The sequence below is a fragment of the Podarcis liolepis genome, assembly GCF_965112155.1.
Source record: "Podarcis liolepis genome assembly, chromosome: 16".
Taxonomy (NCBI): Eukaryota; Metazoa; Chordata; class Lepidosauria; order Squamata; family Lacertidae; genus Podarcis; species Podarcis liolepis.
The window spans coordinates 1,277,294-1,399,189 of NC_139567.1; the positions used below are offsets into that span (position 1 = coordinate 1,277,294).

Consider the following 121,896-nt stretch of genomic DNA (forward strand, 5'->3'; position numbering starts at 1 on the left):
TGGTTAAGATGATAAAACAAAAATCTATTCGTGTGCTACATAGTTTTAAATACTGTCAGCTTAGTCATTGTTTATTTACAAGCTGTAGTGCAAGAGGCAAAGAGGTAAAACTCACCTCTCCTGCAGGAGGCTTGACTGACACCTCAGGAACTGGTAATTTCTCTGTTGGTTGCAATATAAATTCTTCACTCTTCAAGAGGGAGAGAGAGAGAAATAAGGTCAGAGAACTGGTTTGTAGGCCAAGATTCAGAAGGAAAAAAATAGAACGATGAACCCAAGCAATTTTGTTGCGAGAGCCCTGGTGTTCTTCAAGAAAGAAATGCTACTACACCATGAGGGCAACTGGTGAACACCCTATTAGTTACTTATGAGCCTAATTATTGGAGAAGCTTTGAGAAAACACCCAAAGAGCACACACCATTTCTCACCTTTCTTTCCTGTACTTTGGGGGCAGAATCCAACAAGGTCTCATGATCCTCATCATCTGTGTCTGCATCACCCTCAGTCTTCAGAGGCTAAAGCAAGAACAGAAAGCTTGGTGTCATTATTTGCTTTCTAGATCTCAGTGAAGCAAGACTGCCTTCACCCTAATTATCTACAGAGGGAAAATGTTAAGGCTTTCCTGCAGTGCTAATTTGGGTTTACAGCACCCGTCTCTGAGACTTGGACCCACAAGAAACAAAGTGTGTCACTTGGGAATTGTGTGCAGATGCCATCGGGAAGGAAGAAGTCTGTGAAAGATTTTATGCATCCTGAGATCTGCATTCTTGGGACCAGCCTTGAAGGAAGCAGCAGTGCTGCAGGTGCCCATACGGAGGACATTTTTGATGTAGGACAAAACACGGGGTTTCCCAAACTGTCTAATTAACCTCACTCAGGAGGTGCCATTTCAGTTTTCAGGTGCAGGGGAGGGAGGAGAGAGATGAGAGTTCAAGAGCCGGCTTTCGAACTTCACAGACACGTTCAGGATTAAAGCTGCAATGCTATACACTCTTGGGAATAAATCTTACTTAGACTTAATGAGGTTATGGGCCAACAGGTACAGGATTCAGTTGCAAGTTAGCTGGACTTCGGTTCCAATGATATCAACAGGAACTAAAAAGTCATGACAAAACTGATTGGTTTCATCAGGACCCAAATTCAACTAACTTAGACTGGACCTAACAAAGTGTGTATTAAGTGCATTTGTTATATTTACTTCTTTATACCTTTTAGCCATAAGTGCTCCTGCAAAATAATCATGTGTAGTCTAAAACTGGGGAAGGAAGAGTTCCCCACACCTATTGGTGGGTCTGCCCCTCTTGTAAAAACTCTGCTGCAGCGGTTCTAGGTCATCCCTGTTAGCCTCACAAACCCACTCCTCCTCAGGAAGCCACCAGGTCCATTTCTTGAACACTGCTGCTGTCGATCCTGCTCACCTCAGCTGGATTCACAAGAGGCTTGGGCTTCACCTCTGTCAAATATAAGGCACGAGAAAGTAGCAGCAGAGAAGGAGGAACGTTTTCTCTAAGATGTAGATCTAGCCACTGTGTAGCAGAAAGAAACAAGAGAAAGACGGTGTCAGAGAATTTTGATTTAAACTGTGGTGGGGAATTGCATTTTAGTGAGCCTGAAAAACCCATGCGCAAGTGTTGGAGCATGGGTCACCTTCCCACATGGACAAGCAACCTCCCTTTAGTCTGGTGGAGTGTGGTGGAGTCTCCTTCTTTGGAGGTCTTTAAGCAGAGGCTTGACAACCATATGTCAGGAGTGCTCTGATGGTGTTTCATGCTTGGCAGGGGGTTGGACTCGATGGCCCTTGTGGTCTATTCCAACTCTATGATTCTATGATTTTTACACAGTTGTTCAGATAGAGGCTGGCATCTCAACTATCATTAGGCAGCCTGCCCATGCTTGCTTTATCTTCTGCCTGATCCATATCATTCTTAAGTTGTTTAAACTGAAAAGCAAATCCTGCAACATTCCTGTGTTCCTTTCCCACAATGCTTTAGAGTAAGAGTTCAAGGCAAAGCAGGCCTCTGCAGAGATGGGGCTGCTGGAGTTTGCCCCGGAATATCCTATGGACTCATGCTGGCCTGAGCTCAAATCCAATGGACAGCAGCTCACCCAGGGGAAGGGGAGACCTAAAGATGCCAGAGGTTCCTCAACGACATGAAAATATGGGGCTCCACCATTTCAGCATCCACCTGAGGCCCCACACTTTCCTGTAAGCTCCCAGCAGAAAAGACAGTGGGGACATGTGTAGGCCACCTAGGGATGCTGGAGTGCAAAATTACAAGGCAGCTTAAGCTAGCTTTCAGCTAAGTGGTGGAATTTGCTGATTAGCTGCACAGATGTTGAAGCCATATCTGTCTTGCTCAAGAGAACTCAGATCCTTCAGCACAGGATCTAATCCTGGTATGCTGAATCTCCTACCAATAACTGCTGACTCATGTGAGATGGTACCCAATTCAGCTCATTTGGGCTCTCACCTAATTTGGAACAGGATGTTTAAATATGTAAGACTAAATGGGGAATAGCACTGGGAAAACTAAGTTGATCCAATTGGGATTTAGCCATAAAAGCAGCACTACTTTCTGTTAGAGACCCTAAGGGTCCTGTTATATCAGATGATGTACTCTGTTATGACATAAGAACAGGCCATTGAACACAGCATCTTCTAACAGGGACCAACTAGATGCTATGGGAAGCCTGCAAGCAGCCTGCTCTCCCCACTCTCCATTCCCTGCCACCACCACCCCCCACTGCCCGCAGGGCCAGCTCCTCTCCTGATTCTGGATGCTGCAGATATCCATGAGTAGATCTCTCCTCCTCCATGAATCTATGGGCTAAACTTGAGCTTAAGCTTGTAGTATATTTTGTGCACATCTAGGAGATGCAGGGGGGAAATTATTCAGAATAATGAATGCGGTTCCTGGCAACCTTGAAATTATTAGTTGTGAGGGTTAGCTGACTGTTTTTAAATGTTTTTAGCTTTCTTAATGTTTTGCTTCATTTTAATTCTTTTGCTCCTTTGTTGCTTGCTGCCCTGGGCTCCTTTGGGAGGAAGAGTAATTCTCTTCTCTGAGCTGATTCCCCACCCTCCCTCCTCCCCAACCTGCCTGGTTGAGTTGCTCTTTCAGCTGCTCCTCCGTGAGGCCCAAGGACCTCATTCCTCTGGCTCTGCAGGCACTTTGCAGCTCAGAGACGCTCAAGCCATTGACACCTTCCTTGGCAATCATCTGCACATAGCAAAGAGAGATCAAATTAGCACCACCTTCTTCTTTTGGAAATCAGGCCAGCATCCCTTTCAGCAAGTGGTGAACTCAGAAGGTAACACTCTCTCACTGACACAGACTATAGAAACAAATTGAAGTACTAAGAGTAAAACAAAGAGCCTTTTCCTGGCAATGCAGAGGGTTAAACTATTTTTGAAAAGAAAAAATATATTACACCATTCCATTCATATGCCATAGAATGGAATGGCACACAAAAGATGAACAGGTCAAATACACTGGGCGGAAGACTTGGGACATAATATACAAATGATACACCGGGAGAGGCTATAGAAAACAGATCTGAAATTTATGGCATGTTCTTCACTGAAAGAAAACTATATTAAAATGATGTACTGGTGTTATTTGATCCCAAAAAATTAGCAAAAATGTATAGAACAAGTACAAAAGGTACCTTTTATCATATGTGGTGGACTTGTAGTTAAAAATTTCTAGGAAATTATATATAATGAAATGAAAAAAAAGTTTAAAATAACTTTTGTTAAAAAACCAGAAGCCTTTTTATTAGGAATTATAGGTACCGAGATTCCAAAGGACCAGAAAAAACTGTTCATGTACGTGACAATAGCTGCACAGACATTACTAGCCCAGAGATAGAAGGAAGAGACAACCCTAACCAGAGAAGAATGGCAAACCAAGTAGATGGACTATTTATAATGTATATACAAGATTACTGTAAGAAGGTTAAAACATTAGCAGGTTTTAAACACACTTGTAATGTAACAGAATGTATGGATAACTTCCCAGGGACTGCTGCCGTGGCTTCTTCTCGTGGGGAGGCAGGGTGAGTTTGTCCGCTCCGCTCTCTGGCCCACAGGAGCACCAGGGCGGCAATGGCGGAGGGAAGACGAGTGGTGCAAAGGGCTGGCTCTGGAGAGGGGGCTGCTTAAAATGGCGCTCAGCCAGCTCAGCCCAGACCCCTTCCTCCTCTAGCCAGGAGGAGGGACCACCATCACGGTGGGGGGGGGGGATGGAATGGCGCAGGAATAAAAGTGGCGCAGCCCGAATGAACAGAATCCCCACGCCCATCCACAGACAGTCCGTGGGCCGGATCCTGAAGGCATTTGGGCCTGATCTGGCCTGTGGACCTTATTTTGCCGACCCCTGGGCTGGAGTATGCACCAAGAAGGAAGCAGGAGACCTGAAGAAACCTTGATGGATTGGGAATAAGCTTTTACCATGTTGGGTTAAAAGTGTAATTGTGTTATGATGATGTTGGTAATGCGTGTTCCAATGCCTTTATTAACCATTCTGTTGTTTTTCTAAACAGGAGCTCCATTTGGTTTATCATACATGTGATGTCAGGTGTGATTCTCTTAGAGTGGGGGGTAGTGCTATGGGTTTGCAACTATTTGACTTTAGAAGACCTCTGAAGGCAGCCCTGTTTATGGAAGTTTTTAATGTCTGATGTTTTATCATATCATCATCATCATCATCATTAATTCTGTTGGGAGCAGCCCAGAGTGGCTGGGGAAACCCAGTCAGATAGGTGGGGTATAAATAAATTATTTTTTATATTATTGTTGTTGTTGTTATTATTAAACGGCCTGTCTTTTTAATTCTCCTGTAAAAACCTTCCTCGCCATCTAACTTATTCACACCAGCAATATCTGCCTACATCTTGAATCTCTGTGCCTGCCTTGCCTCTTCCTGCCATTGGCTGAGCTGCTCTGACCTCACATTAAGACTGCATATGGGTGGGAATGAGGTGGCTTCAAGTCTCCTGTCACTGTCATTGGTTGAACTGTTTCAGTATCAGCGGGGCAGCAAACTGCTTAAATGTACCTTGGTGGCAGAGATGATAGAATCACAGAATGGTAGAGTTGGAAGGGACCCCGAGGGTAATCTAGTCCAACCCCTTTCAGTGCAGGAATCTGATGTTATGGCACAGAACCACATTGCCATATCCATTAGAGGGTGACCTTGCAGACATCTGTATTAAATTCCAGCATCCATGGGCAACTTGTACAAAGCTTAACTTTTTCAACTTTCTCTGAACACTATAGGTTTTTAAATGAAAGTTTGTTATGTAGACCAACTGAAATATTCTGGAGTCTTAGGATGGCGAGAAAGAAAACAGGCAGCACTTGCTGCTTCCGCTACATGAAAGCAATTGGGAGTTCACACACAGCACTTTGTGTTTACCTTCACAGATTGTGGAAAACATAATCTGTCAGCCCAAAGCACTGAGACTTGGGCATGATTGCACCTTTTAGACTCAGGTATCAGAAGAGAGAAATGACTGGCAGAGAGCTGTTAACATTTTCTTTTTTTTTTTCTTTTTTGGTCTCTTACTTCATCATCTGTTTTGATAGACCTGAGCTTCATCAAAAGCTGGAAGCGGAGGAGGTTATTAGTGCCAATGGGCTGCAGTTCAAGCAATCTGCAGAGGACCACCAGCTGTGGCCGCTCCAAGTGTTCCAGGGTCAGCTCATCCTCAAATAGCTTTGAAAACCGCACAATCTCCTGGGTGCTGGGCTGCTGGCCACTATGCCGAACCTGTACAAAGCAATGAATAAGATTCCAGCAAGAATGTGTCCTCCTCCTTCTCCTCCCATACATGCTCCACAAACAAGTGGAAGTTCTTTACTTAGTGCACATATAATGTTCAGGACATGGAGAATCTCTTCTCAAAAGGTCCTGAAATTTGGCAAGACCAACAGATACGTTCTATGTAGGCCATGGGATTACTCAATCTTGAAACATTGTTGGAAGTATAAGCTGAGGAATGTGCTGCTACAGACAGACGCTCAATGTGGAATCTATGTATAGTACTGACTTTGAGTGCAACTGATATATTGCACTAAACCCTCAAGTAATGGGTAAAAACAAAAAGAAGAAAACAATGTTGGGCAGAGTTTCCTATGCCTAAATAGGAAGACATAGCTTCTATGTGGTCTCCAAAACCTAACTACATTATTGTGGCAAGGGGATTCAAATACTTTCCGCTAGAACAAGGCTGAGGAATCTCCAGCCTGCAGGCCAAATTTGGCCCACAAGACCAATTTTGAGAAGCCATGCCCAGTCACCCTCAGCAGATTTCACCCGTGATGTCAGGTGGGGGTGTAAGCGCGGGGCGTCTGATGGTTCCTTCCTTTGCTGGAGCAAGGCATGCTGCCAGCCAGCCATCAGCTGATGGGCAGTAGAAGTCTGTACCTGCTGAACGTAAGAAGAGAATTGCTTCGTGGCTTCTCCAGTACTGGCTTTGTTTCTTCTGGCCAGCTCTGCGATGGTCTCCTGCAGGAATTTGGCTAGTTCCAACTTTGCACTCAGTTTCTTTCTCTGCTTTTCTTCCTTAATACAAATAATAATAAACATTTGCATTTCAAATATTCAAAAGCTTTTTCAGTACTTCTTAAAAAGGTAAAGGTAAAGGGACCCCTGACCATTAGGTCCAGTCGTGGCTGAGAACCCTATAAGGCAGGGTCATGGGACAAGAAATAACCTGGGGCCCTAAAGTTGCTGTTTAGTTCCCATCAGCCTCAGCCAGCATGGCCAATGGTCAGGGACGATGGGATTTATAGTGTAGTAACATCTGCAAGGCCACAGGTGAGCCTTCTGTGCTGTAAGATATGCCAATATTATCCTTTTGCTCACAGCTAGTCAGTTTCTGTTCCACTGTTATTTCTCATGGCTTAAATTTATAGGAGATAACAAGAGATCAAAGACTTGCTAGAGGTACTACTGTAGGTTCTTAATGAGAATGAATGCTAAAATTGCCTGTGAGATACAGAAGTACAGTTTTCCTGACTGCTGCTTTAACTGCATCAAGGTGCCTGTTCCTCTCTATAGGTGGCAACCATTTTGTGCGCAGGTTCTGTTCCTGGCCCCCACGCGCATTGGTGGAGCACGCATAAACACACCTCATCCCATTCCACCCTCTTCTGTGTCCAAAGGGAGCTGTGCATTGGTGAGTGTGCATCAACTGAACGTACGCAAAATGGTTGCTGCCTATATTTTATTCTATTATTTCATTCCCAAATCCACTGTTGGGCAATACTTTTGTTAGGAGTGAACAAGCTTTTGCATTTTCCCGAACTCTTCATCAGCAAGATGCTACAAAAGGAGGCAGGGGGCTGGATCTTGACGCCATGAAGACTCAGTTCCATTCGAGACTCTATTCTGAGATGTAGACTGCACACCTAGATTGCTAGGTGTTGCAGGTATCAAGTTATGCCTAGGATTCTCATCCCCACTTGTGAAAGCATTATGCCTGGCACTTATCCATATTTGACTTATTATCCTTTTATTCTATCCTTCTTTCAAGAAGCTCAGTGTATAGGATCTCCCACTTGTCCATTTTATCCTAAGAATAACCTTGTGGGTTAAGAGAGTGTACATGCAAGTGTGTTCAGCCCAAGGCCGAGAGGATTTGAACTCGGGCCTCTCTATCCCCCTTCATACAGCTTATGGAGACATTGATTCCCATACAGCAAACAGATGCAGCAGAGTTGGAGGCAGAGAATTCCTGATGCAGTGGTGCCACATCATGCTGTGATACACTGTGGTTGAGGCGAAGGCTGAGCTGCTTTTCACACTGACCTTTTTAGATTCAGTTTCAAAGGTTGAAGGCAGCATCTCAGGAAACAGTTTCAGAAATACAGGTAAGAGGAATTCCATGAAGGGCACAATGATGAACACCAAAAAGGGAACCAGCCGGAAAAGATCAGCAGATGTTCTCATCAGCTGCAGAGGTTAAGACACAAAGCAGAACAACAGAGTCTCTTCCTATGCATTCAACTTGTCAGCAGAGGCCCTGCTCAAAAGAACCAGGAAGGTGACATCAGCAAGGCTAAGTGCCTTTTTGGTGCTCTGGAATTTCAGAGAAGCTTTGCAATGCACTTCCCTACTTGTTTTTAAGATGTCATTCAAATAATTTTGTTGAGGCAGGATTTTACTCTCCTATATGGCTGGAGAAATGTTAAGCTAGCTCCCATTTTCTTGTTTATGACACTATCTTTCATTTTGCTAAAGCTACGCTGATATCATTTTAAAGTTATAAGCTACACTTCTTTCAGATTTATTTCTTTAAGGCATAGCTAAGCAATCTGAGAAGAAAATGGTGCCTCAAACAGCATCTTCATATAAATATAAGATTGCACAAAATCTTGAAAGCATGAAATGGAAAAAGGAGAGTCTCTCTTTTGCAGGACTTAATGTACAAAAGCAGTTAAACTGAGTTATCTAGAGGAGAGGACCCTGTGGCTCTCCAAAGGCTGAAGAACTAGAACTCTCATCATGTCTGATGCTTGTTGATATTAATGCAACATAGTAATTCACTTTTGTTGAAAGAAATGTAGCTGCACATTTCTAAATTGAGGTAAATCCACTATTGTTTTTCAATAAAAACTGAAATTTATCTTGTATAACTAAGTTTTCCTTCTTCGTACAAATCAATATACTAAACTGACATATAGCAGCTTTAAAATGCTTTTTATTTCAGTATTGCATGCTTGTCAAACAATGTTTGATTTGCTTAAATACTATGCTTCAAAACCAGTACTAAACTGTTGAGATTTGACTTCTGTGAAAAGGTTCCTTCAAGAATTATAGAACTGGGCTTCAAAGAATAAGCCATCAAAGGTAGGTACATCATTGCAATTCCTAAGCAAGATACACTTTTAGGAGCTGAATAAATAATGAAAGTTCTGCCAATTAAAAATAAGACAATAACATGTATTTAGCCCTGAAGAAGGGGGTTCACCTTTTATTCACTTTAAATTAGCAACCTTAAGAGCCACATTGAAACAGAATTTCCCCTTCTACATCTTAAAATATATTTTAAAAAGCAAGCTCAGTTGCTTAGAGCTTGGTGCTGATAAGGCCAAGGTTGCAGGTTCGATCCCCACCTGGGACAGCTGCCTATCCCTGCATTGCAGGGGGCTGGACTAGGGGGCCCTCAGGGTCTCTTCCAACTCTAAGATTTTTTGTCTATGTCTATCCTTGATCGCTGGCCGTGGTCGCTGGGGCTGGTGGGAGGGGGTGCCCAACAACATCCAGAGGGCCAAAGGTTCTTTACTCTGTCCTGCAGGGATAAACTGTGATAGTACACAATATTTTTAAAAAATATTTTTTGAAACTAGTATTTTGTCGCAGCAAGCCAAATGCGCAATTTTATGCATGACAAGAAATCACAAATTGAACTGTGCTATAAATTAGCATAATGATTTCAATATGTGCTTTTTTCCTGCACAAGTTAAAAACTCTCAGGCCTGAAAAGCACCACCTCAATGGGCTTATTTCGTTGTGTGGGGAGAGATAACAACATTAACTTAGGATTGTTTACGTAATTGTGCCTTTCCCTGCTCCCCCAGAAAAAGTAACATCAACCTTTCAGCTGAGTGTTTGAGAAAGCAGCTGATCAGAGACCACTCATCTCTCCTAGGCCATGCTGTGTCAGACGGTTTGCTCAGAGGGGCGTGGGAGGGAAGGATGATATTCTCCCCTCTTGCAGCAGCAATCCTGAGTTTCCCCCAAGGAGAAAGGTGATGCCTATGACCTGGCCTCAAATACCGGAAACAAGACAGGGAGAGAAGTCATCATCACATCCTGCACGTGAACTCAGAGAGGCATCTGTGTGTGTGTGCATGTGTGTGTGTGTGTGATCCATATTATGTGATTTCCACAATCAGGACATAGCTGACATCCTATGGTACACATAAGGTTGCCAGGAATGACTGCCTCTCTAATTTCTGTGTTATGCCATACTCCCCCCCCACATGGCAGCCACTTTGTGAGTGGCACCCCCCAAATCTGAAATGTGCCCACTGAGCCAAAAAGTTTGGCAACCTTATCAGACTAGTGAACAAAAGTTTGGAACCAGCCCAAAAATCAGATGGTAGGGGCCAGTCAGCTCCAAATATTCATTTGATTGCTTGGTCCAGTGGACGGGACTCCACTGCATTCCATTCAATGCTCACCCTTCGCCTTTCCCTCCGAGTGAGAACTTGCCCGTGTAACAGCCTCCACACCATCCTAGCAGCAACTTTTGTGTCAATCCAAAGCAGATGGAAACCATTGTAATAATGTTTTAGTTCATCTATAATCCTCTGGCGTAACGGTATCTTGGCAGTCTCTGTCGCTTGGTCCACTGGAACTTTGGCCAGCTCAGTGTCCTTTGTTACAGTACTTTGGCTAGGCTGAGTTTTGTCCTGAAGCTCTTGGTGCCAGGAAGCTGACGTGTGAAGCATTCGCATGGGCTTAGTTAGCAACTGAGGTAACCTGATGCCCTGCTGTGCACTGAGGAGCAACTGCTGGCTCTCAGAGTCCTTCAGGTATGTTCGGTTAAGGTGGGAATCCAACAGCTGGGCAAATACAACCGATGGGGAGAACGGGGAGCAGATGGAGTGTACAAGAAGATGAGGTCCCCTGTGAGGGGTAAGAGACAAAACAATAATTGCTGTAACAAAATACCAAAAATACTGGTACTGCCCAAATTTTTGCAGGCCTTTGGCATCAACTAAAGATGCACTAGTTTGTCCATGCCTGTAGAGAAGGGTGACTGGAATCTGATGGAGCAGTATTCCTCACCTGCTGTACTGTGCAATTTTGTGTGTAGGGGTGTGAGAGAGAGAGTTTATTCTGTACAGCTGTTTTTAAATGTTTTAATTGTTTTGTAATTGTAGTTTTGTCTGCATTGTACCTCTATGGGAGAAAGGGCATAGGAGAAATACAAGAGCACATCTCTAAAATGTTGTGATCAGTACTCACCCCTCTCCTCAGCTTAAGAAGGAAATTGGGTCTTGCCCATGCTGGGTTTCCGAGGTACTTGAAAGCAGAGTAGTCTTTGCTACTTCTGTGCATCTCTGAAGTCCAGTGCAACAGCATAGACAAGATCCTGCCCTTATCTGGAATCCTCTATTGAGACTCCTTACTGCATCTACAAACCCTTGAAGCTCAGCACAAGATCAGGTATAAGCAGTATTGGTGACCGGGCAAATACCTTCATTGGCCCCTGAGTATTCCATTAATCATTCCTGCAACCCAATGTGTTTAATGAGTGGTGCTGTTTCTCAGTACAATGATGACGCACTTCTTCCAAGCTTTAGGCAACTGAAACAGTGATGTATTATAGTCCACAAAATAATGTCAATAATTAATTTCTTACCTGGACCTAGCTACTGCAAGGAATATGTTACAGCTGTAGAAGGCCATGTTCACCTGGAGTCAGTCTGTTTGGTCTATGGCCTGGCAGAATGAAAAACAACATTTTAAGCTAACATCTGCCTCTTCAAAAGGGAATTCACTCAACTAATGTAGCAGTAAACAACTTAAAATGGAAGTTCATTAAACAAACTATTCCTTTACATAGTCTTCAACAGAAAATACTACAACAGGTTAGTAAGCATTCTGCTTGTCACAGACACAGCTTCCATCTGAAATGGTATTTTCAGCCAATATATAGGATCAGAGCTGTTTCGCTCATTGCACATCAAGAAATGTGTTTTCCATGACTTGGTCATAAGGTGGGAAGCCATTACTAACCCATGTTCTTTGATTCTCCCAGCATGAAAAGCGCTCTAGCTCTTTTCCCTAGCCTTGCTTGCTAGGGATGCTCACATAAGATTTTGTTGGAACTCAAAAAACCCTGCGAGATCTTGCAAGAGCATCCCAAAACTGGTGCGCGGAGAGGACCTTGCCCCTTAGCGAAGCAGAGAGCTTAAAAGCTCTTTTTGCACCGGGTTTCACTGGCACACAAAAAAAGCTTTTAAGCTGTTTGCCTTGCTTTCATTTAACATGTTGAATTTCAACCAGCCGGCCTTCAACTATGTATGGTTGAAATCACACGAGTTAATGCACATAACATGTGATCATACTGTAATATAGGAGAGAGGCAGAAACTCTTTGGCTCTTCAAATATTTTGGTCTCAAACTCTGATCAGCCCAATCCCAGCAGGGTCAGCACTGATGGGAGCTGTAGCCCAACTATCTGGAGAGCACCGTGTTGGCTGCCCCTGATCTGTATTGGCATGATGCACAGTGGTCAAAAACAAAAATGTGATGATTCAAAAATGAATCGGCCTTCATTGGTGTTTCATTCCAGCAGTTTGTTATGCTTTAACTCAGCGTTCAAAATCTGCCAGGCACATTTTGCACCTGGCTATCAGCCACTTGCGACCAAGTGAAGCTGCCTGAGCACCAGGATGGCACCTGACATCTCCACCCTCTGTAGGTCCATGCCTGGATCTGGAGTGCTTTCACACACTAGCAACACACCCTGTAGAATTCTATCTGTTATATTTTATCTGCACAACAAGAATGAATTTCAGGAATCAAAAAATCTTATTGAAAAATATGACTTTGGAGCCTTCTGGCTGAAAAATGGTAACTAGGCATTCCATTTTGGCGACTGAAACCCTGGCTTAAGGAGCCATTTGGCAGTTAGCTCGTATATCTGAGTTTCTAACACTGCTTTAATTTTGCCCTGGGTTATGAGCTGCATTCTCCTTTTTATCTGTATTGATTTTTTTTTAAATATAATATTTATTAAAAGTTTTAAACACTATAACACCATACACATACACAACCCAAAAACAATAAGGAAACACCATCACCAAAATGAAAAAGACATACAAAAAGGAAAGACAACAGACAAAAAATCATATAAAAAACATAAAAGATGGTTCAATTTCATAAACCAAATTTCCATAACCCTCTTTTTCGACTCCCTCACATCTCCCTTTTCTGTGTTCCCGATTATAAAGTCATGTTCAGCAATACATCACCTTCTCTCCAAACTTGTTTTAGATTGTACGTTTCAACTATTATGTCTCCAATTTTACCTTATGTTGCAAATATTTTGGTATTAAGCTTGACATAACATTATTGTTATTCAAATTTCACCTTTGTTCTTATAAATCAATTATTTTCATGCTCCTTTCAACTACGTCACTAATGCCATATTGTCTATATGTCCTGCATCATTCTAACATTCATACAATTTACAATACTTTTGCAAATAGTCTTTAAATTTCTTCCAGTCCTCTTCCACTGTCTCTTCTCCCTGGTCTCGAATTCTGCCAGTCATTTCTGCCAATTCCATGTAGTCTATCAGTTGTGTCTGCCATTCTTCCAGAGTGGGCAAATCTTGTGTCTTCCAATGTTTAGCGATGAGTATTCCTGCTGCTGTTGTGGCGTACATGAAAAAAGTCCTGTCCTTCTTTAACACCATTTGGCCAACAATGCCCAAAAGAAAGGCCTCTGGTTTCTTAGGGAAGATATATTTAAATACCTTTTTCAGTTCATTATAGATCATTTCCCAGAAAGCCTTAATCTTGGGGCACGTCCACCAAAGATGAAAGAACGTTCCCTCAGTTTCTTTACATTTCCAACACTTATTGTCTGGCGAATGGTATATTTTTGCAAGCTTGACTGGGGTCATGTACCACCTGTATATCATTTTAATAATATTTTCTTTCAGGGCATTACATGCCGTAAATTTCACACCAGTGGTCCATAACCTTTCCCAGTCAGCACCCATAATATTATGACCAATGTCTTGTGCCCATTTTATCATTGCTGATTTAACTGTTTCATCCTGAGTGTTCCATTTCAACAGCAAGTTATACATTCTAGAAAGTACCTTGGTTTTTGGTTCTAATAGTTCTGTTTCTAGTTTCGATTTTTCCACCTGGAAGCCTATTTTTTTGTCTGTATTGATTTTAAAGTGGCTGCTACATTTTTATGTTGTGAACTGCTCTGAGATGTATGGATGGAGGGTCGTCTGCAAATTTAATAAATAATGTTGTTGTATGCTGCCTTGAGACTGAGAAAGAAGTCTTTTAATTACTAATAAAATTATTTTAAAAGCCACCCCAAAAGATGGAACACACCAGAGACAGGAACAGGACTGAGCTTTAAGGTCAACTTCAAAATCAAAACTTTTTAACACTGTGCCCAGGATGCTGACGGGATCTGCCCGAGACCCGCTGCCCCGCCCGGTCCCCCCCCGGGCCTGCCTCTCGCCTCCCGCCAGGACCCCGGGGCCCGGAGGGAAGCAGGGCCGGCCGGGCTGGCGCGCGGAGAAGCCTCCGGCCCCTCTCTCCCCCGCCCGTACACGTGACGCGCATCCCCACGTACCCTCCTTCTCCCGGGAGCGCCCCGCCGCGGCTCCCCTCCCGCGCTCTGCCGCCGGCCGCTTTCGGCCCCAGCGGCCCCCGCGCGCGCGCCCCGGATCCTCTTTTTCTCTCGCGAGCGGATGCCCGCCCCTAGGGATGCAGGGCCAGGGGCGGGGCCAGGGAGCCCACTTCCGGGTCCTTCGCCCGGCATTTCGGAGGAGGAGCTTGCCTGCTGCCCCCTGGCGGCGAGCCCGGCTTCCCGCGGGGCGGGCAAGGGGGCGGCGGCCGGGCGGCGAGAGAGCCGCTTGCCGCAGCCCTGCCTGCGTGCAGCCCGTGGCTGAGAGGGCGGCCGGGCATTGCAGGAAAAGAGATTTCTGACTTCCAGCGCGGAAGCGGAACTTTTCCTATCACTTTGCGCTGCTGCAATTGTGTTGTCGCCATTTGCTTCGTTCTGGGGCTTTTAAATCATCGAGATTTTTAAATTTTGCAGCTTTAACATGCATGTCTTAAGTTTTGTAGAATTTCATTGTTGTAAGCTGCTTTGAGACGGAAAAAGGTGAAGAGCGAGATATAATTTATTTAAATAAACAATACACTGTAAATCAGTTACTGCTGCAAATGGTTACTTAATTCGATGGTTGCAGATTGTGCTTTGTGCATTTAATCTCCATTTAATCCCACTGTTTACGGTTTCCCCTCTTTTCTGTTACATCCTTTTGTGGGAGATGCACCTGCCAACTTTTGAGGGCCAAGCTAGATGTGCCTTTAACGTCTCTTTGCAGTTTGCATGCAAGGGCATCCACTGTGGAAGGGGCTGAGAACTCGCAGGATGGCGGTGGTCAGGGATGGGAAGCTTTAGGTCTTTCCTTGCTGTGATGCTGACAGTGATGGCTTCCCACAAGTTGCTATTCTTGGCACAAATACACATTTAAGGTCACATGCAAGTTGGCATTTGAGGGAAAAGATTTTCGTCTGGGAAAGCATATGCTATAATAAATGTGTTACTTTTGATACCATGTAAAATATACTCAGAGTCGCAAAGTGATTTCATGCTCTTTATTCAGCTCATAGTGGTGAGGAGGAATGAATGGAAGTCCCCTCACAGTATCTGCTTTATATACATTATTTACACAATGGGCTGCACATGATTGGCTAATTCCAGAATTCTACTGTAAGCCAATCAGGTTGTGGATTCACTTCTATCTGGAGCATGATTGGGTGGTTCCTGCCAACCAATCATAGTGCTGCATTGTTCTAGGACCAATCAGACTGCTGCCTTTTGGATCCTATTGTTCTAGGACCAATCAGACTGCTGCCTTTTGGATCCTATTGTTCTAGGACCAATCAGACTGCTGCAGTTTGGATCCTATTCAACTCAGTACATAACACCCCTCCCCTCTAAGTTCCAGTCCTGCCCGGGAGGTCGCATTCATAGTCCTCAAGGTATGCCGGTGGCCTACGTGTGCGTTGCGGCCTGGGGTGTTCCCTGGTCCGGGGTTCAGGTTCTGGCTCGTGTTCCAAGGATGCTGGCTGTGATGGGGCTGTTTGGACTGGCGCAACCAGCTCGCTCAGTCGTGGTTCTGGTTCCGGTGTCCTTTCGGCCTCACGGGTCCTCTCTGTATTTACTTATTCCGCCTCTCCTGCTGGCCCCTGCTGCTCTATGGGCCTCACTGCCCCACTGTTCCCTTGGGACTCCTCTGACCTGTCCTCCTCCTCCTGGTTTTTTCCCGGGAATCGTCGCCGTATCTGGTCGCAGTGGCGGTGCCAGCATTGCCCCCCATCTGTTAGCACCTCGTACGACACGGGGCCAGTGACCCTGGTGACTGTGGCGGGTACCCATGCAGGGCCTGCCCCAAAATTCTTTGCGTACACTGGGTCCTGGGCCTCGAAGGTCCGGGGGTTCCTGCCTTCCCCCACCACTACCTCATCCTGAGCTCTATCGGGGTGAAGGCGGTCCAATCTGATTGCAAGGCGCCGACCCATTAGTAGTTCAGCGGTGCTCCGGCCAGTCGTTGAGATGGGGGTGCTGTGCTGTGCTAGAAGGAATGTGGCACGGCGGTACTCCCAGTCCCCTTGCGTCATGCGGCGAAGGGTGTCCTTGGTGGTCCGCACCATGTGTTCTGCTTGGCCATTGGTGGCAGGATGGAACGGCGCCGAACGGATGTGGCAGATGGCGTTCTGCACTGTGAAGGTTTGGAATTCTCCTGACGTAAATGCAGTCCCGTTGTCTGAGACGAGAGTGTCAGGGAGCCCGTGGGTTGCAAACAGCCTGCGTACTACCCAGATGGCTGCGGACGTAGAAGTGGACGGTACCAGTGCGACTTCCAGCCATTTGGTGTAGGAGTCCACCACTATGAAGAATGTTTTCCCCTGAAAGGGGCCAGCGAAGTCCACATGTAGGCGTGACCATGGTGATCGGGCGGACTCCCAGGACTGGACTGGGGCCCTTGGGGGATCTGGGCGGGATTCTTGGCAGGCCTGGCAGTGTTTGACCCAGGCCTCTATCTCTCCGTCGATCCCCGGCCACCACACCACACTTGTAAGCTAGTGTGGTTCACCCCGGTGACGGCTAGCCCCAGTGGTCCAAACCATGCCAATCCCAGTAAGCTAATGTAGGGGCCCTTGACCACGAGCAAATCCAGTTGCCGCGTCCGCCCTTGGTATTGCACCCTGAAGGTCCCCACCCCCATTGTGGGGACCTTACGTTTCTGGAAGTCCCGGAGGGTGAATGGGGCCGGCCTGAGTTTGGGACCCCCAGTAGGACACAGTTTTCTTAAGGTCCTTGCCGAGATTATGGATAGGGTTGAACCCATGCCAAGCTCCAAGCTCCAAGCTCTATCTGTACCTGTATATAAATTTTCTCTACGTTAGGGTGGGGCAATTGGTATACCTGGAAGTCAGTGAGCTCCGTCGAGTTGCCTTGGTGTGTTGGGCTCCGGGACCTGGGGCTCTTGGATTGGTCATCTGATGCCTGGCGTCGGGTGGGCCGAGCCCGACACACCCGGGCAATGTGTCCTGATTTTTTGCACTGCCTGCACTCTGCGTTGCGGAAATGGCAGGTCCTCCTCTCGTGACTTTCCCCACAGCTTGCGCAGTTCCCTCCTTCTCGTCGAGGCAGGTGTGGTATGTGGGCTGCTTGAGTGCGCTGCTGTACTCGGTGCACCTCCTCCCTGTCGGATCCTGAGTCATCGGTGAGGTCTTCGTGGTGGACCCTCAGTTGGGACGGCAGGCTCGGCCGTCTTGTGGCAGGTCTTGCACCGACCTCTCGGCAGCTTCCGTTGCCAGGGCCTCCTCCAGAGCTACCTGGAACGTTAGGTCCTTCTTAGCGTAGAGGCGTCGTTGCAGCTTCTCATCCTTCAGGCCACCGACGAGGCGGTCACGAAGCATGTTCTCCAGCTCTGAGAAGTTGCAGAACCGGGTGGCTTGGCGGAGAGGTCACAAACCCAGTTATGGTTTCCCCAGGGGCTTGCCGCTTTGCGTAGAAGGCATTTCGACGAGCCACCACTGAGAGCTGCGGCGAAAAGTGCCCCTTCAGCTGTTCCATTATTGTTTTGTATGGAACAGTAGCGACGTCTTCAGGCGCAAGGAGAGCCCGGGCGATTTCAAACGTCTCCTCTCCGCAGACGCTGAAGAATATCGCCCTCTTCTTGGCGTCTTCTTCGTCGGTGACCCCTTTGGCTTCTAGGAGGAAGGTGAAACGGGAGGCATACGCTTCCCAGTCTCCGGATCCTGGGTTGAACGGCGAGAAGCTGCTGTCAGTTGCCATTCTGAGTTCCTTGTGTCCCGGAGCTGAAGCCTGGATACACGGTGCGAGGCAGCGGTGCGGCAGGTGGTGGTGCTGCGGTGCTGTGTGTGGCAGTCAGCTCAGCAGTATCCCACCTTCGTCGCCAGTGAAACATACTCAGAGTCGCAAAGTGATTTCATGCTCTTTATTCAGCTCATAGTGGTGAGGAGGAATGAATGAATGTCCCCTCAAAGTATCTGCTTTATATACATTATTTACACAATGGGCTGCACATGATTGGCTAATTCCAGAATTCTACTGTAAGCCAATCAGGTTGTGGATTCACTTCTATCTGGAGCATGATTGGGTGGTTCCTGCCAACCAATCATAGTGCTGCATTGTTCTAGGACCAATCAGACTACTGCATTCTGAATCCTATTGTTCTAGGACCAATCAGACTGCTGCAGTTTGGATCCTATTCAACTCAGTACATAACACCATGTGTCTCTCTGTTGTTTTTTCTGCAACTGACTTAACACAGCTACCCCTCAATTGTACGAACCAGGTTATGTGGCCATTTTAATGCCTGTGTGTGACGGATGGTGACATTTTCCTCTAACAAGGGAATGTGTGATGTCATTTCACTTTACTACACTCCCATTCACCTCCTTGCTTTGCATGACATGTTGTAAATTGTCATGGAGACTAGCGGGAGGGTGAACAAGTCAGCCAAGGAGGGAGCTCTAGCCAGGCCAGTAAGAGGCTTGCTGCTTGCCAACCCTCAATCCAAGCCAGCTGTAGACATATTTTAGAAACAACTGAGGGTGATCCCATGTTTCGTAGTTGCCCCACCCGTTCAGGTGTTCATGTCTGCACAGAGGTGGCTTCTGACATGTACACGGGAAATTTGTGATGCGTGAAGCAGCCATTAGATAGCCAGTTGGAAGGCATGACTGACGGGGTGACTCCAGCAAGCGGCAAAGTGGTGGTGTGATGTTTTCACCCCGGCTGAATGTGTTTCAGGATGTTCAGCAGACTTTCACATAATTTTGGGTTGAATTGTGAGCCAGACACACAGTGAAGCAACTGCAGAGCTTGTTTCACAACATGGCTACTTGGCTTACTAATCCAAACCAGGGTTGGGAATTCTTTTTGCATCCCAAGAGCCACATTTCTTTCTGGGCAACCTGCTGGTGGGTGGAGACAGATGCGAAAGCGGGCAGAGCATTGAATATACATTTTACCTCTGTACGGTTTCCACATGCACTTAGACATCCTCTTTAAATTCCAGTGAGGGAAGCCAGAGATATTGTAAGAGTTCAAGGATGCATCCCAGCCAGGCGAAAACACTCCAGGAAGGCCTGCAGCAAGGCTGGTGAGCGGCCTGGCCAAGAGAGTGTCCCTGGGGCCGGATACAAAGACCTGAAGGGCTGCACACAGCCCTCATGCTTGAGATTGACCACCCCTGACCTAACCCAAATAAATGCATGTGTGAAAGCTGAAGTCCATGTTCCACTGCCCCTACAACTTCCTGAATTTCAGGGTTTCCCCAACATGAGGAAGACTGGTCTGAAAGGCCAAGGGAAGGCTATGTTGAGTATAATACTTACTTGGTCAGTTTATAGACTGCTTCTAATGTATAAAATATCTCAAAGTACTTTCCATAAGCAGTTTAAGACTCCAAAGCATCCAAGAAATTCAGTCCTGGACTCATATACCGATTATATGAATAGAATCAGATCCTATCTGGGCATCTGATGACTTGAATGAGTCCACATGCTTCCAATAGATTCTGCTTGTCCACTCGTAAATAAACCGTAGCTTTCAAGGACTCCCTTGTGACAAAGCCATGCCCACAACTGCCTTGTGAGGTGGGCCAGTTGTATGTATAACTTAGATTTTTAGTATGTTTTGGCCACCTCCTTTTCCTCTTAATTCTAACCATGAAAGAATGCCAGTGTCATGAGCCAGGTGCTTGCCTGGGCAAGACAGCAACCAGCTGCATCCTTCATATCTCCACAGGATTGGGCAGCTTGTTTTCCTTGCATTTAGCCCTAGGTGCAATTATGTCGTGTAACTCAAAACTGTTTAGAGCCTTAGATCGTGTGGGAAACAATCCCTCGAGCTTGGGCTCACTCCAAAGCCCAATGCCAAGTTAAAGGAATTAGATAATTCAGACTAGGATCTAAAAGGGAAAGGAGAACAACACTTTAAGGAAAATTAGGAACTGTTGAAGCCATTAGATATCCTACACAAGGAGAGATAGTATTCCTGGATGGTCAAAGGTGGTGGCAAAATGATACAATGACCATAAGTACTGTATGGTTCTTAAGCCTGGGTGGCCTTGACAACCCACACACTCCTTCCTTCCTTCCTTCCTTCCTTCCTTCCTTCCTTCCTTCCTTCCTTTATTGCTATCAAGGGATTGAAACATGAAGGCATTGAAAACTATTAGTATGTTAATTTTGGACATTGCTAAAGAGCTATGCATTTTTATCTATTATTTATCCATGCACACTTTCTAGGGATACTTTCCTGAAAAAATAATGAAAGCTTTGAAACTGCCCAGTTTGACTGGTACGTGACAATTTTTTTAAAAGAGTGCATTTTTGTAAATGAAAAGCTTTTCATGCAAAAATACAGCAGTAGAAAAACATCCCATTATGTTGCATGTAGCTGAAGCAGATGCATGTTTGCTGAAAACAATCCCACTGAATTCTATGGATTTCACACCTAAGAAAGTGTGCAAAAAGAGATAAATGAGAGTGGGGAAATGCTAAGCAATCGTGTATCTTCTTCCTCAGTATCCTATGTCAACCTAGCTCTGCAAGGAGACCCTTCCAGAGGGGGAACAATCCTCTATTTGAAGGGCTATCGGCTTCAATTCTGGTTCAAAGATTAAAAAGCCACCTGGCTGGAGCGTGTCCCTTAACTCTTGCTTGGATGGAGAGGGGTGTGGGTAGAAGCCTCTAACTTGTGGGGTTGGTTTAAAGGTAAGAGTCACATCCATGGCCCTACTCAACCTGAAGTGAATGTGGGCTGAAAAAGGTTCCCCACACCCATGCAGCCTATGCAGTTAATGTCCTCCATGGTCCCATTTTGGGGTAAAAATTGTATATTTAAGAACAGCAGGATGATGAAGGGAAGTCATTCCTAAGACACCCCAACCTACGATTTTAAAATAGAATATTTGCTTTAAAATGCATATTCATACTTCTGGAGGCGGCGCGAAACAGCAATGGCGGTCCTCTTCGGTCTCTGAAGAGGGGCTCCGCAGGAAAGGGTCGTCTGCTGCGGCACAGCGACGACCCACTAAGAAAAACCACGGGCAGAGTGAGCCCGTGGCCGTGGGACTCGGCGGGCACCTGGAGCGACCCCCAAAACGAAGAAGGGACCCCGTAAGGGGCTCCGGAAGCGTGGAGGGGAAGCGGTGCTGTGAGTTCATCGCTCTTTCTGCGGGAGTGAAGCCACGCGGCTGCTGCTGATGAGCGCTGACCTTTCTTCCTGAAACATCAGGCTCCAAATTACTTACTCGTGAGTAAGGACTATTCTTTTTGGGATTATAAATTTTAAATTCGGCTGAAAGCGGGGGACGAAAAACAGGAAGTCCGTCTCCCTGCAGTGCTTAAAGATCAAAGGCAAATAAACTGACAAGCGGGAAGCAATTTAAAAGGATTATAAATTTGGAACCATCGTGCGTTAGTGGAACTGGCAGACAAAAGGCGAAAGGCAAGTTTCTTTTTCTTATTGTATTGGATTTTAATTGGGACTCTCCTCCCCTCTATGGATTTTACAAATTTAAGACACCAAACATCGGACTGACAGGGTAAAAGAGAACTGTCATTGCGGAAACTGTATCTAAAATAGAAACTGCTACAGTTGAGTGTTACTGGAAGATACAATTAAGTAACAGTAACTAGCATCTTTTAGATGAGACTTTGTGGCAACTTGGGAAGTGCTCTGTAAATTAAAAAAGTTTGAAGGACTATTGTTAAACTGTTTGGGACTGCAGGGACTTTAATGGTGGACAAACTTCTTTCTTTCTTTTTTGAACTGTAACAATACTCCCCCTAGTGGATCTTTGGATTTACAAGTGCCTGGGAACAAACTTTATTTTGACTATCTGCTGTTCTGTTATTTACAATTGGGAACTGTCTTTCCCATGGGATATATACAATTTGACCTTGACTCATAGACAGGTGTGGAATGAGTGGCCCACCGAAAACAAGATCTGCAAAAACGAAAGCAAGGCAAACTCAACTTGTGCAAACAACTTTGACTGCTCAGTCACGCAGATCATCTGTCCCAGCTGTATTGGGAATACAAGAAAAGGAAGTTGAACAGCCAGCAACAGAGGATATGGCTGCAGGAGGATCTGATACATTATTAAAAGAAATGCTGGAACAATTTGCAATCTTAAACAAGAAGGTGGACGATCAAACGGCAAAAATTGACTTAGCCACATCCTCTATTACAAAACTGACCGAACAAGTTGCACAACATACACAAGCAATTGGGAATCTTAAAGAAGCAACGGCTGAGAATCGGAAATTGGCTGAGGCAGCCAATTTAAAGGCAGATCAAGCAAATCAGAAAGTTGAGGCCATAAAAGGGGAGGTAAGGCCACTTCACAAGCACATCAGTGACCAACAGGCCTACCTGTCTATGGTGGAATTGAGAAATCGGGAAAATAATTTGAGACTAAGATCTATCCCTGAGCTCAAGAAAGAAGATTTGATTGGTTATCTGACAGCAGAATTTTCTAAGTTCTGGGGTATAGAAGCAGACAAAGATTTTAAAATAACAACTGCGTTTAGACTGGGAAGAGCTGCAAGGAGGGACAGGCCCAGAGACTGTTTGATCATTCTGAGATCTAAACAGGAGAGAGACAAAATATTAGACCTCCATTTCAAGAAATCATTGGATATCCAAGATAAAAGGGCGGAAATTTACAAAGATATACCAAAACAACTTTTGGACCTTAGAACCGAATATACTGATCTAGCAAGACTACTGAGAGGCAACGGGATCCCTTACAGGTGGGAGTTTCCCCAAGGTTATCCTTTAACTACAAAGGAAAGAAAGTTAAAATTAAAACAACAGAAGACAACCAGAAGTTCCTGCACGACCACAGAGAGGACTTGCAGAAGGGAATAGCAGGTCCTTGGCCACCGCCACAATCCGGAATAGTACCAATTCCTACACCTCCGGGTCCGGACGAAAAGAAGGACACCCCATAAAGAGGAACACCAGATTGATTCAGGATGTCTCTGCAGCTGTACAGTTGGAATATTCATGGAGCAAACTCCCCGGAAAAAAGAAGAAGGATTTTCCATATTTTGAAAAAAGAACAATTGGACATTATTTGCTTGCAGGAAACACATGTGACTAGACTCCACAGGAAAGTTTTAATTAATAAAAGACTAGGCCAAGAATTTATTTCTTCAGACAGAGTTAAAAAGAGAGGCGTGGTGATCTATGCAAAGGAGAACCTGTCACCGAAATTTTTGTTTAAAGATGAGCAAGGAAGAATCTTGGCAATTGAAATACAAACTCAAGGAGAAAAATTTTTGATATTAGGAATTTATGCACCAAATGAGGGGAAATCGGAATTTTATAAGAAGCTACATGAGACATTGCTGGACTATCTGGATTATTCCAACATCATTATGATGGGCGATATGAACGGGGTGGTCTCTACTCACATGGATAAGTCACAGAATCAAAATCTAACCAAAGATGGCAGACTACCAAAAACTTTTTTTGAATTAACTGACAATATGGATCTGATTGATATTTGGAGGACAAGGAACCCCTTAGGTAAAGAAGGAACATTCTTTTCTGAGGCCCACCTGTCATGGACGAGAATCGACCAAATTTGGACAACTAGAGGGCTGGCACCTAAGACTAGAAGAGTGGAAATCTGCCCAAAGACTTGCTCCGACCATAATGCTTTGAAAATGGAATTGAGACTTACTCCGGTCGGCTCCTTCAGATGGAAAATGAATGACAGCCTACTAAGAGATCAAGAGATTGTAAAGAAGGCCCAAAAAACCTTAAAGGACTATTTTGAAATCAACTTGAACACCTCGGTGGAAAAGAGAAGAATCTGGGACGCAAGTAAAGCTGTAATGAGAGGGTTTCTGATACAACAGAATACGATCAAGAAAAAACTTTGGAATGGAAAAAAAGATAAGATATTAGAGAAGATAAGAGATGGAGAGAAAAAATTGAGACTAAAACCCAAATCAAAAGAGATTTTAAGAGAAATCAAATTCCATCAAGCACAATATGCGAAATTGATAAATCAAGAAGTGGAATGGAAAATTAAACAAATGAAACAAAGATCATTTGAATCGGCAAACAAATGTGGAAAACTGCTAGCATGGCAGTTGAAAAAGAGACAAAAATTGAACTTTGTTACTAACTTAGAAGTTGAAGGGAGAAACATTCAGAAACCAGATGAAATTAGAAAGTGTTTCCAGAAATATTTCAAAAAACTATATACGCAAGGGCCTGAGGAAGTGTCTGAGACAGATCAATTTTTAAAAGGTAATGGCTTACCAAAACTATCTCAGGAGAAGAGATCAATATTGAACTATAAAATAACACAACAGGAAATCGAGGCAGCCATTCAGAACATGCAATTAGGCAAATCTCCAGGCCCAGATGGACTTACCTCCAAGTATTATAAGATATTAAAAGACTATTTGACACAACCATTACTGGAGGTTTGTAACCAGATTATGGAGGGAGGGAGGGCACCGGAAACGTGGAAAGAAGCTTTCATCACATTGATACCTAAATCGGAAACTGAGAAGACCCAGCTTAAGAACTACCGTCCCATCTCACTCCTAAATGTGGATTATAAAATCTTCGCGGACATTTTAGCAAGTAGACTTAAAAAGGTATTAAATGAAGTAATCCATAAGGACCAGGCAGGCTTTCTCCCAGGCAGACACTTGTTCGATAATACTAGGAACATTATTGATATTCTGGAACTTTTGCAAACCAACATTAACACTAAAGCAGTGTTAATTTTCATTGATGCGGAGAAGGCCTTTGACAACATTTCTTGGAAGTTTATGAAGAAAAATTTGGAAGGGATGGGAGTGGGACGGGGGTTTGAAAATGGTATAGAAGCAATTTACTCAGAACAAAAAGCTAAGTTGATAGTGAACAATGTGGTGACAGAAGAGTTCAAAATTGAAAAAGGGACACGACAGGGGTGCCCCCTATCTCCCCTATTATTTATCTCAGTCCTGGAGGTGCTTTTGAATATGATTAGGGAGGACCGGCTGGTGCAAGGAGTACAGGTCGGAGTGAAACAATACAAACTGAAAGCTTTTGCAGATGACCTGGTTTTAACACTACAGGAGCCAGAACCCAGTACAAAAAGAGTTTTAGAACTGATTCATGAGTTTGGTCGGGTGGCGGGATTTAAGTTGAACAAACAAAAAACTAAAGTTTTGGGGAAAAACTTGACACCTTTAGAAACAGATGGGTTTCAGAAGGAAACAGAGTTAAATGTGGTCAAAAAAGTGAAATACCTGGGGGTTAACTTGTCTTCCAAAAATTTGAATTTATTTAAAGATAACTATGAAAAATGCTGGTCAGAAGTTAAAAAGGATTTGGAATCATGGTCAAGACTGAAACTTTCCTTGTTGGGTCGAATAGCAGCTATAAAAATGAATGTGTTGCCAAAGATGTTGTTTTTGTTTCAAACACTACAGATCGTGGACAGAGTGGAATGTTTTGGAAAGTGGCAGAGGGATATATCAAAGTTTGTCTGGCAGGGCAAAAAGCCCCGAATAAAGTTTAAAATACTAACAGATGCAAAGGAAAGAGGGGGGTTTGCCCTGCCAGACTTAAGGTTATATTACGAAGCTGCAGCCTTCTGCTGGATGAAAGATTGGATGCACTTAGAGAACACGGATGTCCTAGATCTGGAAGGGTTTAATAACTCGTTAGGATGGCATGCATATTTGTGGTACGACAAGGTAAAGACTCACAAAATGTTCAAAAACCATATTGTTAGAAAAGCAATATTTATGGTCTGGACAAAATATAAAGACTTACTAGAGAGTAAGACCCCGAGGTGGATATCACCAGTGGAGGCTAAGGCCTGGAAAAAACCCAATATGGAGGCCGGCTGGCCGAAATATGGGGAAATAGTAGAAAAAATTGGAGATAATTGGAGGTTACAGAACTATGAAAAATTAAAGAATAAGATGCAGGATTGGTTTCATTATGCTCAAATTCAAGGGGTTTTTAAGTTGGACAAAAAAATAGGATTCCAGGTGGAAAAATCGAAACTAGAGACAGAACTGTTAGAACCAAAGACTAAGGTACTTTCGAGAATGTATAACTTGCTGCTTAAATGGAACACTCAAGATGAGACAGTTAAATCAGCCATGATAAAATGGGCACAAGACATTGGGTACAACATCATGTTTGAAGACTGGGAAAGGTTATGGTCCACCGGTATGAAATTTACGGCATGTAATGCCCTGAAAGAAAACATTATGAAAATGATATACAGGTGGTACATGACCCCAGTCAAGCTTGCTAAGATATACCATTTGTCTGATAATAAATGCTGGAAATGTAAGGAGGCTGAAGGGACATTCTTTCACCTGTGGTGGACCTGTCCAAAAGTGAAGGTCTTCTGGGAAATGATCTACAACGAGTTAAAAAAGGTGTTTAAGTACACCTTCCCTAAGAAACCAGAGGCCTTTCTCTTGGGCATTGTCGGCCCAAAGGTGTTAAAGAAGGATAGAACGTTTTTTATGTATGCAACTACAGCAGCAAGAATACTTATCGCAAAACATTGGAAGACTCAAGATTTACCCACACTGGAAGAGTGGCAGACGCAATTGATGGACTACATGGAATTGGCCGAGATGACTGCCAGGATCCGAGATTTGGGAGAAGAAGCAACGGAGGAGGATTGGAAGAAATTTAAGGACTATTTGCAAAAACTTTATAAGTTATATGAACTATAAGAATCCGCATGATTTGGAAAGGTTAGCTCCAGCAAAGAGAGTGGATGATATATGAAACTAAGTTATATTAATGAAAGGATTAATGTTTAAATGTTTAAAATAACATCATATTTGTTTTCAGAGTAAATTAGTATTAAGTAATTTAAACTTAAAATGCAATAATTGGAAAGTACAAAAGAAGCGCATGAAACAAGGTTATAATTTGCTGATATTTTTATTGCTAAGAATGCACGGTGAGGGAGATGTGGGGAAGTCTGGTAGAAGACTGAAAAAAGCTTTGAAATGATATATTCTTTTTTCTTTTCTTTTCTTGTTGTTCTTGTTTCTTTGTATATCTGACTGTGTATCTTTATCTGGAAAAAATGCAATAAAAAATATTATAAAAAAATAAAAAAAATAAAATGCATATTCATATAATCTGGATTACCCAAGAACACATACAAGGCAAATATATTGTTTATTTGCTTGTGGTTGTGAGAAATAAGGGAAATGTGGAGATCCACATCCAGCCTCTGTTAAGAAAGTGATAAAAACTTTCATCTCTCTCTTTTTTTTAAAGTAAATTTTTATTGTTTTCCTTACATATTCTTTTCCAACCAATTATAATAACACCATGCATTCCCTTTGACTCTGCCGAGTTGCGACTCCCCTCCCTCCCCACAATTGGTATATTTAACCCCTTTCTATCGCACACATCATTCTCTTAATAGTACTATTATACATTGGAGGTATTATGTCAGTCCTGCTAGTGTCTTAACCTCTTTACAATTCTTCTTTAAATATTCAATAAATTTACTCCAATTATTTTGGTATCTTTGATCTTCCTGGTCCCGGATCCTCCCAGACAGTTTGGCGAGTTCTGCATATTCTGTCAACTTCACCTGCCACTCCTGGATAGTTGGTAAGTCTTGTACTTTCCATCTTTGGGCCAGAAGGGTTCTCGCGGCAGCTGTAGCATACATGAACAGATTTTGGTCTCCCATTTTAATTTCTGTTCCTATTAAGCCTAATAGACACGCTTCCGGTCTTTTGGGGAAAGTATACCTAAATATTTTTTGAGTTCATTATAAATTAATTCCCAATTATTTTTTTTACCTTATCGCAGGTCCACCACATATGGAAATAGTCCCCATCTGCCTTTTTGCATTTCCAACATTTTCTTTCTTTTTTTCTGTACATTTTAGCTAATTTTACTGGTGTCAAATGCCATCTATACATCATTTTTAGTAAGTTTTCCTTTAAAGCCATGCATCCTGTAAATCTCAAACCCTCCTTCCATAGTCCTTTCCATGCATCCAATTCAATGTTATGCCCAATATCGATCGCCCATTTTATCATTGATTCCTTTACTTCTTCGTCTTTTGTATACCATTCTAGCAGTAAACTATACATTCTTGATAAAATTTTATCTTTACTGTCTATTAACTCAATTTGGAATTTCGATTTTTTATCTTCGAACCCATTTCTCTTTTTATCTTCCTTTAATAAGTCACTAATCTGGTGGTATTGCAGCCACCCTGTTAACATCTTTTCAATTTGGTCATATGGTTTGAGCTTTATCCCTTGGTCTGTTTTCCTAATAATAAACTCATATGTTACTCTTTCCCCTTCCATGCTTACTTTTTTTGTTGTCAGCACCTCAATTGGTGATATCCACCACGGTGTCTTTTTTCCAGGAGGTTTTTATTCCGATCCCATACTTCATATAAGGATTTCCTAACCACATGGTTCAGGAAACCTTTATGTACCTTTACTTTGTTATAACCATAGGTACGAATGCCAACCGTATCTATTGTCGTGGCCCTCTAAATCTAATAGGTCAGTGTTTTCTAAAGTCAGCCAATCTTTTAACCATACCAAGCAAGAAGCTTCATAGTATAAAGTCAAATCTGGTAAATCAAAACCTCCTCTCTCTTTCTTATCTACTAGCATCTTCATTTTTATCCTTGGCTTTTTCCCTTGCCAGACAAATTTCGCTAAATTTTTTTGCCAGTCCTTAAATTGTCTTGTCCCTTTTACCACTGGTATTGCTTGAAATAGAAATAGCAATCTAGGTAGTATATTCATTTTTATCACAGAGATTCTGCCTAATAGTGACAATTTTAGTCTGCTTCATATATCCATCTTTCTTAATTTCTTTCCATACAGCCTCATAGTTGTCCTTGTACAGGTTTATATTTTTTGTTGTCATCCAAATTCCTAAATATTTTATTTTTTTAACTATCGCAATCCCTGAGTCTACTTGTAATTCTTCCATCTCTTCTTTCTTCAATTTTTTTGCTAGCATTTTCGTCTTGTTTTTGTTAAGTTTAAATCCTGATACCTTCCCAAACTCTGCCATTCTTTTTATTGCCTCTTTTACACTTTGTCTTGGTTCTTCCAGCATTTAGACTAAATCATCTGCGAAAGCTCTTAATTTAAATTCTTTTCGTCCCACCTTAATGCCTCTGACTTCTGATGATTCTCTTAGCTTCTTATTCAAGACCTCTAGGACTGTAATAAATAACAAGGGAGACAAAGGACATCCCTGTCTAGTACCTTTGGTTATCTCGAAGTTATCTGATATATTGTTATTAATTATTAACTTTGCTTTTTGGTCCGAGTAGATCGTGTCAATACCTCTCAAAAAAAATTCTCCAATTCCTAATACTAAGTTTTCTTTCATAAAATGCCAAGATACATTATCAAACGCTTTTTCCGCGTCTATAAACATTAGTACTGCCTGTTTCTCATTTCTGACTTCAAGATATTCAATTATATTTATCAGATTTCTTACATTGTCCCTTAGTTGCCTCCCCGGCAGAAAGCCTGTTTGGTCTTTATGTATAACCTTGTTTAACACCATTTTTAGTCTATTCGCTAGTATATCCGCAAATAGTTTATAGTCGTTATTCAATAATGAAATTGGTCTGAAATTTTTTACATCTAATATATCCACTTCTTTCTTCGGGATCAGTGTAATATAGGCTTCTTTCCAGGTGTTTGGCATCCTTCCTTCTCTTAAGACTTTATTCATTACTTCACTTAAAACAGGTGTCAGATATTGTGATAAGTGAAAAACCTTTCATCTCTCATAAGAACATGTATCTCGTTTTACCTGGTACTTTAGTTTTTTTTCTGATTACGGTATTCTGGAAACAGGCATCACTCTTTTCATGTCTCCCCTCAAAAGCAACATTGCTTCCCCCCCTTCTTTCCTTTTTACTGTTGCTGGATGTAAGGTTTCTTCCCCCTCCACACATGCCTCTTCTGCTTTCCTTTTGGCTTAGTAACAGTAGATTTCATTCCCAATGTATTTACTTTGGATGTTTCAGATTTGGGCAAGAGTGGAATGAATTGCAAATGATTTCCTCTGCATCTTGCATTCATGACTACAACAGAAAATGATGGTATTTATTCCCAGTCTCTTGCCCAGATGTCAAACCCCAGCAGCTAAAAGCAGAACCTGAGACAGATGCTATATTGATCCTCCAGAATCTTGCATGCTCCCTGTCTTTATGCAATGCATTAGTAATTAAATGCAATCTATTAGTAATTAACAGCACCCTCCATCTCTCAGTGTGGTGTGTGCACGCATGTATTTTCATTTAAAGAGGATGTAAATGGCTGTGCCACTGATTAGCCATTCTATATCCTGACTTGCTGTCTTTTCTATATCCAATGACAGGTGTGCATTCATTAATTCAGTTATATCTTAATTTCTGTTTCCATATGGTAAGGGTTTGACATTACCAGTGACTACTTTGCTCAGCCTACGCAAACATTTAAGATTTTAGCCCTTTTCACACCTGAGCAACTTATACCATTTTAACCTTGACTCACCAGAAATCAGCTTCAAAAATTTTAAAAAAGGAAAACACTGAAAAGCCTTCATCTTATCTTCTTTTCCAGGCTTGTGTGGAAGATCTCTCCTTGCTCTAAACCCAGGACAAAATAGCACATCAGTCCCCCTATTGCTGTCATTCCCAGTAATGAAGAACCCCCCTTCTCATGCTATGCTCGGGGACATGTTAACCACAGCAACACAGTTCTTTCCTGATTATTGCAACCCCTTACATAAGTCTCCACTGCGGGGAGAGCATGATATGCAAACTTTCGGCGTGATGTGCTAGTTGTCTACATGCAGGGATCTGTGTACACGTCTGTGAGCATTCAGAATGACACCCCACCTACAGTTTCAGTCTCCTGCCCAGATGGCAACCATCCAACAGGTAGAGCTAGGAACTCAACAAGATGCTGTAATGCAAATTGATTCACCGGAATCTGGAACTGCCTTCTGTATATTACAAAATGAGTCTGTGGAATTTCTTGGCTACATCACTCCTACCCAGGCTGTGACCACTTCATCTTGTAATGAGTAAGGACATGCTAACACACTGAAGCAATTTAAAGCCCCCTGCCCTGCCCTGCCCTTGGTGCTTCTGTCTACCTGCACCTTCCTCCAAATCAAGAAGCATCAGATGTAGCCAAAGCCTCCAAAACAAAAAACACAACCTGTTCCCTAGCTTTGTTTATCGAAAGCATTTTATAATCTGCCTTACAAAGCAGTGTATAACTGGGGGAAATCCATCTGAGCGAGATGTGTGTACAGTTGAAAACTGAAGACTCCAGAATAGTAAGGAAGCATCAAGTCTCAGGAATCTTTGACAGAAATAACATCGTTTAAGAAAGGCAAATTAGAATATATGAAGGGACTTTCCAGGTTCTGTATGAAAGGGAATTCCATAACCATGGAGCCACCACTGAGAAGGCCCTATCACTTGTGGTTTCCAACCCAAGTATCCATTCTTGTGGGTACAGGAGGAGGGCCTCTGTAAGCTGATTTGAACAAACAGCCAGGTTTTTCTTCTTCATGGCTTCCATCTCCCTTTATAGGTTGTGGCAGCCTAGCAGTCCACCAGTCACTCTCTGAATCCTTAATGCTGCAACTCCCTCCAACTCCAGACCACTTTCTCCTCTTTCAGACTCCAATGCAGGCCTGGGGAACCCTTTTCAGCTGGACAACCTTTTGAATATATGCTTTATCTTTGCTTCTAATGCACACTCACTCCTGCCTCCCTATCAAGGCAAGCAAGAGGCATCATTACCAGAGGTCAAGGATGCCTTCCAGCCAGCCAGAAATATTCCAGGAGTGGCAGCCCAGGTACCAGTGAGAGGTGAGGCCTGGGGAGGGCTTCTGGTATGGGGAGAGTCCTGAGGGTCAGACAGAGAAGTTTGGAGGGCTGCATTTGGCCCTCAAGTCTCTACCCCAGCCTACTCTGTCCAGAAGGGAAGCCTATCAGGTCTATGCATATTCCACATGGTCATTTCTCCCACAATGCCTCTTTTCAAGCCCACTAAAAGCACATGCAAGGCCAATCTCCAGGCCTATCATAATTTACATTATGCATTACACTTCAGGTTGTTTTTTCCAGTCAAATACACGCTACCAACTGTCAGTTGCTTCTGGCATGCTCAGATATTTCCTGACCTTTAATGTCAAGAGTTTAGCACCCTACTATAATTCTGATGAATATTTTCCAGATATGTTTTACAATCTATGCTTTGATACTCTCTGGAGTAAAAGGCAGTATAGAAGTATTTTTTTAAAATAAAATAAAAAGTTTAGTGCAACATTTTTACCTATTAAAGTCTTTTGGTGGAAGAGAGGGCTGAGAAATCATCATTGAGAAATCCTGAACAGACAAATTTACCTTTGTAAGGGACGGGCTGTAGCTCAGGAGTGGAACATGTGCTTTGCATGCAGACAATTCCAGGTTCAATCCTGGATGTTTCTAGGTAGGACCGCAAATGAATTCTGTCTGAAAACTACTGCTAAATAATCTAGACGCTGTTGAGCCAGATAGGCTGGAGACTGGCAAATGTTGTCCTAATCTTCTATATTAAAAAGTGGGTTTAGGTAAGAAAGTTTGAGAAAACCACAGAATCAGTCTGACTGGGAAAGGTACTAGAATTTATATGGAGTGCACAAGTTGCTTATTTCCTCCTCCTTCACAAACAATTTTCCTTTTGTGTCATTTTAGATTGTGTCCTTTTAGATTGTAAGTCTGAGGGCAGGAACTCTATTAAGTCTGTTGGTCTGTAAGCTACTCTGGGAGTCTTTTTGGGACTGAAGATCAAGGTAATTTTTTCAAGTACTGTAAATAACTATGCAGTGATTAGTCAGGGCCAGCGTGGACTGTCAAAAACAAACCCTGCCAAACTAACTTTATAGATTTTTTAAAAATTGGGTTACTAGCGTAGTCAATAGTGGGAATGCTGTGGACATACTTTATTTGGATTTCAGCAAAGCATGAGGTAAAGTCCCCCATGATATTTTGATCAGCAGCATACTTAAACAACAGGCAAAGTTTTATCAATGACTTAGATTAAAGGATAGAGGGAACACTTATCACTTTGGAAATGACACAAAACCAGGAGGTATTGCTAACATCTCAGGAGACAGGAATAAAAATTAATAAAATGATATTCAGCAGAATGAAAATGCAAAGTTATCTATTTAGGCACATGAACCAGATGTATAAGATGGGGGAGATCTGATATGGCAGTAACACCTGTGAAAATGCACTTGGGACTGTAGTCAGCCATAAGCTGAACATGGAGTTAGAAGTGTGAAGTGGCTAAAGAGAATGCGAATTGAGATTTATGGCCCCATTAACAGAATCATCATTTCCAAGTCATGAGAAGGCCTACTTCCACATCATTCAGGACTATTCTGAAGACATCCAGTGGACTGTGCCCAGTTTCTGGACTTGCATTTTGAGGATGTCGATGGATTAGAGCAGGTTCAGAGGAAGGCCATGAAGACGGCCATTGGTATAGAAAATAAATCCTGAGGAAAGGTTGATGGAGAAGAGATGACTGAGGGGGAGACATGACAGCACTACTCCAGAATCTGAAGGGCTGCTATATAGAGGCAGGCAAAGGTTTTTTTCCTAGAATCATAGAGTTGGAAAAAACCCCAAGGGTCCTCTCACCCGGCAGTGCAGGAACCTCAACCCATTTAAGGTCCCTATCCAATCTGAAACCATACCAGACACGGCTTAGCTTTGCAAACGTGCTAGCAGTTTTATTGCTGCCTCAGGATGGGAAGGACTAAATTAAATGGGATTAAGTTATGCGATGATATACTATTTTAGCAAAACATCAGGTGAAACCTTTGAGCAGTTTGATAATGGAATCCGTTACCCAGGGATGTGGAAGACTCCCTCAGTGGAGGTCAAGCCACCAACACTTGGGTGGCTTTAAAAGAGAATTAGACAAATTCATGAAGGATAAGACTATGGATGGCTTACTAGCCTTATGTCTTTGTTCCACCTCCAATGATGCCTTGGAATGCCAGTTGCTGGGAAACACCCACCGGGAGAAGGCAAAGACTGTTGTGCGCAGGTCCCGCTTTGAGGCTTGCCATTAGGCACTAGCTTGGCCACAAGATGCTTGACTAGTTGTGTCTTTGGCCTGATCCCCAGACTCTAACATTACTTAGTAGGAGCTGGCCAACCATCTGTTGGGGAAGCTCTAGGTTTGGATGTTCTGCCCTCAGCAGGAGGTTTGGCTGTATGGTTTACGTGCCCACCCACCCACCCAACCAGTATGCCTCAAGTTACTGGCATGGGGGTATGTACATAGCAATTCTTTATTATCTTAGCCTTCTTTCTAAGTTCTGAATCTCATCTATGTCATTTAAATTTCTCTGCCCAGTTTCCAGAGTCCTGAAATCACAAGTCTGCTCATTCTTGTCCAAACAGGACTTTAAGAGAGGTGACAGATTATGCTTATTTCTTCTGAAGTCAGCATTCTGTAGAATTGAGGGGAAGCCCAGTATGGCCATTCCAATGAATATGTGAATATGTGACCCAAACATCGGGCCTGCATGTTGGCGCAGAAGCGTCCATGCCACAGCTGGGCCTCTTCCCCGAGCCCCGAGAGCGGGTCTCCGCCTTCCCTAGGGGAAGAGTTTTGCGCGCGCGCCCGGGGCCCCTCCGAGGCCTCACAGGGAGCCCCAAATCCTCTGGGGCCCCAACCCCTCCTGCCAGCCGGGCTGTACCTGCGGGACCCCGCCAGAGCCACGGCTCCCCCGCCCGCCAAGGCGCCGCCGCCTGGCGCTGCTGCCCCGGGACAAGCGCGCGCGCGCCCTCCGCCCGACCCGTCCAGGCGGGAAACTGCAACTCCCAGCATGCCCGGCGCCTGGCGCAGCGCGGGCAGCCAATGAGGCGCCGCTTTCTTCCGGCGCTGCCTCTGAGGGAGCTTTGTGCTGCGCGAGAAGAAAGGCGGCGGCGGCGAAGGCGAAGGCGGCGGGCAGGGCCGAGGCCGGGGCCTGAGAGCGAGCGAGCGAGCGAGCGAGAGCGCAGCGCCAGCGCCCCCTCTCTTCCCCGGACTCCTCGCCCGCAGCCCCCGAGGAGGCTCCTGCGCCGCCCGCGACGGAGGAGAAGGAGGAGGAGGCGGCGGCAGAGGCGGCGGCGGCGGGAGCGCCGCGTCAATTGAGGCCGGGGATCGAGCGCGGCCTACGGCGGGGCCTGGCCCGCCCCCTTTGCCGAGCCCGGCCCGGCGAGGCCTTTTCCGCCGCGCTTCCTTCGTTACGCGTCCCGGCGGCGATCGGTCCGATACTGCGGGGAAGTTAGAATGGAAGAGACTGACGGTGAGGCGCCACGGAGGGGGGCAGGGGGCGGAGACGTCGCCTTGCGAACGAGCCTCCCCAAGTTGCTAGTCCTCAACATTCCTCCGTGTCCAATATTTGCCTTTTGGAGAGCCCGAGGGCCCTCCATTTTTCCTTTTCGTTTTTCATCTACAGGACCCTTGATGAAAACGTGAGCTGAAGGGTGTTAGGCTTCTCGTGATAGAACGGTAGAGTGGGAAGGGGCGCGAGGGTCATCTAGTCCAACCCGCTGCAATGCAGGAATCTCTTGCCCGATGCGGGGCTCAAACCCACGACCCCGAGAGCCAGAGTCATCCCCACCTGGTCTGCCTCCTTTGCTCCTGCATGGGTGACCTCCCTCCCTTTGGTATTGGCTTGGACAGACATATTTACCGTATGTAGCAGTTTGGGGACCTAAAGAGAGATGAGGTGGGAACCCAGCGCAGGAAGCAAACCTTACTTGGCACAGACAAGCACAAGTGGGCATTTTCAAGGTCCCCCCCCCCCAGTGCTTTAGGGTATATCTGTAATCCAAAGTAGCCCTCAGTACAGTGGTACCTCGGGTTACATACGCTTCAGGTTACATACGCTTCAGGTTACAGACTCCACTAAATCAGAAGTCGTACCTCAGGTTAAGACCTTTGCTTCAGGTTAAGAACGGACCTCCAGAACAAATTAAGTTCTTAACCCGAGGTACCACTGTAATGTGGTGTGCATTAGGATCAGTGGGTTCAAATCCTCATTCAGCTGTTAAACTCACTTTGTGACCTTAGGCCATTCAATATTTCTATGTGTGCTGCCCTGAATTCTTTGGAGAAAGGGCAATATAAAATCGTGACAAATAACCTGTAGCTATTATTATATCAGAATTTGATCTGAGAGACAGTGGGTTGCTTAAGACCACATAATGAGTTAATGGCAAAGTGAGATTTAAAATACTGTATGTAAGTTTCCAAATTTGGACCTAATAGTCCCTTAGCTCTTGGAGTGAGCCCTGTTGAACTTAGTGGGCCTCTTGAGGAGATATGTATACAGTAGTAGTGAACTGGTTAATTTACCACCAGTTGAGGGAGAGCTCTAAAAAGTCGGGGGGGGGGTCATTAGATGTGGAAGTAAGGACTTTTCATAGTGGCTTTGGCTCTGAGTACCATAGTATTTGCGTGTTTGGTAGACATTTAGCAGTAGCAGCACCAAGAACTTGTAGCGAAAGTACACCAACAAAGTATCATCAAATCATCAAACACTTTATTAAAATACATAAAAACTATTCCACAGCAGCTTAATCCCTGACAGTACAGTGGTACCTCGGTTTATGAACTTAATCCATTCCAGAAGGCCGTTCTTAAACCGAAACTGTTCTTAAACTGAGGTGCACTTTCCCTAATGAGGTTCCGTTCTTAGACTGAGGTAAAGTTCGCAAACCAGGACACTACTTCCAGTTTTGCGGAGTTCGTAAACTGAATCGTTTGTAAACAGGGCTGTTCTTAAACCAAGGTGCCACTGTATGTGGCAGATAGTGCAGAGGGGAGGTGTGGGCAACATATATATTCTGGGGGAATGGGGGTTTGGGGAGACCTAGGAATGTGAGGGTGTATGGGTAGTATAGGACTTTGAAACAGATGGAGTGGAAGTGGGATGATGACTGGAGGCTAGATCTCACATAGAGCAATGGGATTGTGAGGATGCCAGAATTGGGATGAAGGCTGGAGGCGGGTTGAGGCATTATGATTATATACCTTTAGGTTCCAGACAAAAATGTTCCTCTTCAATCAGTCCTTTGACTGATTAACATCTTACAGTACAGTGGTAGCTCAGGTTAAGTACTTAATTCATTCCAGAGGTCTGTTCTTAACCTGAAACTGTTCTTAACCTGAAGCACCACTTTAGCTAATGGGGCCTCCTGCTGCTGCCGCACGATTTCTGTTCTCATCCTGAAGCAAAGTTCTTAACCCGAGGTAATATTTCTGGGTTAGCCGAGTCTGTAACCTGAAACGTATGTAACCTGAAGCGTATGTAACCCGAGGTACCACTGTATATGCCTTTTAAATTTGTTTGTGGGAGGTGGGGTTATAGTTGTTTTTATCATGTATTTTGTGCTTCATCTGAGATCTGCAGATGAAGGGAGGTGTACAAATTTAATAAATAAAATAAAATGGGATTGATGATTTGGTGATAAATAATAAAGTCAGCTGGTATGCAAGGAGGTTATAGTCCTATAACCTCAACTATAGTCCTATAGTTGTGGTTGATGTTGTCAACATGACAATGGAAACACAGTTGCTGAGGCATTTTAGGTGGTTTGGAGTGTTAGACTCTTCAAGACTGTTGGCTTAAAGGATATGAGAAACAACATAGGAAAATACATTATGAAATAATTTATAGACAAAGTGTTGTTATGGGTTGTGTGTTGTGACCAGTACAATAATAGAATAACTGTGCTGGAGTCTGGCGAGATGGCCTTAATGTAGTGTCATATATAAGTGTGAGAATATGGACTGTGGATGTGGAATTGGTTATGTCGCTTGCCATGGGGTTACTGTTTTGCATGACATTCTAACTAGAAAGCCATAAATAGTCATGGGGTAGTGTTGGAGTTGGCCTTGGAGTTGGAGAAGTCTAATCTGGGACTGTTAATAACACAACCTTTTGTGTATGTATATACAGTGCCTGCCTACATGTATAAATTTGCAGGAATGCCCTATTAAGGCTTGAACCTAGAGTTCTAGAAAGTGATCTCTTGTGTCTATGAGGAAAAGACACCCTCTTTGTTTTTCAAAGAAGGATTGAGGAATAATTGAGGATAGATCAGATAATAGTTTAATGTGATGGAGGAGGACCATTTGGATTTAAAGGGGCAGAGGCAGCCATGTTTGCTGCCATATACTGCAGTGTAAATCTATTTAGACCCCCTACTCCCCAAAAGAAACAAGGCTTGTTTTGGGTTAACAAATGGTCTTTAAGATCCTTCTCCTTGTTCCTTATTCTCTATCTTAGAATCATACCATTCTGAAATTTATCATAAGCAGGCTGAGAAAGGAACATCTTTCCTCCTTCTCATTCCTTTCTGCAGCTAGTACTGCTAGGGGACTGTGGTGCAGAAATTAACCCTTTTCAATACAAATCTGCAGCGGGATTATACAGACATTTTTCTCTCCATTTTCATGAAGAATTAAATAGGTAGAGGGGCTGTCTCTGTTGTAAATGGCAGAAGGCTGAACCGTCTTCAGCAATTTCTTTAAGTAAACAAGGAAATGACATTGCCAAGGCTGCCGAAAAAAGGCACACTTGTTTGTGAACAGCAAGATGAAACTTACTTACTGATTGTGTTTTAAATATTATACACGAAGGGATTTCCTCCTACATTTTCTTAATGCTTTTTCTTGACTCTATTCCTGTACAGATAGCTAAGTGTTCCTTTATTTTAACTGCCATTGAACTGTGCAGATGCTGTTGTTTGTACAGCAGACAACAGAGATGTGAGACAAATTGCTGTTCAGGTATCTGATTAGTGGGAAGCAGGTATATTTGTGTGATGCTTTGATAATTTTTTTTGAATTGATAGCATCTGAGGGTTTTTTCTGCAGTGGAGAGAGGCTCCATATTCTGATTGTATCTCTAATGTTTGTAGTTTGTTCATTTTGTTTTTCTTTGTTGATTTGACAGAAGTATAAATGTGAATGTCTTGTCAATCAGCCACAATCTTTGCATGTTTGGATAAATCCTGTGTCAGTTTGTTTTAAAATCAAAGTATCATATTTTGATATGCTTGCTTCATTTTTACACATCTGTTTACAGGCTTCTCAGTGTTCCTGTTTTTGCCCTTAAAAACCCTAATACTCCGGGGGCAATATATAATTAATTACTATGATTGGCTGCAATGCTGCAGTTATATGTAGAATAACAATATTTCATTAACATTTTCATAACTGCACCATGTTAAGTGTAACACTAGGCAATGTCTGCAACTCTAGTGCTGTTCTTTCTTGTTACTATTTTCTCTAAGCAAGTCTTAGAAAAAGATGATCAGTGGATGACACCAGGTGCTATTGAATCGGTTAAAGTAGTGATGTTTGGCTCCAGTAGAGAGGACAAGTACATTGGCAAAGGGGAAGTTTGTAACAAAATGCTTTCTAGGAATAATTATTTTTCACTTTAAATTGATTACTTTTTAACTTCAGCGCTATGTGTATGTAAAGTTGGAAATGACTCATAACATTTTGTATGATGGCTAGGTTGATGAACTGCTTTGCTCTTCATAAAACTGTTTAGACTATGCTTTCTATAATATAAATATACAAAACAACCAGAGTGTTGGCAATTTACCGTATTTTTCGTCCCATAGGGTGCACCGGCCCATAGGACGCACCTCGTTTTTTGGGGGGAAAATGAATTTTAAAAAATTATTCCCCCCCCCCGCCCTGGCTGCCGCCCCAAGCCTTGCGCTCACCTGCCCGAAGCATGGGGCACCCTCTGGAGGGCTCCCCGTGCTTCGGGCGACAGGCTGCCACCCCAAGCCTCACGCACCCGGCGGGACCTCCTGCCGGGAGCGCAAGGCGTGCAGACACTCGCCCAAAGCACGGGGAGCCCTCCAGAGGGCTCCCCGTGCTTCGGGCGACAGGCTGCCACCCCAAGCCTCGCGCACCCGGCGGGACTCCCTGCCAGGTGCGCAAGGCTTGCAGACACTCGCCCAAAGCACGGGGAGCCCTCCGGAGGGCTCCCTGTGCTTCGGGCGACAGGCTGCCGCCCCAAGCCTCGCGCACCCGGCAGGACCTCCTGCCGGGCGCGCAAGGCTTGCAGACACTCGCCCAAAGCACGGGGAGCCCTCCGGAGGGCTCCCCGTGCTTTGGGCGACAGGCTGCTGCCCCAAGCCTCGTGCACCCGGTGGGACCTCCTGCCGGGCGCGCAAGGCTTGCGGACACTTGCGGGGGCTGCAGGCTGCTCCCCGCAAGCCTTGTGAGCCCGCGGGAACTCCCACCGGGCTTGCAACGCTTGCGGATAGCTTCCTGAAGCCTGGAGAGCGAGAGGGGTCGGTGTGCACCGATGCCTCTCGGTCTCCCGGCTTCAGCGAAAGCCTGCATTCGCCCCAAAGCCGCACACACATTTCCCCTTCATTTTTGCAGGGTAAAAAGTGTGTCCTATGGAGCGAAAAATACGGTATGTGGGAATGAGAAACCCCAGACCCATGAGATGATACCTTTGTTGGACCAGCTAGGCTTTAAAATACTCGAACTGAGCTTATTTTGAAAACCTAATTGATCTAGTGAAAAGAGCATCCTGTGTTTCTTGTTACGTGAAGAAGGTAAAATTTTTATTTTATTTTGCAAATGGAAGATTTTGTATACTTGAAAGACTATATACATACATATAAAAATGGTAGGCAGCATGAAGGCCTTGATTTTCTTCTCTGTATGGCTGCTTGTATGCAAGTGTGATAGTGTTAGACAGCTGACACCTTAGCCCAGACACACCTCTTTTGAAAGAGGGTGTCATTGATTTACTGTTGAAGCCTACTAATGGAATCCTAACTATGTCTACTCAGAATTAAGTTCTGTGGAATTCATTGGGGTTAAGATTGCAGATTATGTTGTCCAGTCCGCTCCTCTGGTGGTAGTGTTGCTAATTATTGTAGTGTATATATAATTATTTGTATATAATTTAGTAGCTGCTCTCTCTCATACTCTTAACAAGATGTGGAAAAAAGTCTGTAATATGATACCATAAAAACAGAATGCCACAAAAGCCATAAACAGCAGTGTCATAATCAGAGTAAAATAAATAAGCTGACCAGTACCCAGGCAGTGTTTCATCTGCTGATGGAAAGTGTGCAGGGAGGTTGCCGTGTTGAACTCTCTAGTTCAGATAGTAGGGCAAACACAGAAAAGCGTTACTGTCTCAGACCCAGGGGTCCACTGCAGCCTTATAGTTTTGCCTGTCTGGTCCTTTTCTTTTCAGGCCACACCCCTTCTCAAGCTCACATTTCTCACTGGCCCTGCTCCATGCCTCCCTCCTGTCTAGATGCAGTGTGTCATTGAACTGTAATAATGCCTTTTGCTTGCCTGGATGGAGGCACGCACATGTAGAAATAGCTTGACTTCTGAATGACTGGGCTGTAGCCTCCAGTACAAAGCTACATGTCATGTCCCTTGGGCTACCCACTACTGCCATGTGACCCCCAGAAGGTTGCAGTGCCTCTACTCAGAACAGTGCACATGATCAATTTTAAGCAATTCTAAATTCCCATTTATTTTTATTGTCGGACAGCTAAGCACTTGCTGGGACTTAAAAGTGCTTAATGGGCTGAATAATGCCATATGATAGATAACCTACAAGTTAAGCCTGGGCTTACTTTTGAGGTTAAACTTAACCTTTTGTGTGTGTCTAGAATTGCAATTGAGTAGCATTGTGTTTATCAGATTGGGAAAAATACTACTCTTTGGGTAGAAACATTCTAATAATGAATTACATCATTTGTGTACATTCTAGAAAAATGCAGAATTGTAATTACAGTCGTACCTTGATTGTTGAATGGAATCCATTCCAGAAATCCGTTTGACTGCTGAAAACGTTCGACAACCAAGGTGCGGTTTCCCATTGGCTGCAGGAGCTTCCTGCACTCAGTCGGAAGTGCAGGAAGTCACGCTGGATGTTCGGCTTCCAAAGAACGTTTGCAAACTGGAAAATTCACTTCTGGGTTTGTGGCGTTCGGGAGCCAAAACATTCAAGTTGCAAGGCATTTGGGATCCAAAGTACAACTGTATTGATGAAGGAGGATGTAAAGCTTTGTGCTGACTTTCTGATATTCTGTTTCTCTCAGTCTAACCGTGTCTCATTACTAATGAAAGGGTTATGTTCCATCAGTGATGGAAGGAGGGCTTCTGGAGAGGTTCATGTGTGTATGATGCTAGCATCCACCCACTCCTAACATCCCCAATGAACTTTGGTAAAATAACTTGTTGGAAATTCGTGGAATTTTGATTTTTAGCTGACTGTTATCAATGCAGCTGCATTGCATTATAGTGTCTTCTGCATAAAGCAAAAATAAAAATAAATGATTAGTTGTCGGAGCAAGAAAGTGTGTTACTCTGGAAGCCAGGCATATCAGGAAATGCTCAGCTACCCTGATTGCAATATGTAGTTCTTTTCCTTGCCTTGTAGCAAAACCCATCACATTTCTAAAAAGTACCGTATTTTTTGCTCTATAACACGCACCCGACCATAACATGTAGTTTTTAGAGGAGGAAAATCCGAAGGCATGCCACCCGTAGGCATTTCCTCCATAACAAGCACAGACATTTCCCCTTACTTTCTAGGAGGAAAAAAGTGAGTGTTATGGTGCAAAAAATACGGTAATTTTAATATACACCAGAGATCACTTTAACATTTAGGACCAGCACAGTGTGGTGTTAAAGTATTATTATCTACAGTCAACTCAAGCACTTGCGACACACTTCTCTACAGTTTACTGTCAGTGTGGAGCAGCCAGTGATTGAGGTAAACAAGATTATGCTTTTTATCCTTTTGAGGTTTTATACTTGTCACTGAACTACAGTGGTACCTCAGGTTACATACGCTTCAGGTTACAGACTCCGCTAACCCAGAAATATTACCCCGGGTTAAGAACTTTGCGTCAGGATGAGAACAGAAATTGTGCTCTGGTGGTGCAGCGGCAGCAGGAGGCCCCATTAGCTAAAGTGGTGCTTCAGGTTAAGAACAGTTTCAGGTTAAGAACAGACCTCCAGAACGAATTAATTTTTTATATTGGGCATGTGTTGGTCGGCTATTTCGCATCTCAACCTGCAGAAAGTATCCTGGAAAGAGAACTCTTTGAATGCTGGAGGGATGACTTTTAAGGGTGGACAAACAGGCCAGGATGTTGAGTGTCTGCTGTAGATTGTGATAAAAAGTTCCCTCCTCTCTTCCTTTGTTCTATGAACAGGAATGTCAGGGCGATAGCAGTACAACTCCCCCTCTGCTGCTGCTCTGCCAAAACTGCTTTTGCAGAGGAAAACCAAGCTGTCAGCAGCTGTGGCTTCTCCTTTCTAAGCACAGCAGCTCCTTTCCCTCCTCCAACTTTTCTCTATTGTAGAGCAGTTCTGAAAATGGGGGAGGCATTATTTCTCTCTTTGACTCTTAAATGGTGCCAATTATGCATGCTAGGATTCTCAGGGACATGGAATTGAATAACCCAGTTCCTTACATTCCTTTCTTAAAGGTTTGCTCTTTACTAGGAATTGAAGCCATTTCCAAGACTATAAATGACAGTAAAACCAACAAAAGCATGAACTCCTGTGGCCTGATCTTCAAACCAGGGAACTGTCTTAAGAATCTTGAGCTGCTTCTTCCTTCTTTTTAGTATTTATGTCACCCTTACAACCAAGTTCCCAGAATGACTTTCATTTTAGTTGTAGATGTAATTTGCCATAGCTGTTGCTCTCTGTTTTGAGCAATTTTCCCATTTTAAAAAAGTTGTGTGTGTGTGTGTGAGAGAGAGAGAGAGTGCATCTGTGTTTTTTCATTCTGTACTTTCTCTGATCCTAACTGTGCTGGATTCATATTTTTGAGAGATGAGATCTATTTTGTATTTGTGTCATTAGTAAATGGAATACTGTATGTTAAATTGCAAGATGATGGAAGAGAAAGAATGTTCATACTGTGGTACCTCAGGTTAAGTACTTAATTTGTTCCGGAGGTCCGTACTTAACCTGAAATTGTTCTTAACCTGAAGCACCACTTTAGCTAATGGGGCCTCCTGCTGCTGCCGCGCCGCCGGAGCACGATTTCTGTTCTCATCCTGAAACAAAGTTCTTAACCTGAAGCACTATTTCTGGGTTAGCGGAGTCTGTAACCTGAAGCGTATGTACTGTAGACCAGATTTTAAGATATTGAAGTCTCTATTGATAAAATCTATTGATTGATATTGAAGTCAAGTTTCCTAAATTTGCCACTTTAAAAACTTATGTCCCTTTAGAAATGTTTTGTACTTAGCAAAATAGCAAAGTAATTGTTTGTTTATTCAAACATATAAAACAGGCATTGCTGATCAAACATGAAGTTATAAGCTGTGTGCATAGTTGCATTTTGGGGTTCATTTTCTCAACTGTCATAATAAGTCTGAGTGCAAAACGTTTAGGACTTGGTATATTGTTGAATTCAGAACACCAGCTAGGAAGGAAGCATTGGGATGGTGGATATATTGTGTGTATTTAAAATGTTTTTTGAGGGGAGAGGAGGGAGAGTCATTATGCTTATTCTATGCTGTATGTCCCATTGGCCTGGGATCAGCAATACAGTACTGTAAAAGCTTATTTTTGGATCTGGAGTGTAGAGTGCTAATGCAAGCTGGTTGTTGATACGGAGGGCCAAATTTGCCAGCAAGTAGTTGTTCATAAAACCATCACAATGTGTGTCAAATTTAAAGGAGTGTTCTTCAAAATAACCTAGATTTCTTTTGCTACCTTCATCTGCATGCCGCCTGAGGAGGTCTTTAAACGTTTTCTGTACGTAGTCGTTCAAAAGATACCACCTTCCTAGCCTGGATTCTTACTAGGAAGAGAGCAAGACTGAGCCTCGGGCTTGTGCTCCCTATCGAGTGCACCTGTTTTTCTCACTGCAGGAGACATGGCTGCCTAAACAAAAAGGTCCTGTGGTTATTGCAATGTAGAATCTTCCCTGATTCCAGGCAGATAAGCACTCTTTAACAGTGCTTGGTCTCCCAGAATAAGGAAGATGTAAAAAGGTAAAGGGTAAAGGGACCCCTGACCATTAGGTCCAGTCGTGGCCGACTCTGGGGTTGTGGCGCTCATCTCGCTTTATTGGCTGAGGGAGCTGGCGTACAGCTTCCAGGTCATGTGGCCAGCATAACTAAGCTGCTTCTGGCGAACCAGAGCAGTGCACGGAAACGCCATTTATCTTCCCGCCGGAGCAGTACCTATTTATCTACTTGCACTTTGACGTATGTTCAGATAATTAAGACCTCCTAAGTTGGATGTTCTGCTCTCTCCCCATTGAGAATAGAAAGGGAGGGAGTGCATGAGCTGTCAGCATGCTTCTGTTCTCTCCCTTGGGTACAGTCCAAAATGGGATATAAGTAACGTTTGAATAAGGGACGCGGGTGGCGCTGGGGTCTAAACCACTGAGCCCAGAGCTTGCCGATCGGAAGGTCAGCGGTTTGAATCCCCACGACAGGGTGAGCTCCTGTTACTCAGTCCCAGCTCCTGCCCTCCTAGCAGTTTGAAAGCACGTCAAAGTGCAAGTAGATAAATAGGTACCGCTTCGGCGGGAAAGTAAACGGCATTTCCGTGTGCTGCTCTGGTTCCCCAGAAGTGGCTTAGTCATACTGGCCACGCGACCCGGAAAAACTCTGTGGACAAACGTCGGCTCCCTCGGCCAGAGCGCTGCAACCCCAGAGTCGTTTGCAACTGGACTTAACTGTCAGGGGTCCTTTACGGTTTTAACTTTTGAATAGGCCCTAGGATGTTTTTGCTGTGAGATGCCTCCACTTAATTTACCTTTATTATATATGCATGAATGGCAAGATTGTGTTTTTACTTCCATATCAGTGATTTTGTAAAATAATTTGCTGCTTCCTTGTCATGGCCACCACACAAATGGAGTTGCTCACATCAGTATGTAAGAAAACTCAGTTTTTGGAAGAACATGTAGCATATATATACTACATGTATTTGCACTTGTCTAATAGATACATTTTTTATGCAAGATAGTCCCAAAAGATAAAAACTGGGGTATAGAGAGCAATGTATAGGTAGATAACTCTTGACTTAAAAATAGTTCAGCCAGTGCCCTTAGCTCCACAGAGTTACAGTGGTACCTCAGGTTACAAACACTTTGGGTTACAAATGCTTCAGGTTACAGACTCCGCTAACCCAGAAATAGTACCTCGGGTTAAGAACTTTACTTCAGGATGAGAACAGAAATCGCGCGGCGTCAGCTGGAGACCCCATTAGCTAAAGTGGTACCTTAGGTTAAGAGCGGACCTCTGGAACGAATTAAGTTCTTAACCAGAGGTACCACTGTAGTCATATTGTTCATAGTGCTTTTGGCACCTTTAATGGCTTAGAGATTTTAAATACCATATTTTTTGCACCATAACACTCACTTTTTTCCTCCTAAAAAGTAAGGGGAAATGTCTGTGCGTGTTATGGAGGGAATGCCTACGGGTGGCATGCCTACGGATTGTCCTCTAAAAACTACGTGCGTGTTATGGTCAGGTGCGTGTTATAGAGCGAAAAATACGGTATATTTTACACAAATAGGGCTGGGTGAGATCTGGTTTTCAACATCTTAATATATTACCAGCTAACCATCACAATATACCAATATGATGTGTGAAATACATGATTTCACATGATGTGTGAAATAAGGAGGAAGGAGGAAATAAGGTGGGGAAGAAGAAGCAACCGAGAGTTGATTCCTGGATATGGACTTCAAACTGGTTTTGGACGATACATCACCCAGTCCTTGTGTTGTAATCTGGTCTCTGCATATCGGCCATGCAAGAGCCAGGCAGCTACATGGCACAGTTCTCCACTTCTGTTGCGCATAAGGAGGGAGTGGGCAGGAGGAGTGACCAGGAGGAAGGAGGCAGCCCACTTGCTAGGATACAAGCAGGCGGGCGCTGGGCGGGAAATTTCTCGAGCTCCCTCTGCCAGGAAGTGAGTGGGAATTCATGATATATTGCCAGGTCAAAAATTCTGAAACCATTATTGTGATCTGGACTTCTAATCGGTTTTGGATGACGTTTCAACATGTCTCCCAGCCCTACACACATGGGTACAGGGGGGGGGGATAAGCAGTGAGGGGAAAGGCTGTGAAATGCAAGAGATTCTAGACATGCATTTTCCCCCTTCTGTGTGTGGTGTGTGTAGAACGCAACCATCATGGCTATGTATTACCTCTGTTATTGGAGGCAGTATGTCTCTGAATGCCAGTGGCTGGGAATCACAAGTGGAGAAAGTGCTGTTTGCTTGCAGGCTTCTCACAGGCATCTGACTGGCCACTGAGAACATGTTGGACTGGAGGAGTCCAGAAGCACTCTTCTTAGGATCTTATATATACTTTTCTAACATCAGATGAAGTGCACACTAAAGCTTATGCCATAAAACATCTGTTAGCCTTTGAAGTGCCCTAAGACTCATTGTGTTAGCATGGAGGGAAATTCTCGCCCAGTCCACTTCCAAGCATTTGTCTTTGCTTCTTAAACTTTACCAAAGAACTTGCATCACCAACTGTTTTATCTTTTCACTTGTTTCTTTTTTTAGGCCCTATGAGAAAAAGGGAAAGCTAAGGATGCTGGAGCAGAACAATGGATTTCTCCTTCTCTTTCATGCAAGGGATCATGGGAAACACAATTCAGCAACCACCTCAACTCATTGACTCGGCTAACAACCGCCAAGAGGATGCTTTTGATGCCAGCAGTGACATCACTGAAGATGGTAGTCAGACGCCATATGAAGCTGCTCTTGCCTTGCAGCAAGGTTTTCAGTACCCTACGCCAACCACGGAGGATCTTCCACCCCTCGTTAATGGATTTCCACCAATTGGCATGTATGAACCCCAAGCCAAATATCAGCCATATAGTCAGTATCCTAATGGTTCAGCCAATGGCTTTGGCACTGTTAGAAACTTTAGTCCACCAGAGTATTACCACATGGAGAACTCTAGCATAAGGCCACATGAAAATCTGGAAAAACCATCTCCTCCACAGCAGCCACCTCCTTCAGTATCCCAAACGGTGATTCCAAAGAAGACTGGTTCACCAGAAATCAAATTAAAAATAACCAAAACTATCCAGAACGGCAGGGAATTGTTTGAGTCCTCTCTGTGTGGGGACCTTTTAAATGAAGTACAAGGAAGTGAGTATGCGAAGTCAAAACATGAAGGGAGAAAAGAGAAAAGGAAAAAAAGTAGCAAGCATGACTCTTCCCACTCAGAAGAGCGCAAATCACATAAAATTCCAAAACTGGAGCCAGAGGAACAAAATGTAAGTGAAAACTGAATTTTAGCCTTTTCCTCCAACACTGCTTTTATTTTCTTTGTTTTTGTTTACATGTTGAAAGATTATCAAAGCATCTACAGTTAGGCAGCACAGTTAAGATTGATTAGTGGTTTTCTTTCCTGAACAGTTCACCATTATGGATCTCTCATTTTTAAATTATTTTTATCTTGGTGGATTGCTCTTTATTGCAAAAACAGAATTTGGATTTTCTTTGCGTAAAGTATGCAAATTCCCATAATGATTTGTCAGAAGCTTGACATCCTGACAGAGTGAAATTATCCTGATCAATGACATAATTTTTCTTTCAGTGATTTTATTGTTACTGAGGGAATGACTCTCCTAAAGCTGCATCAAACTTTTTCTTTAAGAAAAGTTTGGTATTTTTAGATTCAGTATAAATCACTTCAAGCTTTCTGTCTCTTAACAACCATTCCTTGCCTTCTCTTTCTTCTTGTGTTAATTAATTTCTTAACTGTACATACATGGGGCAGCTCTGTATAAAGGAAGCCTCTTCTAATATTGTAAATTTATTTCCTTCTGTATAATTAACACAGTTAGTTTATACTTGTTGCATGTGATAAGAATTGCTGGCTTTAATGCAGGAAGTAGTAAATATAATCTTCTGTGCCAAGGGCATTAGAATAATATTCTGTAAGATTCAGTGGAGCGAAGGAGAAGGCAAGAGGGATTTTGGAGCAATTCAAAGTTTTTTTTCTATTCTGTAGTGTGATGCCATGCATGTTTACTCACAACTCCTATTGTATTTATTGTGACATGTTCTCAGGTGAGTATGTATAGAGTTTTGCAGCTAAGCTACTTGTTTGGTGGGCTTGACTTCAGGGCTCCAGCTTTTCATTTTGATGCACAAATCCATGAATGGCCAACCTGAAGCACCAAAGCCACAAGTCTGGCACCTTTGGACTGCACCAGGTGCACTTCTGGCTTTCCCATAGTCAGGCCTGCTCCTTTTTTAAATAAAATTTTTATTAGTTTTACAAAAAATTTTAAAGACAAAACAAACACTTAAAGAGACATACACACACGTATAGTTTCATAACATTTTTTCATCAACCTCTTTTCCGGGACTCCCCCATACCCCCCCTTTCTGCATCCCAATGTCCATAATTTTTTAGCAACTTCTAAATATTCCTTTCCAACCTCTGTCATCTTAATCTTTTCTATAATCTGATCTTATGTCACTGTATCCCTTTTTTTCCTGAAAATCTCGACATTCTAACATTCATCAAGTTTATAGTAGTCCTTAAGATATCTTTTAAATTTTCTCCATTCTTCTTCCGCCGTCTCTTTCCCCTGATCACGGATTCTGCCAGTCATCTCAGCCAATGTCATATAGTCCATCACTTTCATCTGCCATTCTTCCAGAGTGGGTAAATCTTGTGTCTTCCAATACTTTGCGATGAGTATTCTTGCTGCTGTTGTAGCATACATAAAGAAAGTTCTGTCCCTCTTTGACACCAATTGGCCGACAATGCCCACTTTTTTAAATCTTTTTGCCAAAATGTCTGCAAAAATTTTGTAATCCACATTGAGTAATGATATTGGGCGGTAGTTCTTCAATTGAGTCTTTTCAGTCTCTGTCTTTGGTATGAGTGAGATATACGCTTCTTTCCACGATTCAGGTGCCTTTTTCCCCTCTAAAATCTCATTACAGACTTCTTTTAATGGTTGAATCAACCACTCCTTCAAAGATTTGTAATATCTGGAAGTCAGTCCATCTGGTCCTGGAGATTTGCCCAGTTGCATATTCTGAATGGCAGCCTCTATCTCTTGTTCTGTTATTCTCTGGTTCAGATCCATCTTACTTTGTCTTTTGTTTCATTTGCTTTATCTTCCATTCAATCTCTTGATTCATCAATTCCATATATTGTGTTTGATATAACTTAATCTCTCTCAAGATCTCCTGGGACTTTGGTTTTACTCTTAATTTTTTCTCTCCTTCCTTTATCTTTTCCAAAATCTTTTCCTTTTTCTCATTCTGTTTCCTCTTCTTTATTGAGTTTTGTTGAATCAAAAAACCTCGCATCACAGCTTTGCTTGCGTCCCAGATCACTCTTTTTTCCACATCGGCCCTTAAATTTATTTCAAAATAATCTTTTAAAGTTTTTTGGGCCTTCATGAGGATCTCCTTATCTCGAAAGAGGGTGTCATTCATCCTCCATCTGAATTGACCAGTTGTTGTAAGTTTCATTTCCATCTTCACGGCGTTATGGTCGGAGCAAGTTTTTGGGCAGATCTCTACCTTCTTGATCTTTGGAGCCATCCCACTAGTAATCCAGATTTGGTCGATTCTGGTCCAGGTCATCATTGCTTGGGAGAAAAAGGTTCCCTCTCTCTCAAGAGGGTTCCTTGTTCTCCATATGTCTATTAAGTCCATATTTTCCGTCATTTCAAAGAAAGTCTTAGGGAGTCTCCCTTCTTTGGTAACTGTCAGTCTTTGTGCCTTGTCCATGTTAGTGGAGACTACACCATTCATGTCTCCCATAATTATCATATTATAATCCAAATAGTCCGTCAAAGTTTCATGAAGTCTCTTGAAGAATTCTGCTTTACCTTCATTTGGTGCATAAATTCCAACTATCAGAAATTTTTCTCCTTGTACTTGTATCTCCACTGCCAAATATCTTCCTTGTTCATCTTTAAACATCATTTTTGGAGCCCACTTCTCTTTTACATAGATCACAACTCCTCTTTTTTTTACTTTGTCTGATGAGATAAATTCTTGTCCTAGTCTTTTGTTTATAAGTAATCTCCTGTGAGCTCTGGTTATATGGGTTTCTTGTAAGCATATCAAATCCAGTTGTTCTCTGTTCAGAATATGAAAAACTTGTCGTCTCCTCAAAGGCATATTGAGCCCATTACAATTCCAACTAAGGAATTGCAGGGCCATCTTGTTATTTTTCTGACACTCCTCCAACAGCTCCAAGTTGTTGCTCTTCCTCTGATGGTGGTGGAATGTGTCCAAACGAAAGATTCAAAATGTCTATTGCTCTCTTCTGTTCTGCAATTGGGTCCACAGTTCCCCTCTGTAGGTCCTCTCGGTTTCTTTCCAAAAATTTCTCTTTATCTTGTATAGTCTTTATTTTCACCTTCTTCCCCTTGTAATCAAAGGACAGTCCCTGTGGAAATTCCCACCTAAAGAGGATGGTATTCTTCTTTAACAGATAAACCAAGTCCTTATAGAAAGCTCTCAGATCCAAGATGTATTTAGGGATGTCTTTAAAAATCTGTACAGCTGAGTTTCCAATTTGCAAGGCCTTTTCAAAATGTAGTCTTAATATTTTGTCTCTTTCTTCCTTGGATCTAAGGGTAATCAAACAATCCCTCGGAGTCTTTCTGTTCTGTTTTTTGCCCAGTCTAAACGCTGTTGTGATTTTAAATTCGTCTTCCTCCAAATCTTCCCAACAGTCAGCGAACTCTTGTGTTAAAAACTCCAAGAGATTGTCACCTTCGTTCTCTGGAATTAATCTCAATTTCAAATTCCTCTCTTTTCTCTGTAGTTCCCACAAAGCCAGAGTTGCATCATGCTCATGCACCTTTCTTGCAATCGGTTCTAAGTTCTCTTGAGTCTCTCCAGCAATAGTTCTGGCTTCTTCCGCAATTTTACGTGTTGCAGAATTTTCCTGGACCAATTTATTTATAGATTCTGTGTTCAGATCCAATCTTGCTGTTAACTCTGTTAGTTTTTGTGTATTTTCTGAGCTCTGCTTTGTTAGGGTCTCCAGGGATTGGTTTATCTTAAGTAGAGCTTGTGTCACAGCATCCATGGAGACAGCTGTCACTTTTTCTTGTCCTGTTGTTCCTGTAGGTCCTGTAGGGGTTGCGCCTGTAATCGAGCCTCTCTTCTTTTGTTGCTGTTGTTGTTGTTGCTGGTGTTGTTGTTGTTGTTGTTGTCTAGTCTTGGCTCTTGTGGCTATCTCTTCTAGTGGACCACTTATGTCCCAAGGTCATTTCCCACGGGAACCGTCTCCCGATGGAAAATTCCACTGTCTTGAGCTGTATCAACCTTTACTTTACCCTCTAGGGGGAGCAAATCAAAATGTCCAAATACAGAGACAAAGAAAATGTCCAAATACGGAAACAAAGAAAGTTTTTAAGACAAGTATATCAGGAGGCTTGTAAATATAAATTGCAGCACTTTTCCAGTAGATACTGTCTCAGCCTACTCTGGTATATTGTAACAAAGGAATCCAGGAACTTTGTATCACAGTGTAACCTTCACAGGAGAAAAGTCAGTTCAGTGCCCTATTGTCTTATTTAGCAGTCCGTTTCAGGTTATTGAGGCAGCAGAAATTTTTCCTTTTAAATAGATCATGCAGTTACTAATGTCTCTTTTGCCTCCCCTCTGCCCTGCTAGCTAGAGGGGAGGTCTAAAGTCCAAATGTCAGATTTTATTGATCAAAGACAATGTCTCTTGCGGATGCAGCTTTAAAGTTTCGTTACTTTCACTTTCATGCAGTCGGGGGAAGGCAGACTTCCTTAATTTTCACGTTCCCCGTTTTCAGCCAAATTTCTTTAATCAGCCAAATGACTTTAGTTTCAAATAGACGTTCAATCTTACGGGTTTTTTCAGTCCAAAGTTTACAGGAAGGAATCGGCGCTCTCCGCTAATAGCGACGCGGCTTCACCCTGCGGGCTGGGTAGCAATTCTCAGCACCGCGCTCCCCCGATGTCGTTCCGGAGCCTTTAAAAAGGCTCTTTCTGCGGTAAAGGGGGGGCGCTCCTGGTGCCCACCGAATCTCCTCATTCACAGGCTTCAGCGCCTGTGATTTTAGGGGTGCCCCGCTTGCCGTAGCGGGTCAGACCCGAACTCGCAGAGCAGTCCTCCTCCGGAGCTCGGAAAGAGGACCGCCATTAGCGCTGGCGCCGACCGGAAGTCGTCAGGCCTGCTCCTTAGCTCAGAAGATGAAAGGAAAAACCGGCCCAAGGCATGGGTGGGGAGGGACTGAGCTGTATAGGAGCTGTAGTTTGGACTGGAAAGGCATTCTTATACAGTGGTACCTTGGTTTAAGAACTGTCCGGTTTAAGAACAATTCGGTTTACAAATTCCGCTAAGCCGGAAATAGTGTCCTGGTTTGAGAACTTTACCTCGGTCTAAGAACAGAATCTGAATGGTGGATGGGTGGCAGTCCTCATTAGGGAAAGCACGCCTTGGTTTAGGAACGGTTTCGGTTTAAGAACAGACTTTTGGAACGGTTTAAGTTTGTAAACCAAGGGACCACTGTACTGTAAAATGGACTTGTGGTACACATAGTTGGCGAACCATGTTTGCCACCTCCAGCTGTTGCCCAGTTAGTGTTGACCTGTGACAGGACCTACTCAATGTTCATTCCCCATTTGTGGAATGCCCTTCCTGGTGAGATGTGTCTGTAATATTTATTGACTTTAAGAAGAAATTTAAAAACACCCAGGTAATTGATGGCTGAAAGATATTGCCCATTACAACTTTGAAATTCGTAATTATGAGGGTATGTAACTGCTTTTAGATGGTTTTTAAATTGTTGTGAAATGTTTTAAATAAGTTTTTATTTTATTTTAAATTGTATTGTTTTAACTTTTTGAAGCTTGCCACCATGGACTCCTTTGGGTGGAAGGGCAGGATAGAAATGTAATTAATAATGATAATATAGTTATGAATATAGAGCAGGGGTCGGCAAGGTTTACCTCGCCTGGGCCAGTTCAGTCCAGCTGAGATCCCTCGTTGGACCGGATAGCGTGCACGCGCCTGCGATTTCTGGCATCTGCGCAGACGCAATTTCCAGCGCCGCGGAAGCGAGTCCCCGCGCCATGCTGTGCCAGTTTAGCACAGCACACGGGGACTCACCGAGTGGGCGGCTTGGTTCAGGGGTGGCTCATGGGCCGGTCTTCAAACAAAAGCATCTTGGAGGTCCCGGGCCACAGGGAGGTTAGGCTAGCCTTGACCAGAGCCTTGGTTCTCTGTTAATTAAAGAAAACTGCAGTAGGCTCCAAAGAGCTGCCTATACTGGCCCAATGTAATCCTTGCTTTTTCCTTTTCAAACAGTTGACAAACACAGACACCCCACAGTGCCATGGTACAAAGCAAAACTTGAAATCCCCTGCGTTTTAGAAGTAATTTGACTTGGGTGGTTGCTGTTTGGAGAAAACCACATCTAAAGTCTCCTCAGCATCACAGTTCTTTGGAGCACATTTCTTTGGAGCCCATAGTAGAACAAAATGATGATTTTTTTTTTTTTGCAAATTCAAAGTATACAGAATTTATAGTATCCCCCCCCCCCATGGGCTGTGGCAGTCAAGCCAGTTTCATTTTTATTTTTTTTAATAAAATGTTTATTAAGATTTTACACAAAGGAAAAACAGTGTGATAAAATAGTACAAAGGAAAACAGTGTGATAAAAAAATACAAAAAATAGACATTCAAAAAAGTAAAAAAAGAAAAAAAAGAAAAGGAAAATGTCTTAAAAAAGAAATAATCCATTTTTCAATATCTTTAAGTTCATTTGCTTGTTTCCTTGACCTCCTCTCACCTCCCCTTTTTGTATTCCCGTTTACAAAATTCTCTCAGCAAATCCTTACCCTCTTTCATTTATCTTTACTCTATATTCTTAACCTATTACAACTATAAATTCTCGTCCTAATAACTATCTATCTTTACATATTCTTATAAGCCTTAATACCAAAACCACTTATTTTCAGTCCAACATCACTTTAACATTCATTAATTTTACAGTATTTCTGCAGATAGTCTTTAAATTTCTTCCAATCTTCTTCCACCATTTCTTCTCCCTGGTCTCGAATTCTGCCAGTCATTTCTGCCAATTCCATATAGTCCATCATCTTCATTTGCCATTCTTCCAGAGTGGGTAAATCTTGTGTCTTCCAGTACTTTGCAATAAGTATTCTTGCTGCTGTTGTAGCATACATAAAAAAAGTTCTATCCTTCTTTAACACCAATTGGCCGACAATGCCCAGGAGAAAGGCCTCTGGTTTCTTCAGGAAAGTATACTTAAGTACCTTTTTCATTTCATTATAGATCATTCCCAGAAGGCCTTAATCCTTGGGCACGTCCACCAAAGGTGAAAGAATGTGCCTTCAGTTTCTTTACATTTCCAACATTTATTATCGGGCAAATGATAGATTTTTGCAAGCTTGACTGGGGTCATGAAACTGGCTTGAATGACCCCAGTCAAGCCAGTTTCAGGACAGTTAAATTAACAGCTTAGTTAGCCCTGCAGTCTGTAGAGAGAAGACATTCTCATAGCTCCTTTATAGGGTTCACTTCTTCTCCAGTAGGATATCTGAGTCACTTAGTTCCTTCCCTTCAGTCTTAATATGTTCACTGCTAAAGTGTTACTTCTTCAGGGAAAGCTGGAAAGTTTTTTGTTTTTAAAGAGGATCAAGACTAAGGCAACTCATGGGGAGGAGAACCTGGGTTCATGAGTGGGGAACCTTTTTCAACTCAAGGGCTACTTTTTCTGGGGCCATTTTTCAGTGCTGGGTGGGGCCAGAGGCAAAAATTGGTGGAGCAGTGAATGTAAATTTTACCTTTCTGCAGCAGACTAGTTTCTGCTCACACTCTCACACACCCCTCTATCCTCCATCCAGGTAGCCTAGAGACATTACCGGAACACATTCCAGTCAATCCTAGGCATTCATGAAGGGTGCAGAACCAAGCGGGTGAGGGGCATGGCCCAGTGAGAGGGGCTGTTCCTAGGATGGAAGTGTGGCAGGAGAGACTCTGAAAGGCCAGAAAGAGAAGCTGCCAGGCTTAAGGGTTCCCATCCCTGCTTGAGTTAGAGAAACATCAAGCTTTATTTTTGTTAAGGTGCTCTAAAAATTGTTTACTATGAAATAAAAGTGAGTATTGGTATAAACTGGGAATTATATGTTCATAGCTTAGATCAGGTTGACATATGGCTCTTGCCAAGCTACAGTAGAATTCTAAGACGTTGTCAAGGTAGATCGTAGATTTTAAGCAATTTGTTCCATGTAAATACGGAACAGTATTATTACTGGTGGTGAATAATCTCTTCTGCTGACTTTATTATTATCATTTGCATGAACCCAAGCTAGTGGTAACTAAGCCTCACCAAGTTTTCTTAATTTAATAACAAGAACAAAGGTTTATACAGGCACTGTGATTCTTGGGCAAGCAATTTGGCCTGCCTGAGATTACACAACCCCATGGAAACAAGGTGACAATACATTTCAACACAGTGTAGAGAGAGAAATTCAGCCAGAAAAATAAATTTTCAAAAGCTTGCAATTTACCTTTCCATCTCCAGTAACATTAGACTGAGTTGGCCTCAATTGCCTCTTTCCCTATTCATATTTCTAAATTTATGTCCTGCTCTGCTGCTACAACTAATCCATGTTTATTGATACTCCATTGTACTCTACAAATACCTTTAAAGGGGTTTCATAGGACCTCTTCATATCTAATCACAATGGCCTTTCAGCCTGGAAACAGGCTGTGAGTTTAGATGAAGCTGATATTGCCGTTGGTTGTATGTTGTGTGTTTATTGGGAAGAGAAAGGTAAAGGGGGCCTGTTCCTCTGTGGGCCTATTCCTCTGTAGCATCAGGAAGAAAATTGATTGTACATAGAGTGCTTCAAAATACACTTGGGTTGAACGCTGTAATTGTGTGTGCAATTTGTACAGTGCTGCCAAACGTAGCTGAAAACATAACTGAGAAGCTGTATCACAATCATAGTAAACTTCCCATTGGCAAAATAGTTCTTAAATTTTTAGCTGAACTGCCTGTCTGCCAACGAGTTTTTCATTTGCAACAGAATGCTCTGGATATGTTGAATTGTAAGGATGCTTTCCTATCTCTTAAGTTGAAGTAATTGTTTGTTGAACTTGCAAGACGGTTTGTCAAGTCTGGCCACATTAAATTGGATTTCTGGTTCAAGATGTGATAGTTCTAAAGACTGAACATACTTAATTTAAATCCAAATACAGTTAGCAACCTTGTTTAGAAGGTAACTGCCTTAGGAAATTTTGAATTTACCTCAGTCCCCCTCCCCTCGTGGTTGGCTTACATCATGCATGCCATTCACTTCTCTGTGTGCTTCAATGGACTTCATTGCCACTGACAGTGAAATAACCTCTCTTTGAGGTTAGTATGTATAAAAGTGTGTTGTCCAAAAGAGAACCTTTTTTTGTTTTAATTGTCAACAAACTTGCATATAACAGTTCCAAAATATAAATGGCATATCAGTTGTCCTGCCTCTCTTTTCCTGTACTTCTCTGACCTGTGTCTTATTAATGTAGATCTCCAGAGCAGTTAGGAGACTGTGGCTCAAACTGAATTCTAAAATAAACTGGGACATCACTACTGAGGATGTGACACAGACTCTTCTGATTTTGTTTCTCCTGTATTTTTTCCCCTTTCCATCTTCTTCATTGTTGTTCCATTTTGACTCTTATCTTTTTGTTTGCCTTTGTTCACAGAGACCAAATGAAAGGCTGAGCACACTGTCTGAAAGACCAAGGGAAGAAACTAAGCTGACGGATGAAACCCTGGTGAGTAGAGTCAAATCCTCTGGAGTTCTGACTGCAGAATTTTCAAACTGATGCAGTATGATGTAGGGGTTGGAGTAGCCTTTCTCAACCTTGGGTTCCCAGGTGTTGTTGGATTGCCACTCCCATCACCCCTGACTGCTGCCCCTGCTGGCTGTGGATTATGGGAGTTGTAGTCCAACAATATCTGGAGATTGTGGAAGCCTGGGTTAGAGTGTTGGACTGTGACCTGGGAGACCCCACTCAGCTGTGAAGCTCACAGGGTGACCTTGAGCTAAATACCATTTCTCAGCCTAACCTACCTCACAGGGTTGTTGTGAGGATAACATGGGTGGCAGAGAAGAACCAAGTGCACCATCTGGAGCTTCTTGAAAGAAAAGGTGGTATATAAATTGTAATAAAAAAATAAATCTGCTTTCAGATAAAGGGCTTCATTACCAGATGCATGGGTAGCCTGCAGGACACAGAAGTATTTGGGTAGGGTGTGGAACAGGTAAGCCTGGGTGAAAATGGAGTAGTGTTTCTCAAAAGGGTGCAAGGCAGGAGAAAGAATGGAAGACCAACATGTGTTCTTATATGGTACATGTATATATCACTTCTGCACCATCTTAGAAGAGGTTGCCTCTCTTCACTGCACACAGTGGTCAAATAAGTGTGGGTACCTTTTTCAGCTTCAGTCCTAATTCAGTAGGACTTCAGTGTAGACATGGTGAGTTTTGCAGTATAAGTTACTTTCAGTGGCTTTAGAATGATGAATCTAACTGAAGAATTGTTTAAAGACTGTAGCTCTACTAAAGGAGAACGAGGGCAACGCCACAGAGTTTGATATACAGTGGTGCCTCGCAAGACGAAATTAAATCGTTCCGCGAGTTTTTTCGTCTTGCGGTTTTTTTCGTCTTGCGAAGCACGGTTTCGGAAAAGTTTTGGAAAAGCTTCAAAAATCACCAAAGTCTTCAAAAACCTCAAAAAAGGCTACCACACCGCGTGCCATGAGTTGCTCCTCGAAGTCAAGTCGCAACTGTATTAACGGTTTTAAGAAAAAGGAAACAAACTTGCAAGACGTTTCTGTCTTATGAAGCAAGCCCATAGGGAAAATTGTCTTGCGAAGCAACTCAAAAAACCCAAAAACCCTTTCGTCTTGCGAGGCATTCGTCTTGCGAGGTACCACTGTACTCTGCTTTTCTTGCACCTACACTAGTGGGGGCAGGGAGAGAGATTGTCATGTATATTTTTGCTGGGGTGTTCTTGTAAAAGGTCTGTTCATTCACATGTTTGGTAGTATTTGATATATGTACAGAATATCTGGTACACAACTTTTCCTTTTTTGTGCAGGTCCAGCAAATCTCTCCTCCTCTTCCAACACAAGTAGCAAGCGATAGCAAGTTTGAGGTTGGAGATCTGGTCTGGTCCAAAGTGGGAACATATCCTTGGTGGCCTTGCATGGTTTCAAGTGATCCACAACTTGAGGTTCATACCAAAATTAACACAAGAGGTAAGTAACTAAAACTTAGTAGGTTTGTTAGAAACTTGTTTGGAATTGCTAATGCACTTGATTACTTTGTTAGGGCTTCTCTTAAACTTAGATTTAAAAATGTATAGGTTGTTTTCAGTGCTAGTCCTACTCATAGTAGACATGTTGAAATTTACACACATGGGGCTTCTCTGAGTAGAAGTTAGTGTTATACAAACCCAGGAGGATTTGAGTAGCATATCTGAATGATTGCCTTATTGTTCTAGTGGTACTGCAATGAAACTGCTAGCCCATGTTCAAAGCTATGCAGGGTCCTGTATGGTTTCAAATTGGATGGGGGACCTCAGATGGGCTGAAATTCTTGCATTGCAGGGAGCTGGACTAGATGACCCTCAAGGTCCCTTCCAGCTCTACAATTTGATGATTCTATTGGCTGTATAGGAATGAGATTGGCTGCAGATGATGCAAAGAATATGATAATACATTAGAGATATTATACATTATTAATTATACATGCATGCCTGTAGTATATTGCTCAGATCACTTTATATACATTGTCTTAGTATTTAAGTACAGTGGTACCTCGGGTTAAGAACTTAATTCGTTCTGGAGGTCCGTTCTTAACCTGAAACTGTTCTTAACCTGAAGCACCACTTTAGCTAATGGGGCCTCCCGCTGCCACGAGATTTCTGTTCTCATCCTGAAGCAAGGTTCTTAACCCGAGGTACTATTTCTGGGTTAGCAGAGTCTGTAATCTGAAGTGTATGTAACCGGAAGTGTATGTAACCCAAGGTACCACTGTATATTTATAGCCTACATTTCTTCCATTTATGGAACTCAGGGTGGCATATGTGGGCCTTAATCACCATCTGTTTATTTGCTACTTCTCCACAAAATTGTGCTTGTAGCATATCAAATGAACAATACAACAATTCAGAAACATATTAGAAACAATTCAGATTTATCATAATAAGTACAAAAAGTCAGTCCCTATAACAATATATAAAAGCAATACAAATAGGTTAATCCAATTTAAAAGCTTGAACTATAAAAATTGCATAAAACAAACAAAAAAGCAAGCCTAATTAGATAACTTAAACTTAACAGAACAATCTTAAACAGAACAAAAATTGAATAGTAGCATATAAAGTATCCCATATTTCAGATGGTGCCTTTGTATCCAGTGGTTTGCTTCCCAGACTCAATTTTCAAACCCTGAAGGTCTCCATCACGTCTCACACCTGGGCTAGTGCTGGCATTCCCAGCCAGGCTCTCATTCAGAAGGGCATTTTGCCCACCCATTATTGTGGGCTTTCACCCCTCACAGTTCCCCGGAAATTTCCTTCCATAGTCTCCTATGGCTGAGGGCCATAAACAAGGTCTTGAGAAGTGGCACCTTTGCACCTGTGGTTGCCCCCAAGCTGGTGAATTCAGGAAGTCTCCTATCCAGGCGCCAGCTGCACTCTCAGCTGCTTAGCTTCAGCAAGGTGGCTGCTTCATGAGTTTTCAGACCACGCAGGACTAGTTTTTGCATGTAGCACAGTAAAGATAACTGCACAAAGTGGGGATGGGCAACTTGTAGCCTCTGAAGCTGTGGCTCCTGAGGTCTTTCCAAATTTTAGATGATAGAAGGATTGCACACCATTCCATTAGGAGAGGGGTAGGAGAGTGGAATTGACAAATATCCTGTACTTTACTGTAGCTCTCTTAGATTTCATATGCAACTGATTACTACTATGCAGTTTTCTCCCTGAGCTGCATAACTGTGAAGCTCTTAAAGCCAGGAGGTGCCAACTTTCTTATGGACCCTGGCCTATTTGTGAGGGGATTGATTTGGTGATATCTGACTTAAAGCATATTCCAGGCATGCTCTATGGCCTGGCTATTGCATTTTAAAAGCCCAAATATACTTACCTTTCTTGCCACAACTCAGAGTTGGATCAGTATTATTATTCTCAAATTGTAGACTGAAGACCTGTGGCTGAAAGTAAGTGGTTTGCTTAAGAGTCCTTAGTGAATTGTATCTGACTGTAGAGCCTTTTTGCTCCTTGCATAGCTTTGTAAACAGTTTTGGGGGATGGTCTCACATTTTTCCTTGGATCCAGGGGAGTTGAAGGACCTCACAGATCATTCCCTGAAGGCTCACTTTTTAATGGACATGTTGGTTATGTAAATCATACTAGTTTCTGGATACCACGGGAGGCGGAAAGGGCTCTTGTGCTTTAATTCTGCTTGCTGGTTTCCTACAGGCAAACTGTTCAGCTACTGTGAGAACAGGATGCTGGACTAGATGGGCTATTGGCCTGATCCAGCAAGGTATTCTTACATGTTCTTAACAGTCGTGGGGAAGCCTAAGAAGCTTCTAAAATTAACCTCTCTGAAGCAGCTATTTGCATTTCAAAGATGGACCCCTTTGGCACTGATGTGATCTTCCTTTGAAGTCAAAAAGCAGTTTCAACACCCCTTCCCTACCACCAACCTCATGTCCTAAGACGTAATATTTTTCTGTGGCTGTCCACACAATGAAAATACACGTTGATAACATTCACGTAATTAATGTTGTGTCAAGTTCGGACGACAAGAGAAATTCTGTCAAGACATTTTGTCAGGAGTTAAGGAGAGGAAGAGGGGATGGGGGTGTTTGGTAGCTTCTCCCTGCCCACCCCTTGTTGCCCAGCAACTTATCGGCCTTGGCTTTCCTTGGCTGTTGCTGGGTTTTACCTTCTGCAAATCCCATAAGAAGTAGGAGGTGGAGAAGGCTGAAAACAGCTGGCCCTTATCAGGCTGATTGGCCCACAGGCTGATAAGCGATGTACTGCCAAGGTCTCTTCTCTGGTGAAGTGCTGTCTGGACAATTGCCAGGATGCCAGGAAAGCAAGAGCTGAGGGCTTCGACTGGCCCCTCCCATAGCCCCGCAACACACTCGCCTTGGTTGTTGCTGGAGTTCACCTGATGCAGTCTCTGAGAGAGTAGGCTGCTCTTGAGTCATGCTGGGGGTATACTTGCAGCTTGGAACTATCCATTATTTTCTGTGCAGCTTAAAAAATGGTGTGGAGGATATTTTTCTAGAAAGTGATAGGAGATTTGTGTTGATGGAATTTCTCAGCAGAATGCTTTCTTTCAATTTCAGGTGCACGGGAATATCATGTCCAGTTCTTTAGCAACCAGCCTGAGAGAGCATGGGTGCATGAGAAGCGGGTGCGAGAGTACAAAGGACGTAAACAGTACGATCAGCTGGTGGCAGAGGCTGCTAAGCAAGCCAACCACTCTGAAAAACAGAAGGTGTGTACAGTCTGAAATGACAACAGTTTATTTTACCAGCGGGGTGAGAGGATAATTGTTGGGACAGATTCAGATTGATGTTGTTTTCCTGTTTATGCCTTGGCAGCCAGTTTTTTACAGGGCTTGCAAATTGCTCCATGGCCTTGCTGTCTCAGGGAAGAATAGCCAGGAATAGTGCCTGTAGCGCTTAAGGCAAAGGAAATAGGAAGACATGGATATGGTGATGGTCAGCCCTGGCTCACCTGGTCTCAAGCCCTACATCAGCTGTGGCTCAACATACATAGTTTGCCATTTGTATTGTATTACATACAAAATACCATTAAAAAATCTACAACATTTGCTGTTTCCTTTAAAGTTAATTTTACTGGTGCACATTCCATATGTAGCTTTTTAAAAATTAAAAGCCATATGGATGCACCTTCCATCTGTCTGCTGGCTGGAGTAATTTCATAATAATTTAATGAAGGCAGTTGTGATTTGGGTATGTCAGGGAGGAGATTTAGCAGGATGGTGTGGGGATGGTTTAAAGGTACAGCCTTTGTACCTCATTGTAGGTACAGCCTAGATTCAGCCTTCCCAGACTATTCCTTAAACTTAAGTTTTGAAAAGTCATGCTGCCTACCCTATTCAGCAGCAACACTGATTTATAGTTTTATCTAATATATTGGTGTACATATGTTTCCAATCAGGGATGTTATCAAAAGTATAGGGAGTTCTGGGTACTTGGGTCAGTCCACTAGTATGAGAGGGGCACAGTGGGTATTTTGAGGTCTGAATACTTTAGATGCTTGTAGTTATGAACATTTCCTTCTAATGTTTCCCACTTTGTGCTATCCTGTTAGCACTGACGGATTCAGTTGTAACAAACAAAACAACAGCAATTAGGCATGCTTTGTAGGTGAAGATGAGTAAATGCAATAACGCTATCTCCTTTATTTTAAAGATTCGCAAACCAAGGCCACAGAGAGAACGTGCACAATGGGATATTGGCATTGCTCATGCTGAGGAAGCACTGAAAATGACTCGAGAAGAGAGGACGGAGCAATATACCTTCATCTATATAGATAAAGAGCCAGAAGAGGCTTTGTCAAAAGCCAAGAGGACTGGTGCGCCGAAGACAGAGGTGAAGAAAACCCGTAGGTCTAAACCATCGCCTAATGCACAGCCAGAACACACCAGTGAGGTGTTGGCCGTGTCCTCTCCATCCAACACTGAAGTCCAGAGGAATAGTCAGAGAAGGCAGTCAAGTGTGGATGAAGAGCCCCCTCCTGTTAAAATAGCATGGAAAACGGCTGCAGCCAGAAAATCCTTGCCAGCATCCATCACCATGCACCAGGGAACTTTGGACCTTCAAAAATGTAATATGTCTCCAGTTGTTAAAATTGAACAAGTGTTTGCTCTACAGAATGCTGCTGGGAATGGAAAGTTCATTGATCAGTTTGTTTACTCTACCAAGGTAACAACATAAATATTTATTGAAAGGGCATAAATGTGCAATGAATTAAAAGGTTTATTCTTGTCTGTTCACCTTTGTCTCAGAATGTGGTCTTTGCAAGCTTGTGTAAAATATTTGGGTGAATTCTTTAGTCTTAAAATGTTGGGAGTTTCATTATCCCATGCTTGCTAAGCCTGATTTCTGGACTGAAATGTAATGTGAAATCAGGTACCTTTTGTGAGAGTTGTTCAGTTTGAGCTAGCAGGTGATGCCCAGAAAATCAGCAGCTCGTCTTCCATACCCAATTGTAAATGTTAATCAAAATAACATCATCATTGTCATCATCTCTTATACATGCGAAGTATTATACTGCTATCAGTCCCTGTGAAACACTGCCAGCAGCACAAAAAACCAAAAACAAAAAAACCCCAAAGCAGTATATGCTCGTGGTCTTCAGCAAAACAAGAAGTCTGTGACCCAATCCTTCCTAGTTTCAGAAAATCAAGATAATTTAAATTAATTTTCTGTAATGATACAGTGGTACCTCGCAAGACGAATGCCTCGCAAGACGAAAAACGCGCAAGACGAAAGAGTTTTCCGTTTTTTGAGTCGTTCCGCAAGACGAATTTCCCTATGGGCCTGCTTCGCAAGATGAAACGTCTTGCGAGTTCTTGCGAGTTTGTTTCCTTTTTCTTTAAGCCGCTAAGCCGTTAATAGCCGCTAAGCCGCTCATAGCCGTGCTTCGCTAGACGAAAAAACCGCAAGACGAAGAGACTCGCAGAACGGATTAATTTCGTCTTGCGAGGCACCACTGTATTTAAATTGCTTGTTTACTGTTATATTACAGTCTTAAATCAAAGAAGTGTTTAGGCTGCTTTGGGTTAGCTTGTGTCTTTGCTTTGTAACTAACAAGTAGGTGTTCACAAATTATAGATGATCTTGCTAGCTAGGCAAAGATTGTACTTTTCTCTGACTTCCCTCCTCCCAACTTCGAAAGCAGCAGGATTTTATCCCTGAAATTGTGCTAATTTTGTTTTGTCGGATTAGAAAGTTTATTCACTGCTGTCAAGCTAATAAAGTGAATTTGTTGACTCCTGATGATTAGTTAGAGAGAGATGACATAGCAATAGATTTTCTTAATTTCATTTCATTTGATTTCATTTGATTTGTGTGAAGGATAGCTCCATTGGTAAAGCTTGTGACTCTTAGTCTAAGGGTCATGGGTTCGAGCCCCATGTTGAGCAGAAAGATTCTTGCATTGCAGGGGCTTGGACTAGATTACCATTGTGGTCCCTTCCAGCTCTATGGTTCTGCCATTCTGAGACTGCAGGTTGTCATTAGGTGTTGGTAAACAATGGCCCACTTCAGACATCATTAATTCAAATCAGCCAAGCCATGGTTTTAGAGACTGATGAACATGCTAGTATTTTTCTCTTTCACTTGCTTTCCTTCTTTTATCATAGTTTGCCATGGCATCTGAAGTGGCCAAGTATGGTTAGCAACTTGCTTTACATATTATGACTTGCACGTTCACTTCAAACCATAATTTTATACAATGGTTTGGAAGCAAGGTGTTAACTATATGTACCAATTTTGACATCACAGGCAGCTTTGGTTAGGGAAGTGGAGGAGGAATTTGCATGCGAGAGGAAAGGGGAGTGCATGAAGCTATAGTTCATGATTGATCCCTAGGTTTGTGACATCTGAACTGGGCCTGTGTGGCAAAGTGGATGTTCACTACATTGCTTAAAAATGTAACATGTTTGGCTCTTGACTTCCTCTGCACAAAGGCATCCTCTGAATATCGGGTGCTAAGAACCGAACCCTGTGTGTGTGTGTGTGTGTGTGTGTGTGTGTGTTTTCCAGAGGAATTTGATTGGCATTGAACATATACTGGAAATAATATATTTGGTCTCCTATTGCAAGGCAGTTATTATGGGCCTAGCTCTCACAAGCAGCAGATGAGAAAGTAAACTTGTGGGGGTACTCTGCCCAGTCTCCTTTAAAAAAACAAAACAAAAAACCCTTCTCACTTCACATCATCACACTTTCTGATGTTTCCTGTTCATACTCCCAGCCTAGCCTCCTAGGATGAATGCTAAAAGTCAGGTCAGGAAAACTGTGAAGTCTGAGAGACGCTTGGCAGCACCAGTAGCATGCATACCCCCCCCCCCACTTAGTTTGTGTGCAGTGCCAGCTTCTGGGACTGAAACTATTCTGAGGATTAGAATCTTGCACAAACTGGCTAGCTGTTGGCTATTTGAGAAAGCAGAGTTGCTGGACATCCCACTTCCCTCACTATTTTTTGGAAAAGCCTTGACATTCTCTACCCTTAGCACAGTTCTGCGGCATATAGGATTATTCTCCCACTTTGGAGGCATTCAGTTTAAATACAAAGTTTATAACTGAGCAGTTGAAAGTGTTTATTTCATAGATGCAGCAGTTAACCAAAAGGACTAATTCAGTAGTTACTAACTCGATCTTTTCTATTCAAAACAGGGTATAGGAAACAAACCTGAAATAATCATCAAGGGGCAAGACAAACTCACTTCTGTCTCAAACCAGCGAAATGAAAGAGCCTCCTCACAAAGGGCCCCCTCTCCCGAAACATCTTCTGGGTTGGCAAGTAGGTAAAGTTTGCAATTCCTGGGTTATATCCAGTAAATCAAACCTCCTCCATTGGGGTAGTCTTCAGAATACAGCAGTCAGAAGTATCACTTTACTATGTAAAACTGGCTAATGCATTATGCAAAGCTTCATTGAAAAATTATTTTGGGGTGGTGGGCTGTGAGGTCGTTATGCTGCAGCAGTTTAAGCAATGCAGGAATTCTCATTTTAGTCATAAACTCTTAAACTTACAGAACACAGAAAACTGACGGAAACATTTTGTTACATGTTTGTCTCTTAGAGACTGATCATCTTACTCAAGACTTCCCCATTTTTACATACACAACATCCCCGTGAGGTAGCGGGGGAATTCAGAGGGGGAAGCCATAGTATTATGTTGTAGTTGTTTTGATGTTTTATTGTGCTTTTAATTCTGTTAGGAGCTGTCCAGAGTGGCTGGGGAAACCCAACCAGATGGGCAGGTTATAAATAAGTTTTTGTTGTTGTTACGACAGCAATGTGTCTTGCAGCATCTTAAATACAAACTGATTTCTGGGTACAGTGGACCCTCCGGATACGAACTTAATTCGTTCCAGGAGTCCGTGCACAACCCGAAAAGTCCACAACAAGAGGCGCCGCTTCTGTGCATGCGCACGGCACGATACAGCGCTTCTGCGCACGGTGCGATAGAGCATTTCTGCGCATGCGCGAAGCACACAGAGCATTTCTGTACATGTGTACACGACGAAACCTGGAAATATACACTTCCGTGTTTGCCGCATTAGTAACCCAAGGTACCACTGTACTCCAGTCCACAAACACTTATGACATAAATCTGTTAGTCTTTTAAACAATGCTGCAAAACTGTTTGTTTTCCCTGTGAGGTTCGTTAAGTTAAAAGATGCTCAGTGACCCAAGGCACACTTTGAGCTCACACTTTGACTTTATGGGGATTTGAACTTTGGCCTCCCAAGTCCAAATCTAACACACTATCCACTATTCTAGGGGTAGCTAAGGTGATGCTCTTCAGACATTGTTGGACTACAACTCCCATCAACCCCAGACAGCATGGCCAGGTATGATGGGAGTTGTAGTGCAACAAGATGTGGAGACACCAAGTCAGCTACACCAGTACTTCATTGCATGATGCTTCTCCTTTTAGGCTCATCTTGCACTCTGGTACTGATTGGTACCATGAATTCCCCACCCCAAACTTCCTAGATGTCATAGCATATTCTGGAACCTAAAACTGTTTCACAGGACGGCAGTTGTGCGTTTAAAATCTCATTTTTTATTTAGTACATTATTTGTAGGAGCAGATGCAGATTCATATATAAATCCCTCTTAGCCATTAATTCTGTCTAGGTTAGTACAATAGAAAATCTACTGTGTTTAATTTGGTCTTGAATTTTAAGTAGTAGTTCTGAATTATCTTTAAAAGGCTAGAGTCATACAGTTATAGGGGTTTACGGATTTTGGTTTAATGTTCCCATTATTATCCTAACACAGGAAAGGAATTTTAGCCAATATCTTGCATTATCAAAACACATCTCAGAGTTTGATATAGGCTAATACTACTTGGAAGGCTCTGGGAGCAGTTACAAGGAATTGCCTAATACAGAGGCAGACCAGTGACCTGGTTATCTCTGTAAAGTCCAACCCTGACTAGGTCAGAGTTCTTATCCTGTGCACACTCCTGGCCAAAACCTTTAACTGGAAGTATTGGTGATTGAACTTTAGTCCTCATGCATGTGAAACATTTTGTTTGCTGCTACTGGTATGTGTTCCTTTATGTGGGAAGAAATGTTTCTCAATGCCTCTGCATATCAAGCCAGAGGAGGAAATAGCTGTGTACCACATAAACAGATGGACTGATGGGTAAACCAAACATAGGCTGACCTTTTACAAATGGAAAAAAAAACCTCCAACCTACTCCTACTCAGACTCCAATGTGATCATATGTTTAATGTCATGTCTTAAGCATTTGTCAGTGAAGCACATCAGATCTGAATCTGGTATTTTAGATGAGTATGAATAAGGCCTTAATCATTTTCAGTACACTCAACCCAATGCCCTCTTTGAAATGAATGGGAGTTGTGCAGGAGTGCAGTTGTATTCTCACAATGCTTCTGGTCATTTTTACTTGCATTGTGCAAACAAATGATGCTCCCAGTGGTTTTTTCTTTACTTATGTGACACAGCTGTGTTTGTTTATGGGGGGGGGAGCCCTTTGGTATATTCTGTGAGGGTCGCAGCACCATCAGAATTCTATAGTATTTGAATATCACTCATTTCCAAGATGCTTTATTTTCCCTATTTGTCACCATTCAGTGGTCCAGACCTTGGGGTGATCTCTGACCACTAGGAGGCAGGTTCTTTTAGAAGAAAGACTCTGCGGGGTTTGGACTAAGAGGCTCCTCCCTAGAGCCAGTCTTTCTGCTGCCTCTGCGCCCAATGGCCATGGACCACTGCCTGGTGAACAAGTAGGAGGATAATCCACAGGTAAGCACATTCTAAGTTTTCACATGTGTCTTTCAAAATGCTTAGAAATGAGGCTCTGCCTGTCTCCTCATATTCATACAGCTGATTCACATGCCATGCTAAGCCATAATTTGTTTTAAACCATGGATTAATCCTGCAGCATAGCCTCCTTCAGATAGCGTGGCTTCTTGTGTTCTGCAAACCTGAATCATAGTTTTTTTAAAAAAGAAACACAAGTGTTAAGCCAGAAATAAGCTAAAATTTTGTTTTTTACTTGTTTCTGGCTTAACATTCATGGCATGCTTGAAACAAACAAATCAGAGTTGCATTATGCCATGCCTTGTTTTTGCTTCTTGCGGCACCCACAGAAGCAAGCCATGCAGGGCATGCCATGGCAGCCATATTCACTACTAACCCATGTTTTAAAACAAACTGGCTTATCATGAAGACACAGATCTTCCCAGAGTATGTGAAGTAATTGATGCATCTGAGCAGGTTCAGGGTGCCATTCTTGTGTATCATTGATTGGGGGCCCCATGACTTTCAGGCAATTGGTCTTCTAGCATAGCTCCTCCTAGAAATTGGGCACTGACAATAAATCTCTTTTGAGTCTGTCTATTTCAGTCCCTTGATGGGTATCAAAAGTTGTTGCCTGTTAAAGTTTTCCCCAGGATTCTTAAATGTAACTTTTGCTCTCAATGATTTTTAAGCCCTTTTGAGTGAATTGGGGCTTTCATTTGCTGAGCAGCACAGGTTCTTTGATGGCTTTGAGTACCCTAATTGCCCTTATTGATACTGAGCCTGGGTTCCGTGTCTTGAATGAACAGCCCCATGCTTGGAGAATGCATAAGAATTCTTTGTTTCTCATCTTTTACTTACTCTAAAGTGCCCAAAATATTGCACTAGAATATTATATGTTGTACAACAACTAAACCTGGCAGGACAGGAATTGGGGAAGTTGTGGGTTCCATGTTTTGCTGAACATCGCATCTCACCAGCCACTTCTGATGGCCAACATTCAGGGAAGAGGGAAGTTGTTGTCCAGCAACATATGGAGGCTTTAGGGTTCCATCCCCTTCTTAGATTCAGACAGAGAGAGGAATAAGATGTTCATTTAAAGACATGCAAAATATTGCCTACATAGGCAAATACTTTGAAAATAAAATTCAGAACATTTGTGTCCTTGGTGTGGTTGGTAACTTATGACATTTAAGCAAGTTCCCGGTTGATTTTAAAGGTTCTGAACATGAAAAGTCACCCCTTCTTAATACTTTGAATTCTAGACTTCCCCTTTATCTTCATATTAAAGCTGGTCTTTTCCCGAACTCAGGACTCTCCCTGAAGCACTGAGATGTATTGCCTGCAGCCAGAACGCCAGCTGGCAGATTAAAGTCTATGCACTCAAAGAAGAATGTAGAGAAATCAGGACTTTGCTATTGAACATCATCCCTCATTGAGGAAAGAGAGCAGAGAGAGAGAGAGACTCCTGTAATGGAAACCATTCTGTTCCCTCAGGTTCTGTAGAAAAGAAGCAACAGAGAAGATCAATACGAACTCGCTCAGAGTCTGAGAAATCCACTGAAGTTGTGCCAAAGAAGAAGATCAAAAAGGAGCAGGTTGGCTTCCTCCATGTAGAGAGTTAAAATATACTGTATACATACTTTCTGTGGCTTAATATTGATGCCTTTTTATTTCTACCTACCCACCTGCCCCTCTATATCCCCCACTGGGTTTGCTTTTGGACTTCCCCTCCTGAAATCCTCTCCCTCAGTAAATATTGCTGTTAACTGATATCCCTTTTCAGCATCAATCACACGTTGGATAAATGGGAACACAGTGACCTCTTCATGAGCTGATACGTTTACTTTGGCTGTTTCTGTTACAAGCATAGTGATTTTATGTTTCAGTGTTTTCTCTGGAAATGCTACCAGCTTCTTTCTTGTCTTACCCTTGATTTAGCTGCTGGTTTGTACTGAGGTTTTAGTTTGTTTTCAAAGAAAAGCTAGATGGATTTGTTTGGTTACTCTTGAAAATTTACTATTAGCATAATCATTATTTAAAGGCTATAGCCTTTTATGTTAGCAGAAGGGGAATAGCATCATGATGGGTTGATTTTGTTTTGTCCTTTAAGTAGAACCAACATGTACAGGGCATTCCTTTTTAAGGATACTGCTTTTGAAACTAGCCACTTGTAAGTGAAGAGGAATAGGCAAGTTGCATACCACCCATGCGATATATGGATTTTGCAGGTTTCAAGAAGGTTATTGTCACTGTTTCAACTGTTTCAGTATGCTCCCATTTTAAATTTAAGGGCAACCCACCTTGAACCATATACACTATGTAATAAATATTCTCTAACATGATTATTGCAAGGGCCAAGTAATGTTGGGGGGAAAACATTTCTTGCAATTACAATTCTAATAAACTTTAATCGTGTTGCACATAATTTCTTCATTAGCTGAAAGTCTTGAAAATACATCATCACCGTTCTATTTAAATATCCACTCTGTTGCTGCCCTGTTCAACATTTCTCTTGTTGGATTTCCAAAATGGTGGAAGTTAAAGGACTTTTTCCCTAAAGTGAATATTAAATATTGGGAAATAGCATATATAACTCTTGGCATCAATTGTTGCAGTTTCCCTTTTTAAATATGAAGCTGTAGTAATTTATATATTTTTAATTAACCATGGTACAAGAACCACATGCCATTGTTCCCCAAGTAGTCTTGCTTGCTTTATACTATGTAGCTAATTAAGACAACATAGTATATTGTACTTATGTTTTTCAGGAAGAGCATATGGCCAGCAAAACTTAATGGTCAGAGATGCACTGTAATGCATAAGCTTGGATGTGATATATGTTGAGAAAGGCGTCCTGATACCTTAGGATTCTGCAACCATATTTGTTTCCCAGGGTCGAGCTTTGTTGCAGTGAATTTCCAAATTTTTTCTGCATCCTTTCGGTTTTAAAATTATAACTGGAATTTTAATTACAAATGAGAGATGCAATGTTAATTCTGTTGCAGTGAGTGGTAGTGAAATACAAGTGATTGTTTAGATTTTATATTTGTATTATCAATTGTATCCTATACAAATCCTTCTATTGTATGTTTTTATCCATTGTACAACGAAATAAAATATTTTTAAAAAATTATAGAATAATCCTTAATAAATATCTATGAGACGTGTTTCTTACATGCACATATAACCAACCTGTGTAGATTTATTTATTTATTTATTTATTTATTTATTTCAAGTGGCAATTTTAGCCTAAAAGCAAGATCTTAGCAAAAGCAGCTGCTTGCAACTACCAAATTCACAACTTGGGTGTACTCTGGAAGAAAGCTTGCCTTCCAATGTAGGATCCAAGACACTGATCCTGGAGGCCACGAAGTGCTTTCACAAGGTCGCCAACTTGCCTGCCCGAGCACTGTGCTGATGTTGCTGTATAGAGGCCTGCAATGCTTCCTGCTCCGCTCTGCCTTTGCAGCACTCTATACAGAGGAGCAGCCCATGGCCTCAGAAGCTCAAGTGCTTGCTGAGTGGAAGTGCCTTTTTTAAAAAAATGGGGCAGTAAGTTAAGCGCCACATGGAACTAGAGTGTCCTGTTTCTCTTTACTTTTCTTAGCCATTGTAGGGGTTTTCTGTAGCCCAAGGAGTGGCTGCTAAACCCCCTCTCCTGATGCCTGGACCAAAGATAAAAGCATTCCATCACTAAGTACACAAAGTGAATGATTTGAAGTAAACACAGTTCAGGGAAGGCGCCTCATCACCCATTTCAGAGAAGGCAGCGTCACTTATCTCCATAAGAGGTGGATCAGAAACGACTTGCTGGGGTGGGGTGGGGGTGGAGATGGCAACATGAGTTTCCCTTTTGTTAATTGCTTGCATTGAAGTTTCATTTCCTCTGTTATACTAGGGAACAGGAAATTCCTCTATTAATTGCTTGTTTTCCTGTCCAAACAGGTGGAAACAGTCCCACAGACAACAGTGAAGACTGGATTACAGAAAGGTGAGTAGTGCTGCTTATAACCCAAAACTTGGTATACAGCCTATTTCATTTTTACTCATCTATGCCTTCCATGTTGTGTATGTAAGTAATCCATGTAGGCATTGTAGTCCCACATCTAACAACCACCTGCCTAACCACCTCTTGCATATTTCAATGTGCACATCTGAATGGAGTGGTGTAGGACTGTACTTCATTGCCTCAAGTCATTCTTGTCCCCTTTTTCCATGCTACTTTATAGATTATTGGAGCGCTTACTAGGAAAATAGGACTGGGATTCACAGACTTTGCCCTGGCCTGAAGTCATTGCTTGCCAGAAGAGTTTGCTTGCCAACTGGCTCATTCGCCTACTGCCCAGTGGTAGCCAGATCAAATAAAAAGGGAATGAACCAGGTCCCTGAGCATAGGGACAACAGCATGCTTTTAAAGTTCTTTTTAAAAGCTTGCAAAAAGCAGGGACACTCCTTAATCTCTTGCATTAACAGTTAATGCAGTGAACATAAGAGCCCACCTGGATCAGACCAGAAGCCCATCTAAAATTCCCACAGCAACTGATATTCAGAGACATCCTACCTCTGATGTTGGAGGTAATATTTATTTATTATTTAAAGAATTTTTAACATGCTGTTCAGCCGAAAAAGGCTTCTAGAGTGGCCAAAACATAACCAAATATAAGAAATGCTCAGAATCTAAAAGACAGAAACTCAAAAGGGATTGGGTGGAACAAAAAAGGAAAGAAGAATGTTCTTGTAATGACTGGCTGGAATGGAACAATTTGGAGAGGAGTTGCCGATCTTTCAGCAGATCCCATAGAGAGGTCCTCCATCCCCCGCCCTCTCTCGTGCCTTATGGGATGGCTTTGGATAGATGACAGTTGAGGGAGGAGCCTGATGGATCTGGTCTCTCAGCAGAGTAGATGGAGAGGCCCTGTGGTCCTGTCTCTCCTTCTGCTAGATCAATCAGGTCTGGTAGCATTGGATCTGTTGCACTGACCTACAAGAGCTAGGAAAAGTTTGGCGGGCAGGTAGGGATCAAAAGAACTAAATCAAATCAAAAGAGCTTTGTCACTGGTTCCATGAGCCTCAGAAGCCTTTGGGCTTGTGTTTCTCAAACACTCATCTTGCATGTCACATGGAAAGCTGATTTGGTGCTGAGGTCTGGTTTCAGAGGAATGGGGTGGGTGAGAGAGTTTTTAAAAATTCTTTAGACTTTCTTTAGCAGTGTGATGGATTTTAGCCTTTGTGGAAAGGCAGGGACGAGACTTATTATTTCCAGCTCCTCTGTCCCCAATAACTGTCATTGAAATAGTTATGACCTTGGTCTTCTCTATCACACTACATATGAACAAAAGGATGTCAATTCAATATAAGCTGGAAAATGTGTGTGGTGATAATTGCTTCTGGTGCAGCCTTTTGTGTATAAGAGCAGACAATTTGCAGAAAGTGTAAAAAGTATCCTTGCCAGGGTGGCTCACTGTGACAGCTATAGGTCTGTTCCAACATTTCCCCGGCCCCTCTGAGAGAGGTTTGGAGGGTGGTGAGAAGGCAGAATACTTCTTTCTGTTTTCTCCCTCCCCACCATTTAAGGAATGCTCTCTCCTGGCAAGGGCCTCTGATGCCAACATGAACATCCTTTCAGTGCCAGGTTAAGATGCCTGTCTTCTCCAAGCATTTGAGGGAATGTGATTACCACTCTTACTGCTGTTTCTGTGCAAATATTATTTGGAGGGGAGGATGGTATTATTTTATTCTTAAATCTGATGATGCACTTAAAAAAAATCATGCAAGTCATTGAGACATTTTGTACTAGGTGACAAATAATCATTATAATAACAGCAATATGCCATTGATATGTGTAAACTGCCCCAAAGCCTACTGAAGAATAGGGTAAAAAAATCTATAAATAACACTATGGTCAACCCCCCCCCCCCTTTCTTGCTGCCTTTTTAAGCATGCTTTGAATTTTAGTTTTGTGGGGTTTAGCTTTGTAGGGTTGAGCATCATTGCCTCTTCCCTGACCTTTACGTACTGTATAGCATTCAACTTCTGTTGTTTTTATTACTGTTTTAGTGCTTATACTGTAAGCAGCCTTGAAAATATTTCATATTTAAAGACAGGTTATGGATGAATGAAATAAACACTATACAAAGCACCCTCACCCCCTGCTACTCCCTTCTTCTCCATGGTGCCTCCCAGATGTTGTGGACTCCCTACTCTCATCCAGTCCAACCAGCATGACCAGTGGTCAGGAATGAGGGGAGATGTAGTCCTGCAGAGAACCCTGGGGGCTACCTCTGATCTATGGGTTGGAGTGACAATCTTTCAAAGAATTGGAGTTATCTTAGTGGACTAGTTGAAATTTTAAAAGCTTTTAAACTAAGTGTCAGTTCCATCTCTGCATGTGTCTACCCAGCCCCTTAGTTTCTCCTTCAGTGTTTAATACATTTAAGAGATCTTTTAAGATTAATTCCAGTATGTTGTATTCAAGGTGCCAGTGAGATTTCGGATTCTTGTAAGCCTCTAAAGAAAAGGAGTCGTGCCTCAACAGATGTAGAACTGACTAGCTCAGCATACAGAGATACATCTGACTCTGATTCGAGAGGTCTTAATGATCCACAGGTACATGTTTTGTATTTCTTGATGTGCTTTGAAATGGGCAAATAACTGATGATCGTGAACTGTGCATAATTTCTCCTTGATTAGTCAGAGCATTTTACATTGAAAATGGGAAATGTAGGGAGTAGGTTGGTGTTATGGACAGAGTTGCATATTTCAAAGATGCAGAAAACATCCTAGCTACAACAATTAACTTACTCAGAATCTCCGCTACTGCTCCTTTCCTCCCTCTCTCTTAATTCATTTAGCAAGGTCCTGTGGTTGTGAAAATACTCAGTTTTGCTCCTTTTGCTTCCTCCAACTGGCAGACTAAATTATTGAAAATAAGAAGCTAAGTTCCATGCCACACAATTCAACTTTTCTTATTTCAGATTTTGGTGCAGCCCCCCCCCCCCCCCCCGGCTGTGGTGTTTTCCTCATTTACACATTGTATTGATACGAATTTGGAAATGGCAGAACATACTATAGGGTTGATCTAAAATAAGAGAGAAGATTTCATAGAAAATTTCAATGTCTATCATATGATTATGGTTTTCTCTTTCAATCAGTGGCATTTATCTTTTGTAGCATTCCTTTTAAAAAGTTGGCAATATAAATGGCTGTGGGCTTTTTCTTTTAGGGTAGCTTTGGAAAACAGTCAGACAGCCCTTCAGCTGCAGCAGATGCTGATGCTTCTGATGTACAATCCGTGGACTCAAGTTTATCAAGAAGAGGTTCTGGGACAAGTAAGAGAGACACAATATGTCAGGTAAATAGAAAGTGTGGCAGGGTCAAGGCTGCAATCCTATACATGCACTCATAAGAGCAAGAGTAAGTGAGACTTACTTCAGAGTAAAAATGCACAGAATTGAGCTGCACTGCTTTCAGCTAAAACCTTTTGGACAACACAAGGTCAGCACCATGGTACATGATGTTTAAATCCCAGCATGGACTTGAAAGCTATTTAGCTGATTCAAGCCTTCGTTAAGAAGTACAGTGGTACCTCGGGTTAAGAACTTAATTCGTTCTGGAGGTCCGTTCTTAACCTGAAACTGTTCTTAACCTGAAGCACCACTTTAGCTAATGGGGCCTCCCGCTGCCACACGATTTCTGTTCTCATCCTGAAGCAAAGGTCTTAACCCGGGGTACTATTTCTGGGTTAGCGGAGTCTGTAACCTGAAGCGTATGTAACCTGAAGCGTATGTAACCTGAAGCGTATGTAACCCGAGGTACCACTGTATATTTATAGCCTACATTTCTTCCATTTATGGAACTCAGGGTGGCATATGTGGGCCTTAATCACCTCATTGAAAAATCCAGGTACTCTGCTAATGATAAAAAAGTAGCTGTTGTTATAACAGTAATAAAAACACCTTAACAATCTAAAGCAATTCCCACTCGCATGTCATCAGATTGTCCTCTGTATCAATGAGAGACTATAAAATACCCCACCTTTCCTGCAAGGAGCTCAGTGTGACACATGTGGTTCTCCTCCTTCTCTCTTTATTGTCTGTGAGCCTGAGAAGCAGCAACTGGCCAGGGTCACCCAGTGAGCTCTAGGGTTGAGTGGGGATTCAAATTTGAATCTTCCAGGTCTCCCAAGTCCAACACTGGTTGTCTTGAGGGCGGCTGGCAAATTCCAAGAGGCAAGCACAATAGGCATGTTTGGGAACAGCAACCGCAGGATACAATATACCGTATTTTTCGCCCTATAGGACGCACCTTTTCCCCTCCAAAAATGAAGAGGAAATGTGTGTACGTCCTATGGGGCGAATGCCCCATAGGCATTCTATGGTTAGAAGGCTGGCGGCAGGAGAAGCCTGCTCCTCCCCGTCGCCAGCCCCGCAAACTTGGGGGATAGCTTCCCGCCCCAGCCCCGTGCCTGAAGGGGGGGAATAATTTTTTCTCTCTTTATTTCCCCCCCAAAAAACTAGGTGCGTGCTATGGGCCGGTGCGCCTTATACGGTAATGTGAACACAGTCTAAGATTCTAAGTTTCCTTGATCCTGGTAGTTGTATCTTAGACAGAGACAAAACTATCCTTTAAATGCTCTGTCCAAAGGTCACTAGGGGTTGAACCTATTACAACGTATAATACAGATTTGTGATAGTTTTCAAGCACATGCCTACATGTGCCCTCTCAAAACTAAGTGTCCTACTGAGTTCAATGATGCTTACTCCCAGGTAAGTAATTATAGGCTTGCAGCCTTAAAGTCACGAATTGGGAGAATAACCTCTGATAGGTCATATCTAGAGTAGGGATGTTTGAGGAATTTAGTTTTTGTGAATTTGGATGCAAACTGGTACACATTTCCTGGATCAATAGGTGGATTGGAATATAATTAGCCTTCAAATTTAGCACTTCTTTGAATTTTGTGATATTTTCTTTGCTCAAAAAAGGTGTTAAAATGTGTTAAAAATATGTATCTTAGAATAAAAGATGTTTAGAATGATGTATATTTTAAAATAAATTTAAATATGCATTTTCCTGTGGATTCTAAACAGGACTTACAAATGAACACATGCAGGATTGACATGGTCTGGAAATAGACTGTCCCATCCATCCCTCATTTAGAATACAATCAGGTGCTGAGAAGTGGGGGCAGTGAGAAGAGATGAAGAAGAAACGAATAAGACTGTAGTGGATTCAGTGCACTGAAAGGAAAATATGGGGAGTGAATAGTAGTGGAAGGGATAGAAGTATTAGGCAAGACTCCAGGACTAAGCAGGTTATGGCAGGGTGTCAAGGAATTGCGCCTATAAACCTAATATATCTCAGCTTGGTAATGGTCTTAGCCAGGCACTACTTTTTAGAAGACTTGACATTTAGAAAACATGACATTGCAACCTTACCTGAAGGGCGCTGGGCATAATCTGCAAAGCAGCAGACTTGAATCAAACAGAACTGGGTTGAAGACCAGAATCCTTACATTACATTGACATTGACGGCTACCCTAGTAATCAGTATTTAAAGACCATTTTAATGGTGAACTTCAAGGGATCAAATTACTTTAGTTTAGTAATCCTTACAATAGTCCTATAAGGCTGGTTAGCATTATTTTAGTTAGTATCGTGGCAGCCCATCAGAGGTTGATTGGCTGCAAAACAGGTCATATGCTGACATTCCATCTGATAGGAGGCATTTGAAGTTGTGCAAATTTTATAAAGTGGAAAGTGTGGCCTCTAGAAATAGGAGGGAATGCAGGGATTGGAAAAAAAGATTCAAACTTAACTGAGGTAATGACATCTGCACTGTATATGTAGCAGCATCACAGGGGTTTAGCCAACTAAGTTCTACTCACAATAGACCCACTGAGCCTAAAGTCCTGTCCTAATTCCAGTGAGTTTACTCTGAGTAAAGCTAGCATTGGCTACAACCCTCAGTGTTGGACTCTGCATTGGGTCAGTCTGGAAGAATTCCCAGCCACTGACTCTGTACTCAAGTAGAAACCATACTTCACCTTATAAATGTTTGTTAAAAGAGTGAAGAAAATATTGGTTTGATCACATTCACCCAATGATAGGAGTGGAGCTGAAGCAGAGTAGTGTTACCAGGTTCTTGACATCATTACTGCTCTGGAGTCTGCCCAGGGTCACTAACGGTGTCGCAAGGATCTCTGCCTTGGTGTGCTCCTCATGCCTTGCAAGCTCCTGACCGTGGGGCTGCCTTATTCCAGCAATGCAGGACTAGTTTTTTTCAAATGCAGGGCCTTGAAACGGGCTTACTCTGCTCCCTGTTTCTGGTGGCTGCAACAGTTGGTTTTCAAGCCTCCTCCCATCTGGCTAGCCCAGCCACTTCATCTGAAGAATCTTGGTCACACCAGCCCAGTACTTTTCAACCAGTGCTTCTTGACATACCAAAAAAATACGACCTGTAGAAGAGTCCTGTGCTAGACAGTGATGGAACCTTGCGGGGTTGTGTGGTGTCCCCCTCTTTTAGCTTTAGCTCTTATTGCTTACATTGAATATTTAAAACCTCTAGTCGTTATGATCACATATTCATTATTTTCTCTTAAGATTTGTGAAAGTTCTGGTGAATCTCTGGTGTCCTGTGAAGGAGAATGCTGCAGGGTCTTCCATACAGAATGCCTAGGATTGAGCTCACAGCCTGATGGGAAGTTCATCTGCCTGGAGTGCAAAAATGGTAAATGAGGGAATGACTTCTACCTTGTGAATTCTCCTGGTAGGAGTTCTGGAGGCTCTTGCTTGCCATTTGTTCAGCTTGGCTGTTGTGTTCCTGTCCTGGAGGGTTCACTAGCAAATATATTGGCTTCCCGTGTGTGTGTGTGTGTGTGTGTGTGTGTGTGTGTGTGTGTGAAAGCACATTAAACTGTTCAGGTTTCCCAGCCTGAATCTTGCTCTGTGGCACTATCTTGGCTAATTTGCTCCTTCTTTTCTAGCCACCGTCCATTAACTCAGCTTACCCCCTTTCCACCCACTTTCTATTCGTACTGAGTAACTGGGGGAAATCGCCTTGATAGTCAGCTTTCTCAGCCTCAGAAAGCTGGCAGGAATATACAGTTGTCTTCCTTTCCTGTCCACTCTCTCTGAAGAAGTCTACAGAGACCTAGGGCAGCTACTACCTGTCATGGCTGCTTTGTTTCATACTCTCAGAATGTTTTACCCTAGGCTGGTCCTCTTTATTTCTCTTTTCTAAAGGACAGCATGCGTGCTTTTCCTGCAAGCTGCCTGGCAAAGACGTGAAACGCTGCTCTGTCAATGCCTGTGGCAAATTTTATCACGAGGTCTGCATCCGCAAGTTTGCTACAGCTGTTTTTGAGTCCCGAGGATTCCGTTGCCCCCAACACTGCTGTACTGCCTGCTCCATGGAGAAGGATATTCATAAAGCGAGCAAAGGTAAGATTCTTACTTGTTGTCTTTGGAGAAGAGCATGAAACTGCAGACTCTCTGATGTATTGCAGCAACAACCCCAAGGCGCTTAGACTGCTGCAGTTACCACTCAGCCTGTTTAGCTTGACCCTGGAAATAGGAAGAGCAGCATCAGGGACACTCTTCATAGCTGCCGTTAAGGCAACCTCATAATGCTGGCCCAGGTATCCTGATACAAGGCTTCCCTGTGGTCATTGAATTACCTTGGAGAATGTGCTGTTTTATTCTCCCATGGCGCAAGGGCAGCCTGGTGTATCATACCTTGACGTTCATGCTGTGATGAAGGGCAGGTCAGAAATCTTTTAAATAAATAAAAAATGGTGTTGGTGGCCTTGAATTGAGGCTACCAATTCCTGTAGTTGGCTTGTGATGGAGGAACCCATTGCCAAGATCTGAAAGTGGATCAGCACATATTAGTCATACTTATTAACTTCAGTGGGTCTGTTTTGAGTAAAACCTAGTTGAGTACCACACAAAGCCACTTAGCAGTATATTTGTTTCACTGGTGAATTGTTTTCTTGTTGTGTAACAAGTTTTCACTATCCCAGCTGTTGTGTTGGATTCTTGTGCAACATTCAAACACCCGTCCACCAGTGTAAGACTCCTTGCACTAGTGGACGGAGAATGTTTGATGCAACTTATAATATCTGTATGTTTTCCTGCTCGTGCACCAGACATGCCGGTATGCTGAGCTAGTCTCAGATTGTTATCATATCAGCGAGAAACTCAGCCAGGCACTTAATACGGGTGGCCATATTTCTGTTCTGGTTCTATCCAAGGAGTGAGAAGTAGTTACTGTATTAAGCTGTGTTGATGGCCTCTGGCTGTTTTTCATTGCTGTTGGCAGTGAACAAGAGAAGCCAAATATTAGGCCACCAACAAGTATAGCAGAGCTTGTTTCATTTTATTTTCAGTTACTTAACAGAATTTGCAGAGACCTTTTGGTACAGCAGACATAAAACCTGTACAGTAGGATGTGAAAAGAAGTGACGTTATATTTTGCTTGGTTATTGATATCTTTTGTGTAAAACAATCTGTGTACCCTGTGCGTGAAGAAAAGTGGAGCTGTCACTTAAAGAAGAAGGGATAGCTGGAGGATTGCTCAATTGGGTTGAGGTACAGAAACACATCTGCCTAACAAACATCCATTAGCGTTCCTAGCAGCCTTTATTGAATTAGGCCAGAGTTAGCTAGAATACATTTGAGATAAACTATAGAGCAGGGCTGGGGAACCTGCAGCTCATGGGCCTAATGAGGCCCACCGGGCCATCTTGGCCAAGCCATGACCCCAACCCTACACATGTCATCAGGTGTGGGACGGGAGAAGGCGCCGCTGCACCAAAGGGGGTTTGCACACACTGTTAATCAGCAGCACCTGCACAGCCCTTTGCAAGAGATGATCACCTGATTGCCAGGATTTGGTAAGTGCCACATGGCTGTGTAAGTCCCAGCAGTCAGCTGATTGTCTGTGTGCCCACCTGTCATACTTTACATTGGGGAGGGGGACATAGAGATAAGGATCCAGCCCATCAGCCAGGTTCTGTTCCCCACCCTTGTTGTAGAGCATATGAATTCTCAGCCACAAAAAGGCACATCAGATAGGGACTCTCAAGACTTTGGTGTACTGAGGCTCTTTTAGGTTGAAAAGGGGGGAGGGATCTCAGCCTCATCAAGATTAGTCAAAGCAAAGAAAAGGTTGACTCTTCTGCTAATGGCCCTCACTCTTGCAGTGGTGGAGCCATGTGGACAGAAAGGGTCTTTACCATGCTTTTGATGTGCAGGTGAAAGAGAGATTCTTTGGGAAATACTGGTGGTATTCACTGCTCCCTGTGTTGACAACCCAGCCATCTAGTTTTTCTAGATGTGGGAGAGGGGAAGGCCAGAATCAGGGCACGAAAGCCTCACTTTGCAGGGGTGTGTGTGTGTGTGTGTGTGTGTGTGTGTAAGTAAGTAAGTAAGTAAGTAAGTAAGTGTGTAAGTAAATCTACTCTGATTCTGAGTTTGCAGCAGGTGTTTCAAGCTGTCTTCATAGACATGAGCACTAAAAATGTCTTTATTTATTTATGGAAGCTGAGGTTCTTGGGAACCTGACCTCTGAGCATGATATGATGTGATAGATCTTTTCTGCACTCCTATGGAATAATCCCAATATGAATTTGGCTGTGCCCATTTACGGCTCATGTTAGGATTATCCAAAACAGGTTCTCCCCAGGGTGTGGGTGGAGTTGCACCCCTAGGGATGCAAAATGTCATTGCTTTTTGAAAACTGTTACATCATTATTAGGTATATCAAATGAAAATCAAAACTTCGTTACAGACTTTGAAGTCTGTAGCCATGTTCTAAACATACTGTCCTATGGTGCATTTTATATTAAACAGGTCGCATGGTGAGATGTTTGAGATGCCCTATTGCCTATCACTCGGGAGATGGCTGTATTGCTGCAGGAAGTTTGTTTGTGTCATCCCACATTCTCATCTGTAGTAACCATTCCAAAAGGAGCAATCACTCTTCATCAGCTGTAAATGTAGGCTTTTGTTTCGTTTGTGCAAGAGGTGAGCTCTGTTTTTTTGTCTTCCTCTGTTTATATCTTTGGTGTTCAGTCCTTGATTTTGTTAAAAACTGAACTGTGAACCCCCACTCCCACCCCTTCTGCTCTGGGGGAATTATTTTTTGTTCTCAAGTTTCCTCCTTGGCTATTGGATGTAGCATATGAATTTTCTACGGGCTTTTAGCTGCTAGTGCCCATTCTTAGACACGTTAGGAAGGATACCAAGGTGGTGCCTTCTGCTTCCCTGATGCCAGCGGCTGGAATTCTAATACTGACTTTTTCAGTCACTTTTGGCAGCCATGAATGTGTTCAGTTCATCATGTAAATCAAAACTGATCCTGCAGGTGGGTGGGTTATTCATAGATTAGAAAAAGGTCCCTTTTCAACCATGAAATACTTTTAAATATGAGTTAGAGGAAACACCACTTTTTAAGTTAAATATAAGTAGGAAGAGACTTCTGTTCTCTAATTCTAGTAGTTCTGAATCCGCCTTTACAAATTTTACTGATTTAAAGCATGGAGACTAGAATTGCATACACTTTGCTGGGAGTGAGCCCTATTGAATTCAATAGGGCTTTTTAGCAAACATGGCTAGGATTGCACAGTACGTTCTTTGTCATTTACTTGTTTTAGTCAATGATAACCCAGCAAGATTAGCTGTATAGATGTAAAATGAGCTTATGTATAGTGCATTGTAGTATACCAGCAATGTGGTAGTAAATTTCACATGAGCAATTATGGAAGTCAGTTCTAGCAAGAGGGAATAACTGAGCTGTGACTCTTAAATTGTATTCAGTGGATACAGGCAGTGATTTAGACTAGAACAGGCTTCCTCAGCCTTGGCCCTCCACATGTTTTGAGACTACAATTCCCATCATCCTTGACCACTGGTCCTGCTATCTAGGGATCATGGAAGTTGTAGGCCAAAAACATCTGGAGGGCTGAGGTTGAGGAAGCCTGGACTAGAATCTAACGGGTACTGACAGCAACTATATTTGCCCTGTTGAAATGAGAAGAATATACCTGCATTGCCTGGTAGAATGCACCCCTTTCTGCTTGATTCCCCAAAGTTTCATCAATAGATGTCAATTAAAATTTTTCTGAATGTTGTTTGTAAAGGCAGGTGAAGGGGAGAGAGACAGACATACAGAGACAGAGAACATAAGCAGATGTGGTGGAAATAACTATTTCATTTCCTCCTTGGGATATATTACATACAGGAGAGGCAATGATGCTGACACAGGGCATGGAGGTAAACAGGTGACAAAGTTCATGTCGCTTTAAATAAATTTAATTTTTTCCAGAGGAATGGCGCCTGAAGGCTCAGAGGGAAACAGTAAGTTTTAGAGTGTTGAGCTTGAGCAGGAGTCCTTGGAGCAGTAAGAAAACCAAATAATTTCCAACATCTGGAGTGAATGGATCTAATTCCTTTTCAGCATGTTGTGACTGTCCTAAGCAGTCTTCATGCCAATGGAGTCACAGTTGTGGGCACAAACTATTTACATACCTCTAGCGTTGTTTGCTTCAGTTTCCTTTTACCTGTTGGGGTTGGGGGTTACTTCTTAGCTACCTTTCCCTCCAACTTTAAGATTGACTTCACTTTCATATTTACAAGCATGATTTAAAAAAATAAACACATCTGATAGGCGATCAAATTTAAAATAGCTAGAAATATCTAATATACAAGATCAAAACTTCTTAAATGGGTTGGCTGTTGCTAGCTTTTCCAAAACTTGTAGTTTTTAGATTCCAGCTCTTTTAGTGTTCAGAAAGGCAGGTGGCCACTTTGGTCATCCTGCACTCCAGTCCTAAGTTAATTACATCACACTATGATTTCTGCCTACCTCTCTGGTCTGGGTTGGGTAAATTCTCCTGAACTTCTACTTTAGGACAGAGGGAGCAGCTCTTTTGTTCTTATATCAAAAGGAGAATTAGCTGGTAATTTAAATGCTCTTAAGTAGCTAGTCATTTTAATTACTGTTCTGTATTGCTTTCAAAAGATTTTTATGTTCCCATACACTGCCCTGATGTTTTGCAAGGGGGTGATATGTAAATAAATCTATAAATAAAGAAAACAAAACATATGAATTCAAGCAGCCAAAAGGCATAGACAGCCACATTAGAATAGGGCTTGGTGCCTCAGCCGCTGCAGTGCTCAGGTTTCCCTCTTAATATGGGAAGATGCTGCACATGCTGTTGCATCGAGAAGCTTTCACATGGGGGCTCATAATCTTCATGGGTTGCCCCAGTTCACTGGAGAACCATTTGCCAACCTCCTGATGTGGAGACTGTCCACGTGGTTGAGCCAGTGCCCAAGGCAAGGCACCATGCCGACACTTTTTGAGCAGTTTCTGTCTTGGAGATGGTGACATAAACATTTTCTCTGAGAAATTACAGTTGGCCTTCAGAGTGGTGAAATTTGCTCTGTTGCAGTACTTGTGCAGTGAAGGAATAGCTTGTAGATTTCTACTTCCTAATTGAAAATTCTTTGCACGTTTTAAGATATATGCACACTATTTCTGAAAATCTTTGTTGGATAGAAGGCTATTGACAAGGTTTGCAGGGTGAGTTGTGGTTGCTACAGTAATAGAGTGCTGATGCAAACAACAGTGTATTTATTAGACATGCACAACAGCCATGAATGGGTTCTGACCTTCAAACACTTTGCTTTGTACCTAGTTGCCTACCTCTGATTACTGTTCTTTCTAGGCCGTTGCCTTCTCAGGTTCATGGTTTCAATTGTCCTTGGAAACTTTCATGGGGTGAATGGGGATGCTGGTGCATTTTGTTCTCTCTTTCGTAAAAGTTGTTTCCCTTCCCAAATTTACTGGTTTTGATGTTGAGCAGTATTCTTCAAAAGCACAGCGATGTCTGTTGTGTTTCAAATTGCTCTGTCTGCTAGGACTGTCTAGTCTGTAGGTAAAAATATTAGGTGTGCTATTAATCGTTGAAGTGTAAGGCAAATGAAAAAAAGGGAAAGTGTGGTTTTTGCCAAAAAAAATGTTACAGTTGACATTTTTAGTTTGGGGCAAAGGAAGCATGCAGAGTGGGTTGATTCCTTCTACCACCCAGGAAGGCAGAGGACATGTGATCAAACTTTTCATCCTAGCCTTGTAGATTCCTCCTCTGCTTGCTTCCTGCTTTTGTGCAGCCAACTGCTGGGGTCCTGTCATGCCTGACACTGTCACTACAAAGTTTCAAGGCCAGCCAACAACAACAACAGAGGAGTCTGAGGAGTACTGACCTGACCTCCAGCTCAGCTGATGCAAAGGGATAGCAAAGCAGGAGGAGGGTGCTCTCAGCACCATTATCTCAGCCTCTGCATCTTTGTACCAGGTGTCATCTGCAGATGAGGAAAAAACATTTATATGGCAGTCCCTTTTCAGAGGATGGCAGGGCATCAAGCAGCTAACTCACATAGCTGCCTGCAGCTAACTTTAGCAGAATGCAGTGCCTTTTCAAAAATGCACCACAACTGCTCAAATGCCACACCCCATACCTCCAGCCTTTTTTTTTAACTGAGAAACAATTTATTCATAGAATTTATGGGGCTATTATTGACGATTTCACCAATTAAATGTTAAAACAAAACAAAGAAGATAGATAGAAGATAGATTTCAAAAACACTTTAGAATGGCATCAGCACATTCAGAGTTTTCTGTCTCCCCCAGTCCCCAGACAGGAGGGATAGCTAGAAGCCAGACAAAAGCCCCCAGCTAAACAATCCATGCTGCTTGTTCACTCTTTATCAGAGGAACCTAATCAGTATTTGCCTGAACTCACATCTGCTGGCTTTCTATCCTCCTGCAGAATGTTGCCTCTCAGGGCTTCCCATACAGGCACCTCATTCTCCCCTCTTAATCAAGGGGACTTCCAACAACAGAGTAGCTTGGAGAAGGGAGCTAGAGAAGGGTCACTTGGCAGCATAACTGATGGGTAATCCACTACCAGACTTACTCATAATTATGATATTTTGCCTTTATTAGCAAAAGCCTTATTGTCACTTGGTTTACAACCTTGGCTCCTCAGCCATCAATGAGTTCCAGAGGCGTACTGGTGTTTTCTGAGTTCTGGTCAGCCTCCAAGGAAGTGCTCTTCCTCCTCCTCTTCAGATGGTAGACTTGGAATGGGCTAGCTCCTTACAGAGCAAAAAGGCTGCTAAACTAGCTCACAGGTTCTACACTCTTTCTTCCCAACCAATGGAAAAACTAGAAATCCCAGTAGTAGATTCCCTGGGGACAGTCTTGTTGTCATGTGCTGTCTTACCTATGGATAATGAATGTTGCATTAAGAGCCTATTGAAAAGAAATCCAATGTGGCAGTCAAGAAATCTCATTCGGACTAAGCCCTGGCTTTAAGAGCCACTTCTACTTTCATTCTTTAATTATCATTTTATTTCTCTGACTTGCAAACCTTCAAAACAAGGATTTGGATGATAGAATCCTCCATAGAGCATTGACAAGGCTGGCCAAGGCCCGAGGCCTTGGCATTCATTGTAGATCCCACCCTGAATGCTTTGCCATTTTTCACCAGGTGATCACTGCTACTCTGGTAGAGGGAGTTCACCCCACACCTCCCATTTTAATCAGTGCCCTTTAACAGGATTTGCCTCTTTGGTGATGTGTACTCAAGCAACCCCTTGTAGAAACAAAGGACAAATGCATCCCAACAGGGGAGGGACAGCCTAGATATACTTATTACTCATTTCACCTCAGTAAAAGCTCATTTCACTACAGGGATTATAGAAACTGAAGCCCATATGGTGACACATATTCTAGGGCAGACCTGCTGAGCCGCCAGCCTTCCTCCAGTGGGAAGAAGATTGAAGTTGTTTCTCCTCACCTAGGAACCCTAATTGGACAACTGGGTGTTAAACCCAGTCACATAATTTTAGTCCAGACCAAAAGACTGTTTTTGACCATGGCCAGCCTTCTGGTCGGAGGTGAAACAGGTGATAACATCATCCAGAATCTGTTAGATATAGGGTTCATTGAGCCAGTTCCCTCAGAGGAATAATTCTCTGCTTTAGTCAGTCATCTTTGTTGACCCAAAGGAAAGAGGGAACTGGATGTCCATATTGGACTTGGAATATGTAAACAGTGTCAGGATTTATTGCAAGTTCAGGATGGAGTCCCTCAGGACCACCAGGGAGGCAATTCACAAAGTGGACTCCATAGATTTAACAGGGCCATGCCTTCATATCCCCGTATCCTCTCTGTTTGGGCAACTCCTGAGCTTTGTATACCAGCAGACAGGTAGACACTGATATCAGTAGCATCCTTTCACCTCCTGCTCCTTGGGTCTTTATCCAGGAACAGAGCACGACAGGACTTACAGAAAACTTTGGCTTCATTATAAACAAGCAGAAAAGCCATCTCTACCCACCCAGAAGGTTATGGCACATGGGAGCAGTTCTAGACCCAGAAAAAAGAATTTAATGTGCTTTTCGCAGGAGAGAAACCAGAACTTTCTTGCAAACATCAGACCACTGCTTTTTCTAGCAGTGCTCTTCTCATGGAGATTTGCAGGGCAGCCATATGGAAATCCTTCATGTTCACCAAACATTTTTACCTCCACTGAGTTGGCTTTGGGGGAGAGAGTGCTCTAGCGTGTTCTCCCTCTGCTTGAACTTCAGCCACTGTTCATTTTCTGTTTCCGTCCCTGGTGATCAGGGCAGCTTTTGCACATATCACACTATCGGATGCTCCTTTACTCTAAACTGAGAAAGGAACTTGGGGCACTTATCTTCTTTTGGGGGTGAACAAGGCATCCAAGGTTCACTCTACCACAGCCAACCTCTAGCACTTATTAGACACTCCTGAACAGTTACATCTGCTGAGGCCTCTGGCTGGCATCAGGTCCCCTGCAGCTCCAGTTCTTTACACTTCTCAGCAAACTCTTCCTCAAGCTTGGCCATAGGGCAGAACTGAGAAGAAGTCTACATGACCAGGCTGAGCTGCAAAGGTTTGTTCACATGTTCTCTAATTTTCTGGGTGGTAAGAGTCAGCCCACCTGATTGGGTTTTTCTTCACTCCAAACCAGAAGGAACCTTCATGGTAAGTGTCCAATGTTCCTTTTGTATTGTGTTTTAGTGAACATAATAATGGGACTCCCTTCAGCTCCAACTAGCACAGCGGGCTAAATGGGGCTCTTGTGTGATCCAAAGGCACACAGGATGGCACATTAATACCCTGCCTGCTCCCTGACTAATGACATTCTGTCAGTCCCATCAACTTCACAAGCATGTGGGGGGTGCACCGGAGATAGAGCTTCATCTGTGGCTGGTCCCATATTGTGGAATTCCCTCTCAGGAGAGGCTAGACTGGCTCCCTCTTTGCTATTCTTGCAGACGATGCTGGTCACTGGGCTGATGTAAGGGCACATCGGATTTCAATTGCTACTTCTAAATGTGTTTTGATATATTTAAACATTGGGTTTAACTTGTTAATTTTTATTATTGTATATTTTGTGATGCTATTTTTTAATGTTGGAAGCCGCCTTGAATCCCAACATGAGAGAAAGGTGGAATAGTAATACGAATAATAAGAACAAGGAGAAAAAATACTTTCTTGTACGTTGACTTGTTGATCTGGTTTTCACAGAGATGTATTTCTTGAGGGTTCTGTAATGAAGGCTGTAATCCAAGACGCAGTTACCTTGAAGTCAAGAGGGCTTACTTCTAAGTAGGCATGTTTAGGATTTTTTTAAAAGAAAAAATGCATTGAAGAATAGATTTCAGTACTTTGCAGCTATATCCTGCATTTACTTTTGAGAAGTATTGGTCACTGTTAGGAACATGTGTTTCAGAGACAACAAGTTTGGAAGTGTAACAAGGCTTTGAGAGAGTATAGTGTAGTCTTGCCATGCGAGGGTATAAAATGGAGACTTGTCCCAAATCTGAGTAAAATGGATGAATTCTTAGCTTTTGTAATAAAATTTTAAGATTCCCAAAGTGTTCTGTTGATTATCATGTGTGCCTTCTGTAGTTTGAAGACAAAAGTTTATCTTGGCCACATTTCCATGTAAGGCTAACCCCAAAATTCTGGGGTGCTTTGCTGCTAGCAAAAAGGAGGAGTAAAGCTAACCAGAATTTTTGTGGCCTGCAGTGTTGATTTTGCTGCATGGTTTATAATCATGTTTATAATGATTTTTTCCTGATCTTTCTCTGGGTTTGCCTCCTAGCTTGGCTGATAGCAGTTCTAGTAAATACTGGGGTCCCTGAGAACAAATACAATTCAGACATCTCATGATAATTGTTTGTGCGTTACTCCTCAACATACGTACATTTTTGTGTAGGAAACCAACATTTAATGTTGAGACTTCAGTATGCACTTCATAACATAACCTTTTTAAATGGAACTGGCATGCGTGGAATGTTTAACTTAGCGTGGCTTGCCTCCCTTGCCGTAGTCACCAGAGGAATAGACTTCAGGTTCTTCCTATGAAGCCTTTGCACATTCACAAATTTTATAGCCTTGATGGCTTAGAATCTTGGGGCTGTATCCATTGTTTTTCTTACTCAGTAACTTAGGTCCATTAATTTCAGTGGGTATGCTCTAAGTGAATTAGTTGTATATGGCCCCTTTTTCTTGAAAGATCGTGCTCTCTAGCATGTAGATTCCATGCAGCATAGATGTGCACTGATCAATATGTATGTTTTACACTTTTAATTTGTGTAAGGAGGAAGAAGTAAAGAAAGAAAAAGGAAGTCATGAGAAACTGTCCCCTTTGCCATGAGAGTTGCCAAACCTAGGATGCTTTGGTTGAGGAGACTTTTAATTAAATCATGATTTGTGTCCTGCAGTTGTTTCTGGAAAAGTCATTTTATTGTTTTTCATCCCTTTTGTATATTGGGGTCTTTCCTTAGTCACTGGAGACTGGTAAAAATTAAAAGAAACTATGCTCCAGTGTTAACTTACTGGAGAGAAATCTCAATCTGGTGAAACTCTCTAAAATATATCCGTGTGGGGGTACTGTTTTGCTATGTATGTGCAGATGACTTGTGCTTTGCTGCTTCACTAGTGGCTACAACAAATCACAATCCCTGTGCAAGGTTACCTTCAACCTGGGGAATGTGCTTTATTTCACTCCAGACAAGCCATGATCTGAGGCTGAGGTTTGTTCATGTCTCCGCAGGGGTGGTTTGTTAGATCCCTGGTTTGGACATAATGCTGTTCCCATTCCTGCCAGGGCAGACGTGAAGCAGGAGCCACCTGCATGTTCTATGGCAAACCGCTCACGATGGTTTACCATGACATGAGAAATGTCTGATCCCCATTTTACTGCATTTATTTGATCATGATGCCTCCCTTACACCACAACCATCCAACCCCCCTACTCGTTCTTCCCAGTGATGATTTGGGGAAAGGAATACTCAGATAAACATGGCACATCAATCAGATGTTGTTGAGTCTAACAATTTCACCAGGCTGAAATTGCTCCCGTGAAGCAACATCTAAGAAGGGCATTGTTTCAGGACTGCATTGTGCAGCAGAAGTTGCAGCCAAGCTCTGAATCCTCTCTAGGTGATTCTTAACGTGGCTGTGGCTTACGTGTGGTCTTAAGTTCTTAGCCCCTGTTGATGGGATTGGCAGCATGTTTCCCAATTAGCTGCCTTTCCTTTTTTGAGGGTAGATCAGTCATAGGGAAAGTCACAGATGTGTTTTCTCAAGTGTGCAGGTTAAAATAGAGCACAGGTGAAAAACAATGTTGGACCTATATCATATCTTTAATCCTATATACTTAGGCACATAGATGCTATCTTATTCAACATAACAACCTCTCCGTAGACATAGAACCGTTTTCTATCTCACTTTTTCTTTTTCCTCATCACATCACTTTTCTTTCCATACTTAAAACATAAGTAAAATATGCATAGTAGGTGTTTAATTTGGTTTTATTTTATTTTTCTCATTATGGAATCATGGGTAGCTTCATTGCAACTCATTTCTTTCTGTTTGTTTCGTATAGGGCTGATAGTGCAGGATCATTCAGACCCCCTGTTCAGTTCATATGCCAATAAGTCCCACTACCTACTGAATGAATCAAATCGTGCTGAGTTGATGAAATTACCTATGATTCCTCCTTCTTCGTCAGCTTCCAAAAAGAAATGTGAGAAAGGTAACCAAAATAGCTTCTTTCTCTTTTTAATTTTCTTTCACTTTCCTGCTTTTCCTTTCTTTTTGTTTGCTTTTAAAAACAAATCAAGCTCTCTATGCTCATCCAGCACCTTCTTGTTGCGCTTGATAAACTTCACTCATTGCTTATTGTGAGTGTGCATTCATGTTGGCAAAAATATTACAAAGGGGCTTAAAATAATTGCTAAATTCCGCTCTGTTACTGAGCTGCACTTTACCAACCAAATCTAATAGACTTCCCTGAAAGCCATGAGACAGAATCTGTTGTGTCTTTGTGTTGCATGTTAACCACACTAAATGAGATAAATACCCATTTGAGCCTCGTTCAGACCTGTTTCACAGCCAGAATGGGATTGCCTAGAGGTTGCAAGTATGTTAGCCAGTGACTCCAGGAGAAGATTTTTGGTGCCGTGATTTGTAAGATCACCAAGACCCCTTTTCAAGCCATCGATCGTATGGGGCTGCCATGTATTTGAACCAATCCTTGCCATTTCTGCCTGGATGGCTTTCACATTTCTCAACTGCCATTTTTCTGTTGAGAAGCCTTTGCTCGACTTATTCAGTCTCCATGAGGAAGAAGGCAGCCTTTTAATTGCTTGTTCCTTAGGCAGCTAGATTAGCTTTTGCTGGTTTAATTCCCAGAAGATTCCTTCTGACCAGTTGTCGCCACTTAAGGAGGATAAGGCTATCAATGACTATTTATTGCCTCCAGCATCACAGGCAGTGTGTCCTCTGAACACCTGAGTAGGAGAGGGTTGTTGTGCTCATGTCCTGCTTGTGGGATTCTCATAGATATCTCACTAGCCACATGAGAACAGAAAGCTGGACTGCTGGAAATAAATAATACCCACGCCTTTGGCCTGATCCAGCAAAGCTGTTCTTATGTTCTTATCCCCTCATCCATTTTCATTAATGTGGTATAACAGAATGGACATATTACACACAGCTGATTTGTTTCTCTACCTCTCCCTGGAACCATACTTCTCATGGGGGTTCCTAAGAAACTACATTTGAAGAAGCAAATTTAGTCCTTCCAGCAAGAGACAGTTGGGAATAGGAAGGATGGCTTTAAAAATGTGGTCACCTGATGCTACTGAATAATTCTCTTAAGGGCTTCACATGTAGAAATGACTCTTGCACAGTTGTAATCTTTCTTTAAATTTCCAAAGATTCACAATTGCTGTTTAATTTTGAGACTCAGAAAGGACAGAAGACGAGCCAGGTGACAACTCTGCAACAGTCCTTCAGTTCAAATGAGAACAAGAGTAGGACACCAGTTTTGAAGGAATTTGGAGAGGTTCCATGCATGTATAGACCCTATCTATCCACAGGAGAAGCTTACCCAGCCATCTGCCATGTTCCCTGCCTTCACTTCCACTTGGCACATATAGCTCTTAGGAATACATGAGGTTGCATCCAACATAAGACAAACTCAAAGTAGATCCACTGAAATTAATAAACACGGCTAGTTGAGGTCTGTTAATTTCAGTGGGTCTATTCCAAGTAGATGCTAGTTGGATAAGAACCCATAATGTTCACTATGAGGACTTTGGTTGGGCCTGCCTCCTCAACTGCATGTGAGCTGTACACAGTTGGAGCCTTGTCCAAACTAGGGCTTTTGTCTGTGAAGATTGGAAAACAGCTTCTATTGTTTCTGAGTGCTTGAACTCTCCAAAAGAGTGTTGACCTGGTTCCCCTTGCTAATAGCTCACTCACCTTGTTGCTGTTCTTAAGCTAGTCTCCATCACTGAGAGACTTGAGACACTCAGAATTATTTTGAGCCCTCTTTATGCTTAGCTTCAGCAAATCTTACTAATGCATTGTAAGAGCCAATTTCCTGCTTAGCAGTGGAAAATTGTGTGTGTGTTTTGTTGGTTGTTTGCTTTGGTTTTCACATTTTTTTGACATTTTACCTTGTTTGGGCATTTTTTTCAATGATTGGAGCTGTATTTCCTCTGAAATGGTGTTTACACTTTTAGAATTAATTGTGGGATTTTGAAATGAAAGGGAAATCAAGCATTTTAGGCTTTATTGCATCCACAGCAGAGGAAATATAGTAATTATTTTGTTGTTGTTTTAACAAACTCTTTTTTGAGCTCTATAACAACCAGTGCAATCACAGCTTTGAAAGTCTATAGGTGGACAAGATTTTCTGACAGCCTTTTGGAAAACATGAATCCAAATTTCTCCAGATACTAAAAAGTCCCACAAAAGCAGCTTAATGCTGTGTCCTAAATTTTGAGGGCCCCCCCAGGTTTGCAAGAGTGCTTGTTTGCTATCAACAACATATTTGAACAAAAATCAAGTCCCCACTTGCAAATATCCCCACCCGTTAGTATAAATATTTAACTACTTCAAAATACAGGTAGCTCGTGCAGATGTGATGTCCCTGATCACACTGGTTTGAAGCTTCCCATAGTAAGAGCCAACCTTGGTGCAGACGTCAGGCTACTGTGTGGTTTGCTCCAAAAGCAGAAAAGTAGGGAAAGTGTTTGGAGGGAGGGATGCGCAAGTGAGTTTAGCCTGCTGTGCACTTTAGAGAAGGGAATTGTTACATCTGCACAAGCCACGTAGTGCAGGAAACCTTTGTTTTGGAGAGTCAGCAAAGATTTGCAATTTAGAGATAATAGAATTTATTTTTCTCTTGTATCGTTTTTGAAGCAGAAAAAAATTGATCAACCTATAGGCTGACTTTTATGCACTAACTGATTGCTAAGGGATTCAGTCATGGCAATGCTGGTTTAAAACATATTACAACCAGTCATTTATCTGAAATATTGGCATCTCTTAATATTAAGACTGCCTGAGAAAAGGAAACTTCCACATAGTTTTTTTATATTCAAAAGTAGGTCTGATTTGGCTGTGTAACATAAAAAGTTGATGTGCTTTAGCAAATCACATGGCTTGGGAGGTGTTTTTTTTTATTAGTCTTATACATACAGAATATGTGTTTTTAAATCCAGCATTGTAAATTTGACTTGATCCTTTTGTTTTGCCGTTTGTATTGTATGGGTTGGTAATCCTGGGCATATTGCACTTGAGAGACGGTGAATCCTGCCCGACGCCTTTAACTATAAACTGAGCAATGTTGTTTGTTTAAAGGTGGGAAGCTGTTGTGCTGTGAATCATGTCCAGCGTCCTTCCACCCGGAATGTCTCAACATCGAGATGCCAGAGGGCTCCTGGAACTGCAATGACTGCAAAGTGGGCAAGAAGCTACGGTACAAGCAGATTGTTTGGGTCAAGCTGGGAAACTACAGGCAAGTGAAGCCCAACTGAAAATACTTTGTGGTTATCCCATTACTATTATTATTATTATTATTATTATTATTACTACTACTACTACTCCTCTAGCAACAGGCAAGGCGACATTTTTCCACCTTTGCCGCATCAAGCAGTTGGTCCCTTACCTTTCCTGCCTCGACCTGGCCACAGTCATCCATGCGACGGTCACCTCCAGGCTTGACTACTGTAATTCGCTCTACGTGGGGCTGCCCTTGAAGCTGTCCCAGAAACTCCAGCGGGTGCAGAATGTTCAACGAGGCTCCTCACGGGGTCTCTGCCATGGGAGCATATTCACCCAGTGCTTTTCAAGCTGCACTGGCTCCCGGTGGAGTACAGGGTCAGATTTAAGGTGCTGCTTTTGACCTTTAAAGCCCTTCGCAGCCTAGGACCCTCGTACCTACGGGACCGCCTCTCCCGGCATGCCCCACGGAGAGCCTCAAGGTCCATATATAGCAGCACCCTAGTGGTCCCGGGCCCTAAGGAAGTCAGATTAGCCTCAACCAGAGCCAGGGCCTTTTCAACACTGGCTCCGGCCTGGTGGAACGCTCTGCCTCATGAGACCAGGGCCCTGCGGGATCTGATTTCTTTCCGCAGGGCCTGTAAGACAGAGTTGTTCCGCCTGGCCTTTGGCTTGGAGCCAATTTGATCCCCTCCCCCTCTTTCTTTTTCCTTTCCTTCTCCTCCTGCGATGAGGCTACATTTTAATGTTTCAATATTTTAATGTTGTATTTTAATTTTGTTTTTAAGTTGTAATCATTCTGTCAGGGAAGAGTTAGAAGTTTCCAGTTTCTCAGAGGGAGAAAGCATTCGCCAGGGGGGGAAGGAGAGCAGTGAATCTAATAGAAGAGAGCAAGAGGAACAAGAGGGAGGGACTGGCTGTTCCCAGGAAAGGCGAGGGTTCAGTTCTAGCTCAGATTGGGAGGAGGGGAGATGCAAGCCAGCTCTAGCCAGGAGGGTAGGAAAAAGAGCAGGAAAGCGAAGGGAAAGGCGCCTTCGCCATTTTGAGGGTGGCTGGTCACCGAGAAGCAGAGCTCAGAAGGTAGCTGAAAGAAGCGACGCTGAGGAAGAAGAGTTAAGAACCGTTTATAAGATTGTTTTGTTAATACGCAATAAAAAGTTATAAAAGAACAAGAAGCGTTTGTGTGGTGATCGGAAGAGGACAACGACCAGGCCTGACACATTCAACTTGTTTTTATTATTGCTTGTAAGCCGCTCTGAGCCCAGCCTTGGCTGGGGAGGGCGGTGTATAAATAAAAATTATTATTATTATTATCATGATTTCTTTTTTAAAACTATACAGGTAACTCACATCTTATGCAGGGGTTATGTTTCTAAATTGCTCAAAGCCTCCACAACCCCTAGAACTGCTCCCACCTCCTGAGATCTGGCTGTTAAGCCCTCCAGCTTTCTTACTGGGGTCTCAGGAAACACCACTTGTCCTCACGCAGCCTCCTTCCCTCAGCAGCCTTCCTCAGTCATCTTGCTGCTGCTGCTGCTGCTGCTGCTGCTGCTGCCGCCTCTCCTTCCTTGACTGCTGCTGCTCTTTCTGTTCTATCCCTGCAAACTCGCAAACTTTCTTTTAAAAAAGAACATCTTTACCCCACCCTGGCTCTGCTTTCCGGTTTTTCCTGTTCTCTTTGTATCTGGAAAGCCCAGCATGGAGAAAGCTGTTAAGCCCTCCAGCTTGCTTACAGTATGCAGGTCTCTTAGCAGCTTTCTCCACACTGCGTTCTCCATGCTGCTGCTGGGCTCTTTCCTGGGGCTGCTGGGCTCTGGTTACCCCATGCAGAGGAGCCCAGCCCGAGGGACAGGATTTGTGTGAGTCACTGTTTCCGAGCCAGCCTTGCAGAAAGGAAGAGGAAGGGGGATGTAGGGGGGTTACTATTCTGCTTGGACCACCCACTGGCCCTTCTCTCTGCCTACTCCACACACTTTGTATTTAATTCAATATTTTCTGGCCAAGCGTGCAAAGCTGCAATCACATAAGTGAAATTAGCAAAAGATGTGAGTTACCTGTACAAAATACTTTGCAGATTTTATTTTTCGTCATATTTGTATTCTTCCCCTCTTCTCTGGAGCTTAGTGCAGCTGGGGGAGGCGGCATTCCCTCTTTTTATATTCACAGTAAGAGTGAAAGGTTTTGAATTCTGGTGCTGGAGGAGACTCTTGAGAGTCCCATGGGCTGCAAGAAGATCAAACCTCTCCATTCTGAAGGAAATCAGCCCTGAGTACTCACTGGAAGGACAGATCCTGAAGCTGAGGCTCCAATACTTTGGCCACCTCATGAGAAGAGAAGACTCCCTGGAAAAGACCCTGATGCTGGGAAAGATGGAGGGCACAAGGAGAAGGGGACGGCAGAGGACAAGATGGTTGGATAGTGTTCTCGAAGCTACCAGCATGAGTTTGACCAAACTGCGGGAGGCAGTGGAAGACAGAAGTGCTTGGCGTGCTCTGGTCCAGGGGGTCACAAAGAGTCGGACACAACTAAACGACTAAACAACAAGAGTGAAAGATAGGTTATGTTCAGAGAATAAGACCTGGCCCAAGAGAATTCAAGGAGCTTCATGATGTCTGGCAGTCTGAATTCGGGTCAAGTTCCTTTCTTAAGGTTCTACCTTTGTCTCCAGCTATCCTTAAAGAAGAGGCAGAATTGTATGAGAGGAAATGGCCCTTGATGCTGCCTGGTTCCGAACCATTTAGGACTTTGAATTGTGCTACAAAATGAACCAGTAGCCAGTGAAGGTGATTTAGAGACCTCACATACTCCATGTAGCTGGTTCTAGTCAGCAGCTCTGCTGCTGCTCTTTGTACCCCCTGAAGCTTCTGAACAGTCTTTGGAGCAGCTTCACTTATATAATTATACAGTTGGATATAAATAAAGCAGTTGTGACTCCTGGAAAGAGTGTCATTGTTGCCTTGGCCTCAGCTGTGCAGTGGCACTCTTGGCCACAATCCAGGAGGAAAGATGTATTGAAGAGGATCCAAAAATTGCAAACCTTTTGAAGAAAGGTTTGTGTTGTTTTATGGTACCTTATGTTGTGCACTGCCTTAATATTTTATGTGGTATATATATACTTGTACAAATAAATATCTAGTCCATTGTTGATCTTGGGCTACAGTTCAGGATCTCCAGAGTCTTCCCAAACCTGAGATGGGAGTAGAGCAAGAAAGATGTATCATTCATAACTTGATGTCGCCAAGTTCCAGTTCTCCAGAAAATCATTTAAAAATAATATTCTTCTAAGGAATTGCATTGCTTAAAATGTGCTGTGGATTAATAAAACTTTTTGCAACTTCTAACAGTATTCAGTAGTGTTCTCTCTCTGTCTTTTGACTAGTTGTCATATTTTTCTGACCTAGTTATGTGAATTGGTTAGTAAAATGTCTTATGGACTAGTACTGTTGATTGACATTTTCCAAATTGAATTATTGTTGTCTGTTTTCTGCTTGCAGAGCTCATACAGTGGTGCCTCGCAAGACGAAATTAATTTGTTCCGCAAGTCTCTTCGTCTTGCGAGTTTTTCGTCTTGCGATGCACGGTTTCCCATAGGAATGCATTGAAAATCAATTAATGCGTTCCTAGGGAAACCGCCTTCAGACCAGGTCCGGGGACAGTCTGTCCCCGGACCTCTTCTGAAGGCTGGGGGGTGGGGGACAAGGGCTTTTCTTCCCACCCCCAGCATTTTAAAAAACCCCGGGACAGCGGAGGACTTCTCCGCTGTCCGGACGATCTTAAAATGCTGGCGGGCGGCATTTTAAAATCGCCCCGGGACAGTGGAGGACTTCTCCGCTGTCCGGGGTGATTTAAAAGCCCCTGGGAAGGCAGGCAGGGGGGACAAAGACTTTTGCCCCCTGCCAGCCTTCAGAAGATGTCCTGGAACTCTTCTGAAGGCGGGCGGGGGGCGAAAGTCTTTGCCCCCCCCCCCGCCTGCCTTCAAAAGTCGTCCGGGACAGCGGAGAAACGCGCTGTGTTTCTCCGCTCTCCCGGGAAGGCAGGCAGGGGGGAACAAAGACTTTTGCCCCCCGCCCACCTTCAGAAGGTGTTCCCTCCCCGCCGCCCGGCTTCGGAGCATCGTTCCGAAGCCCGGCGGCGGTGGGAGGAGGCATTCCCGCCCCACCGCCCGGCTTCGGAGGAGGTCCGAGGACAGCGGGGAAGACGCGCTGCGCTTCCCCGCTGTCCCGGATATTTCCCTATGGGCTGTCGTCTTGCAAAGCAAGCCCATAGGGAAATTCGTCTTGCGAAGCGCCTCCAAAACGGAAAACCCTTTCGTCTAGCGGGTTTTCCGTCTTGCGAGGCGTTCGTCTTGCGAGGTACCACTGTATTCTCTTCTAGGATATACCACTTTTGCACAAACTCATTGAAATGAATGGACCTTGTGCAGCTGGACTGCTGGGTGGTTAGCTCTTAAGTGATGAGGAGTTCACTTGTATAAGGAATTTTCTAAGATTGTTACCTACACTAGGAATAATCCTGCAGAACATAATTTATTAGCAGAGAGATGGTTTGAGAGCTGTAAGACAGACAGTATGACTTTTATTTAATGAATTTCCTTCTTAAAACCCCCTCCTTTTTTCTCACTCCATTATTTCTAGGTGGTGGCCAGCTGAGATCTGCAATCCCAGGTCTGTTCCTCTCAACATTCAGGGCCTCAAACATGATATCGGGGACTTTCCAGTATTTTTCTTTGGTTCACATGACTACTATTGGGTACATCAGGGCAGAGTATTCCCTTATGTTGAAGGAGACAAAAGCTTTGCTGAGGGGCAAACTAATATTAACAAGACCTTCAAGAAAGGTAAAATCAAAAGACAGTTTTTAGTGGTTTAATGACAAAATGTTCCACATTTTTTGTGTCTCTATCACTACTTAATCACATGGAAATTGTGGTTGTTGTGTTTTGTGTCCTGTGTGAAACTCCAGCTGAACTCTACTGAGAACTGGTTTAAATGTTTATAACTATATGCGACAACAGTTCTGGAATTGTTTTCCATCTAGAAGGTAGCAATCCCTGTGCATATTTGGCAAAATGATAAAACATTAATATTAGTGCTACAACATTTAGTTGATTAGTCTATTAATTGATTTTTAAAAATCTGGTTCAAAAATCTTTGATGAAAAAGATGTTCCTGATTATTGGGCAGCAGTTTCTTTCCCTTAAATACATGGTGGGGGGCTGGCTCTTTGTACCATCTTGTGAATGGGGTATGAACAACAAGAGTATGCTACCCCACACCCCTTTATGCAGTTAATCAATTAAATGAAATAATAGATTTTAAAATTTGTAAGTTGGAGTAACAGGTCTAAATATTATCTGATGGCTTAAAACCGTTTTGTTCTGGATTTCCAGAGCGTAGCTATTTGTAGAGTGTTCCCTCTGCACCAACAGCTAATACTAACTCCTTCCTCCATTTTGGGCTCCTTCACACAGCACTTGAAGAAGCAGCAAAACGCTTCCAGGAACTGAAAGCACAAAGAGAAAGCAAAGAAGCACTTGAAATTGAAAGGAACTCAAGAAAACCACCTCCATACAAACATATTAAGGTGAGCCGCTTTTCTTGCTGTTATTTGTGTTGGTTGTGTTGAGCACATGAGCACTTTACATCCACAGTGAGAAACCTTTTTCTCCCGGCCAGCCAGGTCTGCATCTGCCCTACTCCTCATGGGCCAGACTTGACATGTGAGCAGGGCTACCCACTGTCAATCACCCAATGTTACGATGACATCAGGTAACCAGCCTCTCTGAGCGCATGTTCCCTGTACAGATTTACAGAGGCTTGCAAAAGAGGTGCCATAAGGACATAGAAAGTGACATTATATCAAATCAGACTATTTGTCCATCTAGCCCAGGATTGTCTATTCTGACAGGCAGCAGCTGACAGGCAGAGGTTTTCATTTTTTAAGTATTATTAATTGCTTTATTGATTATAAAAAAGAAAAAAGTCAACAACAAAAAAACCAAAGGATGATACAAATTACAAAAAATTAAATTAACTTCTTACAATACAACTTCTTTTTATGACTTCAGTCACCCCATCAAGAGTCCCAGGTTTCTTTTAAGTAGCGTACTTTTCATTATCACTCCAAACTTCTCCCAGATTTTTGTTTTAATAAGTTTTCTATGTTCATACTGGGGTCATTCTAGGCCAGCCGGAGAATTCATATTTTTACAATGCTCTTTTAAGATATTCTCTGTAAATATCCCACTCTCTAGTAAACGATTGTTCTGTATTATCTCTAATTCTTTCTGTCATCCTTGCTAATTCTGTGTATTCCAATAATTTCATCTGACAGTCCATTTTGGTCGGAATGGAATCTCCTTTCCATTTTTGGGCTATTAAGATTCTTGCTGCCACTGTTGCATTCAGGAAGATTTTCCTCAATTTTTTTGGAATGTCTATATGTACATTCGGGGTTTTTTTCAAAGGAGATTTTAAACATATTTTTGAGCTCATTATATTCCACCACATGTGAATCATCTTACCCTCCGCCTCTCTACATCTGCAACAAATGCTTGACCTGGTTCTATACATTTTAACCAATTTTGATGGTGTTAAATACCACCGGTATAGCATTTTCATAAAGTTCTCTTTCAGGGTATAACATGCAGTAAACTTCAAGTCTTCCCTCCATAATTTTTCCCAGGCTTCCATTAGAATGTTATAACCAAAATCTCTGGCCCATTGGATCATTACCGATTTAACTTCCTCCTCTTTGACTTCCCAGTATAGGAGGAGTCTATACATTTTAGAGAGTGATTTGTCTTTGTTTTGAATTACAGTGGTACCTCGAGTTACAGACGCTTCAGGTTACAGATTTCGCTAACCCAGAAATAGTACCTCGGGTTAAGAACTTTGCTTCAGGATGAGAACAGAAATCGCGCAGCAGCAGCGCAGCGGTGGCAGGAGGCCCCATTAGCTAAAGTGGTGTTTCAGGTTAAGAACGGACCTCCAGAACGAATTCAGTTCTTAACCCGAGGTACCACTGTAGTTCTTTCTCGAGTCTACATGGTTCTGTAGAAAAACCTTTCCTTTTATCTATTTTAGATGTCTCATTAAGCTGATGATATTGTAACCAGTCAGATAAATGCGTTTGGATTTCTTCAAAACAAATTTTTAATTTGAGTCGGTTTTCCACCTCTTCCACTAATACTTTGTAAGTTACCCAGTTTCCTTTCAAATTCTTTTTTTTAACAGAGATTGCCTCTACCGGTGATAACCACCATGGCTTTTTAGGCTCTAGCAGATCTTTATATTTAGACCACACCAAATATAAAGATTTTCTTATGGTTATGATTTTCTCATGGTTCAAGAAACCTTTATGGACTTTATCATACCCTAAGTAGGTGTGCCATCCGTATCGATTATAAAATCCTTCCAAGTTGAGCAGTTCGGTATTTTGTAACATCATCCATTCCCGGATCCAGGAGAGACTGGCAGTTTCGTGATATAATTTCAAGTCAGGCAGGTAACCCCTCCCCCTTTATATCTATTAGCAATTTGTGTTTAATCCTGGGTCCGTCCGCCCCCCCCCCCCCGCCATATAAATCTAGAGAAATCCTTCTGCCATTCCTTGAAATAGCCCGTTCTCCTGATCACAGGAATTGATTGAAAGAAAAAAAGCATCCTTGGAAGCACATTCATCTTTATAGTGGATATTTCCCCCCATAATGATAAGTTAAGTCTATTCCAGATCTCCATATTTTTAAAAAATCTCTTTCCAGGTCTTAATATCTTAAAATAAGTTGTTGTTTTTTGCCTAAGCCATATTCCTAGATATTTTACTTTCTTACTAATTGTCAATCTGGAAATCCTTTCTAGTTCCTCTTTTTCTTTGGTTTCCATATTTTTAATTGGCAGTTTTGTTTTTTTACTATTGAGTTTAAAACCCACCACCTGTCCACATTCTTTAATCATTTCCAGCACTTTTGGTAAGCATTCTTTTGGGTTTTCAGTCGTAATTATCAAATTGTCAGTGAAGGCTTTCAATTTAAATGATTTCCCCCCTACTACAATTCCTCTTGTATTTTCATCACTTCTTATTTTCATATTCAATATTTCCAAAATCAAAATAAATATTAGTGGGGACAGACCCTGCCATGTCTCTTTCCGTGTATTGCAACTATATGTAATACTGCTATTTATGATAAGTTTAGCTCGCTGTGGTTTAACCCATAGCGCCACCCACGTCCCCGCTGCTCCAAGTATATCGCCCCAATTCCTTTGCAGAAAGTTTCTTCAAAACCCATTTGGTTAATTAATCTTTTCATGAAGCACCAGGAGATGTTATCAAATGCTTTTTCCTTGTCTACCAACATTAGTTTATAAAACATTAGTCCCCTCGCCTCGCTTCTCACACGTGGACCAGGAATCTTTCTTTTTAGCACCACAGAGGCTTCTAGGGTCTCAGGACACCCACCTGAGCCTTTGGGGGCCGTGTTGCCCCTCAGGTCCCCTACAGCGATCAGGTTTGCCCCTGGAGAGAACGAACATGCTCCCTGGTATGAGTCATGGCAAACCAGAAGTTCCTTGACAGGCAAAGGTTTTCCATCACCAGCTATCTGAATTTTTAACAGGAAATGTCAAGGATTTAACCTTCTAAATACAAAGCATGCACTCTGCCACTGTGCTGTAGTCTGTCCCCAAAAGTAGCCATACGAAAACCACAAATGCAATTTCAAACTTGGTACTTTTCCGGGGGTGGGGGGGTGGGGTGCATGGTTTACTAAATTCTGAGAATGCAAATGATGTACATGCATATGTGAACCAAATCTCTGTGTGTGCTTGCATGCAAGTGTTAGAATTACACATTTTATCTTTTCTTTTTCTGTTTCACAGTCCAACAAAGTAGTAGGGAAAGTTCAGATCCAAGTTGCAGACTTGTCAGAAATCCCTCGATGTAACTGTAAGCCAACTGACGAAAACCCTTGTGGCCTGGAGTCAGAGTGTCTGAATCGAATGCTGCAGTATGAATGCCACCCCCAGGTTTGCCCTGCAGGAGAGCGCTGCCAGAACCAGTGCTTCACCAAAAGACTCTACCCAGAAGCAGAAATTATAAAAACGGACCGGCGCGGCTGGGGTCTGAGGACAAAACGCAGCATTAAGAAGGTAACACATAGGATGAATGCTTTTGAACTGTTGTAGAGTGTTTAAATAGATGGCAGCTTTGGGGGGGGTGTCTTCCCTTGCATTGTAGCCCATACAAATAAACTTTGAGACAGAGTAAAGGTAAAGGTACCCCTGCCCGTATGGGCCAGTCGTGTCCGACTCTAGGGTTGCGCGCTCATCTCGCTCAAGAGGCCGGGAGCCAGCGCCGTCCGAAGACACTTCCGGGTCACGTGGCCAGCGTGACGAAGCTGCAGCTGGCGAGCCAGCCCCAGCCCCGCACACGGAAACGCCGTTTACCTTCCCGCTAGAAAAGCGGTCCCTATTTATCTACTTGCACTTAGGGGTCCTTTCGAATTGCTAGGTGGGCAGGAGCTGGGACCAAACGACGGGAGCTCACTCCGCCGCAGGGATTCGAACCACCGACCTTAGGATCAGCAAGTCCTAGGCACTGAGGTTTTACCCACAGCGCCACCCGCGTCCCTTTCTTGAGACAGAGTAGGTGAAAATAATTCTTGTTGGTCAGATTGGTTTTAAATGTACAACTCAAATATTTGGGGATCCCTACTGTTAATAATGGGACGCGGGTGGTGCTGTGGGTTAAACCACAGAGCCTAGGACTTGCCGATCAGAAGGTCAGCAGTACGAATCCCCGCGACGGAGTGAGCTCCCATTTCTTGGTCCCTGCTCCTGCCAACCTAGCGGTTCGAAAGCAAGTAGATAAATAGGTACCGCTCTGGTGGGAAGGTAAACGGTGTTTTCCTGCACTGCTCTGGTTCGCCAGAAGCGGCTTAGTCATGCTGGCCAGTACTCGGCCAGAAGCGGCTTAGTCATGCTGGCCATACTCGGCCAGTAAAGTGAGATGAGCGCCGCAACCCCAGAGTCGGTCACGACTGGACCTAATGGTCAGGGGTCCCTTTACCTTTACCTTACTGTTAATAATAAGTTTTATTATTATGACAAAAGAAACAGTTGGCAGGCAACACTGCCATTATTCCTGTGTCACCTGTAATCAGCAGAAATGAAATTTCAGATTAAGCATAAAGAATACAAAAAGTTCCCACATAATCTTGTTTTAGTACAGGGTTAGCCAATGTGGTGCCTCAGAGATGTTGTCAGACTGGAGTACACCACCTCTGTTTTATGGGGGTGCTTTATTGATTTAATTTTGATTTTTCATATTTACCACCCTGGCAACTTACTTGGATAAAGACTGGAGTGAAAATATCTCCAGTAAACAAAACTGGAAATATTTTTGACTCAAGCTGTTGGTCACCCATGGTTGGCTGTGAATCCATATGTGATGAATAAAATATTTAGGCTTCAGCGGTCTTCCTAGAGCCCGTTGCCCAGTGACAGTAGCTAAGCTGACTTTGCTGAGCTCTCTCCATCAGCTGCAGCTAGTATGGCCAGGGGCTAAAGATGAGGAGAGCCATAGATCAGCAACATCATGAAGGAAGGGGGCCGCACAAGAGTCCCACCCTGTTTTAAAAGCTATCTAAATTTTCCCAGCACACGTGCCAAAAGCAGGCTGTTATAAAATAAAAGGCAAGTTTTATTGAATCCTCATCAATAGTATTTATTTAATTTATGATTTGCTTTCTGTGAAACATCTTGAAGTATTCTAGCAATACAATAAAAACATAATGAAGCAGCTACATATATTAAAAACAGTTGAATGGTTTACCTGCTACAGGCACAGCTGAAACTGCCCCAAATAAAGTTTAGAATGTCTTAAGATGTATAGAGGCCCTGTTTCAAGCAGCCTGCATTAGGCTTCTATGTGAATGAAGAGGCACAAATACAAGAGAGGCACAAATACAAGATGGGTGACACCTGGCTTGAGAGCAGTACATGTGAAAAGGATCTAGGAGTCTTGGTTGACCACAAACTTGACATGAGCCAACAGTGTGACGCGGCAGCTAAAAAAGCCAATGCAATTCTGGGCTGCATCAATAGGAGTATAGCATCTAGATCAAGGGAAGTAATAGTGCCACTGTATTCTGCTCTGGTCAGACCTCACCTGGAGTACTGTGTCTAGTTCTGGGCACCACAATTCAAGAAGGACATTGATAAACTGGAACGTGTCCAGAGGAGGGCAACCAAAATGGTCAAAGGCCTGGAAACGATGCCTTATGAGGAACGGTTAAGGGAGCTGGGCATGTTTAGCCTGGAGAAGAGGAGGTTAAGGGGTGATGTCATATAGAGGAGGGAGAAAGGTTGTTTTCTGCTGCTCCAGAGAAGCAGACACGGAGCAATGGATCCAAACTACAAGAAAGAAGATTCCACCTAAACATTAGGAAGAACTTCCTGACAGTAAGAGCTGTTTGACAGTGGAATTTGCTGCCAAGGAGTGTGGTGGAGTCTCCTCCTTTGGAGGTCTTTAAGCAGAGGCTTGACAACCATATGTCAGGAGTGCTCTGATGGTGTTTCCTGCTTGGCAGGGGGTTGGACTCGATGGCCCTTGTGGTCTCTTCCAACTCTATGATTCTATGATTCTACAAGGTAGAGGGCAGTGTTAGAAACTGAGGTATGAAAGCTAGGAGCTAAATGGCATCTTAAACCCAGGTTGTGGGCACAACAATGGAATGTCTAGGTGCACTTTTTTATAACAAGAATACAAAGCTGAAAATGAATGAACTGCAGCTAAAAGCTTATAGTCATTTTCACATGGTCTAGTCCTCCTCTGGAGACTGCAAAAAACAAAGCCATGCTTCCCCTGCCCGCCCCTAATGTTCTTAAGAGGGTCTCTTTTCCAGTCTTCAGAGAGTAGCTGGAAGTGGGGAGGGAGAAAAAGGTCCTCCTCTCCTTCCACTCTGCAGTTTTAATCTGAAATCTTAGGCGCTATACTGTACTGCTCAGAAACTGCTCGCGTTAATGAAATTCCTTGTTGCAAAATGCGCCTGGAACAACGGGAGCTTCGATCGCTGGAAGAGGGCCCTTTCTGCTGTCACACCCCAAGTTTGGGATTTCTTCCTCAAGCAGTTGTTCTTGGAGCTGACACTTCCAGCTTCTTGACGGCTTTCCTATTTGCCCAGGAATTTTTAGGTTGTGGTTGGATTTTTGTTCTCATTTGCTCTTAAGTGGTTTAGATTGTAACATTTTTTTTGTCTCATTCTACTTAATTTTGTTTATTTACTGGTTTTAAATTGCATTTATATCTTGTCTATGAATTCATTTTTCTTCACACTTTGTACACTTTCTGTTAATCTTTTGATAAAGGGAGAAATGTTTTAAATTAATTAAGCATATTTAGTAGAAGCATATTTCTTTGGGTTTTAGAAGGCCTCAAGCGAGACAGAATTGGGAGGGATCATAAAAATTATGTTAGAAGGAAATGTAGTTCTACTTCCGTCTTTAATACAAAGTATATGTGCCTTAAGCCGCTGCAAAGGTTTCCGTGGTCCCATTGCTTGCCAATTCCCAGGTGTGTATATGCTTCCAAAATGCTTAATGGTTTTTATTGAATGAACCTCTTCAGCGTTATTCTGTGAGGACACTGTAACCTTTTTGCAAATGACTGTATTTAGATTGTCTTACCAAAGGCCACGCAGCTCATTTTAGTGGTGCATGATTCAAGTTTCAATCTCTTTTTCTGCTGTACCACACTGCTTGTCTCCTAACAAGGATTTATTTTTGGTGTTTATTCCTTGCAGTAGCATCACAAATTGCCAGCATGCATTTCTTTTTAATCTTTTCAGGGTGAATTTGTCAACGAGTATGTTGGTGAGCTAATTGATGAGGAAGAATGCAGATTGCGGATCAAACGAGCACATGAGAACAGTGTGACCAATTTTTATATGTTAACTGTTACAAAGGTAAAAAGAAGACATTCTCTCTATGTAGGACTGGTTCATGTAATGCCATCTCAGTTTCAAATGAGTTACACTTTAAATGCCACTGAAATCCCAGTAAGTGACATCCACTGCATGGGTTACCACAATGAGTGACATTGCAAAAGGCTTGAAATGAGCCTATTCAGCCTAGCTGGCTGGCTGCTCCACCATATCCTTGCAGGGAGTGTGGTGATGCTACTGCAAGGGTATGTGGGAATCAGGCAATTAGAAACTGGATTGAGATATCCATGAAGCATTCATAAACCATGAGGCCACTCATTCAGGTGGAATTACAAGGGCAACTACTTGCCTGTTGAGTCTGAAATGCAGCGAGTGGCAAACTGTGAAAAAAAACACACGTTATAGCTAGGAATTGTCCTTAGGGCTGGGTGATGTCAGCTTTTCAAAATCACAATTTGTCACCAGCCTAAGATCACAATCTGGGGGTACACCGCAATGTTGAAACAACAAGCTGTGTTGGCCTCAGCCCTGCGAGGCCCGGGGTGACTGCCGCCACTCTTCCCGCAGCACTTCGCGAGGCCAGGGACAACGCAGCTTGTTCCCAGTGCCAGGCACTGGGGGTGGAGGGAATCCATCCTCCGCGTGCAGAGGGAGCAGGCTGCCTCAGCCTCAACTCCTCACTGGGGCTTCCTTGCACTGCTCAGCTGGGGGGTGCAAAGGCTCCTGCCCCCCAGCTGAGGGAACCCTGATGTCTCTCTGGCTTGTGTGCAAGGCATTGGGGCTCGCTCAGCTGTGTAATGGAGCTGCCTCCTTGCCTCTGGCTCATGTGAGCTGGAGACGGGGTGGGGGCTTCTTCAAACTGCTCTGCTCAGGAACACATTGCTGCCCAAGCCTTTGTGGAGCAGTTTAAAGAAGCTGAGGGAGAAACAAGCTGAATCGCTCTGGTGATACAGTTTGCTCCTCCCTCTGTGGTATGAGGGGTAGAGCGTGGTGGCGGCTTCACCTGGAAGTATACCTTGGGTGAAGCCACCACTGCTCTCGAGTCCCTCTGCTACCAGCAGCCCATGTTGGAAGCAGCGCTGGCAGCAAAGGGACTTGGGAGTGGCATCGGCTTCATCCTCTGTACGAAGCTGGCAGGTGAAGCTGCCATCATGCTCTGCCTCTAATACCAGGCATAATTGGCCTCAGAGAATGTGCCCCCCAAGGCCACCTCACCCTAAGAAGTCACCCCTGCAAGCACGCACTCCCCACTTGGTTGAGATCTCATGCTAATCTGCTTGTTGCCCTTCAGCCTCACACTTAGCGGAGGCCTTGTGCTTCTGTGCTGCGGTCAGCATTTGGCAGCAGCATGTGTTGGGAGATTCCATTCCACCTTTTGTTGCAGACATGAGATCGTTGCGTGTCGCATGTCTGTTTGCAGTCCAGCACAGACTGCTGGGTCTCGTGAGTGGAACTTCCTCTCTGTGTAATGTGCGGGGAGAGGCGACGGGGGTTTTTCTTCGTTTTTCGCTTGTTCATCCCAATAGTAAGGACCAACCCATTGCCCTAGACCCACCCGCTGGTTCGTCTTGATATGAGCCATGAGCCACAAACCTTCTGAATACAGTGGTACCCCGCAAGACGAACGCCTCGCGAGACGAAAAACTCGCAAAACGAAAGGTTTTTTCGTTTTCAAGTTGCCTCGCAAGACGAATTTCCCTATGGGCTTGCTTCGCAAAACGAAGCTTGCCCCGGGGACAGCGGGTCTTCTCTTTTGAAGCAAGGGGCGGCGGGGAGAAGCGATCTTCTCCCCGCAGCCCCAGGTCCGGAGACAGCGGGAAGCGCTTCCCGCTGCCCCCGGACCTCTTTTGAACCAAGGGGCGGTGGGGAGATCGCTTCTCCCGGTGCTCCGAAGCGGGGCGGGGGGCGGGAACACCTGCCCCAGCCGCCCCGCTTCGGAACGCTGTTCCGAAGCGGGGCGGGGGGGACGGGAACACCTTCTGAAGGCGGGCGGGGGGCAAAAGTCTTTGTCCCCCCTGCCTGCCTTCCCAGGGGCTTTTAAATCGCCCCGGACAGCGGAGAAGTCCTCCGCTGTCCCGGGGCGATTTTAAAATGCCGCCCGCCAGCATTTTAAGATCGCCCGGACAGCGGAGAAGTCCTCCGCTGTCCCGGGGTTTTTTAAAATGCTGGGGGTGGGAAGAAAAGCCCTTGTCCCCCCCCCCTCCCCAGCCTTCAGAAGAGGTCCGGGGACAGACTGTCCCCGGACCTGGTCTGAAGGCGGTTTCCCTAGGAACGCATTAATTGATTTTCAATGCATTCCTATGGGAAACCGTGCATCGCAAGACGAAAAACTCGCAAGACGAAGAGACTTGCGGAACGAATTAATTTCGTCTAGCGAGGCACCACTGTATATGGAGTTCACACATCTAGTTCGAACTGAGGTAAAGTTGGTGCTGGGAGACATACCCTGCAGAATCAGGTGAAAGACCCACTGTGTGCAGCATTCTGTTCTTAGGAGGGTCGCATATGGGAAACCTGCAAGTTGGACCTGTGCACTCACGATCTCCCCTCTGGCAGCGCTTAGCAGTTGCCATTCAGGGCTTTCATGTGGTAGAAGCACTTTGTATTTCTGGGCCAGTTCCACATTGGTTTGTGCCTAAATTCTTTCCTGTCTCAGTGAATGTTATGTGCAGATAGTTTTGTTGAAACTTTGAAGAGTCTTGAGGTAACTTAATATCTGGCGCAAGAAAGTGTGTTGCTTTTTGCTACAACAGGATGGATTCAAACTTAAGTCTTAGACATTTTGTATATGATTGTGTCTCTGTTCTTTGGTCTTTTTGAAGGACCGTATAATAGATGCTGGCCCCAAGGGAAATTACTCTCGCTTTATGAACCACAGCTGCAACCCCAACTGTGAAACTCAGAAATGGACAGTGAGTGGAGATGTCCGAGTTGGGCTCTTCGCTCTCTGTGATATTCCTGCAGGTAAGAGTGCTTTGGTGTTGCTCCATTTCCTTTTAATGTTACTCTGTCTTCCTCGCCTGCCTTGCAGCCTTTTCTTGCCTTTTTCTTGAGGATCCGTAATACTGTAAATTGTTGCTCTTCAGTGCTAATATAATTGGGTGATGGTCCTGATCGTTAGGTAGGGGATAGAGAAGTGGCAGCACAACAGCCACGTTCTGCAGTGGAATCAGGCCTTCTAAGGCAGCTGTGCACATCAGGAAGGGTCTGCGGTGGTTGAGACCATTCTCACACTTTTTATCACATGAGCACTGAATGGGCACAGAAGGCCTGTCACTGCCATGATTCAAGGCCTTTTGCTTTAGACAAAAAGGGAGGCATACAGTGCCCTATTTGGAATAGACCCACTGAATGTAATAAACAAGACTAAATAAGGATCATTGATTTTAGCTGGTCTACTCTGAGTAAACAAGGTGAGGAAGGTGCAGCATGAAAGAGGTGTATAAACCATGTGTGGTGTGGAGTAAGAGAAGTTTTCCTTACTCTCCCATAATACTAGAACCTGAGTTCTCCAATATAGCTGAATGTTGGAAGACTCGGGACAGACAAAAAAGTACTTCTTTGCACAGTGCATGTTTAAACTATAGAATTTGCTGCTGTGAGAAAGAGTAATGACTACAAACTTGGATGGCTTTAAATGGGAATTTGACAAATCCATGGAGGATAACACTTTCAATAGTTGCTAGTCATTAGGGCTGGGCAACATCTGGTTTTCAAGATCTAAATATCACAATATACCATTATATCACAAGGTCTTGAATGTGTCAGGCAGGCGGATTCCTCAAAGGCACAGGCAGGCAGAGCCCAAGAAGGTGCTCTCCCAGAACCCTCTCAGGCGCCATCTGCCTGCGCCTTTGCTGTCTGCAGGCAATTTGAGCTGGTGTGAAGTACTGCCAGCTCAAAATGTCTGAAACTGGTATCACGATCTGAACGCCATACTGGTTTCAGACATTTTCCCAATATATTGCCCAGCTCTTCTCGTCATATCGGTTGTGGTGCCCCTTCAGTCTCAGTTGCGGGGGGAGAGTGCTCTTCTGTTCATGTCATACTTGTGGGCTTCCCATTGACATTGGGTGGCTACTATTGTGGATTCCCTCTCTGGCAAATTCATTGCACAGTTTTTGCCAAATGCTGCAGATGCACCTCTTTACCCTTGACATACATGTGTGATACGGATCCACCCTAGTTGTCATGGTAATTCATTCTGAACTGTTTTTAATGTTTTAAGGATAAGTGTAGAAGAACAAGTGTGGAATTCACATGTGCATACCATATAGAAATAGGGCAGGCAAGGGATCTGGATCCTGAAAGCCATAACACCAGGTCAGTTTAGAAGAAATTTCTTGGCTGAAATGCTCTGACCTTGGTGGGCAAGAGGGGCAATCACATTTTTAAAAATATGTTGCTTACTTGTCCAACCTCTTTTACGATTTGACATGTGCTGGTGCATCATAATTTTCTGAAATACACTTGATGCTGACATTGTTTCACAAACAGCTAGTGTGTAAAGTGCTTCTTTTGAACTTCTAGGGATGGAATTAACGTTTAACTATAATTTGGATTGCCTGGGGAATGGCAGGACAGAATGCCACTGTGGAGCAGATAACTGCAGTGGATTCCTAGGAGTGCGGCCAAAGGTTAGTTGTGCAAGCGGAGTAAAGCCCTCTGGGACAGAATCGGCAAATAGAAACCTTCATGCTTAATGTCACACGGGGTGCCCAAACCTCCCCAATGTATTTAGTAAAGCTCATTGTGGGAGAAAAACGGGACCATCCGTCCCGGTTCTTCCTTGTTATAAACACACACAGCATGTACAAAACCTCTGGTGCCTGCTTGGATCTGTTTGGGTGATGCACTACTTTTTGTTACTGGCTGCTGGTGTCTTCAGGTGTCAGTGCCAGAGCCGGAGAAACAGAAGGGGGGGGGGGTTGGCTCTTATTTTTAATGGTAAAAGGTAAAGGACCTCTGACAGTTAAAGTTGTCTAATCCAGTGACTTGGTGGCTCTTTCCTCCAACTGCTAGACGGCGTGCGCAACAGCAAATGAAGAGAAAGCAAAGAATGCAAAATTAAAACAGAAGAAGCGGAAGATAAAAACAGAGCAGAAGCAGATGCACGAGGACAACTGTTTCCAGTGTGGAGATGGGGGTGAATTGGTCATGTGTGACAAAAAAGACTGTCCCAAAGCATACCACCTCCTCTGCCTTAACTTGACACAGCCACCCTTTGGTAGGTGCTTCCTGACTTGACTTTACAGGTTTTTCTTGGAGCAGGCAGAGTTCACCTGTTTAACTTTGTGACACCTAGGAAACAGTTTGATATTCCAACAACATCCCGGAGGGAAGGGAGGGGGTACAAGTTCTCCATCCCTGGCATATATGATGGTTAATAATAATGGGACCAAGTAAAGGTGAAGGTAAAGGACCCCTGGACAGTTAAGTCCAGTCAAAATCGACCATGGGGTGAGGGGCTCATCTCCGCTTTCAAGCCAGGAAGCTGGCGTTTGTCTGCAGACAGTTTTTCTGGGTCGTGTGGCCAGCATGACTAAACTGCTTCTGGCATACCGGGACAGAAGCCAGAGTGCACGGAAATGCCGTTTACCTTCCTGCCACAGTGGTACCTATTTATCTACTCACACTGGTGTGCTTTCAAACTGCTAGGTTGGCAGGAACTGGGACAGAGCAACAGGAGCTCACCCCATCACGCGGATTCGAACCACCGACCTTGCACTTGGCAAGCCCAAGAGGCTCAGTGGTTCAGAGCACAGTGCCACCTGTGAGTGGGACCAATAAACTACATTAGCATGTGGTTTATTAAAGTCTTGTTTTCTTTTTTATATTGAGAATAGAACTGAGCTAAATTGTTTCCTCAAGCTTTGCCACTCAGATTCAGATTGCAAAATCCCCTTGTTTAGAGCAAGCAATAGTTTGCCATTTCAAACATTGGTTTATGCTTTAAATCTCACACAGGATTCTTAGGCAGCTTCAAACCAGTGTTTGCTGGATAGGACATCAAACTGTGGTGTATGCTGCAGAGAAAGTAATTAAAAACCTGGAGTGTACAAGAGGAGAGAGAAGTACCTGAGATAAAACGTGGCTTGGCATTATGTGTGAGCTGGAACTATGTGTGCCTTGGCAATCTGGTAACAGGATATTTGCTTCCTAGTGCCTGCACTAATATCTCCCCACACCCTGCTCTGTTTTCAGGAAAATGGGAATGTCCGTGGCACCAGTGTGACATCTGCAGCAGCCCTGCCTCTTCGTTCTGTGAGTTCTGCCCCCATTCTTATTGCAAGGATCATGAAAAAGGGGCCCTTGTGGCCTCTGGCTTGGATGGGCGCCCGTGCTGCTCTGAACACAACCCCAAGGCTCCTGTGGCACCAGAGTATTGGAGGAAGATCAAACGCCGATTGGAACAGCAGAATCCTGAGGAAGATTCGAAGGAATAAACTTTCCTTTCCTTAAAACAACCACCCACCTTGCCCCCCCCCCCGCCCCACTGAGTGGCACATTATTGTGAATTTGGATCAAGTGCCATGGCATCCTCTCTTTTTGTCTTTGGAGTGGCTTCCCTGGAACTCAGGCAGGGGCCACCTGAGCCTGTGTGGCCGTTGGCAGCCTGCAGCACTTGCGCTCCGATCCATTTGCCCTTGAGAAACGGGGAGAAGTGTCTTGGCAACCTTTTGTTGTTAGAAGAGGAAGCCTTTCCGACATTTGTGGGGGGAGAGGCATCATGTTTAAAGTATCTTCTCTGAGTGTGGAAACCAAACATAGCAAAATATTTATTTATTTAAATTTTAATGGACTTTGAGGATTTTGCGTCCTACTACGGTCAGTGTGTCTAAAAGGAGTAGCAACACCAGCCTGGTATCTATGTATGTATCTGTAGGGTTATTTTCCTGTCTAGTTTTAGAAACATGAGGAAAAGCCTCTGCACACCAATAGCCTTTTAGATAAATCTTATTAGGGGCTGGAGCAAGAGCCTATCGTGGCAGCTGGCAAGTGACATGGCCTCATTCCAGTACGTTCACCATGACAAAAAGTTTTGAGATGAGGGCTGGTTTATGTCACTTTAACTGAATGAAGAGTGATCATACTAGAGGTTCTCCCACAGCAAACTAGTTGTGATCTGCTTACTCTTGAAGTGCATTCTGTTTGAAACTACATTTTCAGAAAATGGTGAAACTGTAGACTTCTTACATGCCGTGTTTGAAACCCCACTTCATTTTGAAAGTGCTTGGGGAGCAGATGCTTCTGAAAGATTGCGTCCACAATAATTCACTTTAGATAATGGGAAATAGCCGGAGGTACCTGGGGGCATCTGGTGTCTTGTCCACCATTCAGTTTAATTAAGCATAAGTCACTTTTCTACCGTGAAAAGAATGATTAAACAGTGCTTTCCTTGCTTGTTGTAAGTCTTGCCATAGTGCAGGGTGCAAAGTAAAAATCTACTGCCTTCAGAGTTTGCACTCCCAGGTTCTGCCCTAACTGGGCTCCACCAAACTCTTGTTTTATGGGCCGCGTGTTGTGCAGGATTTGCCACCTGGCCCTCCGAGGTCTCTGCTGGTTTAGCCCCTGATTATGCTTTCCCTTTCAAATTTGAGAGGCAGAATTTGGCCTTCAGTGTGCATTTTTAATGTCCAATCCATGCTTGCTCTGTGGCATGCTTGCCAATATCTGATAGGTTCATTTCCTTGGTCCTGGCTCCTCCTACTTTCTGAGGACCTAGGATACTGTGAGTTTTGGTTATTTGTTCTGGGGCTCTATAGCTGATTTTGGTGTGTGGCTTGGTCGTACAAAATCTCTTGATTAAATAAAAACCTGAATGTCTTTAAAAGTACGTTCTTTAACTGTACAGGGTATAAAATGGCCCATGGTGATACCATCAGTCTAACAAAAGCAATGTTTTTATCCCAGAAGGGATCATGTTTGTTAATAGCTCTTCGCAAAGCAACAGTACAGCACTGAAGTAGCCAGTTTCACCAACTTTCTCCCAATGAGTGCTCTCTAAATGTGTCCAGAGACACTTACTGTAATTATAACCATGCATTGATTTATGTGGAAAAGTTCAACCAGATATAGACTGGTCAGTACCAGAAAAGAAGACAGTAGGCTGTTTCCTGGCTCAGCTTTTTCAATAGGCTTCCTCCCATCGGCCATCCCCTGCTGCTTTTAAAATGCTTCTAATTTAAGAGAAAATGCAACTTACTTTCCTCCTTTTGTACAGGCAAACACACTACATTTCTGCAAAGCGTATGAATTGTACTTCAGCTTCAGTATTTTGCAGAGTCTTTCTGCAACTCCCACTGCAGAACAGGTTCCATTGCCTCTTCCTGCTCTGCTTGTGGGCCAGGTGAGTGGTATAGAGCTCTAAAGGAAGTTGCCACACACTTGACCAAACTAAGGGGCAATATTAAAGGCAAAATTTAAAACACTACACTTTGTTTTTGTGTACTAGATTTTAATTTTCTGAATATGTTGTTTGGCAACATGTTGGTATTTTGAAGGAGGAGTGGGAAGAAATCCTTTGGGGGAGAATTTTGCCCCCATCTAAAATTGCAGGCTCAGAGCTTGCCTTCCCACAAGATTATAGAGCTGCTCTGCCTGCCCACTACACAAAGCTGGTGGGCACAGAATGGTGCAAGCACTCTCCACTCAGACTGCGGTATCTTCTCTTCCCTACACTCCTTTGTCACTTGATGGAGTGGGAGGCGCTAGATGGTGCTCAGTTCTCCTGTGGCAGAGTTTGGATAGAGCAAATAGCCAGTCCCCAAAGGCTTAACTATTCCTGGCAACAGATGCCATTCAGGTAGTGATGGGTTTTGAAGTGTACATAGCTACTAAGTTAACCGTGGACAGTGTTGGCTTTTAGCCACCCTGCCCTACAAGGTCAGCACCCAAGGAAAGTATCTCATTGAACCAGTGGTCAAGCCAACCCTCTCTGTGGAATAAATAGGAATTCCATTGCCAGGTCACTTAGCAGCTTAAATTATTGTATGCACTGAAATGCGTATAGAAGAGGAAAAGGCATTGTATTTGGATGGAGCCTTTTGGTGTGCTGGAAAAGTGGCTTTTGAACCCCACAGGTTCTTCATAAGGTTAAAATGTTTCACATCTTAGCAGGGGAGACTACGAGTGTTCTTTTAATTTTTTATTATACATCATTATTTAACTTTTTAGCACTTGGTTTTTTAAAAATAATACTGAAAAACAGCAAGGAGCCTTCTTTTAAAAATGCAGAGCTACAATAATGTGACATTTTAAACAAGTTTTATAACAAATACTAATCATGGACTAATAAGTGTTTCCATATAAGCAAGTCAGTCTTAATATCCTTGTGGACTTTATTTTTCTTGGTTTCTAAATATTTTGTCACCTTGTCACTGTAAAATGAGCAGTTTAAGCAGTGCCATTTATTGGAAGATGGGGTTGCACCAGTTGACAGCCTTTATTTGGATTGTCCACGTGGTAAACAGGCATTCCTCTCCCCTGTGCATGCTTGCCTTAAGCAGAGAGGTGGACTAAGCACTCCTCCTTTATCTCTTGCCCTGCTTTTCCCCACTTCTGCCTAACAACTTAAAATGAAGGCTTGAAGATTTTCCTCAGGCAGTTAGTGGAAAGGGCTAGAACAATGCCTGGCCAATACAGGAGGCCACGGTGGTCCTGCCTCATTTCGGTTGCAATCTTATACGCACTTATCTGAGCGTGAACCCCTATTGAGCACAGTGGGACCTACTTCTGAGTAAACTTGCTTAGGCTTGTTCTGTGAATTCAGTGGAATTCAATTTTGTGTGTAATTGCTTTAGACTCTGTTTGCACAAATGATGATCTGGCTGTGTGTAGAACATGTTAGGGTTTGCTTTACTCCATAGATTGGAGTATTTGCTGGCTTGCTCCACTAGAATACTGCAGGTTTCTGTTCTTTTTACCTTGCCCATTGGAATGAAAGAATGGACACATTCAGCTCAGGAACACTGCCTGTAGAGTAAGGAAGTATTCTGGTTGAATTGTCGCCATGACATTCACCAGAGATTCAGGGTTGCTTTTCACATCACAGTCTTAATAACACAGGTGCACTGCCACAAGAAACACTTTTTTTGTCTGCAAGCACATCAAAAGCTATAGCAATATGTGATTCCTTCTCCAAAAAGACCAGTACACAATAAAGGCTGCCGTTTTGATGCTGTTCCCAAGAGGTCAGCCAGATGTGGCATGATGCAGATTCTCCTGTCCAAAGTGGAGTCCTGTCTGTGGACACCTACTAGGGAAATGCAGTCGACTGGGATGCCCCCTGCATTTTCTCTGCATCAGATGTCACTGTGCTCACAGCACGGGCAAGCAATGGACAGATAAGGAACACCATGTGAGGTAGCACTTCAAAACTACACGAATAATTTGGGTTACATTTTAAGGAAAGGCAAAGCGTCTTCTCTTGGGAACGTCCACCTGCCCTATCATCTTTGCAATACTTTTCCATTTATCTCTCGAGATGGGTGTGATTTGCAGCTGCATTATGCAGACATACAGTCATGTCTGCTGCTGTTCACGGACAAGCGTTTGTACGTACTATAGAGTGGTGCTTTTGGTTTGTTTTTACATGCAAGTATGCACTTCTCACATTGTGTTTTAGCAGCCCTCAGGTGTGCATCTGTGTGACATAGATTGCTATGTGAGAAACAGCCCTTTAGAACTTGTATTAACATGAAGTAAAAAGGAAATTGGGTATTTCATTGGTCTTTTGCTTGGACTCTTTGCCTCCAACATATACAGGTGGTGTTGGGAAGATGTAATTACTAGAGTATCATTGACAATGACCTTCTAACCATAGTTGACTGTATATACTGAGACGTTATGGGTTGGGTGTTTGGGGGGGGGGGGTCTGCCGCTGGTACGAATTTAGTCACTTTAACATTGGAACTTCTGCCTCATTGAATTCAGGGTTTAATGTACTTGAAGCTGTTCCCATTCTTACTTTACAGCTTGTGTTATATTTATGTATTTTATATGGTATTGTGAAAGTCTCTCTTTTTCCCACCTTAACACTGAAACTGACTTCTGCTTCAGTTCCTTGGTCACGAGGCAAACAGAAAGGACTTGAAAAGTGTCTCCTTTTCCTGTGCTCTTAAGAAAAAAGGACAGTTGTACAAGACATCAGCATTATGACTTTTAAAAATGTTTACTTTTCCACAATCAGTTATTCTCCTTTCTCTTGCCCCCGTCATGCATTTCAGGAAAGATATTTGCACTTACCAAAACACTCCTGGGTGTGCTTTAGATTGCTTTAGTGGGTAGAATTGGGCAAATCAGCATTTTGTTGTATGACAAGCTGCGGTGCAGATGCAGTTGGGTGAGGGGTCCCCTCCCTGGACTTTGGTAAGAAAGAAATGAAGTGACTGCTCTTTGCAACTGTGTTTTCATGCAGAAGTCCAGGGGTGGCAAGCTCTGTTGCTGTGGGCTTGCCAGTGAGATTGGTGCAGAAACCATACAAGCTTCATGGAGAGGAGTGCAGAATGCCCAGGAGCAGAGCTTGGTGGGTTACATCCTTTCCCCCCACGTGTTAACTTCATTTCAGCTAAAAGAAAAACACTGTCACTTTGCCAAAGCTGTTCCTCCATTCACAGCTTCCCATTGGTGATGCTATTGGCAGTTGTGCAGAGGAACCCGTGTAGTGGTGGTTTTGGAAGTCTGCTTTTGGAAATTAATTAAATCAGTGTGTTGAATCCTCTCCCAAACACCTGTCCTCTCCCCCCAAGTGGACATCCGAAGGAATTATTTTTCAATAAGAACTGGAGAAAATATTATATTTGTTTATTCATTCATATTGATCTGTATCTAGCCTGTGTCATCACCCCTCCCATTTTAAAAACAACAACAAATAATTTGTGTTGCCGTTGAAAACCATGATGGTAAAATAGCTATTATGACTGGCTAGTAACAAGACTGTGTCTTTTTATTGTTCATAAGGGTATGTGCTTATTCTGACATTGCTATATGAAATGACAAAAATCCATTTGTACCCACACATGTGATATTGCACAATGGGCACCAGTACCAACAATTTGTCTCCATTCCTGTGTACTCTATCTGTAACAATGAATTTGTAGAATTGTTATTTCTGTAGACCTTGTTACTACGTACCAACCTTTGTAGATTCTGTGAAATGTTATTTTAACAAAAATCACCAGAGTCTTTAATAGCAAAATCATTGTTATTCACTTTAAAGTCAATATATTAGAGGAGTTTCTCAAACCCAAATAGAAGCTCTCAACACTTTTAAAGTCGTCTTATTTTTTCCCTGGGGATGTTCCATGGGGACATTACTGTATTATGACTTGATGTTGCTGCGTAGATTTTGAGACTTAAACAACATTTTGGAGGGTTTTGTTGTTTGGCCTATGTTCTCTTGCATAGTGTGAAATCTATGAAGCTTGGTTAACCTGTATATAGATAGCTCATTGTTTATTAGTCATAGTGTAGCTAGGATTGCCTGTAATATTTTAGCTTCTTACTGAATGTGAGTGATGGTAGGAACATATAATTTTTGTACATTATATTAACGGAGATGTTGCCTTTTTTATTTTACAAATACTTCGGAATTCAGATGTGGTTTTGCTTCTGTGAAAATTAATTTAGAAAGGTTTTTAAAATGACATTCCACTGATTAAATCTTTGCTTGAGGTTGACTTCAATAAATTGTTCTGAATGTTCCAATTAAGTATTTGACTATTTTATTTTACTCACTGCCTCTTCAAGCATAAAGGGTTATTTTGAGAGTAGCATTTTTTAATTGACTAGAACTAAATATCTGTTACTCTTTTGTTAAGTATATTGGAGGTAACAAATGGGGAAATGCCTGGGGATAAAATACCAAGCAAACTGTTAAGAGTGCCACATACAATAATTGTCAAAAATGTGTATAATTTTCTGAAAGAATTGAAGGTTTGGATTAGCTGCCCAGTCTGCTTTGTTTTGTGGAACAAGATGTTAAACAGGGACGGGCTCCAGGGGGGTTGAGAAGAGAACAATTT

The 121,896-nt window shown here is 43.1% G+C and overlaps 2 protein-coding genes across 7 annotated transcripts in view; one reads left to right on the top strand and one right to left on the bottom strand.

Moving 5' to 3' along the window:
* The window catches only part of LETM2 (leucine zipper and EF-hand containing transmembrane protein 2), a 23,144-nt gene extending 8,672 nt beyond the window's left edge, over positions 1–14,472 (bottom strand). The window contains exons 1-10 of one of the 2 annotated variants that reach the window (XM_083480590.1): positions 14,355–14,472; positions 11,383–11,462; positions 10,196–10,643; positions 7,818–7,961; positions 6,432–6,569; positions 5,571–5,774; positions 3,102–3,221; positions 1,419–1,526; positions 429–515; positions 116–190 (exon numbers count right to left, since the gene is read on the bottom strand). In XM_083480590.1, coding sequence (XP_083336716.1) covers positions 116–190; positions 429–515; positions 1,419–1,526; positions 3,102–3,221; positions 5,571–5,774; positions 6,432–6,569; positions 7,818–7,961; positions 10,196–10,643; positions 11,383–11,429 — 1,371 coding nt within the window. In that variant the 5' untranslated portion in view covers positions 11,430–11,462; positions 14,355–14,472. Of the gene's footprint in view, positions 1–115; positions 191–428; positions 516–1,418; positions 1,527–3,101; positions 3,222–5,570; positions 5,775–6,431; positions 6,570–7,817; positions 7,962–10,195; positions 10,644–11,382; positions 11,463–14,107; positions 14,138–14,354 lie in introns of those variants that run through there. The other variant, XM_083480591.1, reaches the window with a different exon arrangement.
* A 20,796-nt stretch (positions 14,473–35,268) lies between these two features.
* On the top strand, positions 35,269–121,579 carry NSD3 (nuclear receptor binding SET domain protein 3). 5 transcript variants are annotated; one of them, XM_083480350.1, is made up of 25 exons: positions 35,269–35,699; positions 47,975–48,696; positions 58,166–58,237; positions 59,567–59,726; positions 62,836–62,987; positions 63,931–64,443; positions 66,922–67,048; positions 71,026–71,126; positions 73,477–73,522; positions 74,005–74,106; positions 76,007–76,137; positions 76,754–76,882; positions 80,130–80,256; positions 80,772–80,969; positions 83,382–83,555; positions 92,522–92,671; positions 95,791–95,947; positions 100,566–100,768; positions 101,402–101,514; positions 104,808–105,077; positions 108,776–108,892; positions 111,694–111,835; positions 113,402–113,508; positions 113,894–114,098; positions 115,076–121,579. In XM_083480350.1, exons 2-25 carry the CDS (start codon positions 48,019–48,021, stop codon positions 115,315–115,317), a joined length of 4,416 nt encoding a protein of 1,471 aa, XP_083336476.1. In that variant the 5' UTR covers positions 35,269–35,699; positions 47,975–48,018; the 3' UTR covers positions 115,318–121,579. The 5 variants fall into 5 exon arrangements, with proteins under 5 accessions (XP_083336476.1, XP_083336472.1, XP_083336473.1 ...); XM_083480346.1 differs by lacking the exon at positions 74,005–74,106; XM_083480347.1 differs by lacking the exon at positions 74,005–74,106 and having other exon boundaries at positions 92,648–92,671.
* The last annotated feature ends 317 nt before the right edge of the window (positions 121,580–121,896 follow it).

Bases quoted from the DNA above. Each gene is read 5' to 3' on its own strand.
- NSD3 (XM_083480350.1), top strand. From the start codon at position 48,019: ATGGATTTCTCCTTCTCTTTCATGCAAGGGATCATGGGAAACACAATT. The intron at 48,697-58,165 runs GTAAGTGAAAAC...CTTTGTTCACAG, and splicing joins TGGAGCCAGAGGAACAAAAT to AGACCAAATGAAAGGCTGAG. The intron at 108,893-111,693 runs GTAAAAAGAAGA...GTCTTTTTGAAG, and splicing joins ATATGTTAACTGTTACAAAG to GACCGTATAATAGATGCTGG.